This window comes from Stenella coeruleoalba (genome assembly GCF_951394435.1).
Source record: "Stenella coeruleoalba genome assembly, chromosome: 3".
NCBI classification, from domain to species: Eukaryota; Metazoa; Chordata; class Mammalia; order Artiodactyla; family Delphinidae; genus Stenella; species Stenella coeruleoalba.
In genome coordinates this window covers 109,513,878-109,635,773 of record NC_137148.1, presented here as the reverse complement: position 1 = coordinate 109,635,773, position 121,896 = coordinate 109,513,878, and the positions used below count along the sequence as shown (strand labels likewise).

At 38.9% G+C, this 121,896-nt stretch overlaps 2 protein-coding genes and 2 pseudogenes across 4 annotated transcripts; 1 reads left to right on the top strand and 3 right to left on the bottom strand.

The window, feature by feature from the left end:
• Nucleotides 1-669: 669 nt before the first annotated feature.
• On the bottom strand, nt 670-99,705 carry RAD50 (RAD50 double strand break repair protein). Its single transcript, XM_079917436.1, has 25 exons — nt 99,079-99,705; nt 96,977-97,060; nt 72,337-72,488; nt 69,800-69,985; nt 69,237-69,441; nt 59,078-59,206; nt 58,680-58,845; nt 57,084-57,277; nt 56,456-56,662; nt 55,223-55,405; nt 54,455-54,612; nt 51,287-51,462; nt 50,561-50,798; nt 47,309-47,498; nt 46,742-46,868; nt 45,925-46,118; nt 42,030-42,140; nt 41,494-41,586; nt 41,293-41,406; nt 35,453-35,580; nt 32,946-33,170; nt 6,687-6,772; nt 6,004-6,146; nt 3,560-3,693; nt 670-2,107 (listed from the first exon to the last, which is right to left on the bottom strand). The coding sequence occupies exons 1-25, from the start codon at nt 99,205-99,207 to the stop codon at nt 1,921-1,923; spliced, it is 3,939 nt and encodes a 1,312-aa protein (XP_079773562.1). The 5' UTR covers nt 99,208-99,705; the 3' UTR covers nt 670-1,920.
• On the bottom strand, nt 43,371-45,856 carry LOC307184066 (regulatory solute carrier protein family 1 member 1-like; annotated as a pseudogene). Its single transcript has 2 exons — nt 45,825-45,856; nt 43,371-44,584 (listed from the first exon to the last, which is right to left on the bottom strand). The product of its transcript is annotated as a regulatory solute carrier protein family 1 member 1-like (transcript).
• LOC307183873 (large ribosomal subunit protein eL21-like) lies at nt 64,685-66,906 on the bottom strand (annotated as a pseudogene). Its single transcript has 2 exons — nt 65,769-66,906; nt 64,685-65,544 (listed from the first exon to the last, which is right to left on the bottom strand). The product of its transcript is annotated as a large ribosomal subunit protein eL21-like (transcript).
• An 8,129-nt stretch (nt 99,706-107,834) lies between the features above and the next one.
• IL5 (interleukin 5) lies at nt 107,835-110,608 on the top strand (the record flags this gene model as incomplete). Its single annotated transcript, XM_079918286.1, has 4 exons — nt 107,835-107,978; nt 108,256-108,288; nt 109,770-109,901; nt 110,005-110,608. 4 exons carry the CDS (start codon nt 107,835-107,837, stop codon nt 110,101-110,103), a joined length of 408 nt encoding a protein of 135 aa, XP_079774412.1. The 3' UTR covers nt 110,104-110,608.
• Between the last annotated feature and the right edge of the window lie 11,288 nt (nt 110,609-121,896).

The window sequence follows — 121,896 nt, the reverse complement described above, 5'->3', positions numbered from 1 at the left end:
CAAAAGTATGAGTTTACTAAAGCTAGGAGATGTTGAATTTTATCAAATAATGGTCAGTGTTAGGTGTCTATCAGAATTTTTCCCCTTTGGCTTTATTATGGTGATGATTTGTAAACAGTTATCTTCTGAAATATTCTTGCATTCTTGGGATAAAGACACCTTGGTTATTATGTATGTTTATTTTAATAGATGATTGGAATTGATTTGTTCTTAATTTATGAATTCTTGGATGTGTCCTCTGAGTGAGATTGGTCTGCTGTTTTTTTCTCATGGTACCTTTGTTGATATCATGCTAGTTTGGCTAATAATGGTGATTTTAGTTTTTCAAAGCTAATTAGGATGACTGAACATTGTCAGTCAGTGGACAAGAAGCAGGTGGCTGGAGTGGTGGCTGTGCTGCTTGGCCCTTTCATCCATGGACTGGGTAAGGGTCTGGATCAGACTTTCTCAACCAGCATCCTTTCTGTGAACCACAGAACATAAAAAATGATAAGTAACCTTTTTTCAATTGTCTCAAGGATAGTAGTAACTCGTATATTACATACACAGAAATTGATTATATATACAGTGGATAGTGTGTTAGTTTTCTATTGCTGCTGTAACAAATAAGCACAAACTCAGCAGCTTAAAACAAGTATTATTCTCTTATGTAATTCTGAAGGCTAAAAGTCTGAAAATCAGTATACTGGGCTAAAAGTCAAGGTGTCAGCAGGGCTGGTTCCTTTTGGAGGCTCTGAGGGACGAGTCTGTTTCTTTGCCTTTTTCAGCTTCTAGTGGTTGCCAAGTGGTTCTTGGCTCCTAGTGATTGTGCCACATGACTGACAGACGGACTCTAAAAGTCTAATTCGAAAGTGCATCACTTGGTAGCATTCTGTGTGGAATGCTTGTGAAAGGCTTCAAGTTGTCAGCTGGCAATTCCAGGGAAAGGGTATGATTAGGCTCTTATTAGAAACAACATCTGGAATGAAAATGAGGCCTGCTTTTCCAGGTCTGCTTGGACCCCACGGGGAGCCAGTTTTGACTTTGAGCGAGCTCTGCTTTCCTTCCACACCAGAGTTGCATACTTGGAGAGCAATCGGGATTCATGGTAAGGCCAAACTGATAAATAGCATAGACATATGGGGAAGTTACAGACTCCTTCATGAATGCAGGTCAGGCCCCAAGTGAAGAGAGGCCTTGCTCTTGGGCAGAGCTTTCCAAACGTGGATGTGCACAGTGGGGAACTTCCTCCCTCTAGAAAGAGCCCAGGTTTGGATGACTACCTAGTAGGGATATGTGGGGAGGGAAGACAGTGGGTATTGAGTTAGATAATTAAGGTACTTTTCAAACCCTGAAGCCCCCATTCGACTACTTCAAATTTTAGTTGGGGAAACTGAGGCCCTGAGAGGGAGAGGTCACTTACCCAGATTTATAAAGTTAAGAGCAGAGCCAAATATTAATATTCAGTCATTTCTGTCATCTTCAGATATTAATACTGATAACACAGTTTTTTAAACCGTATCCAAAGAAATAAATTTACAGGTAACACTTAACACTGACTTTTTAAATGCCCAAGCCATAAAGTATCCAGGCAGAGAACTGCTTCTCACTAATGCTTTGAGAAGTGAAAGGCGAGTAAGAAGCTTCAGGTCCCACAGACTCCTTCATCAGTGCTAGGAAGGGAAGCAGGGAAGCTGAGTCCAACTGTGCTGCTGTTGAGCCCCACAGGCCTGTCAGAGGCTGCCTGGAGGGGGAATGAAGTTCAGGGAATCAGTCCAAATTCCATGTGAAACAATTTTAATGATTTTCGAACCTCTCAGACATTAAAAACCCTAGACACAAGGCTCATTTGAAAGAACGTATTTTCATATTGACTCAATACCAGAAATAAGCAGTTGGCTGAGGACCCATGTTTCTAAGGCATATAAATCTTGAATGTTTTTAATGAACATTAGATCCTAGGGAACTAATACTGCATTTCACGATCTCTGAGCACTGATCAATGTTCTTCTTAATCCTGTAGAATTTCTCCACATATTCAGAACGCCCTAAGAGCTCCACAAAATCTTCATCATGAGTGATCACCAGAAGCTGGAAGTTACGCTGCTGTGAGCGACTTTTTATTATCCTGAAACAATATATTTATAACATTTTATTACTAAAGAACATAAATAACCCTTCCTTTTATTTGAAAAAAGCACTGAGAACCTTGTCAGACACATAAATGTATGCTGTGTGTGATGACCAGGTTTTTCCTGTGTGCTGTGTGAGTATCAGGGAGGGCCTCTGACAGCCCTGCAGGAAGTGGCGGGGGGAAGGGGGGTGTGGATCCAGGCCTTCAGCCCAGCCAGGTAGCAGTCCCATCTCCTCTCCAGACAGTGGGGATGCATGACTCTTCACTCAGGTCTGGCTTAGAGACTGGTGAGAATACATGATCTAGTTTATTCTTAAAGCAGGTGGAAATGTTTAATTGAGTTTTCCTTAGTATCTGTGCTGCTCAACTTTTGGGGTCTGATTATTCTTTTGCCTGGGGTTTTCTTGACCTGATACTAGTTTTCTCTGGAAGAAAATTACATTAAAAAAAAAAAGACAAAGACTACAGGCAAGGGGAATAACACTGTGAGCCCCACTGCCTTCTTAGGAGCTGGGTCTACTTAGAATTCTGCCACCAACAGTCACTGGATGCATCATTGGTATGACACACAGGGGGCCTGAGTGGGTGTACTGAGAACATTTTTGCTCGTTATCTATGTGCTGAGGTAGTTACGCGTCTGAGACTTGAAAGACTTTTTCTTTTACCTAACCACTTATTTATCCCTTGCCTGGAGCTGGATGCACTTAGGTTTCAAAAGCACCAGCCCTTACTTGTTGGTCACACGGGACCACTGAGAGATGGCTGGAGAAAGGTGGCTCTGTGGCTGCTCAAGTCTCCTTCTGGTTCCATCCCTGCTATCACACAGGAAATGTTTTCCCTGCTAGAAGGAGTCTGTCTGGAGCCAGAAGTACCCAAAATAGCTTCTCTACCTCACAGAAAGTGCCTTTCCTCTGCCAGCACAGCCCATAAGCAAGGGCTGCCTATCCCTAGAGCGTGCACCCACCACAGGTGAACTATGGTAAAAAGTGTATGCAGTTCTACCCCCTGGATTCTACTTCACCACTAATACACTTTCTGAGTAAGCACTGTCATTCCTCATAGATGCTGACACACGTGAGAAGCTGGGGAAATAGTCTAAAACCCACTGTCACTACCGTTACCACCTAGAAAGGCTTTAGCAGGGAATGCTAACTCCTGTACAGGACATGTGGGCCCCTCTGGTGGGTTTACAGGAAAACCAAACCAAGCCAGGAGACCCTCACCATGGGTTTCCCTATGAACACTCTTGGGGAGATGCAGGATGTGTCTGGGGTGGCTGTTCACCATGTAGTTCTTTTTTTAAGCATCTGAAGAATTACGATCCAGGTAAAGCCTAAGGTCTGGCAAAACCAGTTTCCTCAAGGAAGACACATCTGCAGAGGATTTTCATCATAGAATTCTCTTAACCTTACTTTCATAACTTGGCCCCAAATTTGAGATACTTACTCAACCAGAGCATGTGCAAGAGATTCAATGTTTTCTCGGTCAAGATTTGTCGTTGGCTCATCCAAAGCAAGGATGCCACAGTTTAAGCAGAATGTTTCAGCCAGGGCTAGGCGAATGATGAGTGAGGCTAATACCTGGAACAAAAGCACCAGAGCTTAGCTGCACTGCACATTTTTCTCATTCACCTTAGAAAAGCAGGCAGACCTGGCATAATGTCTTTAGAAGGGAAAGGTGGGGCAATGTCACAGGATCACTGACCTTAGGTAAATCACTGCTCTTTTGTTTGGGAGAGCCTGGCACTGTGACCAAACGCTCATGCCGTTCCAGAAGGTGAACTATCATTTGCATTATCTCATCCTATCATTTGCAATGAAATACAATGCTAAAAGCAGTGCTGACCCTGCACAAACACCTCACATCAGCTACAACAAAACTTCAAATTACAGACTTGAATCAGAAATGCATTAACATTTATCTGTAACTAGTAATTTTAATAATGCTATAAGATTAACAACCTTAAAAATTCATGACCTCGCTATTTTCCTGATAATGAGATTTGTTAGAAAACTTAGACATAATACATTTTCCAGAGCCTCACAGACACCTTTTCTCTCAGAGACATCTTTAAATCTCTATGTTCTGTGAGATCTATGGCTCCCAAAGAGGCACCACTGCTCTAACCCACACTTAAATGTTTATGTGTATGATTCTGGGGGGGAGAGGGAAAGGAAGGGAGGGGAAAAAGTACCAGGAGTACAGAAGTATGGTTTTATTTAAGCTTGACTGTAGGAAATCCAAGCAACCCAAACTATGAGGCACTTTTGTGGTTAATAGAAGCCTAATACTAAACTAGGCCACTGCTGAAGCCATCTGAGGGTACAAGGGACAAAGAATTAAGAGTGAAGAACTAGTTTAGGAAGTATACACTACTTTCTGTGTGAGATGTAATGCCCCCTCCACCACCCACCCCGATTTGTGAATGAAGGAGCATCAGTGGGTGAGTTAGTGATTTTAGAGCAGTTTATAGCTTTGCTCTGACGCTGGCCCTTTGGGGATGGGCACTTCTGCTGCCACCTGCACCACCACCCACTCAGAGTGGGATATGACTGGAGCTCCTGGCCCACCTCTACCAAACCATTTGTCTATTCTGTCACCCAACACCAGGGAAGCAATTACTGCTAATTAATTTTTATAATTTGGAGTAGCTATAGGAAATCTGCTTTTGTTCAGAAAGTATTTTTAATCCAAACGGACATGTTTCAAACCATTTTCTCATTCATAATTACCACAAAAAATCATCAATACAAGTAGGGGATACTGCCTGTAGATCACAAATTTGTCATTTTTGCAGACTATGATTAAGATAATAATCTGCAGATGCCTTATAAGTTGGTATCAGCTGTCCGGGTTGATGACAAAATGCATACATGCATAGAGTGTCTTTAAGCAAAAATTGCAAACCTTTTATGAAAGTAACTCTGATAATGTGAGCATCCGTTTCTGGAACTATAAAATTTTGTTAAGAAAATCAGGGGTCCAGAGATGTTATCAAATATAATGTTCTGCTTCTAATCTGAAAGGAGGAAGCTCAAAAACCTTTAACATCTTTTACAAACCAGTGCACAGTGAAAGAACCCAGCCTTGTACCCTAAGGATGCAGGTCCCACTTTCCCAACTCTTTGAAACTTTATTCCTCTGTGCTCTACATATCCAACCCAGGCTATCCTCCCAGAGCTTCCTGTAGAGCTAGATGGTCTGGCCCAGCACTGAGTCCCTGTGTATGTGGTGGGGGGGGGACAGAGGCACCTGTGGGTATCAAAGCCTTTGACCCTGGCAGACCCTTCTTTTAGATGGTCCTCAGGCCCAAAGGCTAGGCTGGGAGTGGTGGTGAGGACTCAGTCCTATGATGAGGCTACCTTCTCAATTAGACTCTCACTTATTGTAATGCCTCATCTGGCTCAATCTAGGATCTGGTTTGCTAATACTGTATGTCACTGACTAAAAGATGCCCTTCCCCCACCCTTTGACTTCTCTGAAATGAGGATGCATCTTACAATTACAATTGAATTTTTTCTTTCTTGGTGTCACATAAAATAGTGGTGTGTCTATAACTGATAACCCAGTAACCTTATTCTCGTAAGGAGTGCTGTGGAACAATGAATGGTCTTCAACTTCTTGGTTTACATTTAGGCTATCCTGTGAGACTGTTTCAGGCCCCTCTTCTAAAAACCTACTTTACATAATGTTGCAGGAAATGCTGGTTAGAATTGAGAGAGTGTAATGAGAGTGACCGAGCCTGATTCACTTTCCATGGCAGCAAGGAGTGCTATAAGGAGCTTCCTACCATTCAAGGGCAACTTTGGGTGCTTCCACTGCACTAACAATGATTCCTCTTTTTCAATTCTCTGTGTACAGGTGGTTCCCTAGGCTCCTGAGATACCTGCCTTTTGTCCAGCACTGCATCGTCCTCGCATATCCAAGGGCGTGTCTCCCTTTAGCATCACCACTCGGTAGTTGTAATTCCGCCTTTTATCAGAAGCTGATACATTTTCATCGGCATCAGATCGAATTTCTATGTATTCAATATCTGACACAGAAAGAAGAAGATTTTAGGGGAACCTACACTCTGCAGCCTTTTCTCACTTGCAAACCTTATCAAAGTAAGTTACAAGCAACATGCGAGGCTGACATTACCAGAGGAAAACACTGGCTGGTTTGGAAACTTTTTCTCTGGTGATGAAGATTCCTGGCCAGAAGCAACCAGATGCCCCAACCCTCAGTCTCAGAGGTGCTTTTTTCTTAGTTCCCCTATTAAGAGTTTCCTCCTGATGGTTTTCTTCTTATCACATTTTGGCTTATCCCTATCTGCACTTCGACAGAACCTATTACGTCATCAACTAAATATAATGTGCACCATGGCCAAATCTGTAAGTCCTGTCAGGCTTTGGAATAGAAAACTTTGCATTTTTTTCTTGCTAAGAATTCTAAGATAAGAATTCTTAGAAAATCGGAAAGAGATGTTCAGAGAGGGGCCCAGAGGTAATACTGGCATGATGAGCAGTCTTATGAGGGAAGAGCTGGATACAGGGCTTTAGAAAGAGCATTCATGATACACCATGTTAATTACCTTGTCCACGATAGGTACTTCGCCAAAGGTCACGAATAATTTTGTTGATTTCTTCCATTTTCATACTGTGAAATTTCATTATTGCTCTGGAAAAAGCCATTGATACTTTAAAGATAACATATTATAACAATAAATTTAACAGTATATATTAAAAATATGCAATGTATAATAATGTATATAATAAGTAATATCATGAGATAAATTCCCCAATATTCTCAATGATAAAAGTAAAATATAGTAAGAGCTGGAAAAAATAAACAGAACCAAAACCTTGCTATTGGCTAGTATGGCAAACTCTCAGGCATATATAATTCCAGCACTCTGGAGTCCTTATCCTTCTCCATTTTCACTCTCTATGATATGACAAACACTCCCTTAAATGCTCAAATACTGTGAAAACTTCTGAAACAATTTTTTAGGAGACATTTCTTAGGCTTAATGGAAGGACTCTTTCCACTGATACCAACTGGTTATAGGAAGCCCTGCTGAACAGATGACAGTGAGTTAAAGAGGGGACAGGAGATGTACAGGGTCCCCTAGTCTATGGGAAAATAGGTGAATCTCTGGAATTGCTGCCCTTTTTCTCTTCTATTATTATTAAGGTTGACCAAAGTCAACCTCTTAAGCTGCTTTTATTTCTCAGATCTGTGAGCTTTTTACCAACCACAAGTGTTGGTTCGGAGAGGGTGATAAAGAGGCTTAAGCTGAGCTGAGCCTCAAAACTTTTATTTTCCCTTCCTAGTTGAAGATTCAGAAACCCTAACTCCAAATATGTGCATTAACTTTCTTTGACCATGGCACCCCTCTACCCCCAAAACACTCTTAAAATACTAGTAGTTTCGAAACACTAAAAAGAAGAAAAATGTCTGTAAAAACAAAAGTAGCCTGTCAAAATCTAACACTGTTCTTACTAGAGTCACCTTTAGTCAAAAAGCCCTTAGGTTATTTGGAAGTGGGTTTATGAATTAATAAATGTTGCACCAGTCACAAAAAGGCAAACATCACTGCCATTACCATGCAAAGGATGTGAGGCGGACATACTTCCATTTACAAGTCTCTTATCTGATATATACAAAAAAAGAAACTGAACGTAATGCTACTGCCTCTGCAGAATCATTTCATGATCTTCCGGTTTACCAGCAAAAGAGAAAGAAATGACTCAACATAAATACATTTTAAATATCAGATGAAAGGACTGTGAAGTAATAAAAACCAGAAAAAACCATATTCCGCTTGTTGATGAGAATGCAACAAGTCTCCATTTTCTATTTTATACATCTATCTCAGTCTCAGATTTTATACTTCTGTCAAAAAGACAGAGACACAACTTCTAAGTATTTGTTTTAAAAAAAAAAAACCTCAGAGAATGTTCTTGAGACCAATCAGGTAATGCTTAGCTTTACACATTATGATCTTGATTTTTCAAATGACTTTTCAAAAATGTCATCTTTCCATTCAAGTTAAAAATCTTCCATAATCAACATAAATAAGCACTCCCAATGTGGAGAACAAGCTCCAGGTGGGGCACAGATGTCCCAGGTGCACACACATAGCCTACACCACAGCTCCCTGGTACAACAGAGGTGGTGCATCCTCGCCCATGGGTAGGTCTGCTGAGAGACAACAATGCAGGAAAAAGCTCTAGTCCTTAGAGGGATCCAGACTCACCAACGATCATGGCAGACAGAGTGGATGCCCACTACTGTTGGCTGGACCATTCACTTATCTTTGTATCTTATCTCTCTGCTAATATGGAGCTTACAACCCCACTGTGCAATGATTACAGTAACTACATTAATCTACTTGAAGGAATAACAATGTAAGTGGCTACTAGTGATGAGCATTTACCTTATGTAAGGTACAATTATGCTAAATAATCATATTTTATCTCATTTAATCCTTACTACAATACTGAGAGTTAGATTTGGTTATCTCCATTTTACCATTAAGAAAATTGAGATTCTCTAACAATGAATTTTCTAAAAAAGAAAGAAATCAATCCCGTTTACAACAGCATCAAAAACAATAAAGTACTTAGGAATAAATTTAAGGAGGTGAAAGATCTCTACTATGAAAACTACAAGACCCTGATTAAAGAAAATGAAGGCAAAAATAAATGGAAAGGCAGGAATTCCCTGGCACTCCAGTGGTTAGGACTCTGTGCTTTCACTGCTGAGGGCATGGGTTTGATCCCTGGCCAGGGAACTAAGATCCTACAAGACACGCAGCAGGGCCAAAAAATAAAAAAATTTAAAAAAGGAAAGGTATCTCATGTTCATGGATTGGAAGAATTAATATTGTTAAAATGTCAATACTACCCAAAGCCATCTATAGATACAATGCAATCCATATCAAGATTCCAATGGCATTTCTTACAGAAATAGAAAAAAACACTCCTAAAACTCATATGGAACCATGAAAGACCCCAAATAGCCAAACAAACACTGAGAAAGAACAACAAAGCAGGAGGTATCACACTTCCTGATTCCAAGCTATACTATAAAGCTATAGTAATTAAAATAGTATGGTACTCCCACACACCTATGGACAATTAATCTATGACAAAGGCGGCAAGAACATACAATGGAGAAAAGACAGTCTCTTCAATAAGTGGTGCTGGGAAAACTGGACAGCTACATGTAAAAGAATGAAATTAGAACATTCTCTAACACCATATACAAAAATAAGCTCAAAATGGATTAAAGGCCTAAATGTAAGACCAGATACTATAAAACTTCTAGAGGAAAAACACAGGCAGAACACTCTGAAATAAATCACAGGGCTTCCCTGGTGGCGCAGGGGTTAAGAATCTGCCTGCCAGTGCAGGGGATATGGGTTCAATCCCTGGTCCGGGAAGATCCCACATGCCGTGGAGCAACTAAGCCCATGCACCACAACTACTGAGCCTACGCTCTAGAGCCTGCGAGCCACAACTACTGAGCCCAAGTGCCACGACTACTGAAGCTCATGTGCCTAGAGCCCATGCTCTGCAACGAGAGAAGCCACCGCAATGAGAAGCCCGTGCACTGCAACGAAGAGTAGCCCCCACTACCCGCAACTAGAGAAAGCGTGCGCACAGCAACAAAGACCCAACACAGCCAAAAATAAATAATAAATAAAAACTAAAAAAAAAAAAATCACAGCAATACCTTTTTGGATCCATCTCCTAGAGTAATGAAAATAAAAATAAACAAATGGCACCTAATTAAACTTACGAGCTTTTGCACACAAAAGAAACGATAAAACGAAAAGACAACCCACAGAATGGGAGAAAATACTTACAAATGAAGCGACCAACAAGGGATTAATCTCCAAAATATACACATAGCTCATACAGTTCTGTATCAGAAAAACAAACAACCCAATCAAAAAGTGGGTGGAAGATCTAAATAGACATTTCTCCAAAGAAGACATATAGATAACCAAAACACAACAGCCAAGATGCTCAAGGTCATTAATTATTAGAGAAATGTAAATCAATACTATGATGTATCACACCTCACACTGGTCAGAATGGCCATCATCAAAGTCTACAAATAATAAATGCAGGAGAGGATGTGGAGAAAAGGGAACCCCCCTACATTGTTGGTGGGAATGTAAATTGGTACAACCATTATGGAGAACAGTATGGAAGTTCCTTAAAAAACTAAAAATAGAACTACCATATGATCCAGCAATCCCGCTCCTGGGCACATATCTGGAGAAAAACATAATTTGAAAAGATACATGCACCCCAATGTTTGCTGCAGCACTATTTATTGACAAAGGAATGGATAAAGATGATGTGGTACATATATACAATGGAACATTATTCAGCCATAAAAAAGAATGAAATAATGCCATTTGCAGCAACACAGACCTAGAGATTTTCATACCAAGTGAAGTAAGCCAGACAAAGAATGACAAATATCATATGATATCACTTACATGTGGAATCTGAAAAAACAAAAAACAGATTAAAATGAACTTATTTATAAAACAGAGAAAGACCCACAGATGTAGAAAACAAACTTACAGTTACCAAAGGGGAAGGGGGGAGGGGAGGGATAAATTAGGATGATGGGATTAACATATACACACTGCTATATGTAATATAGCCAACCACAACAACCTACTGTATAGCACAGGGAGCTATACTCAATATTTTGTAATAACCTATAAGGAAAAAGAATCTGTAGGGGCTTCCCTGGTGGCACAGTGGTTAAGAATCCGCCTGCCAATGCAGGGGTCACAGGTTTGAGCCCTGGTCTGGGAAGATCCTACATGCCGCAGAGCAACTAGGCCCATGTGCCACAACTGCTAAGCCTGCACTCTAGAGCCCGCGAGCCGCAACTACTGAGCCCATGTGCCACAACTGCTAAAGCTTGCGTGCCTAGAGCCCATGCTCCACGACAAGAGAAGCCACCAAAATGAGGAGCCTGCGCACCGCAACGAGGAGTGGCCCCCGCTTGCTGCAACTAGAGAAAGCCTGCACACAGCAACAAAGACCCAGTGCAGCCAAAAATAAATAAATAAATAAATTCATATATATATATATATATAAAGAATCTGTAGAAGAGTATGTATAACTGAATCACTGTGCTGTACACCTGAAACTAACACAACATTGTAAATCAACTATATTTCAATATAAAAAAAAAAGACTTACAAAAAACCCCAGTATGGTACTGGCATAAAAACAGACAAACAGACTAAGAGAACACAATCGTCAGCCCAGAAATTAACCCAAGCACATATGGTAAACTAATATTTGACAAGGGAGCCAAAAATACTCAATGGAGAAAGGACAGTCTCTTCAATGATGGTGTTGGGAAAATTGGATATTCACATGTAAAAGAATGAAACTTGATCCCTATTTTACACCACTCACAAAAATAAACTCTAAATGGATCAAAGCCTTAAATGTAAAACCTGAAACTGTGAAACTCCTAGAAGAAAGCTCCTTGACATGGGTCTTGGTAATGATTCTTTGGGAATCACACCTTAACGCACAAGCAACAAAAAATAAACAAGTGGGACTACATCAAACTAAAAAGTTTTTGCACAGCAAAAGAAACCAACAACAAAGTGAAAAGACAACCTACAGAATGGGAAAAAATATTTGAAAACCATGTATTCGATAAGGGGTTAATATCCAAAACCCATAAAGAACCCATAAAACTTGGAAACAAACAAAAAATCCAATTTAAAAATGGGCAAAAGACCTGAATAGACATTTTTCCAAAGAAGTTATACGAATGGCCAACAGGTACATGAAAAAAGATGCTCACAGTCATTAGGGAAATGTAGATTAAAACCACAATGAGGGACTTCCCTGGTGGTCCAATGGAAAGAATCCGCCTTACAATGCAGGGGACGCAGGTTCGATCCCTGGTCAGGGAACTAAGATCCCACATGCTGCGGGGCAACTAAGCCCATGCGCCACAACTAGAGAGAGAAAACCCACACACCACAATGAAGAGCCATTGTGCTGCAACAGAAGATCCTGCGTGGTGCAACTAAGACCTGATGCAACCAAAATAAAATAAATAAATAAAAAATCTTAAAAAAAAACAAAACACAATGAGGTATCACCTCACACCTCTTAGAACAGCCATCACCAGTAAGAGATAACAAATGACAGCATGGGTATGGAGAAAGGGAAACCCTTGTGCACTGTTGGTGGGATGGACTGTAAATTGGTACAGCCACTGTGGAAAACAGTATAGAGGTTCCTAAAGAAATTAAAACTAGAACTACCATATGCTCTAGCAATTCCACTTCTGGGAATATATCCAAAGGAAATGAAAACACTATCTTGAAAAGTTATCTGCACCCCTGTGCTGATAGCAGCATTGTTTACAATAGCTAAGACACGGAAAAAATCTAAGTGTCCATTGTTGGATGAATAGATAAAGAAGATGTGAAATATATACCTATATGTATCTATATCTATATATATCTATATCTATAACATATCTCTATATACAGACATACACATACATACATACAATGGAATATCATTCAGCCATAAAAAACAAGGAAGTCCTACCATTGGGGACAACGTGGATGGACCTTGAAGGCATTATGTTAAAAGAAGTAAGTCAGACAGAAAAAGACAAGATCTCACTTATATGTGGAATTTAAAAACAAAACAGGGACTTTCCTGGTGGCGCAGTTGTTAAGAATCCGCCTGCCAATGCAGGCGACATGGGTTCAATCCCTGATCCAGGAAGATCCTACATGCCACAGAGCAACTCCTGTGCACCACAACTATATATTGTAGCATTATCTGTAGTAGCAAGCATTTAAAGGCTTCCTAATATGTCTATCAGTGGTTAAATAAAGTAGGTAATATCCATTTTATAGAATATTATGCAGCCATTAAAAATAATGAGTGATTTACATATATGAACATGATTTTCATCACATGGTAAAGTGGAAAAAAAACCAACAAAAAACACCTACAGTGTGATACTATTCACACAAAACAAAAAAGATTTGTGTGTACATACATGAAAAAGCACTGTGAAGGAAATGAAAATATGTCACCAATGTAATACTACTTAAGTGCTGAATAAATGTTAGACATTGTCACGGAAATGAACCGAAGCCCCAGCTTGAACCATGTTCTGTGATTTGCAGAATAATGGAGTAGAGGAAGCATAAATATCTGTAATACAAGGCTGAATGGGTTAAGTGGCACAAAATATTATGGTGTACAAAGGAAGGAAAAAATTACATGTTTGGGAAGGGCTCTATCAAGGTAACATTCAAAGGACGAGAAACAGCATAGTAAAATGCAAGGTGTCTTAAAGGAACAAAATTATTCAGTTTGGTTAGAATATAGTGAGTAGTGAGATGAAATGGGGAAGGCCAGGTGTGGAAGTCTTTCCTAAAATTAGAAGAGAATAGCTACCACCACCTTTAAGAAAATTAACCTGGTAGAAGTTTAACAGGGGTGGGAGGGATAACGAGATGGGGGAAGTTACCACAGTAATACAGGTAAGAGTTAAGGAGGGCTTGACTTAGGCATGGGCTGTGGAAGAAAAGCAGCTCTGAAACAGAACTGTGCAGGAACCCTGTGGGAGCTGACTGCTGACTGAACTATACAGACGCAAAGATTAACCTAACACACTTTTTAGCACTTGGACTTACAGGTAACTAACATTTAAGAATGACCTTGAAGGTCCATGACCTCTAGTAAACTATCATTCTGCTGAGGCAAAGATATAAATTTCCTGGGCTGGAAACTATTGTAGGTAAGTGGTCATCTGGCTGGTTGCATCAGCACCACCATGTGCCTGGAGTGTGCATGTCATTCAGTTAAATGCATATAGTACTAACTCATATTAAGTGTATGTTTTGTGAAAACTGATTCCCAAAATAAAATGAAAAGGTCTAAGATCTAAGAAAACAGTGATTTATAAATCAATCTTATATTTAAATATTCTTAAGAATCTGAAAAATTTCCTTGAAAATTTCAGTAACAATCTGTTGCATTTTATGAGGACAAATGATGGTTTTAGTGGTATTTATAATTTTGGTGATCCATGGAAGTCTTAGGATGTGATCCTCACAAATGACAAAGGCCTAATATATTTACTGTTTTAAGGGAGGCACAATGAGGCCAAAAGGCAGAAAGACAAATACCAGTGAAACTATTCTATATGATACTATAAGGGTAGTCACATGTCATTAAACATTTGTCTAAACCCACAGAATGTACACCACGAGTGAACCCTAATGTGAACTACAGATTTTGGTGAGTATGATGTGTGAATGTAGGTTGTTCAAATATACCACTCTGGTAAGGGATGTTGATAGTGGGGTAGGCTATGGTTGGGGTGGGGGGAGGCAGAGATATATGGGAAATCTCTGTACTTTCTGCTCAATTTTGCTGTGAATCTAACACTGCTCCAAAAAATAGTCTATTTAAAAAGGAGAGAAAGGGGTATGCACTAGTGTAGTATGTAGAGCTGTTTTCATCCATGCCCCTCCTTCCTTCTTCACACAGACACCTCCTTTGAATGCCAAGCTAACTATATACTATCCTTCAGCACCTCTTTGCACTATGGCTTCTGCCCCAGCAATTTCTAGATGACTTTCCTTTGTGTTCTAAGCTAACTGCCTCCACACTTGGACCTGTGATGAAAAGCTTCTGCAAGCCTCGGAGTTATCTACTTTCTAAGTACACATGGGTTCTAGCTTGATGTCACAAATGAAGCATATTAGGCATCCCCAGGACAGTAGTTCAGGGTTTTTACTGCTGCCCTGCTCTGAGGTCATTTTTAAAATCATCTCAAGACTTAGTCATTACCAGAGAACTGAATGCCTGAAAAAGAGTCATTAGACCAAATGTCATTAGGTCATTAGTCATTAGGTAGACCAAAATCTCACCTGCCAGGAAAAGACCCTTCCAGCTCTTACATCTTTCGTATTTTAGCCATCTCCAGGACTCAAACTACTGAGGAAGGTTAGTTACCATTTTGCAAAATTTGAACTGGATTTCCTCATGTCTCAAGCTATTTCAGTAAATAAAATAATAATTAGAAGGGCCAAATATATGTGTGCCTTCCTAATAAAAAAAATTCATAAGTAGGATAAAAACAAATAAGTTCATGAAGATTATCCAAGCTGGACAAAAGCAGTAGAGAAGATTATACTTACAAAAGACATTTGCCAACAGTATTATCCTTATCTTTGTATATAAAATTGTACCAAACTATGAGATATACAGGTTGCCAAAAAATTGGCTAAGATCAATTTTGATTGAATACTCTTCCCTACTGTAGTTACCACCGTGAGAATTTCCCATCTCCCTACATTTAGGTCAGCGGAAGCCCTCTAGTATAAAGGAAGTGATATGATGAGTATCACATTCTACTGAGTATCACGTTCCAAACTAATAGTGGTTTTTATTACTTAGCACAATTTAAAATCCCTAACTTGCCAAACTTAAGTTGCACATTTAAAAGAAAAATGTCTTTTTCTGGATAAAACCTTTAAGACTATTAAACGAATTTCCTGAAACACTTAAAACTGTTGAATTGCTGTATTTCCTTTAGCCAAACTCCCAAATATCAGCTTTTAAAATTCAGGCAATGGGTCACCCACTATTAACACAGTGCTTGATAAATATTTGGTTAAGAAAACCTGCGAGTGTGAAATGCCACCAGCTATCATTTGGTTTTGTAATCTACTTATTTGATGCTACAGGGGCTGCTGATGTGAAACTGTACTGTATCCAAGACAAGATTAGAATGGTGGCCATGAGGTGAGTCCTGGTTAAAGGCCTCACCCCCAAGCTCTGCTTGAGTGTAAGAAGCCAGGCTCTGAAAAGACTCAAAGAGAGTTGGCTGCCTTCGACGCAAAACTTACATGTTTCCACTGAGTCTCAGAAGAAATATGACTTAATGTTCAACATTCCACATTTGGGGGAAAATGACAGTGGAACACTTTGGGGATAGGGCAGAACAGTGTACTTTGATATATTCCAAAATCACTTAATTTTAATTGATGTCTTCTTTTAAGGGGGTGGATAAGGGATAATAAATTCTAAATAATGGATGTTTTCCCCCTTCTTATCTAGTGTGTCTCTGACCATTAGCAATGCTTACAATCAGTGATTGTTTTAGATGATTACTAATAACAGATGGTAATCAGCTTTTCTTGAAAATGCACTGCTAATTTCCTGTGTTACCTTGAATAGACAGATGAATGCAACAATTACAATGACTACATGCTTCTTCTAAGAGGTGAAACAATATGGGAAATTTTGGACCTTACTTTCTTCTAGGTGAGAAGGCAAATTTAAGGCTCACAGTATAAACCTTAAGAAGATTTGCAAGCATAAGCCCACAAACACTCAATTTTGGAGAAATCGGTACCACTTCTTTTCTTCTCATTTAGAAGAACGCATCTGATAACCAGATAACAGAACTCAGTAAACAGCCTGACTTTGTTCCTTAGGCAAGCCTAAATTGCTGGAAAGCACCACTGTACCTCCCCACCCCCACAAGCTCCTGGCTGGTCCCATCAAGCTCCCTCACATGCCCTCACTCCGCTCAGTGTGATGCCTCTATGATTGAGGCACTTCTCTCTACTGAAAGGCCCTTCCTTCATTATTCATGGCCCAGGTCAAGTATAGACTATGCAGCACCTACCATGGTCTCCCCTATTGAACAGTTACCACTTTGCAGGAGGGACAGGGTATGATATTTCTGTCTTCCCAGAGTCCGCCAAGAGAAGACAGAACAGGGGTTTTTGAATGAACAGGTGCCTTATTGAGGGAATTCCTCTTGTTCCTGCTGTCAATGGCTCTCAGGGTCTGTAGGGATAGCAGGAGGGCTCCTAGGTATAGTTTTCTATTTAGTTAACACATGAAACCCCAGGTCTGCAGGTCAGTGTACTAAGAGGAAGAGCTACCTTGTAGCAGAATATGTGCACATAAAATTTAAGACAAAACCAACCTACATAATACCTAACTTGGCCCCTCTTGTCCCCTCTAGTTAGCACTCCATTTTTCTGCTCCTCTTCACAGAATTTTTTAAAGAATTATCTATACTCACTGTCTCCATTTCTTACCACCCATTCTCTCCTCATCCAACTCTAAGGCTTCAGTTCCAACCATGCCACTGAGATTGCTCCCCAAAGTGATGAACACCCTCCATTTTATCAATTTCAAGGGTCACTTCTTAGTCCTTCATCTCATTTGACCTCTCAATAGCATTAGACTCCTGAAATACTTTCTGTACTTGGTTTTCAAGCTACCACGCCTTTAAAATTTTTCTTCTACTTCATCAGCTACTTTTTCACTGCATTTGTAAACATCGTGAGTTTTGGGACCCTTCCCATCTCTATCCACAGTTATTCCCTATGTAATCTCATTCCATGGCTTTAAATACTACAGATATGATGATAATTCCTAAATTTATACATTTCCCCTGAGCTCTAGACTCCAGATTATACATCCAACTGCCTGCTTGACATCTCTACTTAGAAGTCTACAGGCACCTCAAACTTAAAGTGTCCAAAACAGAACTCTAGATTTTCCCCTCCCCAACCTTGCCCATTTTAGGGAATGGGAATTTGCTTTCCCAACATCCTACTGGTCAAGAAAACACATGTAGGATCAATTCTTCTTTCTTTTGCTTTTCCTCCCCTACATTCAATTCAGAAGCAAGGCCTGTCAACTCTATCTGCAAAACAAAAATGGAGTCCATCTACTTTTCTCCATTTCCACTGCTACCATCCTACACCAGTCCACCACTCTCTCCTGGGTGCCCCTATAATGCATTCTCCACACGGCAACAAGTGTGATTTCTTCAAACTATGAATCAGATTACGTTACCTCTCTGCTTCAAACCATCCAGTGACTTCCTATCACACTTAGAATAAAATCAAATTGTTAACCAAGGCTGCAAGGCATGGCATACTCTGGGAACCATCTTCCTCCGACCTTATTCCCCTGCTCACTATACTCCAGCCACGCTTGCCTTCTTCCTATTCCTTGAACACCTCATGTTTGTACTGGTCTTAGGGCCTCTGAATCAGCTACTCTCTCCATCTGGAATGCTTGCATCTCAGCTTTGTGCATATCTTGCTTCCTCTCATCAATCAGGTCCTAGCTTAAATGTCACATTCTCAGAAAGATTCTGCCTTAGAAAAGGCCTAAAGTAGCCCCTCAGTTATTCCCATCACCATAGTTAATTTTCACTGTTTATGGATTTATTTCTTAATTTTCTGTTTCTTCATCCCTGTATACTTAGTATACAGTATCTAGAACAGTAGAAAACATGTAAGCACTCAAATCTTAATTGAACAAAATCCTAATACATATGACAATATATATTATGCACATACACACTTTGCTAAGGAGGTATAAAATATATAAAAATAAGTTGACTATTGTGGCTCTAAACCAGGAAGTATGAGTTAATTAACAGTTAGGAAAACTTTCTATATAAATATTGGTATTAGTTTTTTAAAGGTTAAAAAAGGGTGGGGGGGACCATGGTAGCAGCACAGCAGAGTGGGAATATAAAGGCCTTAGTTCTGAGATCTAATTTATCTCAACCATTTAGCTGGGTAATCTTGGACAGTCTTCTTAATCTCTCTGATGAATACTTGCCCTTTACAGGTAGATGCCCGAATTCAATTAGATTATGGCTAACACATATTAAGTAATGAATTAATATTAGTATCTCCTCTGCAGAGCCCCCGCCATTGAGAAATTTAGTCTTAAAGCATGTTTAAATAGAAACAACAGAAACCTACGTTTTCTTGGTCAAGTTCCTTAGTGCTCTTAAGAAATAGAGAATTTAACAATATACATTAAAGAATGTAACACTGGGACTTCCCTGGTGGCACAGTGGTTAAAACTCTGCACTCCCAAAGCAGGGACCCTGGGTTCGATCCCTGGTCAGGGAACTAGATCCCACATGCATGCCGTAACTAAGGGTCTGCATGCCACAACTAAGGAGCCTGCCTGCTGCAACTAAGACCCAGCGCAACCAAATGAATAAATAAAAAATAAAGAATGTAACATGACAAAGAAAGCTGGACTAAATGGCCTGTAAATTCCCCTTTTAATTCTGACTCTATACTGAATGCTATAATGGACTTAAAAAAAAAAAAGGGGGCTTCCCTGGTGGCGCAGTGGTTGAGAGTCTGCCTGCCGATGCAGGGGAACTCAAGAAGTAAAAAGAACTCAAGAAGTAAAAAGGCTTCTAAAGGCATATATACCTATAGCTGGAAAGACTAAAAGGAATTATGGAATTTTTTTTTTAAAAAAGACAAATGTTATGTATGAATAGTCTACCAGGCAAGGAATTTTTTTTGGCCGTGGCACAGCATATGGGATCTTCATACCCCAACCAGCGATCGAACCCAAGCCGCCTGCAGTGGAAGCGCCAAGTCTTAACCACTGGACCACCAGGGAAGTCCAGGAGGTGAGGATTCTTTAGTAATGTCTTGCTTATGCTCTTATTTCAAAACAGTGGTTGAGAGTCCACCTGCCGATGCAGGGGACACGGGTTCGTGCCCCGGTCCGGGAAGATCCCACATGCCGCGGAGCAGCTGGGCCCGTGAGCCATGGCCGCTGAGCCTGCGCGTCCGGAGCCTGTGCTCTGCAACGGGAGAGGCCACAACAGTGAGAGGCCCGCGTACCGCAAAAAAAAAAAAAAAAAGTTTCCACTTGGTACAGACATACATACCTATGAGCGTTTCTGGACCCAAGGAACATTGTAATGTTAACTTATTCACTCACAGTGAAAGACGACAAAAGATGTGTCCCTCCGAAAGTCATTGTAGAAGTCGAACTTAATCCAACAAAAATCTTATTAGTATTTATTTTTGAAAATAACGTAACTGGCTCAGTTCCAATTTTCACTTATGTTAAAAGACTATGTACTTTCCAAAATTTGTATTGCCAGAGTTATAGCTAGGTGATTCTGGGGCCACCTTTGCTATCATCATTAACTAAAAGAATCCTCATACTGAAAAGTGGGTCTTCCTGTCCTCCTGAGCCTTGTGGTCTGAATGCCACTGCTGAGGCTGGTCTGTTCACTATGCTCTTTCCAGAGGAAGCCTTAAAAGAGAAGAGATGCTGTCTGTGTACTTCTCTTAGCACTGAAGAGGATATTTTCCTTTTTAGAAAACAGCAACGGATAAAATCTAAGGTGACTGATAATTCTCCTGCTACAAATACCTAGAAATGCTAGACAGGTTTATAACAAAATTTATTTTACATTATAGCTGAGTTTACAAGAAAGAAAGGCAAATCCCTACATGGTGGAAACAAAGATGGAACTAAAAACCAGAACGGTCAATGTGTGATATGATACCGCAGATGAATTTAATTACTATTTTCATAACCCAGAGTTTCAGTATTATAACCCAGGACAGAAGATGAGGCATAGGACCCAACTGAGGCAGAAAGAAGTGACTCCCAACATAAAGGCTGAGACTCTTGAACAGCAACCTTCAATAAAAGAGTGGAAAATTAATAATTTGTGAGTTCAAAGTACTGGGCAAATGTCTTACATGGGTTTAAGGTCCTCTGTTATACCACCAGTGTAGTTCAGGAACTCCCAAATTGAAAAATTAACATAAAAACTAGACTTAGGCCAGTGTTATCCCAGAGTGCCCAGCAGATACAAAACAAATCTCTGTGTGGAAGGACATCCACACAAAAAGGTCACAAGGGCGCTTCATAGGAAAAAAAAAAAGCACTACTAAAGATGAGCTTACAATTAAACACTACATGAAACCCAAGAAATACCTCACTAGGGCTAGAATCAGCACACAAAATAGTAGAAAGAGACTCCTAAAAATGCGAAATAAAAAAATGACAATGTGGGGACTTCCCTGGTGGTTAAGAATCCACCTGCCAATGCAAGTGAAATGGGTTCTACCCCTGGTCCGGGAAGATCCCACGTGCTGCAGAGCAGCTAAGCCTGTGCACCACAACTACTGAGCCTGCACTCTAGAGCCAGCATGCTGCAACTACTGAAGCCCACATGCCTAGAGCCTGTGCTCTGCAACAAGAGAAGCCACTGGCATGAGAAGCCCGCACACCACAACAAAGAGTAACCCCTGCTCACTGCAACTAGAGAAAGCCCTCATGCAGCAACAAAGACCCAACACCCCCCCAAAAAATAAAATAATTTTTAAAAAATGACAATGTGAAAGAATATGAAATATGTATACTTAAAATGAGTAAAGACATACAAGAAGGAATCAAAACACTAAGGAAAAAATACATTATGAAAAAAAGAAAAATTTCTGAAAATGAATAAAATAGAACTTATAGGGCTTCCCTGGTGGCGCAGTGGTTGAGAGTCCGCCTGCCGATGCAGGGGACACAGGTTCGTGCCCTGGTCTGGGAAGATCCCACATGCCACCAAGCGGCTGCACCTGTGAGCCATGGCTGCTGAGCCTGCATGTCTGGAGCCTGTTGCTCCGTGGCGGGAGAGGCCACAACCGTGAGAGGCCCGTGTACTGCAAAAAAAAAAAAAAAAAAAAAAAAAAAAGAACTAATAGAATTGAATAATACCTTGAAATGAAAAGTAAATTTTAAAAGGACAACTCAATAGGCAGTATAAGAAGCAGCTAAAGAATCTGTGCACTGGAAGGTATTTATGAGGAAGTTGCCCAGTGTATTACCAGTATATTCAAGAGGGGTTAAGCAATATAGAAGGAAGAGAATGACAAGGTTTATTTATGTCTAAAGAGAAATGAAGGAGAGGATAATAGTAAGAAATGGAGCAAGGATAATACTTGAAGAGATAATATATGAGAATTTTCCAAAATTAATGAAAGGTATCAACCCTCAAATCAATAGGCATAATTTCTGAATACAACTAAAACTAAACCTAAATCTAGACACACTCTAAAAAAAATGCAGAATACTGGAGACAAGGGAAAAATCTTAAAAGAACCAGAGAAAAAAGGCAGATTACCTCCAAAGGAATAATTAGAATGATTTCTCAACAGCAACCATGGAGGTCAGGAAAAAATGGAATATTTTCAAAGTACTCAAAGGAAAAAAAAACCTTTCAATCTAGAACCTATGCTCAGCTAAACTATCAAGACTGAGAGCAAAGACTTTTCAAAGACTGGAAGAGAATTTACTACTAACAATCCTTCACTGAAAAAAATTATTAAAGGATGTACTTCAAAAAAATAAAATTAAAGAGAGAGAGTAACTGAAGCTAAAGAAGGAAAGAGTGGGATTCATAAGAAATTGGTAAACATATGCGGGCTTATCCAAATAAGCACTGACTATGAAACCATAACATTAATTATTACTAATTTGAGATGATATAAAAACAAGGTAAAATGAAAATACCAGACAATAGAAACACAGCAGATAGGAGAAATTAATTAACATTCAAGAAGAAGATAAAGCAAGTCATATTAGAGACATGGTTCTTAAACTTTGATGTGCATCATAATCACCTGGAAGGCCTGTTAAAACACAGCCTGTTGAGCCTTGTCCCTAACATTTCTGAAATAACAGGTCTGGAGTAGAAAGTGAGAATTTTCTTTTCTAACAAGTTCCAAAGTGATGCTGATAATGTTGCTCCAGGACCCCTTTGGGAATCAATACATTTGATTTCTTTTAGGTCGAATATGCATGTTAAAAAATTAAAGGTAAACACCCAAATAACTAAAGTATAATATATCATTTACAACCCAAAGAAGGGAAAAAGGAGGAATAAAGAAAAATCAATCAATCCCATAGAAGTCAGGAAAGTAGGAAAAAATAGAAATAAATATAACTAAGTAATCAATCACAATGAAATGAACGGACTAAATTCACTAGTTAAAAGACAAAAGATGGGGGCTTCCCTGGTGGCTCAGCGGTTGAGAGTCCACCTGCCGATGCAGGGGACGTGGGTTCATGCCCCGGTCCGGGAAGATCCCGCATGCCACGGAGTGGCTGGGCCCGTGAGCCATGGCCGCTGAGCCTGCACGTCCGGAGCCTGTGCTCTGCAACGGGAGAGGCCACAACAGTGAGAGGCCCATGTACCGCCAAAAAAAAAAAAGACAAAAGATGGACAGACTGAATAAAAAACAAAATTTTGCTACATGCTGAATATACTGTAAAGTTGTAGCAATTACAACAGTCTTGGTAATGGCACAGAGATAGACAAAGTGACCAATGAAACAGAATATAAAACCCAGAACTGACCCATGCACACATGGAATTCTGACATGACAGAAGTGACACTGCAGATCATTAGAAAAGGATTAGATTTCTCAATAAACAGAGCCAGGACAACTGGTATCCATAAGGGAAAAAATGAAATTGGATTCCTCCCTCATACTGTACATAAAATTCAATTTAGAATTAAATACTTAAATGTATTTGAATGTGAAAATCAAAACTTTAAAACTTTTAGAAGAAAATATAGGAATAGGGAAGGATTTCTTAAGACACAAAAGAGCTAACCATAAAAGACTGGTAAATATAACTATCTTACAATCAAATCTGTTTATTAAAAGACACTATAAGGAAGTGAAAAGATAAAAACTTGAGAAGATACTTACAACACATATAACTGAAAAAGAATTAAAATTCAGAAGAGCTAAAAGAACACATGCAAATCAGTAAGACTACCAATAATACATTAAAAATGGGTACAGGGACTCCCCTGGTGGCACAGTGGTTAAGAATCTGCCTGCCAATGCAGGGAACACGGATTTGATCCCTGGTCCAGCTTCCACATGCTGTGGAGCAACTAACCCCATGCTCCACAACTACTGAGCCTGCACTCTAGAGCCCACAGGCCACAACTACTGAGCTTGTGCACCACCAACTACTGAAGCCCGCACACCCTAGAGCCTGCGTGCCACAAGTACTGAAGCCCATGTGCCTAGGGTCCGTGCTCTGAAATAAGAAAAACCACCACAATGAGAAGCCCGCGCACCGCAACGAAGAGTAGCCCCCGCTCTCCACAACTAGAGAAAGCCCGCGGGCAGCAACATAGCCAAAAATTAAATTTTAATAAAAATGGGTACACAATACAAACATTTCAAAGAAGAAACATGATCAAACATAAAGAGATGTTCAGCATCATTAGAAATTGGGACTGCAAATGAAGACCACAATGATTTACCATTTAAAACCCATTAGACTGGGGGAGCTTCAAGATGGTGGAAGAGTAAGACATGGAGATCACCTTCCTCCCCACAGATACATAAGAAATACGTCTACATGTGGAACAATTCCTACAGAACACCTACTGAACACTGGGAGAAGACCTCAGACCTCCCAAAAGGCAAGAAACTCCCCACGTACCTGGGTAGGGCAAAAGAAAAAACAGAGACAAAAGAAGAGGGACGGGACCTGCACCAGTGGGAGGGAGCTGTGAAGGAGGAAAGGTTTCCACATACTAGGAAGCCCCTTCGCGGGTGGAGACTGCAGGAAGCAGAGGGGGGAGGCTTCGGAGCCACGGAGGAGAGCGCAGCAACAGGGGTGCGCAGGGCAAAGCGGAGAGATTTCCTCACAGAGGAACGGGGCCAACCAGCACTCACCAGCCGAAGAGGCTTGTCTGCTCACCCGCCGGGGCGGGCGGGGGCTGGGAGCTGAGGCTCAGGCTTTGGAGGTCAGATCCCAGGGAGAGGACTGGGGTTGGCGGTGTGAACACAGCCTGAAGGGGGCTAGTGTGCCACAGCTAGCCGGGAGGGAGTCCGGGGAAAAGTCTGGAGCTGCCGAAGAGGCAAGAGACATTTTCTTGCCTCTTTGTTTCCTGGTGCACGAGGAGAGGGGATTAAGAGCCCCATTTAAAGGAGCTCCAGAGACAGGCGTGAGCCACGGCTATCAGCGCAGACCCCAGAGACGGGCATGAGACACTAAGGCTGCCGCTGCAGCCACCAAGAAGCCTGTGTGCGAGCACAGGTCACTATCCACACCTCCCCTCCCGGGAGCCTGTGCAGCCCGCCACTGCCAAGGTCCTGAGATCAGGGACAACTTCCCCAGGAGAACACACAGCGCCTCAGATTGTTGTAAATGCTGGCCTCTGCCGCCACAGGCTCGCCCCGCATTCCATACCCCTCCCTCCCCCCCCCCCCCCCCCCCCCCGGCCTGAGTGAGCCAGAGCCCCCGAATCAGCTGCTCCTTTAACCCCGTCCTGTCTGAGCAAAAAACAGACGCCCTCAGGCAACCTACACACAGAGGCGGGTACAAATCTAAAGCTGAACCCCAGGAGCTGTGCGAACAAAGAAGAGAAACGGAAATTTCTCCCAGCAGCTTCAGGAGCAGCGGATTAAATCTCCACAATCAACTTGATGTACCCTGCATCTGTGGAATACCGGAATAGACAACAAATCATCCCAAATTGAGGAGGTGGACTTTGGGAGCACCGATATATATATTTTTTCCCTTTTTCTCTTTTTGTGAGTGTGTATGTGTCTGCTTCTGTGTGTGGTTTTGTCTGTATAGCTTTGCTTTTACCATTTGTCCTAGGGTTCTGTCTGTACGTTTTTTTGTTTTTTTTTAGTATATTTTTTAGCACTTGTTATCATTGGTGGATTTGTTTGGTTTGGTTGCTCTCTTCTTTCTTTTTTTTCTCCCTTTTATTCTGACCCGTGTGGATGACAGGCTCTTGGTGCTTCAGCCAGGCATCAGGGCTGTGCCTCTGAGGTGGGAGAGCCAAGTTCAGGACACTGATCCACAAGAGATCTCCCAGCTCCACGTAATATCAAACGGCAAAAATCTCCCAGAGATCTCCATCTCAATGCCAAGACCCAGCTCCACTCAATGACCAGCAAGCTACAGTGCTGGACACCCTATGCAAAACAGCCAGCAAGACAGGAACACAACCCCATCCATTAGCAGAGAGGCTGCCTAAAATCATCGTAAGGCCACAGACACCCCAAAACACACCACCAGACGTGGACCTGCCCACCAGAAAGACAAGATCCAGCCTCATCCACCAGAACACAGGCACTAGTCCCCTCCACCAGGAAACCTACAAAACCCACTGAAACAACCTTAGCCACTGGGGACAGACACCAAAAACAACGGGAACTACGAACCTGCAGCCTGCAAAAAGAAGACCCCAAACATTGTAACTTAAGCAAAATGAGAAGACAGAGAAACACACAGCAGATGAAGGAGCAAGGCAAAAACCCACCAGACCTAACAAATGAATAGGAAATGGGCAGTCTACCTGAAAAAGAATTCAGAGTAATGACAGTAAAGATGATCCAAAATCTTGGTATAACAGAATGGAGAAAATACAAGAAATGTTTAACAAGGACCTAGAAAAACTAAACAGCAAACAAACAATGATGAACAACACAATAAATGAAATTTAAAATTCTCTAGAAGGAATCAATAGCAGAATAACTGAGGCAGAAGAACAGATAAATGACCTGGAAGATAAAATAGTGGAAATAACTACTGCAGAGCAGAATAAAGAAAAAAGAATGAAAAGAATTGAGGACAGTTTCAGAGACCTCTAGGAAAACATTATGTGCACCAACATTCGAATTATAGGGGTCCCAGAAGAAGAAGAGAAAAAGAAAGGGACTGAGCAAATATTTGAAAAGATTATAGTTGAAAACTTTCCTAATATGGGAAAGCAAATAGTCAAGTCCAGGAAGCGCAGAGTCCCATACAGGATAAATCCAAGGAGAAACACACCAAGACACATATTAATCAAACTATCAAAAATTAAATACAAAGAAAATATATTAAAAGCAGCAAGGGAAAAACAACAAGTAACACACAAGGGAATCCCCATAAGGTTAACAGCTGATCTTTCAGCAGAAACTCTGCAAGCCAGAAGGGAGTGGCGGGACATATTTAAAGTGATGAAGGAGAAAAACCTACAACCAAGATTACTCTACCCAGCAAGGATCTCATTCAGATTTGACGGAGAAACTAAAACGTTTACTGACAAGTAAAAGCTAAGAGAAGTCAGCACAACAAAACCAGCTTTACAACAAATGCTAAAGGAACTTCTCTAGGCAGGAAACACAAGAGAAGGAAAAGACCTACAATAACAAACCCAAAACAATGAAGAAAATGGTAATAGGAACATACATATTGATAATTACCTTAAATGTAAATGGATTAAAGGCTCCAACCAAAAGACATAGACTGGCTGAATGGATACAAAAACAAGACCGTATATATGCTGTCTACAAGAGACCCACCTCGGACCTAGGGACATATACAGACTGAAAGTGAGGGGATGGAAAAAGATATTCTATGCAAATGGAAATCAAAAGAAAGCTGGAGTAGCAATTCTCATATCAGACAAAATAGCCTTTAAAACAAAGACTATTACAAGAGGCAAAAAAGGACATTACATAATGATCAAGGGATCGATCCAAGAAGAAGATATAACAATTGTAAATATTTATGCACCCAACATAGGAGCACCTCAACAGATAAGGCAAATACTAACAGCCATAAAAGGGGAAATCAACAGTAACACATTCATAGTAGGGGACTTTAACACCCCACTTTCACCAATGGACAGATCATCCAAAATGAAAATAAATAAGGAAACACAAGCTTTAAATGATACATTAAACAAGATGGACTTAATTGATATTAATAGGACATTCCATCCAAAAACAACAGAATACACATTCTTCTCAAGTGCTCATGGAACATTCTCCAGGATAGATCATATCTTGGGTCACAAATCAAGCCTTGGTAAATTTAAGAAAATTGAAATTGTATCAAGTATCTTCCGACCACAATGCTATGAGACTAGATATCAATTACAGGAAAAAAATCTGTAAAAAATACAAACTCATGGAGGCTAAACAATACACTACTTAATAACCAAGAGATCACTCAGGAAATGAAAGAGAAAATCAAAAAATACCTAGAAACAAATGACAATGAACACACGACGACCCAAAACCTATGGGATGCAGCAAAAGCAGTTCTAAGAGGGAAGTTTATAGCCATACAATCCTACCTTAAGAAACAAGAAACATCTCAAATAAACAACCTAAACTTACACCTAAAGCAATCAGAGAAAGAAGAACAAAAAACCCCCAAAGTTAGCAGAAGGAAAGAAATCATAAAGATCAGATCAGAAATAAATGAAAAAGAAATGAAGGAAACAATAGCAGAGATCAATAAACCTAAAAGCTGGTTCTTTGAGAAGATAAACAAAATTGATAAACCATTAACCAGACTCATCAAGAAAAAAAGGGAGAAGACTCAAATCAATAGAATTAGAAATGAAAAAGGAGAAGTAACAACTGACACTGCAGAAATACAAAGGATGATGAGAAATTACTACAAGCAACTCTATGCCAATAAAATGGACAACCTGGAGGAAATGGACAAATTCTTAGAAATGCACAAACTTCCGAGACTGAATCAGGAAGAAATAGAAAGTATGAACAGACCAATCACAAGCACTGAATTGAAACTGTGATTAAACATCTTCCAACAAACAAAAGCCCAGGACCAGATGGCTTCACAGACAAATTCTATCAAACAGTTAGAGAAGAGCTAACACCTATCCTTCTCAAACTCTTCCAAAATATAGCGGAGGGAGGAACATTCCCAAACTCATTCTACAAGTCCACCATCACCCTGATAGCAAAACCAGACAAAGATGTCACAAAGAAAGAAAACTACAGGCCAATATCACTGATGAACATAGATGCAAAAATCCTCAATAAAATACTAGCAAACAGAATCCAGCAGCACATTAAAAGGATCATACACCATGATCAAGTGGGGTTTATCCCAGCAATGCAAGGATTCTTCAATATACACAAATGAATCAATGTGATACACCATTTAAGAAACTGAAGGAGAAAAACCATATGATCATCTCAATAGATGCAGAGAAAGCTTTCGACAAAATTCAACACCCATTTATGACAAAAACCCTCCAGAAAATAGGCATAGAGGGAACTTTCCTCAACATAATACAGGCCATATATGACAAACCCACAGCCAACATCATGCTCAATGGTGAAAAACTGAAACCATTTCTACTAAGATCAGGAACAAGACAAGGTTGCCCACTCTTACCACTATTATTCAACATAGTTTGGGAACTTTTAGCCACAGCAATCAGAGAAGAAAAAGAAATAAAAGGAATCCAAATTGGAAAAGAAGAAGTAAAGCTGTCACTGTTTGCAGATGACATGGTACTATGCATAGAGAATCCTAAAGATGCTACCAGAAAACTACTAGAGCTAATCAATGAATCTGGTGAAGCAGCATGATACAAAATTAATGCACAGAAATCTCTTGCATTCCTATACACTAATGATGAAAAATCTGAAAGTGAAATTAAGAAAACACTCCCATTTACCAATGAAACAAAAAGAATAAAATATCTAGGAATAAACCTACCTAAGGAGACAAAAGAGCTATATGCAGAAAATTATAAGACACTTATGAAAGAAATTAAAGATGATAAAAATAGATGGAGAGAGCTTCCGTGGTGGCGCAGTGGTTAAGAATCCGCCTGCCGATGCAGGGGACACGGGTTCGTGTCCCGGTCCGGGAAGATCCCACATGTCGCGGAGCGGTTGGGCCCGTGAGCCATGGCCACTGAGCCTGCGCGTCCGGAGCCTGTGCTCCGCAACGGGAGAGGCCACAACAGTGAGAGGCCTGCGTACCGCAAAAAAAAAAAAAAAAAAAAAAAAAAAGATGGAGAGATATACTATGTTCTTGGATTGGAAGAATCAACACTGTGAAAATGACTATACTACCCAAAGTAATCTACAGATTCAATGCAATTCCCAGCAAACTACCACTGGCATTTTTCACAGAAGTAGAACAAAAAATTTCACAATTTGTATGGAAACACTAAAGACCCTGAATAGCCAAAGTAATCTTGAGAAAGAAAAACGGAGCTGGAGGAATCAGGCTCCCTGACTTCAGACTATACTACAAAGCTACACTAATCAAGACAGTATGCTACTGGCACAGAAACAAATACAGATCAATGGAACAGGATAGAAAGCTCAGAGATCAACGCACGCACATATGGTCACCTTATCTTTGATAAAGGAGGCAAGAATATACAGCGGAGTAAAGTCAGCCTCTTCAATAAGTGGTGCTGGGAAACTGGACAGCTTCGTGTAAAAGAATGAAATTAGAACACTCCCTAACACCATACACAAAAATAAACTCAAAATGGATTAGAGACCTAAATGTAAGGCTAGATACTATCAAACTCTTAAAGGAAACACAGGCAGAACACTCTATGACATAAATCACAGCAAGATCCTTTTTGACCCACCTCGTAGAGAAATAAAAATAAAAACAAAAATAAACAAATGGGACGTAATGAAAGTTAAAAGGTTTTGCACAGCAAAAGAAACCATAAACAAGAAGAAAAGACAACCCTGAGAATAGGAGAAAATATTTGCAAATGAAGCAACTTACAAATGATTAATCTCCAAAATTTACAAGCAGCTCATGCAGCTCAATATCAAAAAAGCAAACAAACCAATCCAAAAGTGGGCAGATGACCTAAATAGACATTTCTCCAAAGAAGATATACAGATTGCCAACAAACACATAAAAAAATGGTCAACATCATAAATCATTAGAGAAAAGCGAATCAAAACTACCATGAGATATCATCTCACACCGGTCAGAATGGCCATCCTCAAAAAATCTAGAAACAATAAATGCTGGAGAGAGTGTGGAGAAAAAGGAACCCTCTTGCACTGCTGGTGGGAATGTAAATTGATACAGCCACTATGGAGAACAGTATGGAGGTTCCGTAAAAAACTAAAAATAGAACTACCATACGACCCAGCAATCCCACTACTGGGCATATACCATGAGAAAACCATAATTCAAAAAGAGTCATGTACCACAATGTTCACTGCAGCTCTATTTACAATAGCCAGGACATGGAAGCAACCTAAGTGTTCATCAACAGATGAATGGATAAAGAAGATGTGGCACATATATACAATGGACCTTACTCAGCCATAAAAAGAAATGAAATTGAGTTTTATTTGTAGTGAGATGGATGGACCCAGAGTCTGTCATACAGAGTGAAGTAAGTCAGAAAGAGAAAAACAAATACCGTATGCTAACACATATATATGGAATCTAAAAAAAAAAGAAAAGAAAAAAATGGTCATGAAGAACCTAGGGGCAAGATGGGAGTAAAGACACAGACCTACTAGAGAATGGACTTGAGGATACGGGAGGGGGAAGGGTAAGCTGGGACAAAGTGAGAGAGTGGCATGGACATATATACACTACCAAACGTAAAACTGATAGCTAGTGGGAAGCAGCCGCATAGCACAGGGAGATCAGCTTGGTGCTTTGTGACCACCTAGAGGGGTGGGATAGGGGGGTCCAAGGGAGGGAGACGCAAGAGGGAAGAGATATGGGGACATATGTATAACTGGTTCACTTTGTTATAAAGCAGAAACTAACACACCATTGTAAAGCAATTATACTCCAATAGAGATGTTTGTTTGTTTTTGCGGTACGCGGGCCTCTCACTGTTGTGGCCTCTCACTGTTGTGGCCTCTCCCGTTGCAGAGCACAGGCTCCAGACGCGCAGGCTCAGCGGCCATGGCTCACGGGCCCAGCCGCTCCACAGCACGTGGGATCTTCCCGGACCTGGGCACGAACCCGTGTCCCCTGCATCGGCAGGCGGACTCTCAACCACTGCGCCACCAGGGAAGCCCTCCAATAAAGATGTTTAAAAAAATAAAGTAAAAATAAAACCCATTAGATTTGCAAAAATTAAGAATCGACAAAATCAGTGTCAAAGAATGCATCAACGAGAACCCTTATATTCCGCTAGTGGTATAAATTAGTCAAATCACTTCGGAAAACAATATAACATTATTTTGTAAAATTGAGCATACCCTGCAACCCAGCAATTTTACTCCCACATGTACTCTAGAGAATCTCTTACACCTTTGCTCTGTAAGACATGACAAGAATGTTCCTAGAAGCAAGGGTTATATCAGTAAAGAGCTGGAAACAACCCAAATGTCCATCTACCCAAAAATGGATATATTATGGTATATTTCCACAAAAGAATTCTGTACATCAGTGAAAATGCATATACCACAGCTATAAGCAACTTAAGTAAATAAAAGCAAAATAAAGTAAAACAAGCTAAAAAGCAAATTCTAGAAGCATTCTCAGAGTATGATATCATTTTTTTTTAAAAGCTCAAAACATGATACATATGATAAAATTATTTTTAAAAAGCAGAGAGCAGGGCTTCCCTAGTGGTGCAGTGGTTGAGAGTCTGCCTGCCGATGCAGGGGACACGGGTTCATGCCCCGGTCCAGGAAGATCCCACATGCTGTGGAGCAGCTGGGACTGGGAGCCATGGCCGCTGAGCCTGCGCGTCCGGAGCCTGTGCTCCGCAACGGGAGAGGCCACAACAGTGAGAGGCCCGCGTACCGCAAAAAAAAAAAAAAACAACAACAAAAAAACACAGAGAGCAAAAATCTGTGTCAGTGGTTACGAAGAGTGAGGATGACAAATGGTTGAGATAAGGAGGAGCATGTATGTGGATGGCAGTTAGTGATAATGGTAGAGTTCTTGGATTGTGTATGGGGGTGGTGGGATCATGAGTGCACCTTAATATTAATATCCTTTATAACTTTACTTCATAATTCAAGTAAGCATGTGTGTATGTGTACACACATATACACATATATTTTTCCATTCTGTGGTAGGTATGAAATACATTAAATAAGTTTAAAAGGGTGAAAGTAAGACTAAATTATGCTAGTTGATACTGATTGCAACGGGAACCAAATCCCCAGTCCAATACTTACTGGTCAAGGGTCTTATAATAAATGTCCAGATCCTTGTTCACAAGCTCTGTTGTTCTCATAACAATCATCATTTCCCTATACTTTTCCTCGGCATCCCAAAATTGAGGGTCTCGAAGTTCTTTCTTAAAACGAATAATTTCTTCCTCATAACCTTCCTGTCGCCCTATTGCCGAACCGAGATTTCTTTTTATATTTTCTATTTTTTCTTCCAACTTCTGATGTTCACTAGGAGGGAAAACGACAAATGAGGACCATTTTTAGATTTTAGCAGACTAAAGTGGAAAAGACAGATTTCTCCAGATAGATAAATATCATTTATCATTCTCCTTAGCAATCAGCATATGAAAAGTCTCTCCTTGCTTTTTCTTTAAGGTTTCAGTACTAAGGAAAACTTTCTTCTTTCCAAATCTCTGAAGCATCCAGGTTTTTAAACAGCTGATTTCTGTGTGCTCAATAAAGTACTCTCATAACATGTGAACACTGAAAAAGTTCCTGACGTTTACACACTAACCTAAGAAAAGTACTCTTGGTGATTAATATTACAAATTCACAAACTTCTCATTGTCAAATAAGAATGCTCAGTTACCAACTCTGAGAAGTTACTGAGCAACAGGTATCATCAGTTCGTTCACAGTATGTCAGACAAAAGAAAATTTTATCTCAAAAATTTATGCAGTAGTATTACTAAAAGTTTGTATTTCTCTATTAAAACAAAATTTCTCTTGCATAAGTATAAAAAAGCATCAATAAAGAGAGGGGATATATGTATACGTATAGCTGATTCACTTTGCTGTACAGTAGAAACTAACACAACATTGTAAAGCAACTATACTCCAATAAAAATTTAAAAAAAAGAAAAGAAAAACATGAAGAGGAGTTCCAAAAAACAAAGCATCAATACTGACAAAAAAGTAAAATACTTGGGCTTCCCTGGTGGCGCAGTGGTTGAGAGTCCGCCTGCTGATGCAGGGGACATGGGTTCGTGCCACGGAGCGGCTAGGCCCGTGAGCCATGGCCACTGAGTCTGCGCATCCAGAGCCTGTGCTCTGCAACGCAAGAGGCCACAACAGTGAGAGGCCCGCGTACCACAAAAAAAAAAAAAAAAAAAAAGTAAAATACTTAAACTTTTCTGATAACTTGGTAGATAATACAGATTTTAACGTATGCTTTAAAAATCTTCATTTATTTAACAATTACTTATTAGGCATCCTCTTATTTGCCAGGCACTTCTCTCAAGATTATGAACATCCTTATAGAACTGGCCTGATTATCTGTTTTGTTGACATTTCTGTTGTGTCCTGGTTGAAGAAAGGTTTGAAAAAGAGAAGTTATGCTTAGTAGTCTGAATGAATGTAAAAAGCACTGTTATGTACTAATTACAGAAGGAATTATAAAAATATCTGTTTTTGATCTTTAGTAGCAAGGAATAAACTGTTTCATTTAAAACTTGTTCTATAAGCTTCACTTTTTTTTTTTCATCTTGGCACCAAGAACACCAACATTACAGTGTTAAAGAGCTGAGGCTTGGAAGCTAGGATATCTGGTCACATTCCTGGCTTTCATTCTAATTTCCTATGATCTTTTTTTCTGGGTCTCAGTGTCCTAATGCATAAAAAACAAACAGGCTGAAAGATGAAGAGCTCTTCTAGTTGTTAAGTCTGATCTCCTTGATATATGAAAGTTATTTAAAATAGCTAAACCAAGAGAACTTACAATAACATAGGAGTAACTATTTGTTAGGTTTGAATAACTAAATTAAATTTCAATTTATTATATCCTTTAGAAAAACTTAAGCATTCTTTGATTCAGATTTCTTTGTGAAATCACAAGAAAAATGAAAAATCTACAAGGAATGGCTGAATGAATGAATATATCCAACCAGCTGAGGTGGTTCCAAAAAATCTATTTGGCTAGTACAACCTTTTACACCAGTCTAGTGCCTTAGCATCAACCAGGTTCTTACAGAATTCCTAAGGCAACTGTGAGGCAGAGAAAGCAAGAATCAAATCTTTTCTGCTGTAGCAGGAAGACAGCAACTACAGTAAGTACCAATAAAACCAGATAAAAGAAGAATTCTATTAATCGCAAAAATGATGCTCTGGTTTGCGCATAATTACACCTGGGACCATGTAGAATGGATCATCAATATCAAATTGCTTTGGCAATAACTCCATTAAGAGTTAAGCATTACGCTCTGACCCAGGCAGGGTCCAGAGGACATATTTATGCCATAATCTTGTGAAGCAGGCTCGCAAAAGTCTGGGAGCTTGGTATTTTTAATACTGGCCATCACTGCATAGTCATAGTGTGACTATAAATTCTATATTACTACTTCAGCTGTAAAGCCATGAAATACATTTGTAAAAAAAGTGCCCATCTTCCTTTAAGTCTGAAAGGACACTTTGGCTACAGGCTTACATTCTTTGTCAAAAACATGTATTGAATATTTTTCACATTTCAATAATAAAGACCTTTATTTAAACTAAAGATTATTTTTTAAAACACACTTTTTCATTTGTAAAACCTGCATTTGACCCATTTCCTTCAAATGTTGTTGTCTTTCTTCTTCAACTTCTTTTAGTTCTTCATTCCTTTTTCTTAAAGTAAGGTTATCCTGTAGCCACCTTTCTTGTATCTAAATGTAAATATTAAATTCGTTAATAAAAATAATCAAGTTACCAACACGTGATTCATAGCAGGCAACTGGTGACAGGTAGTGCTAATTCTGCCTTAGAATCATGTGTATCTCAGCAGAGGGAGAAGAAGCCAGTGTAAAGGAATCTCCAGGCCTGGAGGAATCTGGATGGCCCATATACACACAAAACAGACATTAAAATGATGAGATAAAATGATATAACTGGATTTTTAATATTTTATACCTATGCCCCATTGGATCATCTTGCATAAGAACCTCACAATGGAGCCTAGTGATCTAAAAGATAAAAAGAGAGCAAGACTACTACCAAAGTCTCCCCAACTTTTTTTTCCCTAGTTGTATTTGTCTACTAACGTGTGCCAAGACCATTATATACTGTTAAGTATGTCAGATAAGATTTTTACCTTCAAGCTGACAATCATACAAGGCAGTAAGAAGTTTCACAAAAACAGTAAGTCTATATACTTGATGACACTTTCCTGGCCACTGAATTGCACTGAAAAATTTAAATTTAGCTGTTCTTGTTGAGTAGTTTTGTCCTTAAAAAGCAACCACTAAATCATTTGGCAGCGGCAGCAGCACCAACACAATTATTTCAGTACTTTTCCTGGTGATTAAAACGGACTATGTTGTCAAGAGACAAACAGGAAACAATTTATAAGTTGACTCTTTGGAACTTAGGAAAAAAAATTTTCCTGCAGAAAATGGTGGTTTGGCCCATAGAAGCCTGAACAGAAAAAATTCATCCTAAGTTTGGAGTCAGGCCTTCTCAAAGACCCTTCTACAGCAACCCTTGTAGTTGAGATAAACTCAGTGATGTGGGAAGTAGGAGGCAGGGGCAGATCTTTGGTAACACTTCGTTGCCAACAATACTGACACAGGAGTCACCAGGGAAAAAGGATTTGGGAGGTGGGAGAGAAGAAGGGAAGCCAAGGACTTCTCTCATATGCTTAATGTTCGCATCCAACCCTGCCCATCTATGAATCACTATTTTGAGGTTTTTTTTGTTTTTTTAACTGTCATTAAGGTTCCTTTCAGTTTTCCTGGAACTAATAATATAAATATATACGTATCTATTAAAGGAATCGTTATAAGCAGTTAGAGATGACTAAAATGATATGGTTGTAAACGTCCTTTTGTTGCCAAGGCAACCTAATGTGCCACCGCAGCTGCTATGACTCTCCAAGATTCTCCCATGGGGAACTATGCTTATACATTTTCCTTATTAGGAACAAAAGAATGTGGCACTGCTCGCTTTCATCTAATATTATATAACAATGGAATTTGCTTTCATGAATACCTGAAAGGACTATTTAAAGGGCTATCACATTTTTAGGTGAGACTGATTTTTTCATGAAATAATGTTCCTGGTCTGTTATCCTGCATGGTCACCAGAAAGCTAGGGATTTCCTTCTTTTAGGTCAGCTTCTAATTGCTCTTTCATTCTGAAAGACAGTATATAGCACAGTAGTTAAAGAGCATAGGCTTTGAAGTCAGATATACCTAAGCTCAAATCTCAGCATTACAACTTTCAAATAGGATGACTTTGGACAAGTTAGTTTAAATTCTCTGAGCCTTCTAAAGATTAAAATAGTTAGTGTATGTAAAAAGTACTAAGTACAGTGCCTGGCTCAATAACTGCTAGTGAAATACCTTTTGGGTCAAATCTGTCCTTACACTTTAAGCAGTAAAAATTCCAGTTAGTCTTCAAAATAGAAAATAGGAGAGAAAGAAGAGATAAAGTATCAGAGAAAACCAGATGTAGGTATACTACACCAAAACTGTTTTCCTATTATACTAGCAATTTGACAATGTAGGGTCAAGTTCTACCTCTGTTACTCACTACTTTTGTGACCTTGGGCAATTTAGGTCAACTCCAGTTCCCTTCATCTGAAAAATGAGGGAGGAAGATTATTAAACTTCCAAATTTTAAAATTCTGTGGAGTAAATTTAATAGGGCTTAAGTGCGTAAATAAGCTGTTAGGCTCCTCAACTCTTAAGATAGTAACCTGAATCACTCAGCTCAGAGAGCAGTTAATGCATGCAGCTGGCCACTTACAGAAACCATAAAAGTTAGCTGCTTTCTAGTTACCTGTGATAGAGTAATATGCTGAATAAACCCCATTCCAAAATCCACCAAAAGTCTGGTTGGAGAAAATGCCATTTATAGAGAATTTCCTGAAAGCCATGCGGTGCTCTGACTCAGTGATTGATAGTTAAGGGGATACATCAGAACCTCTGAGGAACTTTAACAAAATATACATGCATATGTGTATGCCCATGCCCCAGAGGTTCCCATTTATTGGTCTGGAATGGAGAAAGAGATGTGTATTTTCAATAACCCAGGTGATTTTTTTTTTAAGTTTGAGATGTAATTCATATACCATAAAATTCACCAATTTAAAGTGTACAATTCAGTGGTTTCAGTATATTCACAAGGTTCTCATTCCAGTACATTTTATCACCCCAAATAGAAACTCCATACCCATTAGCAGTCACTCTCTATTCCCTTTTCTTTCCTTCCCCCCAACCCCCACCAACACTCCTCTGCTTTCTGTCTCTATGGATTTGCCTATTCTGTACATTTCATATAAATGGAATCATACAATATGGTCTTTTGTGATTGACTTCATTTAGCATAATGTTTTCAAGGTTTGTCCATGTTGCAGCATCTATCAATATTTCATTCCTTTTAATGGCTGAGTAATATTCCATGATGGTTAATTTTATGTGTCAACTTGACACCACAGGGTGCCAAGGCATTTGGTCAAACATTATTCTGAGTGTCTTTGACAGTGTTTCTGGATGAGATTAACATTTACATTGGTAGACTGAATAAGTAAAGCAGACTGCCCTTCCTTATGTGGGTGGGCCTCATCCAGTCAACTAAAGACGTGAACAGAACAAAAAAGGCTGAATAAGGGGTAACTCATCCTGCCTGACTGTATGAGGTGGGACAGTGGTTTTTTCCTGCCTTCATATTTAAACTGAAACCTCAGCTCTTCTTGGATCTAGAGCCTATTAGCTCTCCCAGTTCTCAGGCTTCAGACTCAAACTGGAACTACACCATCAAGCTCTCCTGAGCCTCCAGCTTGCCAACCACATATCTTGGGACATCTCAGCCTCCACAATCACTTGAGTTAATTCTTTATAATAAATTTCTTTATCTATATCTATATCTTTATCTGTATCTATATTTATTGATCTCTTACTGGCTTTACTTCTCTGGAGATCCCTGACAAATACATATGAATATACCAAATTTTATTCATCTGTTCATCAGCTGATAACCATTTGGGCTGTTTTCCATATTTTGACTGTCATTAATAATGCTGCTATAAACATTCTTGTATAAGTTTTAATGTAAACATATATTTTACGTTTTCTTGGTTATTATACACTTAGCAGTGGGAAAAACCCAGGTGATCTTGATGGGTGCCTATAGCTAACTTTTGCTCTCCAAACACTCTAACATTTATTTTAGGCTCCAATCACACCACCTTCTACAGTCATCAAGGGATGATAAAGGTGCTGAAACACACTGCAAAAACAAACAAACAAAAACAACCATGAAGTTTGCTGAAGACCTGCTTTTTATTAATCTATATAGTGTCTTCCTTTCCATGAATGCCTATGGAGACATTTTTCTCTGGTCTCAGTCCAGAGAACTGGTTTGTTTTTAGCTTTGAGACAATGTGAAACTTAATTAATTATGACTTTCTCTCTTCATGTGACTACTAAAATCTTTAGCAAGCATATCAGATTTCATGGCCTACGTTTTATATACTTACTACTCTCCTGGTTTCATTGCCTTCTTCTTGTCCTTATTTCCACATTGTCTCATTTTCTCATCAATTTAAAATGTTATTTAGCATTGCTCTATGTATATAACTTAGTAAACGATTTCTAGAACATGGTAGGTTATAAAAGTAAACTAATATAGTCAGATCCACTAAATTTAGACCTTCAACTTGAAAAGGGTCACAGACTGGTGTATCTTAATTATCTCTCTATATTTGTATGGACATTACTGATTTACAGATTGTGATTTTAAATAGAAAACCCACAAGCTAGTGATAACTAAGTATTTTGTTATACATGCTTCATAAATTTATATAGCATTTACTAGATGGCAGAGATTTGATTTACCTTTGACTGATATTCATATATTTGACATTCCTGGCACTATGGCCAGAGATTCTGCAGAAAACGGGTATGGCTAATCTTCAAAGAGATTTTAACCATTGTTTATAACCAAGTGATTAAAGCTTTCAAATAGCAAATTTTATTCAAAACAGCAGAAACAGAGAAGCGGTGTAGTTTTTAAAGGCATTAACTATCATGCTTATATAAGGCATGCTGAAAATTATTTTCTTAATGTGATTTTAATTATACTGTGGAAATTAATTTCCTTAATCAAGAAAGTAAATGATAAAGGAATCAACTGAAAAACAACTTAGTATATACATATTTTACTTACAGACAACTTTTAAGAATGATACCTAGAAATGAGATTGAGAATTGGCAGAAGGGGAAGGAGACTTTAATTTTATGCTTTTATGTTTAAACTTTTACCAGGTAAGTCTTTTACTGAAAATAAAAATTAAAAAAGGAAAGAAGAAAAGACAATGTTATTAGAATTGCTTTTCTCAGGGAACCCTCCTACAATGTTGGTGGGAATGTAAGTTGGTACAGCCACTGTGGAAAACAGTATGGAGGCTCCTCAGAAAACTAAAAACAGAACTACCATATGATCCAGCAACCTCACTCCTGGGCATATATCCAGACAAAATTATAATTCAAAAAGATACGTGCACCCCTACATTCATATCAGCACTATTCACAATAGCCAAGACATGGAAACAACCTAAATGTCCATCAACAGATGAATAAAGATGTGTTACATATATACAAGGGAACTCAGCCATAAAAAAAACAAAATAATGCCATTTGCAGCAACATGGATGCAACTAGAGATTATCATACTATGTAAGTCAGAAAGATAAATAACCATAGGATATCATTAATATGTGGAATCTAAAATGTGACACAAATGAACCTATCTATGAAACAGAATCAGGGACATAGAGCAGAGACTATGGTGGCCAAGGGGGAGGAGGGTGGGAGAGGGTTGGACTGGGAGTTTGGGATTAGCATACACAAAAACTGGTATATATAGAATGGATAAACAACAAGGTCCTACTGTATAGCACACGGAAATATAATCAATATCCTGTGATAAACCATAATGGAACAGAATATGAAAAAGAATATATATATGTAACTGAGTCACTTTGCTGTACAGCAGTAACTAACACAACACTGTAATTCAACTATACTTTAATAAAAAATAAATTAAAAAAAAGAATACAATCAGGTAAAAATGTTATAACGAGAAGAATCACAACAGCTTGAGTTATACCAAATGCACTTTTTATTATTTCATTTTACAAATGAAAATATGTCTCTTTTTATACTGCCAAAGGAAAATTTTGTGTCTCAGTAACATAAAAAAGAAACATACTTTTTATATAAACATATACACATAAAAAAAAAAAGAATTGCTTTTCTCTACTGTTTGCATTTCTACTCAATGCAAGTATTGAAAATAAACGTAAAAAGTAAAAAAGAAAGATAAGAATGTTACTGGTATAAATGCCACCATAAATCATTAGCAAAAAAAGGACCTACCTTCTGTGTATCAATATCTTGTCTCATGATTCCCATTTCCTTATTAATCTTTTCTTTGTGTTTCTCACATTCACTTAGTTGAGCTATTACTTTATTAAGTTCAGTTTCTTTTTGCTACAAAAATGAAAATTTCTTAAGCACAAGAAATAAAAATATAAACAATCATTTTAAATTATATTCAATTAAGTAGTTTTAAATTACCTTCTTATAGTCATCTTTTCCATCTTGAATATAATTCTCAATGTCTTTCACATAACCATGAATATTTTTAACCTTCTCTTTGATATCATTTATCTGTGGAAAAATATTTATTAAAAATATACTAGTTCAGACTAGGGCATTTAAGAAGATTTATTTCCAAGGAATATCTTTTATTAAGATAACAAAAACTTAATAGGAGAGTACAGTGAAATACTGGCTTGGAAGTTAGAAGCCCTGAGTTCCAGTTTCCATCACGAGCAGATTTTATCTGAAATCAAATTTTATGATCTCCCTTTATTACTATGGGATTAGATTAAAAGGTCTCAATTCTCAACTTCTATTTTAGATCAAGAAGCAAAATAATTTACATTTAATCATTCTGAAAACATTTGGAATGTTAAGATTATGTCACAAATATGAAAATACTATTTCATCATGTTTTTAATTTCATGTGAAATACTAGTGTCCAACATGGTGCTCTGAATAATAATTTTAACATATATTTTTGATAACTAAATATATACATGAAATCTTACTTTATCCTGTGCTATTTTGTTGCTTGTATTTTTTTTGTTGATTAATTCTTCTTTCTCCTGCTGGTACTTTTCCAATGTTGTTTCCAAAGGGTTTACCTGCTCTTTAGCATCCTAAGGATATAAAAAATATAAGGTCTTATATAAAATTCCATTATCTTATTTCAGGTGTCACACTTCATAATAAAATCACTTTCTATGTACCAGGCTTTACAAGTCAATTCATTTGCTCCTTCCAACAACCCTATGAGGAAGGTACCATTATTTTCCTGCTATATTTCAGATGAGCACAGAGATGATTTATCCAGGGTCCCAAAAGCCAGTAAATGAAGGAGCCAGGATTCAAATCTCATCCAGCTCCAGAGTCTTTCTTTTAACCACTACGCTATACTGCGTCAGCCACTGACTTGATTCTTAATCTACACCACGTACTCCCAATTATATGAGCATGTGGCTTCAGGTATAAATTTTCCTGAGTTTGTAGGGCCCCATATCAGCTCTGTGTGACTGAAAAACAGGAAAGCTCTTTCAGTCCAGGTCTTTCTTTTACAGATGGAAATATGATCATAAAAGAACTTTTTTTTCAATTATTCTTCCATTTTCTGTTACAACTGATGAATCATAATACACAGAGCACTAAGTACGATTCCAAACACAAAATCATGTGATCAAGTTTGTAAACCAAAAATTGAGTTAACAAGCCATACCTTGCCTTCAGCACAGACACAGCCAAATTATAAAGTTTATCTGCTTTTAGCTGCATGGGTAGTGGGATTTCTCATGACTTCTGCTTTTTAAAGTATTCACTCTCATTCTAAAATGGTATGCTATACACAAAACCATCAGTTTTATTCCAGAATATATCATCTTAATAAAAAAAAGTTTTTGTATGCATGTACTGCCAATACATTTAAAAAGGCCCAAATTTTAACAAAAGATTAGACAAGTTCATCAGACAAGAGATCATAAATTATTTTGGCCGAAAAAAAATCTTAAAAAAAAAATATGGGGCTTCCCTGGTGGCTCAGTGGTTGAGAGTCCGCCTGCCGATGCAGGGGACACGGGTTCATGCCCCGGCCCGGGAAGATCCCACATGCCGCGGAGCGGCTGGGCCCGTGAGCCATGGCCGCTGAGCCTGCGCATCCGGAGCCTGTGCTCCGCAACGGGAGAGGCCACAACAGTGAGAGGCCCGCGTACCGCAAAAAAAAAAAAAAAAAAAAAAAAGGCTCAACATTCTGCTTGCAGGTTTCTACAGTGAGTGTGAGTGTGTGTGTATGTGTGTATGTGTGTGTGTGTGTGTGTGTGTGTGTGTGTGTGTGTATGTGTGTAGATATATAGCTTTTTTTAAGGGCATGGAGTATGGTCTAGTCCACTTTTCCATGGTTGTGTAGGAACTACAATGTCCTTTCCTGGCAAAACAAGAAGTGCAAGGTCTGCATTTCCACCAACTCAATGCAAAGCCCCAAGAGCTTCCTGCAAAGTAAAGCCGGCACGGAGGATCCAATCAATGTCTGCAGCAGGAAAAATTAATGGTGCAAGAAAGGAGGGACTTGATGATAGATGGCTGGTAGGTGGTTCAAATTCTAGAAGTGGTCCTGCAGCTTCAGAACAGACATTTTCTCTGGTCTCAGGCCTGTGTATCCTGACCCAGATCTTTAACCAATATGAAACTGGATGACAAGGACTCAGTTTGCTCAGAAGTCTGATTGAGTGCATCCTCCTTACCTGCTAAAAGTCTGGGTGAAATTTCGACACCAAAGGTGCAATGTAGTTGATTAGAAGTTTCAGCTGAGGCTAGAGTGACAGAACTGCTCTCATTTATTGACTCCTTAGACTTGGGGACACCTTCCTTATCAGTACTAACAGGCCATCACCTAGACCCCTGAAGTTAATATTTTCTACATCTTCTACTCTAGTGTCTGCTGAATTGTCTGTTAATTCTTCCGTCTTCACTGATACAGATACGGCCTGATGAAAGGAGACTTGTTCACTCTGGGTAGCTGTAAGATGCTCATTTTGGGTCCATCCTTCAGAAAGGTCCTTAATACCTGTTTGCCCCTCAGTTACTGTCTTTGATTGACAGAAAACTTCTTCAGATGTGTTTTCTGAAGCTGGTTTACTACTAATGACAAAAAGTTCATGAAGTTCCTTCAAGGCTGCTGTTACAGATGAGCAAGATTCCTCTGCTGACTCTGGGCTGACAGAGGGCTGACAACTGCCACAGAGACTTAAGAGAAGGGGCAATTCCCATACTTCTTACTTGTTCCAGACATTTCAACACTACTTTCTGGAAGGTGTAAATCCTGAGTGGAAATGGAATTTTAAAGGAAGGGTTACATTTTGATGTTTCTACTTCCATCAAGGGATTATCCAAGGTGAGATAAGATGCACCGATGTTCCTGACATTGGTATTCTGACTGCCTGCTGAATTAATAAGCACAACTAGGGACTGTTCAACTATATCTACTTCCATAAGTGTTTCTGAATTTGCGCAGCCAAAGCATCCTGAAGGTAGAATATTTTTCTCTGTACCCGAAAGGTCCACAGTCTGCTGCAGCCTGTCTCAATCATAAAGGAACTTTTGATCTTAAGCTTAGTTTGCTGAGGCCAAGTAGACATTTTATGGTAATTAAGCATACTAGTACATTGACGTTGGTGTGCCCACACTTATTTTGGAAGGAAAGGGGTTTTCAAATAACAAACTATTTTACTAATCAGAAGTCCACATCATTTGGCCTTATAACATCTCTACAGAATAAGTATACGATAACCACTGTTCAAAACCATGATCCTCAAGCACTTTAAGATCCTGAAATACCTAATGAATCCATAAAGGTAGAAAAAATTATTTAGTATTATTATTATTTTTTTTTTCCTCACCATTGTGGCCTCTCCCATTGCGGAGCACAGGTTCCGGACGCGCAGGCTCAGCAGCCATGCACGGGCCCAGCCGCTCCGCGGCATGTGGGATTTTCCCGGACCGGGGCACGAACCCGTGTCCCCTGCATCGGCAGGTGGACTCTCAACCACTGCACCACCAGGGAAGCCCCTAGTATTATTTCAATGTAGGAATATTTTGTATTAGGAAGTGGTTTGGTGTGGTGGGAAGTCAAATGTCTTACACATCAGAAGACCTACCAGAAAATTAACCCTGCCTCCTACTAACTGTATGAATTTGGGCAAGTCATGGGATATCTGTAAGTCTCAATTTCTTTTCCTATAAAAAGGAGATTTAGTCACATTTATCAAAATGATACACTGAATACAAAATGAGACACTGAACAGTTTAATGTCAAAGTGCTTTATAAGCAATGAAAAATACAAATGTAAGGTAGTACATTTTATACCATACTCTAAGCCTCTGTTATTTTGTAATCCAAAACTACTTAAGAAACATTTACAGTAATTAGTAACAGATTCTAATCAGATTCTAACCAGATTTAATTGGTTGGGTCTTAGATTTGATAAATCTAGATGAGGGATGCCAAATGGGTTCCATTCCATGTGTCAACTCAGTGCCTCCTCAGTGGGAAGTATTCCGAGACTACATCTGGAATTAAAAAGAAAAAGTGCTATGCCTGAGAGGCAGTGTCTGTCAGGCATATAGGATCTGTAGGTAAGACAAACCTCCTATACAAGTAGGAATCCTTATATGGAGTTAGCCAGCCACCGCCAGACCACCTCCAGTAACAGGAAGTTCACTACTTAACCAGGCAGCCAGTTCTTCCTTATTATGGTCAATAAATCTTCTTCCAGAAATTTTTACCTATTAGTAGAAGTTCTATATACCATTTTCACTTGATCCTCACAATAACCATAGTTCTGGCCATTGCCCCAATAAAGAGAATTTCACATATTTGAACTGATTTTTAAAACTAATATGTATGAATGCTTTTACCTTTATTTCTCTGTATAAGGACTGAACTTCAGTGGATAATTCCACAGTCTGCTCCTCCAGTTGCTGACGACGTTGTAAATTAGTGGATATCTGAAGTTTCTCTGATTTAAGTTCATTTGTTGTACTTTTTAGGTGCTGAATTTGTTCCTGCTGGTCCTGTATAAGCTTACGATTCAATTCAATCTTACTGGAAACTGCATGAAAACATATTGATACAGTGATTAATGTAAGGGTATAGAAAATACTATAAGCAGCCTCATTCCAGTTTTATAGGTCTCTGTGGCATTCCCAAAGGCTGAGTTTCTGTGGGTCCCACCTACTGCAATAAAAATGCCACAAGAACCTGTCCAGCTCCCAAACCTGCTTGCTGTCCCCTCCTGAATGGGGCAGATATGACTGAGAAAGAATACAGCTCATTTGTTACTCATCATTCAAAATCTGTTCTGGGGCTTCCCTGGTGGCGCAGTGGTTGAGAGTCCGCCTGCCAATGCAGGGGACACGAGTTCGTGCCCCAGTCCGGGAAGATCCCACATGCCGCAGAGCAACTAGGCCCGTGAGCCACGGCCACTGAGCCTGTGCGTCCCGCAACGGGAGAGGCCACAACAATGAAAGGCCCGCGTACCACAAAAAAAAAAAAAAAAAATCTGTTCTGCAAAGAAAGGAAACAGAGGAGAAGTGATGCCTTTGAGAAAAGAAACTGCATATACCATGGACTGGAAGAAAGGCTGTTCTTTGTCCACATAATAGTTATAAAATTTATGATAAAAAGCATATGTTGGGAATGTTGAAGTCTTTATAAGGAAACAGTCTCTATTACCTGTATCTAATTTGTGTTGCTTTTCTTGTTTTTCCTGGTTTACTTGTTGAACAGTTCTATCGAAATCTAGTCCTTGGAGTTTAGCTGCTTGTTGTGCAATTTTTCTTTCAACATCCTTAAGTTCCATCTTAAGAATAAATCAAAGTTATTTCCTTTAAGAAACTTATGCCATTATCATTATTCAAAATCTTTAAGAATTAACTGCTTTTACTTTTTAAAATCTAATTTATAACTGCTCTCATATAATTTTAACAAATTTTCAAGGATAAAAATAAAATTAATTTTTATGATGAAATTAATTTAAATGATGTAAACAAAAGGAAGCAGACTAAAAATGAAAAATAAACAAGACTACTTCTTAATTCTCAGAACTTATGGATAATAAAATCTAAACTCAGGAATATAAATAAGCTAAGCAGTTACTCCCTGAGACTACCTGAAATTCAGGATAGGGAACTCTAAACACAATCTGTACCAGAATACTAGCTACTATCTTTAACACTCACATTTCATATTCAAACCACCATGAAACTAGTTTTATTCTGCCTTAAACTGCAGTAAACTTACCTGGAACCTCTCCATAATTGTAACATCTGTCAGACACACTTTAGCACTTTCTTCCTCAGGTATAATTGTACCCAAAAGTGTTTCCTGTTCTTCTATGTCATTCTTTAGGCGCTGTATGTCTCTGTTCACATTCTGCAGTTTGTTTCTTAATTCTGGTATTTCCTTCTCCTTCAAATCAATTATGCTTTGCCTTCACAGAACATACACAATTAAAAATAAGCAATCTAATGTTTTCTCATAATGAGATTAAGGTTATGTATTTTTGGCAAGAATACCACAGAAGTGATGTTGTATCCTTCTTAGGGCAACACATCAGTGGGTACATGATGTCAGTATGTTACTCTTAGTTAAGAAGGTGTCAGCCAGATTTACCCATTGTAAAGTTACTATTTTTCTCTATGTAATCAATAAGTATCATAGGAGAAATACATTGAAGAAAATGTAAATATCCTGTTTCTCCTCAAACCTCTGTCCACTGATTTTATAACTAGTACCTATTGACAGATCTTGATACCAGTAATTTTTACCATATTGTTTGCCAAACTGAAAGATATCTTACAAATTACCTGACCATACTCATCATAAGTGTCAAGACCATGAAAGACCAAGAAAGACTGTCAAAGACAAAGAAGAACTATGGTAGACTACAAGAGCCTAAGGAGAAATAACAAGTATATGCAATGTGGGAATCCTGAGTTGGATCCTGAAATAGACAAAGGATATTAAATAGAAAGACTGCTAAAATTCAAATATGGTTTGTAGTTTAATTAATAGAATTATACCAAAGTTAATTTCTTGACTTTGATAACCATATTATGGTTACATAAACTGTGAACATCAGGAGAAGCTGGGTGAGGGTATATGTGAATTCTCTGTACTATTTTTGTAAATTTTCTGTAAGTCTAAAATTATTTCAAAATAAAAAAGTTTAAAAACTGATGGAAGGACAGAAGGAAGGAAGGAAAGAAAATAGGAAAGAAGGAAAGCACTCAGTCAAATGCTACATGGGTTTATGGTACAAAAGCTGTTAAACCCACTTTACTGCTGCTACTCTAGCTAATGAATTACCATCCCTATGGCAGGTACTGGCCCCACACCTATTTTTGTTGATACCTCTGAAACAATAAAACTTGTATGTAATCTTTAAAAAAAAAAGCTATTAAGCTTTTTTCAGAAAAATCCCAAATTCTTAAAATCAAATTAGTATAATAAATTCAATTGGTTTCTAATGGGAGCCTTATAATAAACCAGAAACTCAAGGATTAGCTCTCAGATATTGTTATTACTTAATGATTTTTTTAAAGTCCAAACTATGAGCAAGAAATGCCAACCTGAATTGATCTGAGTGACAGAGACCTGTAATTTTTTATACCAGAGGAATGAAAAAATTCCCTGAATAAATATGAACATATTCAGATTATGAATAATTCATGCCCACATTACTTCCCAGTGTTATAGACCAGAAGTTGGTCTTAAGTTATGTACCCAGTACCTAGAAAGTGACAAAGCTATGAGAGCCTAATGACAGTCAAGCATTCACTTGACTGGGACATTTTTGCAGAGAACTATAGGCATCCATTCAATTTTAACCCCATTTTTACATTTTCACACACACACAAAAACCCCTTATTGATGTGGTCCAGGTTTTGGTGCCTTCTTTTCTGATGATTACCTAAGACGCTAAAATAAGTACTCTAAGAAACAGTAAAGATATTTCCTGAGAGAATGGTTACTGAGCTCTAGTAGAGTTTTCTCTTTTGTTTTTTAAATTTTTCAGAAACTCAATTTTGTGACAGCATTTTTTTTCCAAGGGAATTTTATGTAAAAGGAACCAACTAACACAGATACAGTACTGAAAAAAACCTGTGGGAAAAATATGGAGTTTTTATTTAAATGAGGTGTTATAAAAAATGAACCCAAGTCAGTACTAAGAAACATGATAAATAGGTACATTTTCAGCTGAAATTTCATTCATGATGGTATGGGACATGCTGGAAGGGACATGCTATCACTTCCGTTGTACTTTATTGGTTACACAGACCAATCCTGGAACATGAGAGAAGACTAATACAAGAGTGTGAATACTAGGAGGCAGGGATCATTGGGGACCATCTTAGAGGCTGGCTACCACAAAGCACATCTTCTTGCATCTTCCCTTCCTTCTCTTCCTTAAACTCCTTTTCAGTTTTCCAGGACAACATACCCTCCGGGTTTTTCTGTTTCCAGAGTTTGTCTCACTTTCATCCAATGTATTAACATTAGATTAATTTTCCTAAAACACATCTTTCATTAAATCTCTTAGGATGGCTCCCCATCACCTAATAGAGCTATAACTAGGTCTGAACATAATTGTAGCTCTATCTTCCCTACTTATGTGAATCAATCACTACAAATAAGTTCTCAAACTCCAGATAATGTTTCTACTGCAGCACAGGTCTTACTCTCCTACTCTTTACACACACCCTCTCCCCTTTCCTCCTCTTAAATAAGTCAAACCACCTTCCCTATGCTTTACATCCCTCCTCCTACCCTGTTCTCAAAATCCTATTCTGATTCTGTAGTCCATTGGCTTCTCTCTTCCTAATTAATACATTTGTTTGAACCAATTAAGTACTTTATTAAGCCCAGCTTTCTATGTCTAATCCTGAGAGCTTTTCTCCTTACATAGACCATCAGCTCCATGAAGGTCATGTCTTACTGGTCTCTGTGACCATCTTTGTGCTCTGGGAGACACCAAGGCAATCATCACATACTTTCTGACTTGATTTTAGTTATAAATAGAAAATCATCTGAACTTCTTATACAAGCAAGGGAAAAATAAATAATAGAAATCATCTATGATTCATTCTTTCTGGAAGTGAGAAAAACATAAAAGTATAGCTTAAAATTTGTCTCTTGAGGGGAGCTTTCCAGTACTTTAATTCTTTGCTGGGTTTAGAAAGTGACACATAGTTATAAAATCTATCAAAATTTCTGCCCTCAAGCCAAGTCTCAGGAATGAAACAAACATACACAAATTAAAGATTATATCCACCCTGTGACTAGTTTAAGAAACAAGCTTATCTTGAAACAAAATAATTCTTTCTTATCACATAAATAACATGAGATGAGCATACTGGCTTAGAATCCTGACTTTAACCTTTATTCATTCAACTCTTGCTTACTGAATACCTACCATATGTTAGACAGTGGAATAGGTACCTCTTACAGCACTGCTGTACAGGTACAGTAATAGTAAATCCCTATTCTCACCTCATGGGCACTAGTCCCAGCATTTCATCACGCCGCTTTTCTTTTTTCTTTAGTTCTGATTCTGTTGACTTGAGCTTATCTGGAGCAAGCCTCAGCTTAGACTGCAAATCATTGATGACTTCTTGTAATTCAGCTTCTGTCTGAAAAACTCTCTGACAGACAGGGCAACACGACTGGTGTTCATCCGTTAGCTGAGTAATGAATTGGGAGTAAACTGCCGTAGCTCCAGCCAGCATGGCTATTTAAAAAAATATATATATACTCCCAGTGAAAAGAATACAAAATACAGTTTTGTCAACATGGTTATATCCTTTTCTGTAAATACATGATTATTCTTCTTGCTTTATAAACACACAATGAAAGAAATCAAAATTCTGATATTTAAATCTTCCCAAGGACACAATACATTCAGATTTGTAGAAATTATTTTCTGGTAACACACAAGTATAAAACTTTTAAAGCTTGTTATGTGCCAGAAACTATAATCTCATTTACTCCTCCCTAACACCCTACACGTGGTAGGCAATTATTAATGAATCTGAAGTACAGAAAGGTTTCGATAACTTGCCCAAAGTCACACAGCAAGTAGGTTGTAGAACCAGAACTGAAATTTAAGCCAACGAGCTCCAGAACCAAGTTTAAAAATCTCCCATCCTTAATAGTTACCTGTGAACGAAAATTCAAAAACATCAAAATGCCTTTTCTAATATAAAGTAGGTAACCTACCTCGTTGTTTTGAGGATTTTTCAATTTCTTCTTTAAGCCTGTCTAAGTCACTTTCAAAATCCTGGCTACCACAAACATCAAACAGTTTGTCTTCATAGCTGGACAACTTCTCTTCCTTCCTTTTTAGCTCATTATTTATATGATTTTTATTTTGCTCAGCTGAAGCCAGTTCCTTGCTAAAATAAGAATATGGATTACAATTTTAAAACATGAGAAATGAAAAGTGTGAGAAGGTAGATCCAAGACAAACTCTGCCAGAAAATATTACAAAGGTCTGCTGTGACCAAGCACTTTTTTTTTAGAAGTCATGGCAACAGTCCACTACTGCCTGAATCTACCCCTACCACATGGACTCACCCTGGTCATATGCCTGCTCCCAGAAAAATGTGTACAGATAAAACCCTGCTTGGTTTTGCAGGGGTTCATGGTCTTAGATCTTGGGTTAAGAGCCTCAGCAAGGAGAATATGCTTGCCAGATCTGGAGGGAAGAAAAAAAAAGGAGAACATTCTCCTAACTCTGTGTGGACCCTTTCACAACTGTACTTCCGTTCCCTCCTGTAAAAACTTTTCCTTTGTTCCCTCCTTGTTGCTGTCACCTACTTACAACCTGATCATTCACTGCCTCTCATTCATCAAAGACTTTGCTCACTGGTACAATTTATTTCCACTCCAACTCTTAAATATAATCCTAGCCAGCCTCCATGCCCACACAGATCAGGGGTTTTCAATTTACAGGTTCTGATGCATTAGGCAAGTCATATAATCAATTCAATGCATTGTATTCAGCATATTTTGAAAAATTAAGCATAATATGTAGAATATATTGGAGTAGATTGTGTGTGGTTAGGATAGGTACTATTTTAAGAAATTTGTTTCAGATAAATCTATGTGAGTGTACATGTGCCTCATCTTGATACTTCCCACTGTGAGTCACAGTAAAAATTTGGAAAAAAAATAACATGTAGATGATGTTCTCACCATCCTAGTCACTGAGCATTGCTCATTAAGATCACTATCTCAGCAGCACCAAACACGGTTGAACCCCTCCTTGAAAGACTATTTTCTCAAGGCAACCCAGACATCACTCCTGTCTTGTTCTCACCCTGGCTCCTGGGGCACTGACTTCGCTTGCTCCTCTTCCTTTGCTTGCCAACAGTTTAAATGTTGGTGTTTTCCAGGAGTCTAACTACAATTTTTTCTCTTCTCTTTGAATAACTCCTTCAAGTTGACATGACCTACTGATGCCAGTTATCACTTACAAAGCAACAACTTCCAGTCTTCTGAGCTTCAAACTCCAGTATTCTATTCCCTAACAGACATTTCCACAAGAAACACAAATTTAACATGGTCAAATCCACTATCTGCCTCAAAAATATGTGTGGAATTTTTGACCCTCTTATCCAAGTAACACTCAAGGTGATATTTGAAAAAATGGATCACTTTTTTAAACTTTGGGAAAAACATAAACTTTAACATCTTAACCATTTTTAACTGTACAGCACAGTAGTGTTAACTATATGCACATTGTTGTGCAACAGATCTCTAAAACTTTTTCATCTTGCAAAACTAAAATTCTATACCCACTGAAAAACTACCCCCCCTCCGCCCCCGCCCCCTGGCTACTCTGAACCTCCATTCTACATACTTTCTAAGAGTTCAACATCTTTGGATACTTCACATAAGTGGAACCAAGCAGTACTCGTCTTTTTGTGCCTAGCTTACTTCGCTTTAATATCCTCAAGCATAATATCCTCAAGGTTCATCAAGTCATAGCATATGAGAGGATTTCCTTCTTTTTCAAAGATAAATAATATTCCATTATACATACACCAGTTTTTCTTTATCCATTCATCCATCATTTAGGTTGCTTCCACCTCTTGGCTATTGTGAATAATGCTGCAGTGAACATGGATTAGCAAATATCTCTTTGATATCATGTTTTCAATTCGTTTGAATATATACTCAGAAGTGGAATTCCTGGATCATCTAGTTATTCTTTTCCTAATTTTTTGAAGAACCTCCACAGGTTTTCTACAGTAACTGCACCATTTTACACTCCCACTAATAGTGCAGAGGGTTCCAATTTCTCAACATCCTCACCAACACTTGTTATTTTGTTTTTTTTTCAACTTCTTATTTTATCTTTTAATTGAAGTATAGTTGATTTACAATGTTGTGTCAGTTTCAGGTATAAAGCAAAGTGATTCAGTTATATTATTCTTTTTCAGATTTTTTTCCATTATAGCTTATTATAACACACTACTATATTTTCTGTTTTTTTTGATAATGGTCATCCTAAGTGGTGTGAAGTGATATCACTGTGGTTTTGATTTGCATTTCCTTGATGACTAGCATCATCTTGAGCATCTTTTCATATGCTGTTGACCATCTGTATATATTCTTTGGAGAAATGTCTATTCAAGTCCTCTGCCTATTTATTTTTAAAAATATTTATTTATTTATTTATTTGGTTGTGCCAGGTCTTAGTTGCAGTAGGCGGACTCCCTAGCTGTGGCATGTGAACTCTTAGTTGTGGGATCTAGTTCCCTGAGCAGGGATCGAACCCGGGCCCCCTGCGTTGGGAGCTCGGAGTCCCAACCACTGCACCACCAGGGAAGTCCCTCTGCCGACTTTTTTAATCCGGGTATTTTTTTTTTAATTATTGAGTTGTACGAGTTCTTTACATATTCTGGATACTAACCCCTTATCAGATATATAATTTGAAAATGTTTTCTCCCATTCTGTTAATTGCCTTTTCCCTGTTGATCGTTCCCTTTGCTGTGCAGCAGTTTTTAAGTATGATATAGTCCCATTTGTCTATTTTTGCTTCTGCTGCCTGTGCTTTTGGTGTCATATCCAAGAAATCATTGCCAATTTCAATACAATGAAACCTTTCCTCTATGTTATCTTCTAGGCGTTTTATAGTTTCAGGTCTCACTTTTTATAAAGGAATATTTTAATCCTCTCACTTAGTTCTGCAGACTTTCAAGGAACAAGAAGCTGAACTCACTATCTGTTACCATTTTACTTAATTTGTAAAATATGGGAAAATCAAAGTCAATTAGTAAGACATACCACTTCGTGACAATAAATGATTTCAAAACAATTAAAAGTGAAAGCATGAAAAAAGAGACTTCTACTACATCTTCAAATGTTGTAACTACTTACTTCAATTTGGCAAGTCTGTCCCTGGTCTGATTAATTTCTTTTGATTTACTATGAAGCCAGTCTTCAAGCTGTTTTTTGTTGGGAAAATATCCTAACAATGAAGTTAATTCATCACTGTGCCTAGATTTTATTTTTCTGATTTGTTCATCTTTGTCAGCCTATAGGAAAAAAAAATCGTTTAAAAATAAAGCTCAATATCTCCACATTATATAAAGAACAAAAATAAATTTTAGATTGATTACAGTTCTAGGCTTAAAAAATAAAACTACAAAAATGCAAGAAGAAAATATAAAATTTCTTCTTTTTTTTTTTAAATTTTGGCCATGCTTCACTGCTTGAGGAGTATCTCAGCGCCCCGACCACAGACTGAACCCGGGCCATGGCAGTGAAAGCACCAAATCCTAACCACTAGGCCACCAAGGAACTCCTGAAAATTTCTTAAACTCTTAACGTGAGGATGGACTTTCTAAGCCATTAGAGAAAAGAATAACAAGTCTGATGATATAAAAATTAAAACTTCTGTATGGTATATGATAAAAATTAACAGCAATGTACACGTGTGTGTTTGTGTGTATACACTTCTGTATTATTATTTCTTTGTAATTAGAAAACAGTTTTTAAACTTGAAAACTTTATATTAAGTTCATTTAACCCCTAAAGTAAAAAGCCAATATCAACTAAATACTTCACAGTGTAACGATTATGAATGTTAAGATAAGCTATTTTAAATACCAGAAAGTATAATTAGAACAAAAAGAAAGGTCATACTTTGTCTTTGGTCAGCATCTCCATCTGGGTACGTGTTGCTGTATGATGATTTAACTGCTCCATCTCCTGGTCCAATTTACGCAGGGTCCTGTCTAGATCTGCTTTCTCATTTTGAAGGCTTATTACTTCTGTTTTTAGAGTTTCTACATTGCTGTTTTTCTCAGCTTTGCTTAGCTCACGTTCCTTAATAATTCAAATAAATGAACAGGTTTATATGTGTTGTGTTAAAATAATGACAAAGTGTATTAGAAATCAGCTACTCCTCAGGATGGTCAAAATATTACTGTTTGATTTTATCCAACAACAGAAAAAGCAGAAGTAATAAAATTTTTAAGAAAGATCTTATAAAGTTACCTTACTATTTTATAACAGTAGAGACTTAGTAAATAAATCTGGAAGAGTCAAACAGGAGGGAAAAGTGAAAATTAGTGCAAAATTAAGAAAAATATGCTTAAGTATACAGTTTAGTGACTCTTCAATCAATAACTAAGCATTTATCAAGTACCCATGTAACTCACTACATTGCCTGGCATATAGAAACTAAAAATCGTGTGATATGGTCCCTGAACAGTATCTCCCCATCACAACAGGACAATATCGTGCTAAACTGACAAAAATGTATGCTAGATGTTAAGTTTGGGAGTAAATAGAAATGTTTAAATTATCAAGATGGGACCTGAAAGTGGCATTTGCCAAGCTTTAGGATGCTTATTTTGGTAATGGAGGTGTGAAGGAAGGGAAGAGATTAGAAACAAAGAAGAAATTTTGGAAATTCATGAAAGGAAGAGGTGGGCTAAGAAAATTTCTACCCCAGAAGAAGTGATAACACAGCAATAATCATATAAAATCTGTAGTGTGTGGAACCTAGAGGGAAAATACTTTTTTTTTAAACTTAGGTAAGTGGTTCTCAATCAAGGTACTCATAAGAATCACCCAGTTCTGTTTTGAACACATTTCTATGGCCCACTCTTAGAGATTTTTATTTGGAAGGTTTAAGGTCTAAGCATAAGTTTTTTATTTTAAGTTTCTTTAGATGATTCTAATTTTCAATCCACCAGGTTCCAGGAGCAGAGTTGGGTCATTAAGATATTCAGATAAATTCATTTTACATGAGATTGATAGACAAGGTTGACATTTTTATTAAAATGCCATAATCTCAGGATTAGCAAAAGGTAAAATACTTCTAAATATCTTATACCTTAAAATTATTAGATTGCTCAAATAGTATCTTACAGCTTTTGTGAGCTCCTGGTCCAGTTCAAGAATTCTGTCTGAAGATCCTTCCAACTGCTGTAATTCATACTTCACATTTTTCAGCTCACTCTGCTTCTTAGTTAGGATTTCTGATTTTAGCTCTATTATTCTTCCCAGTCCAGTTTTCTTATCCCTTATCTCATCTATCTGTTTTTGTTTCAGAGTCTCTTTTTCTGCAAAGTCATTCTAAATACATAATGAGAAGCATGAGCATTAACAATTTTTTCACTAAAAACTTCATTAAGAAAAAGTTTCTTTGATGCAAAAGTAACACATGCACTCTGAGGAAAATATAGAAAAGCATAAAAAAATATAATGATCATAACCCAGAGATAATCATTATTAACTTCGAGCAAACTTTTTCTTTACAATTAGCTTTAAAAAGAAATTTTACTTAAAATCAAATAAAAAACATAGGTCTATATATTCTTTGTACTTTTATACTTATAAACTTTAAAAAATTTGCTTCCATAAAGGTTTTATTCTACCTCATAGCAAATTTTATCCTAACACTAATCCAAAAATATGACAAAATAAGGTCAACCCCAAAATTAAAACAATTCAACTAGACAATCTGATACAAACAAAAGAAAATAACAGTATTTACCATCAGTTGCCTGGCGGTTTCTGCTTCCTTTTCTTGCCTCTCTCTCACAAGTTTGTGAAAATTTTTTATCTGTCTCTCATTGAATGGTCCATGCTTAAAGCCATCCAATTCTAGTTGTGTTGCCAAAGACTGAATTAATGAATCTCTAGCTCGCATATGTTCTTGATGACGATCTGCTTGTAGCTGCAGACGACCTTTAAAAAACACAATCATAGTAATTCTTTTATCAGATATTTTAAAAAATAAAAGAGCAAGATCTCTTACATCCTTTGCTCAGTTTCCCCAAATGGTGACTATTGTATTGAGATGTAGTAAGAAATACATATTTGGTTTTTGTCCTTGGCTCCTGGTACAGAGCTCCAAAAAACGCTTAGAATTTCTCAGTGATAGGGGTGAGAGGAGTATCTTTTGTTATTCATTATAAGTCCCTTTCAACTGTACCTGAGTTTATTCTAATGAGGTGACTCCTGGAGAATGGGACCTGGTCGTCAGAGGAATCAGCTCTGTGATTAGAGAGTAGGAAGTTTCAGTACCCACCCCTCCCATTTCTGGGGAGGGGCCGAAGTCTGAGTTCAATCACCAATGGCCAATGACTTAATTAATCATGTCTACATGATTACTTCCATAAAAACCCTAAGCAATGGCATTCAAAGAGCTTCCAGGTTGGTGAATATGACATGGAGGTGCTGAGTAAGTCGCGCATGTGGAGAAGGCATGAAAGCTCAGTGTCCCTCCCCCATACCTTACCCTATGCATCTCTTCCATCTGGGTGTTCCTGAGCTATATCCTTAATAAACTGGTAATAGTAAGTGCTTCCCTGAGTTCTAGGAGCTGTTATAGAAAATTACTGAACCTGAGAAAAGGGTTGTGGGAACCCCTGATTTACAGCCAGTGGTCAGAAGTACAGGTGCCAGACAACCTGGGACTTGGGATTGGCAGCTGGAGTGGAGTGGGAGACAGTCTCATGAGACTGAGCCCTTAATCTGTGGGGTCTATGCTAACTCCGGACAGGGAGTGTCAGAACTGAATTAAATTACAGGACACTTAGTTGGTGTTCACTGAGAATTGGAGAATTGCTTGGTGTGGAAAAACCCACACACCTGGCGTCAGAACTGTTGTTGAGTAGAAAAACTGTGTTTTCTTTTAGTAATTTGCAAAATTATAGTATATCACAACCAGGATACTGACACTGATACAATCCATCAATCTTATTCTTATTTCCCCAGTTTTACTCATATCTGTGTGTGTATTAAGTTCTACATAATTTTATCAACTGTGTTGGTTCTTATATCCACCATGACAGCCAAGATACTGAACAGTTCCAATACCATAAGAACCCCTCTTGGTTTTTTTAAAACCATAACCACATTAGCCTTCCTCCTGCTTTTCCTCCTACTGGGTAACCCTGGCCACCACTAATCTGCTCTACATTTCTAAAATTTTGGCATTTCAAAATGTCATATGAAGTGGAAACATACTATATATAATCTTTTGAGACTTTTTTCACTCAGCATAATTCCCTGGAGACTTGTCATTCATGCAGAAAATGTGTAATATTATAATAGGGGAAAAGACCAAGTAAACACTGTCTCTTACCCTGTTCAACAAGTAGTTCTGATTTTTCTTCATTGAGAAGCCTAGATTCTTTATTTAATTTTTCCAGTTCACGCTGACATTCTACCAGTCTCCTTTCTTTCTCCCTAACTGTTCTCTGGTGATTGTGATATAAATCATTTAGCTGCTCATCAGACCCTTGAAAAACCTGTGTAGAACCAAAATAAAGAGCTTTAATGTATAACAAGGTATCAGTCTGAGGTACAAAATATGAACCAAAGCTTATTCAATATCCTTCTTTTTAACATAAACATGGAAGTAACACAAACATCAAGATTTGTATGTTTGTTTCAAAATATGACTGTCAAAATGGAATCAAATGAGGTTCATTACAGTAATCTGAAAATTCTGAAGTAAAACAAAATTCTACCACCACAAACCTTTTCCATTTTCTGTTCCAGTTCACTATTATCTTTTTCCATTTGCTTCTTTCGGCTACCCAAAGCTTTAGTTTCATTGTCGAGTCTCATTATTTTAGAGAGATTTTGTTCAATTTCTTTTAGACGATTCTGAAAATAAACAAACACCCTACATAAACAGAATTCACTATAGTTTATACTGCAAATAACTGAAGATAAATAACATGTCCCAGGACCAGGCACTTAGTAAAAGTGATCTCATTTAATGGTAACACTGCTATAAAGGGAGCACTGAGAAACTGAGGATCAGAGACATTAAGTAACTTGTCCAACTCCTTACAGATAGTAAAGAAAAGCAGGAATTTAACTCCCTTCTAACTCCAAAGCCCATCCCCTGCCCTCAACAGCTCCCACAAAGTCATTCATTCATTGGGTACTTGGAGCCACATTATGTAAAGTACCACATTTTAAGAACTTAATCCTTGGAACTTCCCTGGTGGCACAGTGGTTAAGAATCCGCCTGCCAATGCAGGGGACATGGGTTCAAGTCCTGGTCCGGAAAGATCCCACATGTCATGGAGCAACTAAGCCCATGTGCCACAACTACTGAGCCTGTGCTCTAGAGCCCGTGAGTCACAACTGCTGAGCCCACGTGCCTGGAGCCTGTGCTCCCCAACAGGAGAGGCCACCACAATGAGAAGTACGTGCACTGCAACACAGAGTAGCCCCCGCTTGCCGTAACTAGAGAAAGCCTATGAGCAGCAATGAAGACCCAACACAGCCAAAAATTAAAAAAAAACAGAACTTAATCCTTAAAAGGCTAACTATTTATTTAAAAAGAATTAGAACTACTGAGTGGACTGGAAACTCATGGTGCATCACAAGTGAAATGTGACAAATGGTCTCAGTGGCCTGCTTCCAGGAACAGCTGGTTGCCTCATCTCCTAGGAATATGAGTGACCTGGCTCAGAGTCTTCCCTCCTTGGATACTCTTCTGGTGTTTGCCTCTAGGCTGACCAACTCCTCTTCTAAGACAATTTTAGAACCTAATTTTTAAACTAACACATTATTACAAATATCCATTGTAAGCTTTCATAGCTGCACCAAAACGCATCCTCAACTTCAATGTCATTTGATAAACTATACTAATACCATATCTTATGATTTGTATGTTAATAGGTAACACGTTATCACCACAGAAACTTTACTTTGTTCACCAATGCTTCCTCAGCACATGTAACAAGTGTTCAGTATGTTAGCTGAGAGATTTGAAAAAAAAATTTTTACCAATAATAACAGTCATAGCTATCATTGATCAAATGCCTGCTATACTGCAGACATTGTACTAGGTGCTGCCATACATCCCCTCTAATCATTATGACACTACAGGCAAACCTCAGAGATATACTGGGTTCAGTTCCAGACCACTGCAATAAAGTGATTATTGCAATAAAGCAAGTCACACAGTTTTTTGGCTTCACAGTGCATATAAAAGTTGTTTACACTATACTGTAGAAGTGTGCAATAGTATTATGTCTTAAAAAAAGTGTTCATATTTTGATTTCTTCCCATGAATCACGAATGTTCTTAATGGCATCTAGAATGGTGAATCCTTTCCAGAAAGTTTTCAGTTTACCCAGATCCATCACTGGAATTACTATCTATGGCAGCTATAGCCTTACGAAATGTATTTCTTAAAAAGATTTAAAAGTCAAAGTGACTTCTTGATCCATAGGCTGCAGAATGGATGCTGTGTTAGCAGACATGAAAACATGAATCTCATTGTACATCTCCATGAGCACTCTTGGGTGACCAGATGCATGGCCGATGAGCAGTAATATTTGGGGGAAAAAGAAAATCCTTTTTTTTTTCTGAGCAGCAGATCTCAACAGTGGGTCTAAAATATTCAATAAACCATGTTGTAAACAGAGATGCTGCCATCCAGGTTGCTCCATTTATAGAGCACAGGCACAGTAGATTTAGCATAATTCTTAAGGGCCCTGAAGATTTTCGGAATGGTCAATGAGCACTGTATGGGAGTATGGGAGATGAGACTGGGAGGCAGGATGGTATAACAATTAAGACTACAGGCTCTGGGAGCTGGAATGATTGGACATCTCTATGTAAAGAAGTAAATCTCCGTAGAGCTGATTCACTTTGCTGCACAGCAGAAACTAACACAACATTGTAAAGCAACTATACTCCAATAAAAACTAACTAAAAAAAAAAAAAGGAAGTAAATCTCAACCTTACCTCATACCATATTCAAAGTTAACCTGAAATAGAACATATACTTAAATATAACAACTCAGACTAGAAAACTTCAAGAAGAAAATCTTTGTGACCTTGGGTCAGGCAAAGATTTCCTAGATAGGAAACAAAAAGCAAAAACTATAAGAGAAAATTTTGATATACTGGACTTCATCAAAATTAAAAACTCCTGTCCTTTGAAAGCAGTTAAGAAGAAAAAAAAATTTGCAAAACACATACCCAATTAGGGCTTATATCCAGAATAATTAAAGAACTCTCACAGCTTCAACAGTAAGACCAAAAACAAAAACAAAAAATACACACACACAAAACCTATTGAAAACAGGCAAAAGATATGCATAGACACTTTACCAAAAACGATACTCAAATGGCAAATAAGCACATAAAAAGATGCTCAACATTGATTAACATTAGGAAAATGCAAATTAAAACCATAATGAAAAAGAAAAGCTGCTCAGAGATTCTATCACACATCTATTTTAATGGCTAAAATAAAAAGCTGATAATACTAAGTGCTGACAAGGACGAAGTGCAACTGCACTCTTGTACGTTGCTGTGGGACTACCAAATGTGCCACTTTGAAAAATAGTTTGGCAGCTCTTAAGGTAAAACATACACTTAACACACAACCTAGCAATCCCACTCCTAGGGAGTTACCCAAGAGAGATGAAAACATATCTCCAAACAAAGACCTGTACACAGAAGTTTATAGCAGTTTTATTTGTAATAGCTAAAAGCTGATAACAACCTGAAGTCCAACAACAAAGGAATGGATGAACAAACTGTAATATATCCTTACAATGGAATACCCTCAGCAATAAAAAGGAATGAACTACTCGTACATGCAACCACATAAATTTAAAAGCATTATGCTAAGAAGTCAGACACAAAAGGCTATATAATGTATGATTCCACTGATGTCGCATTCGTTGGAAAAGGCAAAACTATACTGACAGAAAACAAATCAGGGATTACCAAGGGCTGGAAATGGAGGTAGGGGACCGACTACAAATAGACTTGAGAGAACTATTTGGGGTGGAAATGTTCTATATCTTGACTGTACTGATAGTAATGCTACTGTATGCATTTGTCCAAACTCATCAAATCATATACTTTCAAAAGGGTGGATTTTACTAAATGCAAATTATATTTCAATAAATCTGACTAAAGAAAAAAAAAGTATCAGTTTAGGAATCAAAGAAGCCTGGAATCAAATCCTGGCTTTACCCCTTACTTCCAACGTGAATACCTGTGCCTCACTTTTCTCATCTATGAAACTTCACGGGGTTACTGTGGGGCTCACATAATACATTTTAAAGCACTTTGATCAGCAACTGGGCATACAGTAGACCCTCAATGAACGGGACCATTCACATCACTTGTGAAAAAAATTCTGTGTTCACAAAATATCTTTGAACAATCTAACAAAGAGAACTGGATTCATTCTTAAGAGCAATAAATATTAACACCTCTGTTATGGTACCCTACTTCTCAGAAACTACTCGGTTTCTACCAATGTTTTCACTGTATTGTAGAAGCATTAACATTATCTTGGAGGTTCCATGATGGTGCAGCGGTTAAGAATCCACCTGCCAATGCAGGGGACACGGGTTCAATCCCTGGTCCGGGAAGATCCCACTTGCCACGGAGCAACTAAGCCCATGCACCACAACTACTGAGCCTGCACCCTAGAGCCCGCAAGCCACAACTACTGAAGCCCGCGCACCTAGAGCCCATGCTCCACAGTAAGAGAAGCCACCGCAATGAGAAGCCCACATGCCACAACAAAGAGTAGCCCCTGCTCGCTGCAACTAGAGAAAGCCTGTGTGCAGCAACGAAGACCCAAAGCAGCCAAAAATAAATAAATAAAATAAACTTTTTAAAAAAAACAAAAAACATTATCTTGGCTTAGATCTTTTGTGACATCTCTAGCTGCTTCATTCCTTAAATCCAGCCAGTAACTAGATGCTGGGGATTCCTTCTTTGACATCTGTGTTTTGGCTCGAACCCCAGAGCACAAAACACAGGCTCTATCCCCAGAGCACACAACCTAGTAAAAGAAGCTAAAACAAATAGAAAGACAACAAAAAATATAGCAGCAGAGTGTTCAAAGCTTAGGTGTGTGAAATAAGACAAAAGAATCAGGCACTTGGGCTATAAGGTGCACAAGGATCATGAAATTATGTGTGGAAGAATAAATAAGAGGGCCAGAGGGTGCTTTTGAACTTGAAAACAAATTTCTCAAGCCATTTCCATTGAGGGCAAGAAAGGAAAACAGGGCTAAGTGGGCCAAGGTCAGGATAGGATGTGGCGGTATGGGAATAAAGTAGTTTATGAGAGAGTTCGTGAAAGTGTAGGAAATCTGTAAAAATGGGAAAGCATGAATTATAGTGCAGTACCGAAATGGAGCTGTCTTCTGGATGGCTGCTGGGAAGACGATCTGATTCAAGCTTTATGCTGAGTTCTATGAAGGGAAGAATCCTTTTAACTCAGAGCTAAAAAAAAAAAGGACTTTGGAAATCATCCCCTTAATAAATATTTACTGAACCACCTGCTAAGTGTCAGGCACCAGGCTAGGCTCTAAAGATACAGAGAGTAAGATTAAACCCTTGGACTAGCCAAAATTAAATACAAATAAAGAAATAAACAAACACCTCAACATTTGCTACAGCCTTGTTTAGAATCCTGGCACTGCTCAATAAATACCAGGTATTATCACTTAGCTCTACCCTGACATTATTTCCTATACAAATGCTCCATTTCAACTATGAGGATTTCCTTGATACTGTTCAAAGACAGCCTGCATTTTGTTGTCACCATATCTGTAATTACCAATCTACTTAAGGTCAACAAAATGGTACCCCAAATTCAGTCCTATGAAATCCTCTCTGGCCACCTCAGACTTTCTCTTCTTTCCTCCTCAAAGCTCTCACAGCTCTTGCCTTTTTCTGCCTTATATGTGCTTGTCATCTTTCCAACCAGGCTGCTCCTGAAGAAAATAAAATGTGTTCCAATATCTTGGTAACTACCACAGTACCTACACACAGTTATTAGAACAACTACTTCTAAAATATAACATACTTTTTCTCACTCTTATGTCTATTACACTAAATTCTAAACCCATTAGGCTCTTCATAATCTGACTGCAAATCCTAGCTCCCACTCCTTTTACCTTGATTTACTTAACCCAGGCTCTTCCTCACAGTCCTGTTTTAATAAGCTTGTATTTGTGAATATGTACATATATACATGTGCATGTTTGTATACACACATATAGTGTATTTGTGCAAGAAAACCCACTTGATCATAAGATATATGTGAGAGGTCAGACATGAGGAGTAGGAAGAGCATCTCTTACTTTTCAACTAATATTCTTCCATATTTTTTTCATTGTGAGCACGTATTAGTTTTAAAAGAAAAAAATACAAAATAAAAACAAACATACAGGGACTTCCCTAGTGGCAGAGTGGATAAGACTCTGAGCTCCCAATGCAGGGGGACCGGGTTCGATCCCTGGTCGGGGAACTAGATTCCACATGCACGCCGCAACTAAGAGTTCACATGCCACAACTAAGGAGCCCTGGAGCTGCAACTAAGGAGCCCACATGCTGCAACTAAGGAGCTGGCAAGCCACAATTAAGAAGCCCGCCCACTGCAGCTAAGACCTGGCGCAACCAAATAAATAAACAAATTTTAAAAAAAGATTACAAAAAACAAAACACAAAACAAACATATATAAAATAGCTTCTAGTCTGTCAGTTTGATTTTTCCCCATCTTTATGGCCCAGATCAGCTTCTCCCTTGAAGGTCTTGTGATAGTTTTCCATTCCAGGCTATCACTTTTTTTTTTTTTTTTTTTTTAACAATCCAGGTCTTTTATTTTCTTTACACCTATCATGCCATGAATTCATAGGGAATGGGTTCCAACAGTTCAGGCTCTTTTCCATTGGTTCTCATAAAGTGTGCTTCTCTGGGTGGAGAAGGCTGGCACTTCAGCTAAACCTAAGTACCTTTCTGCTTGGCTTCCTTCTTTTTCTGATCATTTTCCTTCAGACTGTTTCAGGAAGCTATCTTGGCTCTTAAGAGTGCTTAATATGCTTGACACGCACACTGATTCTCTTGGCAAGAATCTTGCCCTTAACTTGCTTATTTACAACAATGCCAAAAGCACGCTGGGTAGCACTGTAGACTCTTCCAGTTTTGCCATGGTAACATTTGTGGGGTATTCCTTTTTTTTTTTTTTTTTTTTTTGCGGTACACGGGCCTCTCACTTTTGTGGCCTCTCCCGTTGCAGAGCACAGGCTCCGGACACGCAGGCTCAGCGGCCATGGCTCATGGGCCCAGCTGTTCCGCGGCATGTGGGACCTTCTCAGACCGGGGCATGAACCCGTGTCCCCTGCATCGGCAGGCAGACTCTCAACCACTGTGCCACGAGGGAAGCCCGGGGCATTCCTTTTTGAACAGTGCCCATTCCCTCAATATCTACAATATCACTTTTGTAGATTTGCATGTATGTGGCCAAAGGAACACCTCCATGTTTCCTAAAAGGCCTAAAGAACATATAGCAGGTGCCCCTCCTCTTTCCCTTTGTGTTGGTCATGTTGGTGAATTACTGGAAGATGGCAGTTTCATCCCAAAGGCCAGGCCATCACTTTAAAAATCACTTTATTGAGATGGAACTCACCTACTATAAAATTCACCCATTTAAAGTGTACAATTCAACATATTTTAGTATATTCAGAGTTGTGCAACCATCCCCCATGACATTTTCACTTCCAGAAAAGAAACTCTGTGCCCCTAAGCAGTCACTATTTATTCGTCTCTACCCACTACCCTAGGCAACTGCTAGTCTATTTTCTGTCTCTATAGATTTGCCTATTCTGGACATTTCAAATAAATGGAACGGTATCATACAATTATGTAGTCTTTTATGATTGGCTTCTTTCAATTAACATGTTTTCAAGGTTCTTGCCTACTGTAGCTTGTATCAGAACTTCATACTTTTTTAAAGCTGAATAATATTCCATGTATGGATATGTCACATTTTATTGATCAGTTAATGGATATTTGAATTGTTTCCATTTTTTGGCTATTATGAATAATGCTGTTATGAACTTTCCTATATAAGTTTTTGTATAGATGTACATTTTAACTGCTCTTGGGTATAAGATACCTAGGAGTAAAATGGCCAGGTCATATGGTAGCTCTAGGTTTAACATTTTCTTTTAATTTATTTATTATTTTAATTTATTTTTGGCTGTGCTGGGTCTTCGCTGCTGCATGTGGGCTTTCTCTAGCTGCGGGGAGCAGGGGTTACCCTTCGTTGCAGCATGCAGGCTTCTCATTGCAGTGGCTTCTCTTGCTGTGGAGCACAGGCTCCACGTGCGCGGGCTTCAGTAGCTGTAGCATGCGGGCTCAGTAGTTGTGGCGCATGGGCTTAGCTGCTCCACCATGTGGGATCTTCCCAGACCAGGGCTCAAACCCATGTCCTCTGCATTGGCAGGTGGATTCTTAACCACTGCACTACCAGAGAAGTCCCTATGTTTAACATTTTGAGGAACTGCTGAACTGTTTTCCAAAGTGGCTGCCCCATTTAACATTCCCACCATCATGTATGAAGGTTCCAATTTCTCCACATCCTTTTCAATAATTATTACCTATCTTTTTGACTTTTAGCCATTCTAGTGGGTGTGAAGTAATAGCTCATTGTGATTCAGATTTGCATTTCCCTGATGAATAATGACGTCAAGCATCTTTTCATGTGCTTATGGGATACACACATATATTCCCTGGAGAAATATCTATTCAGAGCCTTTGTGCATTTTCAAATTGTGTTACTTTTTTTTACTGGGTTCTTCATATAACCCAGATAGACGTTCCTTATCACATATGTAACTTGCAAATACTTTCTCCCATTCTATGGGTTGTGTTTTTGCTTTCTTGATGGTATAGTTTGTAGAACAAAAGGTTTTTCTTTTGATGAAGTCCAATTTACCCATTTTTTCTTTTCTTTTCTCACTTGTGCCACAGTCACCATCTTTTAGCTCTTAAAGATCCTATGTTCTAAACCAGCAGCCCCCAACCTTTTTGGCACCAGGGACAGGTTTTGTGGAAAACAATTTTTCCACAGGCTGGGGCAGGGTTGGCGGAGTGATGGTTCAGGCAGTAATGAGAGCAATGGGGAGCAGCAAATGAAGCTTGCTCGCTTATCCGCCACTCACCTCCTGCTGTGCAGCCTGGTTCCTAAAAGGCCACGGACCGGTACTGGTCTATGGCCCAGGGGTTGGAAACCTCTGTTCTAAACTATATCATTCACATAGCTCTTCACTTTACTTCTTTGTAATCCTAACTATCTTTTAAAATATATTCCTTATTTCTCCAGCTAGACTATAAGATCATTAAAAGCAACGTCTAAGTCTTTGGCTTCCTTATTCCCAAGAGCACCTAGCACAGTGCTATGCACAAAACAATAAATATTCATTACAAGATGCATTCATGGGCTTCCCTGGTGGTGCAGTGGTTGAGAGTCCGCCTGCCGATGCAGGGGACACGGGTTCGTGCCCCGGTCCGGGAAGATCCCACATGCTGCGGAGCAGCTAGGCCTGTGAGCCATGGCCGCTGAGCCTGCGCATCCGGAGCCTGTGCTCCGCAACGGGAGAGGCCACAACAGTGAGAGGCCCATGTACCGCAAAAAAAAAAAAAAGATGCATTCATGTCAATGGGCACTGGGACAGAAAATCAAAGTTTTTCCATAATACAATTCCAAGATTTATACCAGCATTTATAGGTGAGTTTTAAAAAACTAAATCAATAATTAAAATTTTTTTTCTTAAATCTCCCATTATCTGTAAATTTAAAAAGCCATTTTTAAGAATACTCTTAATTAGACTAGGAATACCTTAAGGGGCAAGGACACTATTGTAGTTCTCCTTGTACCTATAGCCCCAAGCATAGTATACCCTGGCACACAGGAAACACTTAATAAATGCTTGTGAAATGAATAAATGGGATTTCTTTAAGATCTTACTTACAAACCACAGAATTTAGAAAGCTAACTCATTTGCAAATATATCAACACGTTATGCACCAATTTCAAACTTTGTGTAATGTCAAGAACATCCTGCAAATTATAAAAATTCCCTAGAAAGACCTGTCAATTAAAAAAATAAAGTCTCCTTAAGAATACAGAACTGTAAGGTTGAGCCATTACACTGATATTTAAAAATTCGTGATCTAGGGCTCCCCTGGTGGCGCAGTGGTTGAGAGTCCGCCTGCCGATGCAGGGGACACGGGTTCGTGCCCCGGTCCGGGAAGATCCCACATGCCGCGGAGCGGCTGGGCCTGTGAGCCATGGCCGCTGAGCCTGCGCGTCCGGAGCCTGTGCTCCGCAACGGGAGAGGCCACAACAGTGAGAGGCCCGCGTACAGCAAAAAAAAAAAAAAAAAAAAATTAGTGATCTAGGGCTTCCCTGGTGGCACAGTAGTTGAGAGTCCGACTGCCGATGCAGGGGACACTTTTTGTGCCCGGTCTGGGAAGATCCCACATGCCGCGGAGCAGCTGGGCCCGTGAGCCATGGCCGTTGAGCCTGCGCGTCCGGAGCCTGTGCTCCACAATGGGAGAGGCCACAACAGTGAGAGGCCCGCGTACCGCAAAAAAAAAAACAAAAAACAACTTAGTGATCTACATTACTAATTTAATATGATGCTATAAATTTGTTTACCCTCAAATCCAAGCTCTTTGGGCAACTTAAATACAGACGTAAGACATGAACCATAACATTATATAGTCTCTGATAATTTTTTCAAGAAATATACACACCATTCAAATGCACAGAAAAATAATGCTTTTCGGGTGAGAGATACCACGGTAAATGGTAACCTTCTCCTCAGCATACAAGAAACCAAATTACCTTCAATGGATCAAGTTCATTCTCATAGGATTTGACAATTTCCTTTGACGATGTTAACTGCGCTTCCTTACGAGTAATCTGATCGCGAATATCACAAGCTTTTTCCTTATTTTGCTTCAGATATTTTAGTTCTGTTTGACATTCTTTTACTTTCTGACCTTGTGTCTGACGTACCTGCCGAAGTGTTTCCAACGCTTTAATGTACCTTTGAAGATATTAAATAAAAATCAAATTTCTGGCTAAGCAAATTATAGTATATTCAAACAATGGACTATAATGCAGTCATTAAGATTACATTTACAAAGAGTTTTTAATAACTTAGAAAATGCTTATGACATAACAGTAAGTACAAATGTTACATATATACTGTCAAGCAGGTAAATAAAGATGCAAAGAAAGAAAACTGAAAGGAAATATGCTGACTGGTTGCCACTGGATAAGAGGTAATAACTGCTGACTTTCTTGCTTTACAATATCTTTCTGTTTAAAAAAAAGAAGCATCTAAATTGCAACTCTGGCTCAATAACTTAATGGACTACAAAATCTAATTAAAGGTTACAAACCTTGTTGCGGAAAAAATCTCATCAAATTTTTGCTTCAAAGCCTTTCCTTCACTTAAAGGCCAATTAGACTCTTCTTGGTGACAGAAAATGACATTATTTAGCACAGATTTGGAAACCCCAAGAGAACTTATCATCTCTCGGTCAATTTCTGCACACTTGGAGCTGAGACTGACCTTTTCGCCATGCCTATAGAAAACAAAAATCAAGAACTTACGTAAAATATTCTGTTACTTAGTCAATCTTTCATGCTGTACTTGCAAAAAAAAACAAAAACAAATGGCTTCTCATCCACTCCCTGTGGATAGCTTTCTCATATTAAAAGGTATAACTCTTGGGCATCCCTGGTGGCGCAGTGGTTGAGAGTCCGCCTGCCGACGCAGGGGACATGGGTTCGTGCCCCAGTCCAGGAAGATCCCACATGCCGTGGAGTGGCTGGGCCCGTGAGCCATGGCCGCTGAGCCTGAGCGTCCGGAGCCTGTGCTGTGTAACGGGAGAGGCCCCAACAGTGAGAGGCCCGCGTACCGCAAAAAAACCCAAAAAACAAAAAAAAAAAAACATGATGATACATAACAGACAGGCAAAGGTACTTGAAAACATCTAAAGACTGTACAGTTTATTTTTTATTTATTTTTAAAGTCACCAATTTATTCTGTAAGGTCAGTAAAGCCTCATTGCTGAAAAATAGGTATATATTTAAACAGGAGGAAAAGAAAGATCAATTAAACTTACCACAATGATTCAGAATAAAATCTTAGGAAAGCAGCAATATATTTGGAATTTTCTCATGAAATAAATTTTTGATAGTATAAAAAATGAGTTGTATATACATGAAATGTACATTACTAAAACTTTAAAAATATTTGCCTTATATGTAATATTTTTATTTTATGGTAAATAAGTTCTCAAAGTATAAATTATATTAATTTAGAAGAAAGATAATTTTTGCCAATTACTTTTGTATTGTTTTCTTTTTGACTCTAGAGCTTAGATAAGGGATTGTTCAGTAAAAGACACACAGTAAAAGGAGTATAAAGGCAAACCTTAGTGATGCCCATCCAAGCAAATCCAAGGAAGATTCTTAATCAACAGACCTAAGTTGTACGGTCACATTGACAAAGCAATCAAATAGAGAGAACTGCCTCAGGGTCTTTTAACTAAGTTCCCTACTTCATTATACCCAGGGCCAGAAGCATCCCTGCCCTTGGATTCCAAGAGATCTCTCAGCATCTTTCATCAAAAGGATAAATTGACCATTTTCTTTCACATCTTCTGTCCAGTATCTGTTAACAACTAGATTAGGTGAGTGGATGCAGTGTCTGTCTTTACTGTCATTTTATATGTATTCTGAAAATATTACACTGAATGTACTAAGAATGTTTTGTAGGGGGACAGAATGGACAAAGATAGACCAGGAGATTGAGACATTAGACCAGGGAAAGACGATGGTAGCTTGAACAAGAATGGTTCTCATAGAGATGGAGAGAAACAGACTGAAGAGCCAGTTAGGCGAAATCCATAGGACTTGGTAATGAACTGAATATAGATGGCAAGGAAGCTGTCAAGACAGACTTAGGTTCGTGTCACTGGATGGATGGGGGTGTCATTCACTGAGATAAGGAGGTCTATTTTGTATAGCAATAGCATTATCCTAATTAATACAGAGGTTATTTGTGACCTTAGTTGGAGCTGTTTCAGTACAAGAATGGGGCTAGAGCAGGAGTCAGGAGGAAGTCACGAAATGGAGACAGTGAGTATCAACAACTCTTTTGAAAAAATTGCCTGTAAAGGGGAAGATGGAGACAAACCGTAACTGGAGTGAAATGAAATCTGAGGTTGTGGGAGAGACCTGAGTATATTTAAAAGCCAGTGAAAAGAATCCACTTGAGAAGCCAGTAGCTAGTACAGTGTATCTAGCACATAACAGGTGTGACACATTATTGATTAAATAAAGAAATTATTTAATTAGTTTAACAAATGAATAAATGAAAGGAAGGGATAAGATGATAAGTAATTTGCTCAACAAGGATAAAGCCATGAATTCAGGGCAGCCTACCTAATTCCAATATCCATACCCATTACAATATGATACCTGCCCTTAACAGAATGACAACAGTTGAAAGGCACCTGTCAGCTTATCTCATCCTTCCCTATAGACATGATTACTAGCACTTTTCATTCATTCAATCTATATTTGAGTGATTATGCACCTTCAATTCAGCAACTGTCCAGAAATTACTCAAAGGAGTGGAGCATTATCACTAAATCTTTAATGGGATCATTCTGTTTAACTGATAAATAGTATCAAATAAAAAATTAGATGTTGATAGTGGACAAGGCTGCACAGGTGTAGAGTCAAGGTGGATCTCTACTTTCTGCTCAGTTGTGCTGAGAAACTAAAACAGCTCTAAAGATAAAGTCCGTTAAAAAGTTAATAAGCTTCCGTAAAATAAACTTAAAGTAGTAGGAAAAAACCATAGTTTTATAGACCTAAAGACAAAAAAATGAACAGATAATTCAAATATATAATAAACACCTACTTTGTTCTAGTAATGACTCCTTCCAGGGTTTTAAATTCTGTCTTTTTGCTTTTCTGAGTACAAACCATAGATCTCTGCACAGCTACAAGTTCTCCATTGACATCACGAAACTGCAGACGAATCTGTGCTCTAACATCTGTTTCTTGAGCAACCTTTGAAGGTAAAGAGAGAAAAATTATGCTACCTTAAGTACCAGAACATTAGTTCTGAAGAAAATATATAGGCAATCTTACTCATCAAAAATAAAAAAAAAAAGAAAAACAACCGAAATAAATGAGATTACATATCATTCAAAATACAGAAGGACACTGAAGAGCCAAAGCAATCTTGAGAAAGAAAAACAGAGCTGGAGGAATCAGGCTCCCTGACTTCAGACTACGCTATAAAGCTACAGAAATCAAAGCAGTATGGTACTGGCACAAAGACAGACTTACAGATCAACAGAAGAGGATAGAAAGACCAAAAATAAACCCACACACCTATGGTCAATTAATCTACGAAAAGGAAGGCAAGAATATACAGTGGAAAAAAGTCTCTTTAATAAGTGGTGCTGTGAAAACTGGTGAGCCACATCTAAAAGAATGAGATTAGAACATTCTCTAACACCATACACAAAAATAAACTCAAAATGGATCAAAGACCTAAATGTAAGACTGGATACTATAGAACTCTTAGAGAAAAACATAAGCAGAACACTCTTTGACATAAATCACAGCAATATCTTTTTGCATCTGCCTCCTAGAGTAATGAAAATAAAAACAAAAATAAACAAATGGGACCTAATAAAACTTCAAGCTTTTGCACAGCAAAGGAAACCATAAACAAAGGAAAAGACAACCCACAGAACTGGAGAAAATATCTGCAAATGATGTGACTGACATGGGATTAATCTCCAAAATATACAAACAGCTCAACAGCTCAATATCAACAAACAACCCAATCAAAAAATGGGCAGAAAATCTAACTAGACACTTCTCCAAAGAAGACACACAGAGGAGTGATCAAGATGGTGGAGTAGTAGGACATGAAGCTCCCCTTCTCCCATAAATACATCAAAAATACATCTACACGTGGAATGATTCTCACAGAATATCTACTGTAAGCTGGCAGAAGACCTCAGACTGTTGAAACGGCAAGAAAATCTCCAGTAAGCAGGTAGGAAAAAAGAAAAAAAAAGCGAGAAAGGAATTGGGATGGGACCTGCACCCCTAGGAGGGAGCTGTGAAAGAGGAAAGGTTCCTGCACCCTGGGAACTCCCTCACCAGTGGGGAGATTGGCTAGGAAAGAAGGGGAGTTTCTGAGCCTCATAAGTGAATGCAGCACTGGGTTTGTGGCAGCCAGAGCAAAGGGAGAACTACACAGATGGTCAGTGCTGCCACCCTGCACTCCCTAGCCTGAGACACTCTTCCACCAGTGCAGGCAGGGGCTGGGTGCTGGAACTCTGGCTTTGGAGATCAGAACCAAAGAGAGGACTAGGGTTGGCTGTGTGGAAACAGCCTGCAGGGGGACTGGAATCCAGTGTGAGCACAACTGAGGGTGTACTAAGAGGAAGCCTGGGCCGCCTTAGAGGCCAGTCGCCATTGTTTTGGGGGTGCATGAGAGGAGAGGCAGGACTCTGATTGTAGCCTTTTTCCCTGTGTGTGTGGTCTCAGAGGGCAGGACACACTGCCTGCACGGGCTCCAGGAGTGGTCTCCTGGCCCCCGCTGCCTCCCTCCCAGAACTCAGGAATGGTCGCGATCCACTGCCACTACCCGTCCAGATGCCAGGAGTGGTCGCAAGCCCCCACTGCCTCCACCCCAGACCCCACTGCCTCCACCCCAGACCCCAGGAGGGGTCACGAGCCTCGCTGCCTCCCTCCCGGACCCCAGGAGTGGTCCTGAGGCCCTGCCGCTGCCTGCCTGGACTCCAGGAGTGGTCACAAGCCACCTCGATTCCCATGATATGCTCTTAGGGTGCTCCTGAGCCGCCACCAGAAACCTGAGGACCAGGCACGAGCTGCCACATCTGCACGCCCGCTATCAAGGAAATAACAACAAGCACATGCTGAGGAAAGAGGTGACAGGCATCCATACTAAAAAGAGCCCTTGCACCAAATATATTAAACTCACACAAGCTACAGAGGAACATCCCCACGTATAAATAGCCCTCCACAACCACAGTATATAATTGTTTCTCCTAAACTCACAAAGTAAGAGAAATATAAATAAAATGAAGAAGCACAGCAACCACTCCTAAAGACCAAGAGAATTCTCCTGAAAGAACAAAACAATGAAACACACCTCTTCTAATAGACACCAGTTTCAAAAAGGAGATAATGAAAATACTAAAAGAATTAAGAAAGACTATTGATGGAAATGTAGAATACTGTAAAAAAGAACAAGAAGCTATAAAGAAGAACGAAGAAAAATTAGAAAACTCATTTGTAGAGACAAAAGCTGAGCTAAAAGCAATGAATAGCAGAATGAACAATGCAGAAGAACAAATAACTGACCTGGAAGATAGAATAACAGAAACCACCCAATCAGGACAGCAGACAGAAAGCCAGATCAAAAAAAAAGAAAGCAACATAAGAGACCTATGGGATAATATAAAGCATTCCAATCTACACATAACAGGGATCCCAGAAGGAGAAAGAAAAGTGGATCAAAAATGTATTTGAAGAAATTATGGCTGAAAACTTCCCAAACCTAAAGAAGGAAACAGATATGCAGGTTCAGGAAGCACAGAGGGTTCCAAACAAGATAAACCCAAACAGACCTACATCAAGACATATCATAATAAAAATGGCAAAATTTAAAGACAAAGAGAGGATTCTAAAGGCAGCAAAAGAAAAACAAAGAGTTAATTACAAGTGGACTCCATAAGGCTATCAGCAGATTTCTCTACAGAAACACTGCAGGCCAAAAGGGAGTGGCAAGACATATTCAAAGTCCTGAAAGGGAAAAACGTGCAACCTAGGATACTCTACCCAGCAAGATTATCATTTAGAACAGAAGGAGGGCTTCCCTGGTGGCACAGTGGTTAAGAATCGCCTGCCAATGCAGGGAACACGGGTTCAATCCCTGGTCCGGGAAGATCCCACAGGCGGCAGATCAACCAAGCCCATGCACCACAACTACTGAGCCTGCACTCTAGACCTCAAAAGCCACAACTACTGAAGCCCGTGTGCCTAGAGCCCATGCTCCACAACAAGCCACCACAACGAGAAGCCTGTACACTGCAACGAAGAACAGCCCTCCATCACCACAACTAGAGAAAGCCTGTGCGCAGCAACGAACACCCAACACAGCCAAAAATAAAAATAAATTAAATAAATTAAAAAAGAATAGCAAGGTGAAGAATTTCTCAGAAAAGCAAAAACTAAAGAATACAGCAATACTAAACCTATCCTAAAGGAAATATTGAAAGATCTTCTCTAAATAAAAAAGAAGAATCTACAGGAAAGAGAAAATCACAATTAGAAAGTAAATCACTTAAATAAGCCAGTACACAGATTAAAAAAAAAATCAAAATATTTCTGTGAAAGTGATGATAACCACAATGAAGAGCAAAAGAATGATCACGAAGATGTAAAAGGGGACACCAAAATCATATGAGGATAAGAGTAAGAAAATGTAGATTTTTTTTTCCTACTATGTGTTTGAGCTTATATGACTACCAGTCTAAGGGAAATATTGGGTTGACCAAAAGGTTCATTCGTTTTTTTCTGTAAGATGGCTCTAGTAGCACTTAGCTCTCTCTTTAACTTCGTTCGAAACAATTTTGTTAGTTGTATGTGACAGCTGTCATATCAGCGTGCATTTAAAAAAAGACTTCTCAAAATTGGTGAATTTTTGTGTAGCCATTTAATATCGAAGATGGAAGAAAAAAAGCAACACTTTCAGTATACTGTGCTTTATTATTTCAAGAAAGGTAAAAACTCAACCAAAATGCAAAAAGAGATATGTGCAGCATATGGAGAAGGTGCTGTGACTGACTGAATGTGTCAAAAGTGGTTTGTGAAGTTTTGTGCTGGAGATTTCTCGCTGGACAATGCTCCACGGTCGGGCAGACCAAGTTGATAGTGATCAAATCAAAAAATTAATTGAGAACAATCAGCGTTATACCATGCGGGAGACAGTTGACATGCTCAAAATATCCAAATCAAGCACTGAAAATCATCTGCACCAGCTTGGTTATGTGAATTGCTTTGATGTTTGGGTTCCACATAAGTTAAGTGAAAAAAAACCTTCTTGACTGTATTTCTGCATGCGATTCTCTACTTAAACTTAATGAAAACATTCTATTTTTAAAACAAATTGTGATGGGCAATGAAAAGTGGATACTGTACAATAGTGTGGAACAGAAGAGATCATGGGGCAAGCGAAATGAACCACCACCAACCACACCAAAGGCCAGTCTTCATCCAAAGAAGGTGATGTTGTGAATATGGTAGGACTGGAAGGGAGTCCTCTATTATAAGCTCCTTCCAGAAAACCAAACAATTCCAACAAGTACTGCTCCCAATTAGACCAACTGAAAGCACTCAATGAAAAGCATCCAGAATTAGTCAACAGAAAACATATAATCTTCCATCAGGATAACACAAGACTGCATGTTTCTCTGATGACCAGGCAAAAACTGTTACAGCTTGGCTGGGAAGTTCTGATTCATCCGCTGTATTCACCAGGCATTGCACCTTCAGATTTCCATTTATTTCGGTCTTTACAAAATTCTCTTAATGGAAAAGATTTCAATTTCCTGGAAGACTGTAAAAGGCACCCGGAACAGTTCTTTGCTCAAAAAGATAAAAAGTTGGGCTTCCCTGGTGGCGCAGTGGTTGAGAGTCCACCTGCCGATGCAGGGGACATGGGTTCGTGCCCTGGTCCGGGAAGATCCCACATGCCGCGGAGCAGCTAGGCCCGTAAGCCACAGCCGCTGAGCCTGCGCGTCCGGAGCCTGTGCTCCGCAGTGGGAGAGGCCACAGCAGTGAGAGGCCTGTGTATCACATAAAAAAAAAAAAAAAGATAAAAAGTTTTGGGAAGATGGAATTATGAAGTTGCCTGAAAAATGGCACTAGGTAGTGGAACAAAAGGGTGAATACGTTGTTCAATAACATTCTTGTGAAAATGAAAAATGTGTCTTTTATTTTCACTTAAAAACCAAAGGCACTTTTTGGCCAACCCAACAGATACAGGAAGGGGTTAACATACTTGAAAAAGAAGGTAAGTACAAATCAAAAACATATAATAGATTCCCAAAAATGAAAAAGAAGAGAACATAAGTATAATACAAAAGAAAACCATTGAACTACAAAAGAAAAAACAGAAATGGACAAAGAAGAAATACAAAATCAACAGGAAAACAAGGTTTAAAATGGCAATAAATACATACATAAATGTCAATGGACTAAATGCTCCAATCAAACAACACAGAGTAGCAGACTGGATAGAAAAACAAGAGCCTACAATACACTGCCTATAACAGACCCACCCTATGGCAAAGGACACACACGGATTGAAAGTGAGGGGATAGAAAAAGATATTTCATGCTAACAGAAATGACAAGAAACCAGGGGTCACAATACTTATATCAGACAAAACAACTTGAAAACAAAAGCCATAAAGAAAGATAAAGGACACTATATAATGATAAAAGGAAGAATACATGAAGAGTATTTTACACTCGTCAACATACACACACCTAATATAGGAGCATGCAAATACAGAAAATAACTACTATGAGACGCAAAGGGAGAAACTGACAGGACTACAATAATAGTAAGACTTTAACACCCCACTCAAATCAATAGATAGATCTTGCAGGCAGAGAATCAATAAGGCAACAGAAATCCTAAATAATACAGTAAAACAGACATAACTGATATTTGGACATTACATCCAAAAAAACCCAGAATATACATTCTTTTCAGGCACACATGGAACATTCTCTAGGACTGACCACATACTCTGGCACAAAACAAGACTCAACAAATTTAAGAGTATAGAAATTATCTCAAGCATCTTTTCTGACCACAACAGCATGGAACTAGAAATTAACCACAGAAAAAGAAAGAGAAGAAAACAATTATATGGAGACTAAACAACATGCTACTAAAAAACCAATGGGTTAACAATGAAATCAAAGAGGAAACTAAAAAATACCTTGAGACAAAAGACAATGAAAACACAACCATACAAAAACTATGGATGCAGCAAAAGCAATTCTTAGAGGGAAGTTCATAGCAATACATTCCTTCCTCAAAAAAAACAAGAAAAATCTCAAATAAACAACATGAACCTACCACTTAAAAAAATAAGAAAAAGAAGAACAAACAAAACCTTAAGTTGGCAGAAGGAAGGAAATAATAAAGATCAGAGAGAAAATAAATAAAATAGAGATCTAAAACACAATAGAAAAAAAATCAAGAAAACCAAGAGCTGGTTCTTTGAAAGGATAAATAAGATTGACAAACCTCTGGCCAGGCTCACCAAGAAGAAAAGAGAGAGAACCCAAATAAACAAAGTAAGAAATGAAAAAGGAACCAGAACAGCTGATACCACAGAAATTCAAAAAACCATAGGGAGTACTATGAACAATTATATGCCAACAAATTCAACAACCTAGAAGAAATGGACAAGTTTCTAGAAACCTACAGTCCACCAAAATTGAATCCAGAAGAAATAGATCATTTGAACAGACCGATCACTAGAAGTGAAATAGAATGTGTAATTAAAAAACTCCCTACAAACAAAAGTCCAGGAGCAGATGGCTTCACAAGAGAATTCCACCAAACATACAAAGAACTTATACTGATCCTTCTTTAACTCTTCCAAAAAATGGGAGAAGGGAACACTCCCAAAGACATTCTATGAAGTGACCATCACCCTGATACCAAAACCAAAGACAACACCAAAAAAGAAGATTACAGGCCAATATCTTTGGTGAATAGAGATACAAAAATTCTCAACAAAATATTAGCAAACCAAATCCAACAACACATAAAAAGATCATACACCACGATCAAGTGGGATATATCCCAAGTTCCCAAGGTTGGTTCAACATACACAAATCAATCAATGTGATACACCACATAAACAAAAGAAAAGACAAAAAATACGTCATCTCAATAGATGCAGAAAAAGCATTTGGCAAAATTCAACATCCATTCATGACAAAGAGTCTTACCAAAGTGGGTACACAGGGAATATAATAAAAACTATTTATGACAAACCCACAGCCAATATAATACTCAACGGTGAAAAGCTGAAAGCCTTCATGCTAAAATCTGGAACAAGACAAGGATGCCCAGATGACTTACCTGGTGGTCCAGTGGCTAAGACTCTGCACTCCCTATGTAGGGGGCCCAGGTTCAATCCCTGGTCAGGGAACAAGATCCCACATGCCACAACTAAGAGTTTGCATGCTGCAACTAAAGATCCTGCATGCCGCAACAAAGATCCCAAGTGCCACAACTAAGACCCGGTGCAGCCAAATAATAAATAAACGACAAGGATGCCCATTCTCATCTCTTTTATTCAACGTAGTATTGGAAGTCCTAACCACAGCAATCAGACAAGAAAAAAAAATAAAAGGTATCCAAACTGGAAGGGAAGAGGTAAAACTGTCATTATATGCAGATGATAATATATATAGAAAACCTTAAAGACTCCACACAAAACCTGCTAGAACTGATAAATTCAGTCAGGTAGCAGGATACAAGATTAACATACAGAAATCGGTTGCATTTCTTTACATCAACAATGAAATATCAAAAACGGAATGTAAAAAAAACAATACCTTTTAAAATTGTAACCCCGGACTTCCCTGGTGGCGCAGCGGTTAAGAATCCACCTGCCAACGCAGGGGACATGGGTTCGATCCCTGGTCCGGGAAGATCCCACATGCCGCAGACCAACTAAGCCCATGCGCCACAACTACTGAGCCTGTGCTCTAGAACCCGCGAGCCACAACTACTGAGCCCACATGCCGCAACTACTGAAATCTGTGCGCCTACGGCTCCTGCTCTGCAACAAGAGAAGCCACCACAGTGAGAAGCCCACACACTGCAACGAAGAGTAGGCCCCTCTCGCCGCAACTAGAGAAAGCTGAAACGCAGCAACGAAGACCCAATGCAGCCAAAAATGAATGAATAAATAAATAAATTTAAAAAATAATAATAAAATAAAATCGGAACCCCAAAAATAAAATACTTAGGAATAAACCTCACCAAGGAGGTGAAAGACTTATACATTGAGAACTATAAAACATTAATTATAGGAAACTGAAGATTATTCAAAGAAATGAAAGATATCCCAGGCTCTTGAATTGGAAGAATTATTACTGTTAAAATGGCCATACTACCCAAAGCAATCTACAGATTTAATGCAATCCCTATCAAATTACCCATGATATTTTTCACAGAACTAGAACAAATAATCCTAAAATTCATATGGAACCATGAAAGACCCAGAATTGCCAAAGCAATACTGAAGAAAAAGAACAAAATAGGAAGCATAAACCTTCCAGATATCAGACAATACTACAAAGCTACAGTAAGCAAAACAGCATGGTATTTGCACCAAAACAGATATATGGATCAATGGAACTGAACAGAGAGCTCAAAAATAAACCCACACACCTACGGTCAATTAATCTTCGACAAAGGAGACAAGAATATACAATGGGAAAAAGACAGTCTCTTCAGCAAGTGGTGGGAAAGCTGGACAGCCATATGTAAATCAATGAAGTTAGAACACACCTTCTCACCATACACAAAAATAAACTTAAAACGGCTTAAAGACTTAACATAAGACACGACACCATAAAACTCCTAGAAGAGAACACAGGCAAAACATTCTCTGACATAAATTGTAACAATGTTTTCTTAGGTCAATCTCCCAAGGTAATAGAAGTAAAAACAAAAATAAACGGGACCTAATCAAACTTACAAGCTTTTGCACAGCAAAGGAAACCATAAACAAAATGAAAAGACAACCTACAGAATGGGAGAAAATATTTGCAAACAATGTGACTGACAAGGGCTTAATTTCCAAAATATACAAATGGCTCATACATCTCAACAACAGAAAAAAAAAACCCAATCCAAAAATGAGCAGAAGACCTAAATAGACATTTCTTCAAAGAAGAAATACAGATGGTCAATAGGCACATGAAAAGATGCTCAACACTGCTAATTATTAGAGAAATGCAAATCAAAACTACAATGAGGTACCACCTCACACCAGTCAAAATGGCCATCATTAAAAAGTCTACAAATAACAAATGCTGGAGAGGGTGTGGAGAAAAGGGAATCCTCCTACACTATTGGTGGAAATGTAAGTTGGTGCAGCCACTGTGGAAAACAGTATGGAGGTTCCTCAGAAAACTAAAAATAGAATTACCATATGATCCAGCAATCCCACTCCTGGGCATATATACAGACAAAATTATAATTCAAAAAGATATACATATGCCAATGTTCACAGCAGCAATATCCACAATAGTCAAGACATGAAAACAACTTAAATGTCCATCGACAGATGAATGGATAAAGAAGATGTAGTACATATATATACAATGGAATACTACTCTGCCATTAAAAAGAATGAAATAATGCCATTTGCAGCAATATGGATGCAACTAGAGATTATCATACTAAGTGAAGTAAGTCAGAAAGAGAAAGACAAATACCATATGATATCACTTATATTTGGAATCTAAAATATGATACAGGGACTTCCCTGTTAGCGCAGTGGTTAAGAATCTGCTTGCCAATGCAGGGGACACCGGTTCAATCCCTGGTCCGGGAAGATCCCACATGCCACAGAGCACCTAAGCCCGTGTGCCACAACTACTGAGCCTGCGTTCTAGAGCCCGTGAGCCATACTACTGAGCCTGCATGACACACCTTCTGAAAGCCATGCACCTAGAGCCCATGCTCCACAACAAGAGAAGACACTGCAATGAGAAGCCCATGCACCACAACAAAGAGTAACCCCTCCTCCTGCAACTAGAGAAAGCCTGCGCACAGCAACTAAGACCCAATGCAGCCAAAAATAAAAATTAAATTAAATTAATTTTAAAAAGTAATAATAAAAAATAAAATATAATACAAATGAGCCTATCTATGAAACAGAAACAGAATCATGGACATGAGAACAGACTGGTGGTTGCCAAGGGGGAGGGGGTTGGAGGAGGGATGGAGTGGGAGGTTGGGGTTTGCAGATGTAAGCTTTAATATATAGAATGGATAAACAACAAGGCCCTACTGTATAGCACAGAGAACTACATACAATATCCTCTGATAAACCATAATGGAAAAGAATATTAAAAAAAGAATGTGTGTGTGTGTGTGTGTATATATATATATATATATATATATATATGTATAACTGAATCACCTTGCTGTACAGCAGTTAACACAACATTGTAAATCAACTATACTTCAATGAAAAAACAAAGACATACAGATGGCCATCAGGCACATGAAAAGATGCCCATCATCACTAATTATTAGAGAAATGAAAATCAAAACTACAATGAGGTATCATCTCACACTGGCCAGAATAGCTATCATCAAAAAGTCTAGAAACAATAAATGCTGGAGAGTGTGTGGAGAAAAGGAAACCCTCCTACACTGTTGGTGGGAATGTAAATTGGTACAGCCACTATGAAGAACAGTATGGAGCTTCCTTAAAAAACTAAAAATAGAGCTACCATATGATCCAGCAATCCCACTCTTGGGCATATATCTGGAGAAAACCATGATTCGAAAGGATACATGCACTCCAAAATTCACTGCAGCACTATTTACAATATCCAAGACACGGAAGCAATGTAAATGTCCATCCACAGATGAATGGATAAAGAAGATGTGGTTATATATATATACAGTGGAATATCAGCCATAAAAAAGAACAAAATAATGCCATTTGCAGCAACATGAATGGACCTAGAGATTATCATACTAAGTGAAGTCAGACAGAGAAAGAAAAATATCATATGATATCACTTATATATGAATGTAAAAATCTTATGAATGTAAAAAATCTTATTTACAAAACAGAAACAGACTCACAGACTTCAAAAACAAACTTATAGTTACCAATGGGGAAAGGTGGGGGGGGAGGGATAAATTATGAGGTTGGGATTAACAGATACACAGTACTATATATAAAATAGATAATCAGCAAGGACCTACTGTACATCACAGGGAATCCTACTCAGTAATCTGTAATAACCTACATGGGAAAAAAATCTGAAAAAAATAGACATATGTATATGTATAAATGAATCACCTTGCTGTACACCTGAAACTAACACAACACTGTAAATCAACTATATTCCAATATAAAGTAAAAAAAAATTTTTAAGTAAATTTAAAAAATACACAAGGAGGAAAAGAATACTGTTTGATTTACTAGAACTGTATTATCTACCTCCATTATTCAGCATCATTAGGAGATCAGCTATGTGGATTTTTCAAATAAATGAATTTTATCCTTTTACATACCAAAAGTATTTTTTACAACATTTTAAAAAACAATCACAAGCTTACAGAAAAGTAGACACACAGTATACACCATGACTTTTCACCCAAACCACTTGAGAATAAGTTGCTGATCTGATATCCCAACACTGATATTTCCTATTAAACATGGGCATTTTCAACCATAAAAATCAGGAAATTGAGTGATATATTACTACCATATGGCCCTCAGATCCCATTCAATTTTGCCAATTCTTCCAATATGTCCTTTACAACAATAGGATCCAGTTCAGAATTACACATAGTATTACACATTGTTCAAATTACACATTGTTGTCATTGTCTCTTTAGTTTCTTTCAGTCTGGAACAGTTCCTCAGATTTTCTCTTTCATGACTGGTAATTTTAAAAATTACCAAATGTTATTTTATAGAAGGTCTCCCAAAATTTGGATTTGCCTAATATTTCTTCAGGACTAGAATCAGATTATGCATCTTTGCAGCAATATTACAGAAGTGATGGTATGTTCCTTACATTGCATCTTATCGGATGGGCACGATTTCAATTTAGCTCATTACTGAGGATGTTACCTTCAATCTCCTGGTAAAGGTGGTATCTACCAGGAGATATTCCTGCCAGAATATTATTTTTTCTACTTTGCTGTTAATAAATATTTGGGAAAGAGATACACTGAGACTGTGTAAATGTCTCATAACCTCATCAAGCTTTTCCTCCATTAGTTTTAACATCTCTATTAATGTTTCTTAAATGAATGAATGATTACTGTGATAGCTATCAAAGAGTAATTTTCTAATTCCATTATTCCTCCTACATTTATTAGTTAAGATTCTACTATAAGGAAGGGCTTTGTCCTCCACACCCGCCCCAACCGCCGCCTTGTTTTTCATTTTTTAAATATCACTATGGACTCATGCATTCCTCTCTTGGGCTCCAATTCCCAACCAGGTTTTTGTGGATGCCCTCCTCTCTCAGCCTCATCTACTGGTTTTTGTGGGGTTTTAAAAATATATTTATTTATTTTTGGCTGCGTTGGGTCTTTGTTGCTGCGTGCAAGCTTTCTCTAGTTGTGGCGAGTGGGGGCTACTCTCTGTTGTGGTGCATGGGCTTCTCATTGCGGTCTCTTCTTTTGTTGAGGAGCACGGGCTCTAAGCACGTGGGCTTCAGTAGTTGTGGTACGCAGGCTCAGCAGTTGTGGCTCGCAGGCTTAGTTGCTCCGCAGCATATGGGATCTTCCTGGACCATGGCTCGAACCTGTGTCCTCTGCATTGGCAGGTGGATTCTTAACCGCTGCGCCACCAGGGAAGTCCCTCATCTACTGGCTTTTGGACCTCCATCATGGTGTATTATCTTTATATATTGCTGACTTTGATTTGCTAATATTTTGTGATTTTTGCATGCATGACAGTTACCCATCTGTAGTCTTCTTGTAATGCCTTTGGTTTTTGGTAACACAGTAATACTACCTTCATAAAATGAGTTGGGACATAGTTCCTTTGCCTCTCTTTTCTGAAAAAGTTTATGTAGACTTACTTCACTCTGTATGACAGACTCTAGGTCAGAAAGAGAAAGACAAATACCGTATGCTAACACATATATATGGAATTTAAGAAAAAAAATGTCATGAAGAACCTAGGGGTAAGACAGGAATAAAGACACAGACCTACTAGAGAATGGACCTGAGGATATGGGGAGGGGGAAGGGTAAGCTGTGACAAAGTGAGAGAGTGGCATGGACATATATACACTACCAAACGTAAAACAAATAGCTAGTGGGAAGCAGCTGCATAGCACAGGGAGATCAGCTCGGCACTTTGTGACCACCTAGAGGGGTGGGATAGGGAGGGTGGGAAGGAGGTAGATGCAAGAGGGAAGAGATATGGGAACATATGTATAACTGATTCACTTTGTTATAAAGCAGAAACTAACACACCATTGTAAAGCACTTATACTCCAATAAAGATGTAAAAAAAACAAGTTTATGTAGAACTGACTCTACTTCCTCCTAAAATGTTTTGTACAACTCACCAGTAATATCATCACAACCTGAAGTCCTTGTTAAGTTTTTAACTACAAATCAATTTCTTTTGTAGGCATATTTCTTCTTGAGTAAGCTTTGGTAACTTATGTTCTTAAAAGAATTTGTCCATTTCATCTAAGTCACTGAATTTATTGGCATAAACCTGCTAGCAGTATTCCCTTATTACCTACATAATGTCTGTAGGATCCACAGTGATGTTGCCTCTTTCATTCCTAATATTGGTAATTTCTTTTTTATCACTTTGCTTAGAGGCTTATTCATTTTATTGATCCTTTTTTTTTAAAAGAACCATCTTCTGGTTTCACTGGTTTTCTCTGTCTCTGTATTCTATATCACTGATTTTTGCTCTTATCTTTAATTTCCCTCCTTTACTTATTTTGAATTTAATTAGCTCTTCTTTTTCAGGTTTCTTAAGATAGAAGCTCAGGTAATTAATTCTAGACATTTTTTCTTTTCTAATATAAACATTTTATTATATAAATTTCTAAGCATTAGTTAGCTGCATTCCACAAATTTTTTGTATGATATGCTTTTATTTAACGTATTTTTGAATTTCTTTCGTGATCCCTTTTTTGATCCATGGGTTATTTAGAAATGACCGCCTGGGCTTCCAGAACTGGTGGCGCAGTGGTTGAGAGTCCGTCCGCCTGCCGATGCAGGGGACACGGGTTCGTGCCCCGGTCCAGGAAGATCCCACATTCCACAGAGCGTCTGGGCCCGTGAGCCATGGCTGCTGAGCCTGCGCGTCCGGAGCCTGTGCTCCGCAACGGGAGAGGCCACAACAGCGAGAGGCCCGCGTACCGCAAAAAAAAAAAAAAAAAAAAGAAGAAGAAATGTACTGCCTAATTTTCAAATATCTGGGGATTTTCTGTTATTGATTTCTAGTTTAACTTTGTTGTGGTCAGAAAACACATTCTGTATGACTTCAATGCTTTAAAATTTGTTTTCACTTGTTTTATGGTTCAGAATATTTGTGAATGTTTTACAGTGGCTGAAAATAATGTGTATTCTGCCGTTCATTAGTAGAATGTCCTATAAACATCAATTAGGCTAATTTGATTAATAGTATTAAAGTTTTCCACGTCCTTCTGATATTTTGTCTACTCTTTCTGTTTCTTTACCAAGAGAGGTATTGAGATCTCCAACTATAATTGCAGATTTGCCTGTTTCTCCTTTAGTTCCATAGATTTTTTTTGCCTCTTCCATATCAAAGCTCTACATTTAGAGTTGCTAAATCCTTTTGGTGAACTGACTGCTTTATCATCATAAAATGTCACTTTTTACGTCAATGTTTCTAGTTCTGAAGTATACTGTCTGATATTAATATAGCCAATTCAGTTTTCTTTTTATTAGCTGGCATATTCTAGTATGCTATCTAAAGGATTTTCCATCCTTTTAACCTATCTGTATTATTATATTTAAAAACACTGTTATTCCCTCTAAAAAATAATACAAATGAATGTATATGCAAAACAGACTCACAGATACAGAAAAAAATTTGTGGTTACCAAAGTGGAGGGGAGAGGGACAAAATAGAGGTATAGGATTAACAGATACAAGCTACTACATATAAAATAGATAAACAACAAGAATACACTGTATAGCACAAGGAACTTTACCCATTTTCTTGTAAAAAACCTATAATGGAGTATAATCTACAAAAATACTGAATCACTATGCTGTACATCTGAAACTAACACAATACTGTAAATCAACTATACTTCAATCAAAAAAAAAACCCATTGGTATTCCTTTTGCTTTATTTAGGTCTTTTTGTTATATCTTCTATTCCATTCATTAAACTTAATGTTTTCCTTTCCATCTGTCTGCATATTTATAAGTTTTGTAATTTAAGATCATCTGCTAATTCTGTCATCTCTTTCATTTTCTATTTATTTCTATATTTCATTTTCTCCTGGTTCTGGGTTCCTTGCATGCCTGGTAACTTCTGATTGTGAATTTTACAATGTTGAATGAATAATTTTGTTTTACTCCTTTAATGAGTGTTTAATTTGGTTCAGGCATGCAGCTAAGTTTCTTGAGGCTTAATCCTTTTTTTGGATGCAACATGCAGCATGCGGAACTTCCCCTCCCAGGGATTGAACCAGGGCCCCCTGCAATGGAAGCACAGAGTCTTCTAACCACTGGACCTCTGGGGAAGTCCAATATTTAATGGTGGATATTGTTTCTTTATTTGGCCGAGCTGTGCAGCTTGCAGTATCTTAGTTTCCTGACCAGGGATTGGTCCTGGTCCTGAACCTGTGCCCTCGGCAGTGAAAGCGCAGAGTCCTAACCAATGGATTACCAAGGAATTCCTTAGAGGCTTAGTCCTTTTGAACGTTTGTTTTTAAGGTTTGTAAGGGGGCATCTGCAGCAACCTTCACTCTAGGACTAATTTCGTAACACTTCCCCTCAGCCTCAAGAACCTCCTTTAACATTCTTATGGTACAGATCTGCTGGTAACTAATACCTCTACCTTTTTTTTTTCCCCAATCAGAAAATGTTCTCCATTTCATCTTCAATTTTTGAAGGATATTTTTGTTGTATATAGAATTTTAGATTGATTTTTATTCCCCAGAACTTTAAAGATGTTGTCTCTCTATCTCATGGCTTGGAAGTTTTTGATGAGAAGTCAGAAATCATTATTTTTCCCCTCTGCATAATGTGTTACTTTTTCCTCAGTCTGCTTTTAAGAATTCACCTCTGGTTTTCAGCAAGTTTAGTGTAAAATGCAATATAAGTGTGTTTATGCTACTTGTTATATGTTGAGCTTCTTGGGTCTTTTTTATAATTTTATTTCTCTGTTGTGATCTTTTCCCTCATTATGGCCAATTTCCTTTAAATTCTTGAACTTATGTGTCATAGCTTTTAAAATCCTTGTCTGCTAATTCCAAAATTTGTCATCTCTGGATATGTTTCTATTCACTTTTTCCTCTCAGTTATGGATTACATTTGTTTCTTCATATATACACTAATTTTTTATTATATCCTGGACATTGTAGATGCTACAGTGTGAGTTTGGATTGTGCTGACTTCCTTTAAAAAGTGTTGAGTTTTGTTCTAGAAGGCAGTTAATTTATTGGCTACTCAGTCTGATTCTGTCAAAGCTTGTTTTAGGATTTGTTAGGATGGCCTTTCTGAGGCCTCAACAGAATACTAAGGAGTTCCACAAGCTCCTCCTACTCTGGCATATCATGACTCAAATGTCTCCCAGCATTGTGTAAACTCTAGAATCTCCATTCAGTTCACAATCCCACTCCTCTACTCCAGTAGTTGTTCGCTGCTAGTCCTCACTGAATCTCATTCTGGAACACATGCAGCTTAGTATTTGGCCAAAAGCTCATGGGTTCCTTGTACAGATTCCTGGTGCCTCATCTCTGCACAAAAACCCCACCCCTGTACCCTGCCTCACAATTCACAACCACCTCAGCAAACCCAAACTTCTTTCTTTGTTTCATCTGCCTAGTGACTACGGTTCTCTGTTGGGTTCTAACTCTATGCACTGAAGTTCGCAAAATATCCCTACGTAGAAAACTAGAATAAATGTGTAGTCACCGCATATATTTCTCTTTTCTCAAAAATCACAGCCCTGCACCATCTGTTGCCCAATGCCTGAAAAGAGTGGATTCAAATATTTTTTCCAGTTTTATAGTTGTTCATCTTGGGAGCACAAGTGTGATACTCACTACTCTATTGCAACCAAAATCACAAGCCCTGAATTCAGCCTTTTTTAAAAATCATAAATAACTTTTGTTGGACTTTTCATGACTTTTGGGCATAAATTTAACTTTTATATTAATTCATCAAATTGTTTAACAAATATTTATTAGGCACTTTGTAGCTTTCATTTGTTGTTTTGGTTCAAAAATGACAGTTCTGGTCTTCCCTGGTGGTGCAGTGGTTGGGAGTCCACCTGCCGATACAGGGGACGTGGGTTCGTGCCCCGGTCCGGGAAGATCCCACATGCCGCAGAGCGGCTAGGCCCGTGAGCCATGGCCGCTGAGCCTGCGCGTTCGGACTGATGTAGCCGCAAGTTTGAAAGAAGTAAAGGAGAAAAGTGGGAAGCTAGGCAAATGGAGCAACATGGAAATCAAAGTTCATAAGAAGACAGAAACAACTGAACATAGGTAAGAAAAATTATTGAGGAGAGCCAGAAAAATTCAGGTGTTTGTTTAAGGCAAGGTAAACAATATTAGGTTCAGGGTCAAATTAAAACAGGGAAAAGGAAAGACAAGAGAAGCTGAAGATATAAGAGGGTGAGAGGAATTGAAATAATGAGAAGAACATAGCATATAGGGAAAACTGAGGGGATGTGGACAATTCAGATAAGGGGAATGGCTTCATCCACAGTAGGAGGTGTGAGTGACTCAGGAGAGAAGGGTTGATGAGCAAGTGTGGGTGGGAGCTCAGAACTGGGAAATGAGAGCAGCCGAAAAGTGCGTAGTAAGTGAAGAGAGCTAAACCACCATGGCCAGAAGAACCACAGAGAGGACATAAACAGACAGCTGAGAAAAATAGCTCTAGAAATATGAAAGCATTTGGGAAGAGGTGAGTGATAGATGAGATTGGCAGAGATACTAGAGCATCAATCAACATGGAAACATCCAGAAAATACATACATACATATGTAAAAAAAACAAGAACAATAGCCAACACTCTCCTTGATCCTGCAAACCTTTTCAGCTATTGCCCTATCTCTCTTTCCACTTATAGCAAAATTCACAAGACAATTCTATGTGTTTCACTTCCTTACCTCCTGTTTTCTCAGATTACTAAAACTGGTTTTGTCAAGATCACCAATGGCCTTCCCATAGTCAAACCTGCTTCTTACTTGAGCTATCGACATTTCTTTTTTTAATTTTTATTGGAGTATAGTTGATTTACAATGTTTGTTAGTTTCTGCTATACAGCAAAGTGAATCAGCTATATGTATACATATATCCCCTCTTTTTTGGATTTCCTTCCCACTTAGGTCACAAAAGAGTACTGAGTAGATTTCCCTGTGCTATACAGTAGGTTCTCATTAATTATCTATTTTGAGCTATCGACATATTTGACACAGTTGATGACTCCTCCTTCTTATAACACTTTATTCTTTTCTAAGACACTATTCTCTGTTTTCCTTACTTTACTAGTTGTTCTTTTAGCATCTTTTGCTGGGTCCTCCTCCTCTTTCTTATTTCTAAATGCTAATGTGCTCTAGGCTTAGGTCTTGGATCTCTTCTCTATATTCACTTCCTATGTGATCCCATTAGGCTTTAAGACTAACTACATACATATATAACTGTATGCATCAATGATTCCTAATTTTCTTTCTTTAACTCAAACCTCTCCCCTGGTCATACTTCTACTTACCTACTGGACACCTCCTTTGGATATCTAACAAACATCCCCAATTTACATGGGTTTTCTTTTCTTTTTCTTTTTGACTGTGCCGTGCAGCTTGTGGGATCTTAGTTCCCCAACCAGGGACTGAACCTGGGCCCCCGACAGTGAAAGCGCCGAGTCCTAACCAATGGACCGCCAGGGAATTCCCATCCCAATTTACATGTTTAAACTAGAGCCACCCAAATCTCCTTTTCCAGTGTTTCCTCATTACACTATTTTTCTACTTGCTCAAGTCAAAAAACTTGGGAGTTCTGCTTTATGCTTCTATTTTTCTCATACATCACTACCCAAATCATTAGCTAATCTGCTGGTTCTGGTTCTACCTTTAAAATACAGCCCAAATCCAAGCATTTCTCATACTTTGTACCATTACCACTTAATCTAACCACCAATATTTCTCACCTGGATTACCACAAAATCCCCTTTGTTAGTCTTCACCCTTCTACCCTTGCCACCTACAGACGGTCTTCTCTCAGCAGCTAGACTGATCACTTTAAAATACAGATCATGCCCTCTTCTTGCTTAAAATCTTCCAATAGATTCCTATTTAAATTAGAACCCAAGGTCCTACCAGATCTAGACCCTTCAACTACTCTAACTTAATTTTCTACCAGTCTTCCCCTACCATTTTGCTCCTTCTTGTGATTCCTTGAACACACCAAACACGCTCCTACCTCAAGGACTTTGCACTTAGTATTAACACTGACTGGAATATTCTCCCCTCAGATTTTGAGTGACTCACTCCCTGTTGAATGAATGAATAAATATTTAAAGATAATTTGTTGCTATGTAAAAAAGAGAACTTCAAGAATGAGACAGGAGGTTCTCTCTAAATAAATCCACTTCTTACTATCAAAGAAAAAAAAAAGAATGAAGCAGGAGGGACTTTCCCAGGGGTCCAGCGGTTAAGACTCTGTGCTTCCACTGAAGGGGGGATGTGTTTGATCCCTGGTTGGGCAGCTAAGATCCCACATGCCACGTGGCACGGCCAAAAAAAAAAGAATGAGGCAGGAAAAACAAGTTTGGAGACTACCAGAATAATTCAAAGGGAAAAGTGTGGTGGCTTGGACCAGGAAAGCAGCAGAGATGGAATGAAGGGACATATTCTGGACATATTTTAGAAGAGTAGGTAAGAATTGCTTATGAATTAGAAACAGGATGAGATAAAGGAATCACTCAAAGGATGGTACACAGGTTTTTGCATGAGCAAACACGTGGATGATGATACCATTTATTAAACTGGAGAGTACTAAGGTAGTAACAGGCTTGAGAATGTGAAAGGGATGTGGGAACAGGGAACCAAGAGTTCTATTTTGAATATGTTAAATTTGAGATGCCCATTAAATAATCAAACAGCTGGACATATATATCTACAGTGTAGGAAAGAAGTTAGGGCTATATATATAAATTTGGGATTCATCAGCATAGAACTGTTAGCGGAACCATTGACCAAAACTGTCCGCCCTGGCCAGGCCCTATAGTAACCACGTGCATGAGTTATCTTACAACAGGAGGTCCTGGTAAGGAAGGCGGAACTAACAAGCTACCACCAACCGGAAGAATTCGGGAAAGGTCAAAAGGAGAGAGGGGACGCCAGTCCATATGTCCTACCAACCTCCCAGAATCCTTCTCGCTGGAATCCATCTTGGCTGAGCGATGTGTGCACCACCAGGAAGGACCCTGAGTTAGAATGACTGGCCAGAGACAACGCGGAAACTAACCCGATTACCATAAAACCCAAGACTGCGAGCCATGCGGCTGAGCAGTTCTCCTGGGTTCCCTTACCCTACTGCTCTCTGTCCGGGTGCCCCTTGCCAATAAAGTTTCTTGCTCTGTCAGCACATGTGTCTCCTCAGACAATTCATTTCCAAGTGTTAGACAAGAGCAATATAACCAATACTTAAAGCTGTGAGTGAATGAGATCACCCAAGAAGAGCCAGGCAAAAGTAGACTCATCAAAGGAGACTGAAGTATGGCCAGTGAAAAAGGAGGTATGAGATCATGGTGTCATGAAAGCCAAGAGAGCAGTGTTTTTTAAAAAGGGGGAAACCAACTATATCAAATCTGCAAAGAAGTTATTGAGAATTAGAAAATAACCGTTTTATCTGGCAGTATGGAGATTACTGGTGACCTTACAAGAGCAGTTTTAGTGAGGGAAAAAAAGGAGAAAAATCTAAACAGAGTGGGCTGAGGAGGAAAGGGGAAGCAATAAAGTGAAAACAATCAGTACACACAACTCTTGTGAATTTTGCTATAAACTAGAACAGAGTAGTAGCCAGAGGTTGATCTGCAGTAAAGGGAGAGTTTGTCTGTAGACTGGAGCTACCAGACCATGTTTATATGCTGATCTAAATGATCCCCTAAAGAGGGAGAAACTGCTAATGCAGGAGCAAGGACAACTGAAAAGCAAAATGCTTGACTTGGCAAAAGGGACTGATTTGATCCAGCCTCCGAGAGGACTTAATTGACTTTAAGATAAAACAATAAACAATTTAAAGGTCTCCTCTTACAATTATTATTTTTAGGCAATGAAATAGCTTTATATCATATGTTAACCAAAAAAAGAGACATGTATGATGACCAATAGCTCCTGTTATTTATGTGTTAATACCACATCAAAGGTTACAACCTACTTAGATAAAACTAAACAACTAGCTACCTGTCTACAAGTCTCCCCAAAGCGCCAGGTCCAGAATGGGTTTCAGGCTTATTCTCCAGAAAAGAAATGAGATCTATTAATGTCAGGTTGTCCAACTAACTGAGTGCGTTACACCCACATCAAATCACACTGGGCTAATAGAAGCAGACATCAAAAATATATATGACCACGCCAAATGGCTCCATTCCTTTGGACAGGGTAACCCAAGCACTGATTCTATCTGGACCAGGATCGAAATTGTTACCAAACGTAACCTGGTTCTTACTCCTTAGGCCACTGGTTACAATAGTTCTTTTATTGGTTTTTGGCCCCTGCCTTTTTAATCTGCTTGTTAAGTTTGTCTCTTCCAGATTACAATAGTTTCACATCAGGATAATGGTGATGCAGAGATCCTGGCCATTCCTCGGAACAGATCCTGCTGGAATAACAACAGAAGTCACCCTGGGCCCCTTAATGAGACAGGGTGAGAGCTCCGTGAACCCAACTAGGTAGGGTCTATGAACCACATGCTAGCCTGAAGAAGCTACGGAAGACAGACCTTTGCCCTGCATCCTCCCAAAAAAGATTTCTTGGGGCTCATGTCTCGCAGGGGGGATTTGAGGCAGGAGATAGATGGGCCCCAGGCTGAGCAGCTGGAGTTTGTCCCCTGTGGACAGATACTCCAAGATGAATAGCAAGGAGCAAGGAGGAGCTGGCTCTGTCCAGGTAAAAGATAAAGAGACCACATGTTCCTCATTCTCGAGGTCAAGGAGACCTTCCCAACTACAGGTGCGCAAAAAGGCTCCTCGGGGGCCAAAAAGGGAAGGAGCACCACCCCATAGTAGGTGATGTCAACCTACCCATAGGTCTCTTCGCTAGAATCCATCTTGGCTAAGAGATGCGTGTGCACACAGGGGAGGACCCTGAGTTAAACCAAATACAGGCTCAGGGCCAGAAAAAGCAAGATGACTGGCCAGAGGAAACCCAGAAGAAATATCCCATATAAGTGATTGAAACTACCACGAGGGCGCAACTCTCTCTCTGAGCCCGCCCGTGTGAGTCTATTCACATGTACTCTTTTTCCTCCTAATAAACACTTTACTTGTGTCACTACTTTCCATGTCTTTGTGGAAATTCATTTCTACAAAGCCAATGGACCAGGGCCTTGTCACTGCCCACTGGCCCTGGTGGTCCAGTGGCTAGTATTTGGCACTTTCACTGCCACGACCTGACTTCAATCCCTGGCCAGGGAACCGAAATCCTCTTCAAGCCACTGCAAGCCAAGGCCACCTGAGATCACTTTCATAATCACAGAGTTATCTTTAGTCACATAAACGTGGAAACAACTTAAAAGACTATCAACAGTGGGTCAGCTAAATAGAGAATATAAACTCAATGAAATACTATTTAGTAATTAAAAATAATGAAACAAAGGTGTATATATATTTAACACATCCACAGTATATCACTAAATAAATATTTGATGTGTATTGATACAATGGAAAAATAAAATTCTATTGATGTATTAAAATATTTACATGAGCATATTTATACACACACACAGATATGTTTTTATAAACACAGAAAAAAGCCTGGAGGAAACACACAACAAACTCTTGGCAGGCGAGGTAATGAGAGAGGCACATGACCCCACTATATACATGAACAAGAAAAACCTATTCAGGGAGAGGGATAAATTAGGAGTTTGGGATTAACAGATACATACTACTATATATAAAATAGATCAGCAACAGGGATTTACTATATAACAGGGGGAACAATATTCAATACCTTATAATAACCTATGATGGCATAATCTGGAAAAAAAATATGGATATAACTGAATCACTTTCCTGTATACCTGAAACTAACACAATATTGTAAATCAACTATACTTCAATTAAAAAAAAGAAAGAAAGAAAAACCTACAGGCCAAAATGCATATAGAAAAGCCTATGTCCTATACACACACTAAGAGTTTAAACACCATAATTCACAGGACTTCCCTGGTGGCGCAGTGGTTAAGAAACTGCCTGCTTATGCAGGGGACACAGGTTTGAGCCTTGGTCTGGGAAGATCCCACATGCCACAGAGCAACTAAACTCAGGCACCACAACTACTGAGCCTGTGCTCTAGAGCCCGAGAGCCACAACTACTGAAGCCTGAGTGCCTAGAGCCTGTGCTCCACAACAAGAGAAGCCACCGCAGCGAGAAGCCGGCACATCGCGATGAAGAGTAGCCCCCGCTTGCTGCAACTAGAGAAAGCCCGTGTGCAGCAACGAAGAGCCAACACAGCCATAAATAAATAAATAAATAAGTAAATTTTTAAAAAAAAAATAAATACCATTCAAACACTCATACACCAAGACTTTCATCATGGTACATTTTAATGAAAAACTAAAAGCAATCTAAATGTAAGAAAATGATGCAATTATTAAAAATGTTCATAAAAGATTTTATGTTTTAAGTAGGAAATACTTCACACATATAAAAAAGTAAAAAGATTAAAACACCCATGTATCAAACACCCAGATTAATATAGTTTTTTTTAAAAACATTGGACTTTATTATGTTAGGTGGAAAAACACCTCAGAATACAAAATTAGAGTATGACTTCAGCTATATAAGACTGTATGTAAAGGAGAAGAAATACATGAAAATGTCAACAATGGCTATCACTGGGCACTAAGACTGTATGTGTGTGACTTTCATACCTATTCATACTTTTCCACTGCCAAATTTTCTACAATGAGCTATCATCACTTCCATAATTATAAAAATTTTATTTTAGGGACTTCCCTGGTGGTCCAGTGGTAGAGAATCTGCCTTTCAATGCAGAACACCCAGGTTCGATCCCTGGTCGGGGAACTAAAATCCCACATGCTTGGGGCAGCAAAGCCCAGGCACCTCAACTAGAGAGCCTGCAGGCCACAAACTACAGAGCCCACGTGCCACAACTAGAGAGAAAACCCACATGCCACAACTACAGAGAAGCCCATGCACCACAACTAAGACCTGACGCAGCCAAAAATTAAAAAAAATTTTTTTTTTACTTTAAAAGTACAAAGTTTTACTAGCACCATTACCTTGGGATCATGAACGAATGTATTTCCTTTGGTTCCAGGAGGAAAATCTCCAGTACAAATATATTTTAGACATTCAACGATGGTCTAAAGAAATAGAAAATTATATTATTTAGTTATTAGAGAACTGCAGAATTTAATCATAAAATGTTAACTCATTATAAAATATTATTACCATAGAGACTATAAAAGATATGATCAGATAAAATTTGACATTATAAAACCTGTCATATAAATATGATTAAGTGTTAAAGAATAATTGCTGTAACTTCATAGAAAAGCTACATACTTAACGAGGTATACTGAAATAAAATAAAGAATTATTATTTGAGGGAAAATTTCTCTATTTCTAATTAAAATCCTTTAAGTCAAGTTTTTAATAACAATGGCTAAAGTAAAACATGGTCACCATAGCTGACAACACTATATTGTATAAATGAAATTTAATTAGAGTGTAACTTAAACGTTCTCACCAAAAAAAGATAAATACATGTTAATTAACTAGATAGGGGGAATCCTTTTACAATATACATCTGTGTCAAATCACCATGATGTATACTTTAAATAGCCTACAAATTATATGTCATTATACTCCAATAAAGCTAAAATTTTTTTAAAAGTCGAAACTAAACAAATGGCTAATATCTACAAAGACCTTACTATGTGCCAGGTATTGTACTAACCACTTTCACATACATTAAGCTTTTAATTCTCACATCAATCCTAGGCTGTATAAACTATTTTTTAAATAAATTTATTTTTTTATTTATTCATTTATTTATTTTTGGCTGTGTTGGGTCTTTGCTGTGCACGGGCGGGGTGAGCGGGGGCTACCCTTCGGGGCCGTGCACAGGCTTCTAATTGCAGTGGCTTCTCTTGTTGTGGAGCACCGGCTCTAGGCGCGCGGGCTCCAGAGCGCAGGCTCAGTAGTTGTGGTGCATGGGCTTAGTTGCTCCACAGCATGTGGGATCCTCCCGGACCAGGGCTCAAACCCGTGTCCCCTGCACTAGCAGGCAGATTCTTAACCACTGCGCCACCAGGGAAGTCCCACGTAGAAACTTTTTTAACCTCTATTTTACAGAGAAGAAAACTAAGGCATGGAGCATTTAGGTCACTTTTGCCCAGTCACACAGCTAATAAATGGTGAAGGAAAAAATTTCTATTAAAGCAGCTAGGGCTCATAAACACTAAACATACTAGTCTCTCTACCAGTAGAGCACTTAATACAATGCTAGGTACATAAAAAGCATTCAATAAATAATATTTCTACATAAATAAAAGCAGACAAGAGTCTGGCATTCAACTCTCAACACTAAACCTTATGTCTTTTTCTATGCTTTTCACTTCATTTATTCCTCTCCCTGTTACAACGATACCACCTTGCTTTTTCTCAAAGCACCCTTTCAGACCAGAGAGCCTCTTGGCTGTACTTTTTTCATAATTGCATACCATTCCAGGCCCAACTCAAATTTCTAAATATTTCCAGTACTGGAGCACAGTATATAAGCTGCGCTTCGATCTTTTATTCTGCTTAGGTAAAAGTATCCTAACAACAAAATACTGTCCCAATTTAACCAAGCCCCAACACATGTTTCATTTTAAAATTATGTCATTTACTTATCATTTATTATCTAAGTCGGGATAGACAGTCTTCTTAAAGTCATATATTTATCATATTTTATAACTTTTAAAGAAATCCTGTACGGGGACGACTACCAGGAAGTGAATGCTATGCCATGTAAGGAACGATAAAACATCAATGTAGACAAAAATGCTTCCTGTGGGACTGTGAGCTCGCTGAGCCCGGACGGAGGTAGCTCCCGGTCTCGTGGGATTCTGATGGAAACCTTGTCCACCGGACATGACTGAACACAGGAGTCTGGTCGGTTCCTGAGGTCGCAGTGGCCTGAACGCCACAGGCCACACCAAGCCACGCCCCTGGGCCGGGAAGTCAGCCGGAGACCCAGGTACACCCTGGGGCCCCAGGAGCTGAGTCATATGGACTCCTCTCATCCTAATCAAGAGTTCCGAACTCTGCAGATATTTTACTCCAGATTTCTAACACGTGGCGACCCGTAAACTGAAGGCGGCTACTTAGGACTTACCGTTTTCCCCGCCCCATTGGGTCCAACCAAAATTGTGAGGGGACTGAAGAATGTGATAATTTGTTTATCTTTATCCTCTATTCCAAAACTCCGCACGCCCAGAATGCTCATCTTTTCGATCCGGGACATGTTTGCAAATGTTTCTTTTCTCAACAGCAGGGGTCTAGAGCCCAGGGCTCACTTTAGCAGTGAGGCCCGAGCAGAGCAAGAGCGAGTCTTAAGGACTCGCGCGTCCCGGGGTCGGGAGGCTCCAGGTGAAAGCGAAAGCTCGGGCTGGAACCTTTCCTCCCACACCGGCTTTCTTCCCCGCTGGAACGCGAGAGTGGGGGTGGGGGCCAGCCCGGGGCTGCCCGCGGGAGACGCAGAACACAAGCCCGAGGACCCCGCGACCGTGGTCACTCACAGACTCCCACCTCCGCGGCGCCGCGGGTCACGTGGGGCGCTACGGCCTGCGCGCTTTTACGCCGCAGACCCGGGGCACGCCGGGAAGTCAGAGGCCCGCTGTGCGCGCGCAGCTCTGGGTTCCGGGAACCTTACCGCGCAAGAAGGTTGAGTGCAAGGTCATCTAGCAAGCGGATTCCGGCTCCTTGCTGGCGGCGGGGGCGGGGCGGGACAGCACTGACAGGCACTAACTCTAAGAGAAGACAAAGACTTGTGATGGACAGCGATTCTCAAAGTGTGATCTCGGGACTCCTGGAACGGAGGGGAGTGCGGTGTTCGCTCCTGTCAAAACTTTTTCTAACGATACTAAGACGTTTTCGCCTTTGCGCTCTCAGTCGCTCCCTAATGTACTGAGTTTTCTAGTAATTTCGTGACGTGCGGGACACCATCGCAATGATGGCTAATGGAATGTGTGCTTGTATATTCTTGTGCTTTTAAAAATATTTCAAATTTAGTTTCTACTTGAGTAAATATTAGTAGTTATAACTCACGTAAAAGCCCTTTGGGATCCTCAGAGAGGGGTTTAATACCAAAAGTTTGTGAACTGCCGTTGTAGACCAAAAGCCAAAAAGCTATTATAAGACTATAAAATGTTATGAAAATATGTGAAGTAAATCCACTGCTATAAGTACCACCCGAAGATAGGAATAGACACCTTTAAGAGATTCTGTTATGCAAGATGAATAATAAGAGATCTGTACACCATCGTGCCTATATTTAACAATAATGTATACTTAAAAATTTGCCAATACGGTAGACCTTGTGTTAACTGTTCTTATTACAATAAATAAATAAATAAATAAATAAAATAGAAAATAAAAATAAGGAAGGTGAGAAGAAACTTTTGGAGGTGATGGATATACCAATGGCATTGAATGTATGTCTCCTGCTTAATATGAAGTAGCCAAAATTACCTCTTATGCAGCTGGATTAAAAAAGAAAAAGTTTAACTTGAGTCTTTAGCACCTTTAGATTAAGCTTTCAGTTTACAGGAAGTATTAAGCTAATAATATCACAAGGATGGAAAAGACAAATCTGGAAGGTGGAATGTGCTATAAAACACTGGCCCAGACTTTCAGATTACTGTTACTAGAACAAGAACTTTTGTAGATTCTAAAAGGATGGTTGAGAATTAAAAGAGATTTGAGTTTCATGTTACCAAGATGCAGCGCATGATCCTGGATTGGATCCTGCTTTGGACATAGAGATGTGAAGGGAATTTCGGGTATATGTGGGGAAATTTGAATGTAGACTGGAGATTAAATGCTAAAAAAACCCGTTGTTTTCATTATATTAGATGTGATGATATTTTGCTATATGAAAAAGATCCTTTTTTGAGATGCATATAGAACTGTTAACGATAGTGTCATGCTTTCTATAATTTAGTTTTAAAATACTTGAGAAAAACTGAGTTGAAGGAAAAAATGGACATTACAAGGTGCCAGATTCCATTACAAAAATTTTCAACTTTGTAACAGTAGGAAACTATAAAACTAAGATAACAACTCTAGGAGGGGCGGGTGGAAAGATTTCCAATAAAAATGATTAATCTTTAAAATAAAAAGAACTAAAAAGGCGAATCAGTCAAGTTCCCAGTTCTCAGTAAACTACTACTGAAAAATGTTTAGTTTCACTTATATCATAATTAATGAAATGGAAAATAAAATACCATGAGATACTATCTTATACCTATTAGTGAATCTCTTTATCCTTATAATACTTTCTGACATAAATTGTCTTTTTCTGGTATTTATATTGGTACATCAGCTTTCTTTTGATTAGTATTTGTCTAGTATGTCTTTCTATCCCTTGATTTTTAAACCTCTTAATGTCATTTTGCATGAAGTGAACTGTTATTCCTGATAAATTTGGATGTATTTCTCATATCTTTTTTTGTGCCTTTTCCCTCTTTTTCTCCTTTCCAGGTTTCTGGATTGATTGATTTTCATTATTCTCTTGTTTTATTCTACCGGTTTTGAAGTTGCACATTCTATTTTGATTCTTTTAGTCATTATTCTTGAATTTTTCATGTGCCTATTTTGAAATCTGAGGTTAATACCTTTAGTATCCTTTTAAACAGTACAAGAACCATAAAATGCACCGAATCTGATCACTCCTTGCATCTTAATCTTCCACATTATCATTGTTTAGTATTTTTGTTCCATGTTGTCTTGAAATCCTCTGAGTTACTTTTTAAAACCAGCATTATTTATTTATGTTTACCAACGTATTTATCAAGCTTTTTTACTACTACTGCTTCTTGTATCAGACCTTCCTTTGTCGTTCATTTCACTCATTACATTAGCAGAACTATTAAACCCTAGTGCTAAAGAATCTTGAGGGAAAGAAATCTATCCCACATGCTGATATCAGGATTAAACAGTTATTTTTGTGAAAGTGCTTTATAAATGGTAAAACACTGTAAAAATATGAGATTTATTTTTTGTGCATTGAATATTTTTAGAGGGTTAATCTGGTAAAATGTAACAAAGCTATTAAAATGATCACACAATTTCCTCAGCATAAAGAAATTTTTTTTTTTTTCGGTACGCAGACCTCTCACTGTTGTGGTCTCTCCCGTTGCGGAGCACAGGCTCCGGACGTGCAGGCTCAGCGGCCATGGCTCACGGGCCCAGCCGCTCCGCGGCATGTGGGATCCTCCCGGACCGGGGCACGAACCCGTGTCCCCTGCATTGGCAGGTGGACTCTCAACCACTGCACCATGAGGGAAGCCCGAAAATATTTTTTAAATTATACAGAGAGCTTTTTAGTAGCATTGTTTGTAATTGTGGAATACTAGCAACAACCCAAATGGTGAAGTAAACTGTGGTACATCAATTTCATCTAATAGCAGGTAACCATTAAAATAATAAGTAGTTACATGAAAGAGAAATGTTAATAACAAAAAAGATAAACAAAATTGCACATATTCATTGATTACAACTCTGTAAAGCTGTCTTAGTAAAGATTGGAAGAGGTCAACAAAAACCTAATATAGTAGTTGCTATGCCGAGGGGAAGAAGTTCTGTGTTTATTTTCCAATGATGTTATTTATCAATTAAAAACTTATTTAAAAGATATACTTAGGGTTTCCCTGGTGGTGCGGTGGTTGAGAGTCCGCCTGCCGATGCAGGGGACACGGGTTCGTGCCCCGGTCCGGGAGGATCCCACATGCCACGGAATGGCTAGGCCCGTGAGTCATGGCCGCTGAGCCTGCGCGTCCGGAGCCTGCGCGTCCGGAGCCTGTGCTCCGCAACGGGAGAGGCCACAACAGTGAGAGACCCGCGTACCGCAAAAAAAAAAAAAAAAAGATATACTTGGAGATTGAAAGGATGGAGGTTAGAATAAGGTCAAGAAAAAGAAAGAGACGCTATCATTTTACATTTAGTCACTGCAAAAAAAAATTGTGGCATCGTGCCCTGTTATTTGATTAGAATCAGTTCATAGAAAAGTCATTTGACCTTAATGACTACACAGTTAGTAAGAAAACACAGGTATCAGTTTTTAAAAACATGTTGCCAATTTGGAAGCCACTAATAGAGACAAAGGTTTTAGGGCAAAAGGATGAACGTTGCCTACTAATACAACTTTTCAACACCAAAGTTCTTTTTCTAAACTATACAATTACTAGTAATTCTTAAAAATTCTCAATACTGTTTGCTAATTTCTTTCTATTCTCCTAAAATAATGTGGGTTTTTTAAAATACCATGGTAGTTCACATTGGTTTGTTCTCTATAGATGAGCTGACAGCTTTGCTCTATCTTTTTTCCAGGAGTCCTGCCAAAGTTGTTTCTATTATCAGGCTCCTGGCTCCAGGGAATAGACTCCTTCAGTTTCCACAGTATTCACATTAATGTGTTCAACTAATACAACCAAGTTCCTGCTTATTCATTCAGTTATTTATTCAATAAACATTAATTGAGTGTGTACAATAGGCTGGTCATTGAGGGTAAAGAGATCAATTAAATAAAACCCTTATTCTCAAGGAGCTCACAGTCTAGTGAAGTAAAAAGTTCCCAAGTGCATGACACTTATGGGATACAAAGTCTTTTTACATAATAATAATATAAATAATTATAAACTGTTTTTCAATTTGCAAGGTTATTTTTAATAAACTTTTATTTCATTTAGCTTTAGATTTGCAGAAACGTTGAAAGAATATTATAGAGATTTCCTGTGTACCCTGCACCCAGTTTCCTCTGTTGTTCGTATAACTATGGTACATTTGTCACAACTGGGTAACCAACATTGGCACATTACTAGACTCCACAGTTTTTAGGGGGTTTTCTTAGTTTTTACCTACTTAGTTTTAGGGGGTTTCCTGTCTGGGATGTCATCCAGCATACTACATTGCATTTAGTCATCATATCATCTTAGATTCCTCTGGGCTGTGACAGTTCTCAGACTTTACTTGTTTTTGATGACCTTGACAGTTTTACAGAGTACTTTTCAGGTATTTTGTCCTTCAATTTGGGTATGTGTAATATTTTTCTCATGGTTAGACAGAGGTTATAAGTTTTGGGGAGGAAGACCGCAGAGATAAAATGCCATTCTCATTATATCATGTTAAGGGAACATGCTACTAACATGAGTTATCACTGTTGATGTTGACCTTGATCACCTGGCTGAGGTTTGTCAGGTTTCTCCATTGCAAAGTTACTCCTCTCATAATCCCCCTTCCAGACTGCACACTTTAAAATGAATTGTATTCCACAGTTACTTTAAGTGTATCCCACACTTAAAGAGAATTATGCTTCATTTCCTTGAGGCTACAATATCTACAAAAATTACTTGGAATTCTGCAAGTAATTCTGCAAGTAATCTCCTGCAAGTAGGAGATTAAAATTATTAACTTTTGTTTGCAGGTTAACATTAATAAACCTCTTTCAAATACATTATTTTATGGTCCCTGTTCAGAGAGTTTGCAATCAGGTTAGGGAGATCAGACTAATAGAGGAATAGTTATTGACTTATGAAAACATTGTAAGAAATGTAATTTTGTACACTCATGTTCATAATGGCATTATCCACAATAGCCAAAAGATGGAAGCAACCCAAATGTCCATTGATAAATAAACGGATAAACAAAATGTGGTATATGCATACAATGGAAGATTATTCCACCTTAAAAGGGAAGGGGAGTTCCCCTGTGGCCCAGTGGTTAGGATTCCAAGCTTTCACTGGCATGGCCCAGGTTCAATCCCTGGTCAGGGAATTGAGATCCCCCGTAAGCCTTGCGGTGAGGCCAAAAAAAAAAAAAAAAAAAGGGGAAGGAAACTCTGCCACATGCTACAAGATGGATGAACATTGAGGACACTATCCTACGTGAAATAAGCCAGTCAGTAAATGACAAATACTATATGATTCTACTTATCTGAGTTACCTAGAATAATCAAATTCATAGAGACAGAAAGTAGAAGCGTGGTTGCCAGGGGCTGGGAGGGAGGGGGAAAATGGAGAGTTGTTGTTTAATGGGTACAGAGTTTCAGCTTTGCAAGATAAAAAGCGTTCTGGAGATGGATTGTACAACATTATGAACATACTCAACACTACTGAACTGTATACTTAAAAATGGTTAAGATGTTATGTTTTATGTTACATGTATTTTACCACAATTAAAACATTTTTGAAGATACATAATTTTGAATAGGAGGATTTTTAAATAACTTGCCCTCCAATAGGGACCCACAGTTATACTATAGATCAGAGACTGCAAAATAGCACCCTGTATGGTTCTTAAAACTATGAATTGCCAACATTTAAAAATCAGGAGATTATACATAATAATCAGGATTTCCGGCTCCTTTGAAAAATTGGATGATTTGGTAACATAAGTCCAAGGGTGTCACATGGCAACAGTCAGCTGGAGCTGACCAGTACTTGCCACCTGGAGACAGGTCACTCTGCTGCAGTTTTCTGCAGCCCCACCATCTGTGCTGTTGTCACACCTTGCCCATCTCACTCATCTTCATAGCCAGCATGACTCCCTAAAAATAGTGAGTGGTTGGTGAATTTTATCCTGCTTAGTGAACACTAGTACAGTGGTGTCTCAATCCTCCACCACCTAGATTCCCTGTTTAACCCTATAACAGAGAGAAGTTTAAAACTCAGAACTTCATGTATTTAAGGTACTAAAATAACAAGTCACTTGGCAGTTCCTCTGAAACCTTCATCTAAGCCCACACCTCCTCTGTGTAGCCCAAAGGAGTTGAGGAGAACCAGAATGAACTCTCTCTATCTGGGGAGAGAAGGCTCTGCCAGAAGTCAGCTTTGGTTTTGAAAGCACCATTTTAAGAGCACCTTGATCCAGTCTATTGTGATTCCTACCTCACTCCTGCAGCAAGCCACGGTCACTCCTGCAGTCTCAAGGAAAAGGTCTTTCAAGTGTTCAAACCAGGCATGTCTAACCAAGAGTCCAAAACTTTAGCACAAACAAAACCAGACATGGTACAGGAAGGCTGCCACTAAAGTCCCATACTACTTTTATCCCACCTGTGCAGAGCTGTGACTACCCCCATGTAAAAGGCTTGACAGGACTTCCCTGGTGGTCCAGTGGTAAAGAATCTGCCTTACAATGCAGGGGACGTGAGTTCAATCCCTGGTCAGGAAACTAAGATCCCACATGCCACGGGGCAACTAAGCCCGCACGACACAACTACTGAGCCCGCGTGCCTCAACTAGAGCCCGGGCACCATAACTACAGAGCCCACACGCCATGGAGCCTGTGTGCCACAATTAGAGAAGAGAAAACCTACACGCCACAGAAGTCAGCGCTGCAAGGAAAGATCCCGCATGCCTCAACAAAGATCCTGCATGCTGCAACTAAGACCCAACGCAGCCTAAAATAAATAAATAATAAATAAATCTTTAAAAAATAAAATAAAAGGCTTGTCTACCTCCTAGATGCCTCTACTTCACATACAGAACTACATCCAGCTTTGGAAAAGGATTCTAGGTAACAATTCATATTTGGTACAATCTGTGCTAGATACTCAAGGTAGTCCTAAAGCCAGGCTTCCAGGCCACCAACACAGAACCACTTTGGGATGCTCACTGAAACTCTCCATTATAAGCAATGGCTTACACTTCCATTATGTGTGCTAAGGCCAGGGAAGAAGGAAGTGTGTGGTCTAGAAGGGGGCCTCATTTGCTCCCTTCTGGGATTATAGGTCAGAGCCTAAGGTACACAAAGTCTGATTCCCCTGATCACACCTATTCATACATGGCCCACCCAGGGTGTGAAAGGACACTCCCACCCTTGTGGGATGTGAAGGAGAGGCCATGCCCATAGGTTATGTGGCTGTGACGGATGTTTTTTGGTTGCCTTCCTAGCATCCAGGTCCCTCTTACTACTACCTAGGACCCCAAATTTCTCAGGTATGAAGTTTGGGTGGGATGAAGCCCATCTCCAGCTCCAGGGAGAACCAATTAGTATACCTCGTACCCCTGGCCACAGTTCAAGGGTGAACATGGGATCAAGGGTGAACAAGGCTAAAATCTTGGACTTTTAATTGAGCAATCAGAAAAACACAATTTGCTTTCTCCTGAGGCTCATGAAAAGGGTACATATAGATTCAGGAGGTTGAACATCATCTTGGGTCCACAGTGACCCAAGAATGGGTCACTGCCTGAGAATGAAGACAATGGTCACTGAGGTAAGCAACATAAAGGAGCCTCCACCCTGGATCATTTGGTTGTATGACTAACAAATCCCCCATTTGGCTTCAGCCAGTTTGGGTTCGGTTTTTGATCACTGGCAACAGAAAGGACCCCGGTGAACACAACTTGACCCAGCTAAGTTTTGATGGTCTCTGCTCTAATCACCATCTTCAATCACCAGTATTTTCAATTCCTTTTAAGACAGATCAACCTGGCTACAACTGCATTAGAGTTTACTTGACGTGAAAAGAAATTCTCAATATTTACGTATTTTAGCATAAAATTCTATTTAGTGGCTTACATTATACTTCTTTTTACACAAATCTTTTAAAAGGAAATTCAATCTTCTGATTTTAAGAAATGCAAATGTGGGGCAATGATGTATCCACCTAAGGATTTTCTTTTGTAATAGAAAATGTTTTTAAAGGGATTTAAATAAAATAGGGATTTTTTATTATTATTAAAAGATAAAAGTAAAATTATTTTTTAAGGTACAGGCATTGGAAACAGTTTCACTATATGCCATTATTAAGCATTCTCTATCTGATTGTTAGAAATTATTCATTTCCTCAAAGAGAGAGAATAAATTGGTTGGGGATGAAATCTTGTACTATGCACTTTCTTTGCCAAGGCAAACGCTCAACATTTCAGAGCCATGAGAATGCTTCTGCATTTGAGTTTGCTGGCTCTTGGAGCTGTCTACGTTTGTGTCATTGCTGTAGAAAGTCCCATGAATAGACTGGTGGCAGAGACCTTGACACTGCTCTCCACTCATCAAACTCTGCTGATAGGTGACGGGGTAATTTTCTTTTTGATTCCTACAGTCTTTAAAATATATAGGTAATCATTTGTGGTGGCTTATTTTTAAAGATCTGTCATTAATCATGAAATTATGAGAGTGTTAGTACTATATAACTGATAACCACATTACTAACAAGAATTTTACTAAAAGTTACGAATGCTAGAGTGCTTTAAACATGAATGTATTTTCTTTCCTTTTCAGAACTTGATGATTTTACTAAAAGTTATGAATGCTAGAGTGCTTTAAACATGAATGTATTTTCTTTCCTTTTCAGAACTTGATGATTCCTACTCCCGAACATACAAATGTAAGTTAAATCAAGATTTGATAAATGATTGAGTGAATAAGTAAATTTCATATTTTAAGCTATATAGCATTAGTTATCACTGGAATGATTTAATTTTCTCCATTTTGTTTTTGTGTGTGTGGATGCAAATGTATGTACTTATAAATATTAGGAATAACTTTACAAGTAGAATTCATTAAACAAGTAGATCAGGCCCTTTGGTGATGTTGTCAGTTCTCCATCTCAAAGAGCCTCATGTAAGGCATTCTTTTTTTTTTTTTTTAGGTATTTAATGTCTTTTTCTTTGCTATATGCTTTTTAAAATTTATTTATTTTTTAAATTGAAGTATAGGTGATTTACAATGTTGTGTTAGTTTCAGGTATACAGCAAAGTGATTCAGTTTTATATATATATTATTTTTCAGATTCTTTTCCCATATAGATTATTATAAAATATTGAGTAGAGTTCCCTGTGCTATACAATAGGTCCTTGTTGTTTATCTAGTTTATATATAGTAGTGTGTATATGCTACTCTCAAATTCCTAATTTATCCCCCCCCCCCCACCTTTCCCCTTTGGTAACCATAAGTTTGTTTTCTATGTCTGTGAGTCTGTTTCTGCTTTGGGAATTAGTTCCTTTGTATCATTTTTTAAGATTCCACATATAAGTGATATCATATGGTATTTGTCTTTCTCTTTCTGACTTCCCTTAGTATGATAATTCTAGGTCCATCCATGTTGCTGCAAATGGCATTACTTCATTCTTCATTCTTTCATTCTTCTTTTATGGCTGAGTAGTATTCCATTGTATATATGTACCACATCTTCTTTATCCATTCATTTGTCAATGGACATTTTGGTTACTTCCATGTCTTGGCTATTGTAAATAGTGCTTCTTTCCAGAAGAATTCCATACTGGGTGAGAGGGGCCTCCTAGTCTCCATTCAACTCTATCTATGGCTTTCCTCTCACTCTCATGTCTTTCTGAAAGTTTAGCAAGTTAGATTTATATTTTTAAAATTATGGTCAGTAGACATTAAAATATACAATGAATGCCCTATATTAATATATGTGTCATTTACACATATTTAAATTATTATGGCCATATAATGGAATTGTATACATTTGGCATATGTCATGGTTGTATTAAAATGTAAAATATATGATTTCATTAGTCTAAATAGAATAAAATTACCAGCTAGAACTACAAAAGGAAACTCATGGGAGCTCAATCAGTATTGTAGTTGCATTATACTTCCTAAACATTTTAATTTCGGTTAAGGAGTTAATTTATATCATTTGTAAAACTCCTCAGTAGTTATATAAACTTTATCTACTTTTGGAAATTATAGCTCAGTGTGAAGTGGTTTGCCACTTGGAAAAGGAACAAGTAAAATATTCTTTGGAGAAGAGAACTCATGTAAACAACACGACTAACTTCTGGAACTAAATTTTTATACCTTGTTTTGATTATTTATAGTTTTTAAATCTTCCTCATTTAGCACGAACTATGCATTAAAGAAGTCTTTCAGGGAATAGACACACTGAAGAATCAAACTGCACAAGGGGATGCCGTGGAAAAACTATTCCAAAACTTGTTTTTAATAAAAGAATACATAATAGACCTCCAAAGAGTAAGTTAAAAACATTTAGTGGAAACTTAAGTATATTTGTCTGGCTCTGAATTGACAAGAATTGACAGTTTCCTACAATACTTACTGTCTACTCTTTTCACAGAAGAAGTGTGGAGGAGAAAGATGGAGAGTAAAACAATTCCTAGACTACCTGCAAACTTTTCTTAAGGTGATAAACACCGAGTGGACAACGGAAAGTTGAGACCAACCTGTCTCACTGTAGCGAAAGATTCTGGAGGAGAAGAAGGATGTTTTACTGCAACAAGGATGAGGGCCAACCAAGGGTGGGGCCTTAATATTCAGTGTAATGAAACTTCAGAGGCAAAGTAAATATTTCAGGCATACTGCTACCTCACACAGGCAGAAAGTATAAAAACAAAATATTTGAGCTGTATTTCAGATATCAGAATCATTGAAGTATTTTCCATCAGTTTGCTCTAAGCAAAATAGATATATACTTTTATCTATCTTATTTAACATAACATTCTGTAAAATGTCTGTTAACTTAATATTATTTATGAAATAATTGAGAACTTGGAAAATTAATATTTATTTCATCTTAGGCTATGTTCCAATAAAACAAAAATAGACAACTCTGGTTCAATTTGTTGCTGGCCTTTGTCTGACTTCTGAAGTGAGCACAGTCTGTGTGAGAACACGCCAGGTTTGGAGAGCATTCCCATCTTCCAGGTGGCAGAAGTCGCAGGTTGCTAGGCATACCATGGGTGGATGAGATCTAGCAGGACTTAGTGGGGAAGGGGGTAGCAGGGACATGGGCAGGGGCTGGAGCCTGGTTTCCTCTCCATGGTATACCCAGAGCCTAGGTTGGTGCAGGTAAAATGGGAGGTGATGAATGAATGATTATAAGGGCCTTCCAGAACTGGCCAGAGAATTAAAATGAGTTTCACGGCTTCCCCTGGGGAGGAGGGCAGTGTAGGAATCTGTATCTAGGTCTCTTCCCAGCCTATGAGAAGAATGTGGCAGGCCAATCCCACTGCCAGTTTGGGGAAGAAACGCTCCTTGTGGAGCCCAGAGCACTGTGACCTGGGGGTTCTTCATCTCACCTGACTTTGTGGCATAACAATGATCAGAGAAGCACTGGTAGACAGTTATATTGGGGAGGCTGGGTTCTAGAGGTGCCCACCATCTGTATTCCCAGGGGCAGAGCAGCATTAGGCAGAACAACACTCCAATCTGCCTCTTTATGACTATCAGTACCATAATTGGAAGTTCCTCCGCTTGAGGAAATTTCTTAAGGATTCAGAAAATACGTTCTTTAAGATATATTTTAAAACTGAGACCTGGAGGAGAGGCCCAGTAACAATATTCAGCTATGCCATTAATTCCTTCCTTTGCTTACTGATCACAGGCCCTACTGCATGCTGGGAGACAGTTGTGGCCATGTGCTACAGGGCCTTACAGATGGTGCCATTACCCTGGGCATTATCTGCATAGATTGCACGTGTTGCGCTTGACTGCTTGTGTGAAGCAACTGCTCCTACTGTTTCTGGGTGTGGGAGAGGGGCCAGGGCAGTCAGACACAGATTCCCAGGTGGGAGAATGCAAGTCCTTTTGTGCAAGAAGACATATTTCCCTTCCAGCACAAACACAGGCATGGTAGTCAGCACTCTGCTGTGACTTAGGCTCCCAACTTGTGCACCCACCAAGTCCCAAGAGCTGGGGCTGAGATGATGAAGAGGTGTCAGCACAGTACTATGCTGACTGTTCTCGAAACTGACAGCAAACAGGAAACTCAATTTGAGAAGAGACTCAATGTCAATTTAATTCAATTCAGCAAATATTTATTGAGCTCCCATATGTTCCAGGACTGTTCTAGGGACTAAGATTCATCAGTGAATAAAAAAGACAAAATTCCCTGCCCTTGTAAACATATATTCTCTCTCAAAAAAGGTCATTTTCTAGCCAAGATACGGAAGCAACTTAAGTGTCCATCAACAGATGAATCGATAAAGAAGATGTGGTGTATATATTGATATATATGTACAATGGAATACTACTCAGCCATAAAAAAGAATGAAATTTTGCCATTTGTAACATGGATGGACCTGGAGGGTATTAGGCTTAGTGAAATAAGTCAGACAGAGAAAGACAAATACTGTGTTATCACTTATATGTGGAATCTAAAAAGTTAAACAAGTGAATGTAACAAAAAAGAAACAGACTCACAAATATAGAGAACAAACAGTGGGGAGGGGAAGGGGGGCAATATGGGGGTAGGGGATTAAGAGGCACAAACTACTATGTATAAAATAAATAAGCTACAAGGATATATTGTACAGCACAGGGAAAACAGTCAATATTTTATAATTACTATAAATGGAGTATAATCTATTATACTCCATAATAGAATTTTGAAAAATTTGGAATCACTATGTTGTACACCTGAAATTAATACTGTAAATCCACTATAACTTCATTAAAATAAAAGTAAAATTAATTTGGCAGGAAAAAAAAAAGTCATTTTCCCACTTTTTTATCAAGGTCCAATATAGTTATTGTGGATTTAAGGCTGGAATATCCTAAAGTCCCACTAATGAACTCTTACCAATCTACCATCTTAGAGAAGCCGAACGCAAACAGGGCTGTATGAAGCTAACCAAAATGGGAATTCTTAGACCCACCAACGATTTTTAAGGCAGAAACAATGATTCTCCAGCTGATTCTACTTTCCCTGTAAAAACAATGCCAACCAGATTGTCCCTGGATAGAAAGAGTGGGATTCTTACAAGTTATATCAACTGCTCCCTCACCTAGCCTGACTACTGTGGGGCTCCAGAACCTAGGGCATCAAAGGAGAGGGATTTGGCAGGCTCCAGGTTACAGGAAAGCTTTCATGAGTCGTGCTTTTCCTCTCAAAGCTTATCCCAATAAAAGAGCATCTATTTGCGCTCTGTCTTAGTGATGTCACTGTTATTGCCCAGTGGGAGGAGCCAGAGTGAAACATTAGGTTGGTTTTGGAGGGCCACAGAGGAACCTTTCCAGAGAACACCTCAACACAATGCATCTAAAACCAAAGTCCCTCTTTGTAATCCATCCTCATCCCCTCAAACCTGCTGCTGCTGGTCCTCCTTGTCCTTCTTTCTCCTCTTCCTTTGAGGTTCCCTATTTGGCTAACATAACCATGACTACCTTCCCATCACCTTTCTGGAAGACTCCCTGACTTTTACCCTCTGTGCCCTTCCATCCACCATTCAGCCTCTGAAATGTCTCTCCAATTCCCCCTCTCCATCCCCGCTGCCTCAGTTGAGGCCCTTGCCTCTCACCTAGACTCAAGCCATCACCAGCTCCCTACTTTAGGCTCTCCTCATGACTGTCAAGTCAGGGCTTTTGATAAAATACACTCACGGCCATATGTCACTTCTGGGCATAAAAACCTCTGGCTCTCAGGTCCATCTCCTTCACAGGTCATACCTTTGTCCCCTCCAAGCCCTGCCATTCAGAAATACAGGCATCTCTCACTAAACATTGCTGGCAAGAAAATGCTAACCAGGAGCCTCATTCTCATTATTTAAATGCGAAAATTTTTCATGCATTACATCTCAATCCAAAATCCTCAACCAATTTTCCAAGCATAAAACACAAAACACAGGAAAATTCCTGTGTATAAGCAACAAGCTAACATGTTAGTTGTAAAATATTTTAAAATTTATATTTCTGTATTTATTTATTTAATAAATTGTGGTAAAATAAGGATGTAAAATATTTAAAACTGTACTTCCTGATCACTAAACCATTAATATGGCCTCTTTATCCATATAACATGATACATGTCCCTTTAGTTCACATTCAGAGCCTTTCCAATTGTCTTCTGTGAACTTTGATATGCTACCAATATATTTGGAATAAACCTAAAGGCTTTCTCTGTTGAGCTCCCTCCCTCATCACACTTTGTTTAAAAATGCATTGAGTTTGGGGGACATATATCTAATATTTTCCCTATGTAAGTATTGGTAGAAAAGGATTGTATTGAAAGGCATATATGTTCTTTTTTTTCTATTAGTTCTTTATTACAGATCTTTTTAAAAATATTTATTTATTTGTTTGTTTGTTTATTTATTTTTGGCTGTGTCGGGTCTTAGTTGCGGCACGTGGGATCTTTCCCTGTGTTGTGCGGGCTTCTCTCTAGTTTTGGCATGCGAGCTCCAGAGCATGTGGACTCTGTAGCTGCGGCCCGCAGGCTCTCTAGTTGTGGTGTGTGGGCTCAGTAGTTGCCCTGTGGCATGTGGGATCTTAGTTCTCCGACTTGGGATCAAACCTGAGTCCCCGGCATTGGAAGGCAGATTCTTAACCACTGGACCACCAAGGAAGTCCTGAAAGGCCTATATGTTCTATGAAGAAATATTCTACGTGGAAAACTGGGGAGAAGTCCTCTAGGGTATGCTAGCTCTTATTCTTCCCAGAATACCCAGGAGTTTTTACACCTCTGTGCCTTTGCCCATACTGTCTCAGTACATCTGTCTTTTCCCACGTGGGGAACATGCAATTGCCCTTTGGATGTTTTCATCCATCCCTCTATCTTGGCTGTCACAGTCTGGCTCCAATACTACCTCCTCTTTGATTCTCTCCCTAGCTATTACTCCCAGCAGTATTAGGTGTCCTGCATTACTTTGGACATTCCTCTGTCAGAGTTCTTGTTTTTATATTGTAGTATTTTCAGATCCACCTTATACAACTCTGAATATGTATCAGTCAGAATCATCTAGATGATGCTATAGTAATAAATCACCTCTGAATCCCAGCAGAAGGACACAACAAAAGTCTCTTTCTTAATCACACTATGGGTGTGGTCTGGGCAGCCCTGCAGAGCTGCTGTCCTCCACGTGTTGGCTCAGTGTTCCAGGATGCTTCCATCCTATGGTACTGCCATATCAACAACTGCTGTTGCCATTCCCTTGGAGAATCACACCTCAGTTCTTATAAACTTCCATTTAAATCACATTGGTTAGATCAAGTCACAGTGCCAAGAGTAACTTCGAGGGGTGGGGGGAAATACAATTCTCTCATGTGCTCAGAAAGACAGGAGAATCAGACATGTTAAAGAGTAACACTAATATCTAACACAATAGACCCTCAACAGATGTTCGCAATGTTCCAATGTTTTGTCAAGGGAGGGAACCAAACTACCGTCTACTGACTGTTTACTGTGGTTAGGACTTCCTTAGACATTTTATATCACTATCTCAATTAATTCTCATCACAAGCCAATGTGAGATAAAATTATTCTTTTTTTATGATATGGAATCAAAGGCTCAGAGAGTTTAAATTATTGGCCAAGGTTACACAGCTAATAAGTGATACAGCTGGGATTCAAACCCTGGTATGTCTCATTCCAACCCTCCCATAATTTCTTTTTTTTTTTTCTCCCTTAATTTCTGAGGAAGTCATATTCTCTTGGCCTTAAGAAATCAGTGAAGTAGAAAAGAAGGCTGATCAACTTATTTACTCCTTTAAAAGCCCTGTCTCTAAGTTCAGTCACATTCTGAGGTACCAGGCATTAGGGCTTCAACATACAAATTTTGGAGAATACAATTCAGTCCATAATACACATTAAAAAGAAACATTTTCCTCTAGCATCTGGGATGATACAGAGGCTTACCTCCACAAGGAGCAGACAGATCCCATGTTCCCTCCATTTTAGGAACCCACAGAAGTTAGAAACAGCAGGTTGTACATCTGAAAAACAAAGTGCTGACACACGTGTGGAAAAACCAACTCGGGAGGCCCCAGGGTTTTTCTGATGTACTGCATCATGGACATTCCCACAAAGTAGCTTCTGTGAGGGCCTCTCAGGCAGGTCAGGCGAACCTCATGGCACCCTGGTATGTGCCCAGCCCCAGAGCCAGAAGCTGCACTCCCCTGTGGGCCCAAGTCCTGGTGAGTATTTCTCACTGAGAAAGTTCCCTATTATAGGTGACCCTAAACAAAGTCCAAGGCAAATGCCAGACGGCTTCCCTTCCTTCTACTCTGCAATCCATTCTCAGTGCTACTTATGAAACAGAGCTGAGCAGCCATTCCTCAGGATCCCCAACACCCATAGGAAGAAGCCGTAGGAGATACTGAGGATAAAATGAGAACATCTCACGTGCATCTAATCAGAGTTCCAGAAAGAGCAAAGAGAATGGGGAAGAGGAAGTATATGAGGAGACAATGGCTGAGAATTTTCCACTGTTGATGAAAACACCAATCCATGGCTTTAGGACATCTAGTCAATCAAACATGATAAATTAAAAGAAACCAATACCTAGATACATATAGTAAAAGCCTAAAACATCAAAGGGGAAAAAAAAAACTTAAGAGCAGCCAGAGAGAAAAGATAGATTGCCTACAAAGTATATATAATTAGAGTGAGAGCTATTTTCTCAACAGCAAAAAATTAAAGCCCAGAAACAGCACAATGTTATATTCAAAATGCTAGAAAAAACTGTTAATCTAGAATTCTACGATCAGTGAAAATTTCCTTCAAAAATAAGGATGAACTAAAAACATTTTTTTTAAATTGAGTTTACTTTTTAGGGCAGTTTTAGGTTCATAGCAAAATTGAACAGAAAGTACAGATTTCCCATATACTCTCTGACCCTACACATGCACAGCCTCCACCACTATCCACATTTCCCACCAGAGTGGTACAGTTTTTATGATCTATGAACCTATACAGCTCATCATTATCACCCGAAGTTTACATTAGGGTTCACTCTTGGTGTTGTATGTTTTACAAGTTTTGGCAAATGTATAATAACAAGCATCTGCCATTATGGTGTCATACAGAATTCTTTCACTGTCCTAAAAATCTCCTGGCTCCACCTTTTCATCCCTCCCTCCCTCCTAAGCCCTGGAAATCACTAATATTGTTACTGTTTCCATAGTTTTACATTTTCTAAATGTCATATGGTTGGAATCATACAGTATGTACCCTCTCCAGATTGGCTCCTTTCACTTAGTAATATGCATTTAAGGTTCCTCCATGTCTTTTCATAGTTTGATAGTTCATTTCTTTTTAGTGCTGAGTAATATTCCATTATCTGGATGTACCACAATTATTTATCCATTCATCTAGTGAAAAACATCTTGGTTGTTTCTAAGTTTTGGCAATTATAAATAAAGCTGCTGTAAATATTTGTGTGCAGGATTTTGTGTGGATATACATTTTCAACTCATTTATGTAAATACCAAGGAGCATGATTATTGGACTGTATTAGTTTTTATTAGAAAATGCCAAACTGTCTTCCAAAGTGGCTGTACTGGGGGCAGGGGGAATTGGATGAAGGTAATCAAAAGGTACAAACTTCGAGTTTTTAGATAAATAAGTACTAGGGGTGTAATGTATAACATGATAAATATAATTAACACTGCTGTACATTATGTATGAAAGTTGTTAAGAGAGTAGACCCTAAGAGTTCTCATGCCAAGGGAAAAATTTTTTTCCTAGTTCTTTAATTTTGTATCTATGTGAGATGATGGATTTCACTAAACTTATTGTGATAATCATTTCATGGTGTATGTAAGTCAAACCATTATGCCGTACACCTTAAACTTATACAGTGCTGTATGTCAATTACACTCAGTAAAACTGGAAGAAAAACAAAATCAAAAACAAAGTCACTGTATCATTTTGCATTCCCACCAGCAATGAATGAGAGTTCCTGTTGCTCTACATCCTTCTAGCACTTGGTGTTTTGGAGTTTGGCCATTCTAAGAGACGTGTAGTGGTGTCTTGTTATTTTAATTTGCAATTCCATAATGACATAAGATTTTGAGCATTTTTCATATGCTTATTTGCCATCTGTACCTCTTCTTTGGTGAGGTGTTATTCATGTCTTTTGCCCATTTTAAAATAGGCTAAAAACATTTTAAGAGGAATAAAAACTGGGATAAACCAATAAACTCTCACTAAAAGAACTTTGATAGATTGCACCTCTGCAAGGAGAAAAATCATCTCAGAAGGAAGGTCTGAAATGCAAGAAGGAATTACCCAGTTACTATTTTATACAGGATGATATTATTTTCCTCCAGAAATGATTTATTTCACTTTAGCATAAGGACAGGCCATCTTAATTTAGTCTGAGATGGGTGATAGAAAGCTGGGCTTTGGTTTTAGCAGACGGGTTTATTTTGTTAGTTCTTATTCTGAGAGTATAAGTCTTCAGGGGTCCCAACTGAAAACCTGGCAGTATTTACAGGAAACCCACCTACCTGGTGGGCACTGAACTTCCATTTTTGTTCCATTTTACCCATGAGACCGCCTAAAACTCTGCTTTATCCACAGTCCAGTCCCTCAGCCACAGCTTTTCTGTCAGCTTCTCTGTGGCTCAGCTCCTCAACCTCTAGAACAATGCTTACTGGTCAGTAAATGCCTCAAGGCAAAAGCTGTGCCATGTCAGGCTCACTTCTAAGTTTCCTTCTTAGTCTTCACTGCCTTGTTAGCTCTCTGATTTTTAAAATAGATTTTTAAAATCTATTTAAAAACAGCTTTCTTAATTGCTCTTAGCCAGAGGGCTAGTTTGTGCAAGCTGGTCTAAGTCTGAGGGACGGCTGTACATTGAATAGCATGTTGATTGATTATCCCCCTTTCTTGCCTCTAGGAGCAACTTAAGGTAACAGCCATCACTATAAATCCCTAAGCGTCAAAGATCAAGGCACCCTGGTTGCCACTATAGCCTTGCTGCCAATTGTAGTAATTATGCCCACCTTTTCTCTGATGATTAAGTGCTCCCAACCTGGCCACTGCCATTCTAGGGATCCCATCATGCCCATGGATATTAGGGAGTCAATAGAAGCGTCCCCCACCTTCAACCCAGCTTACAGAGAACATCCACTACCAAGCTATGCAATGATGCCTGTTGCTCCTCACTAGTGCATCCCTTGCTGTGTTAGTGAAGGAGTGTTCTCTGTGCCCTCTAGGGAACGTAGTCAGAGCTTCAACACCACAGAAAGGAAGTTCTGGCACCTCCATTTCATATTCTGTAGGCCTTCATCAGGGTCAGGTTTCAAAGAGCCATTCCAGCAAACTGTCAAGATTAGCTCTAGGTGTTCTTGCCAAAACATTAAATCCTGAGTCAGTAAGTAGCCTCCATGTCAATGAATTCAAACCTACTCAACTCTTATGTTCTTCTAGACTAATAGCCTCAGGTCCACTATGCTCTGGATTCTGACAGTACATATTAGTGAGCTCCTGCAGGCCTTTCACTTCCTTGCCAAGACTGTATGTCAGTTTTAAAGCTATTGCCTCTCAGCTTCAAACCTACTTTCTATACTCTGCTGGAACTGGGGTTCTGCAAACCAATTTCTCCTTTGCCAGCTCTTTCTCTGTTAGAATCTGTCAATAGCAGAAGCTAGACTAGGAGGCTGAAGGAAGAAGGGATTTGTTCCTTTCTGTTTGCTTCCTATTCCTTATTTTTGTTTCCTACTCCCGCCTTTAATATTCATATTCCTAACCCTAAGGTTAACCCTGGCAGCAACAGTTTGTTCCAGTAGCAGCAACTGATTACAGTTGGCAGTTTTTCCCATATTCATAGAACCAACCTCAGCACAACCTCATTTCCCTCTGGGACTGCAGCATCAGCCAGTCAGCACCCCCTCAGAGGTCTGGATCCCATTCCCACAAACCCATTTCCTGAGCTCAGAAATACTACCAACAGTGGGGCAGTGCCCCCTTCTCAGAGGTCTGAGTTTCAGGCCCTCCAAGGTACTAGGTTTTAATATTGTCAACCCTTTCCCTTTGATCCCCAGCCATACAGGTGGTAATTGCTTCCCACAGTTGCTAGCTTCATAAAATACCTTATTGTTCCCTTTTTATTTATTTATTTATTTATTTTTGGCTGTGCTGGGTCTTCGCTGCTGTGCGCGGGCTTTCTCTAGTTGCAGCGAGCAGGGGCTACTCTTCATTGTGGTGCACGGGCTTCTCATTGCGGTGGCTTCTCTTGTTGTGGAGCACGGGCTCTAGGCGCACAGGCTTCAGTAGTTGCAGCACTCAGGCTCAGTAGTTGTGGCGCATGGGCTTAGTTGCTCCACAGCATGTGGGATCTTCCTGGAACAGGGCTCAAACCCGTGTCCCCTGCATTGGCAGGTGGATTCTTAACCACTGAGCCACCGGGGAAGCCCTCCCTGTTCCCTTTTTTAAAAAATGTTTTTTTATCGTGGTAAAAGTCACATAATGTAAAACATACTATTTTAACCATATTTAACTGTACAGTTCAGTGGCACTAAGTACATTCACATTGTTGTGCAACTCTCACCATCAATCCATCTCCCAAATTTTTCACCTTCCTAAACTGAAACTCTGTCCCCTTTAAACACTAACTCCCCATTCCCCCTCCCTGCTCCCCTCCCCTGGCATCTACCAGTGTACTTTCTGACTCAATGAATTTGACTATTCTAGGTACTTCATATAAGTGGAATCAAACAGTGTTTGTCTGCACTTATTAATGTGTACTGGAATGCATTTTTAAGGTTAACTTAATATATGTTCTACAAACAGATTGTACCTTCTCTTTTTTTGTCCCTGTGCTATACAGTAGTCACTCACCAGCCAACTACTTCATACACAGTAGTGTACATATGTCAATCCCAATCTCCCAATCCATTCCACCCCCCACCCCCTTGGTGTCCATACATTTGTTCTGGACTTCTGTGTCTCTATTTCTGCTTTGCAAATAGGTTCATCTGTACCATTTTTCTAAATTCCATATATATGCGTTAATATACGATATTTGTTTTTCTCTTTCTGACTTATCTCACTCTGTATGACAGTCTCTAGGTCCATCCACATCTCTGCGAATGCACAATTTTGTTCCTTTTTATGGCTGAGTAATATTCCATTGTATATATGTACCACATCTTCTTTATCCATTCCTCTGTTGCTGGACATTTAGGTTGCTTCCATGTCCTGGCTATTGTAAATAGTGCTGCAATAGTTTTTTAAGGAACCTCCATACTGTTCTCCATAGTGGCTGTATCAATTTACATTCCCACCAATGGTGTGAGAGTGTTCCCTTTTCTCCACACCTTCTCCAGCATTTATTGTTTGTAGATTTTTTGATGATGGCCATTCTGACCAGTGTGAGATGGTACCTCATTGTAGTTTTTTTTAAAAAATAAATTTATTTATTTTTTGGCTGCTTTGGGTCTTTGTTGCTGCACGCCAGCTTTCTCTAGTTGTGGTGAGCGGGGGCTACTCTTTGTTGCAGTGCACAGGCTTCTCATTGTGGTGGCTTCTCTTGTTGCAGAGCACAGGCTCTAGGCGCATGGGCTTCAGTAGTTGCGGCACGTGGGCTCAGTAGTTGTGGCTCGTGGGCTCTAGAGCGCAGGCTCAGTAGTTGTGGCACAAGGGCTTAGTTGCTCTGCAGCATGTGGGATCTTCCTGGACCAGGGCTCAAATCCGTGTCCCCTGCATTGGCAGGTGGATTCTTAACCACTGAGCCACCAGGGAAGCCCACCTCATTGTAGTTTTGATTTCCATTTCTCTAATAATTAGTGATGTTGAGCATCTTTTCATGTGCCTCTTGGCCATCTGCATATCTTCTTTGGAGAAAAGTCTATTTAGGTCTTCCGCCCATTTTTTGATTGGGTTGTTTGGGTTTTTTTTGATATTGAGCTTCATGAGCTGTTTGTACATTCTGGAGATTAATCCATTGTCAGTTGCTTCGTTTGCAAATATTTTCTCCCATTCTGAGGGTTGTCTTTTTGTCTTTTTTATGGTTTCCTTTGTTGTGCAAAAGCTTTTAAGTTTCATTAGGTCCCATTTGTTTATTTTTGTTTTTATTTTCATTAATCTAGGAGGTGGGTCACAAAAGATCTTACTGTGATTTATGTCAAAGAGTGTTCTTCCTATGTTTTCCTCTAAGAGTTTTATCGTATCCAGCCTTACACTTAGGTTTTTAATCCATTTTGAGTTTATTTTTGGTATAGTGTGGGAGTGTTCTAATTTCATTCTTTTACATGTAGCTGTCCAGTTTTCCCAGCACCACTTATTGAAGAG

Excerpts from the sequence above, each read along its gene's own strand:
- RAD50 (XM_079917436.1), bottom strand. The coding sequence starts at position 99,207 with ATGTCCCGGATCGAAAAGATGAGCATTCTGGGCGTGCGGAGTTTTGGA. Across the intron at positions 56,663-57,083 it reads AAACCGCCAGGCAACTGATG|AATGACTTTGCAGAAAAAGA; the intron begins GTAAATACTGTT and ends TTATGTATTTAG. Across the intron at positions 46,869-47,308 it reads CAATTATGGAGAGGTTCCAG|ATGGAACTTAAGGATGTTGA; the intron begins GTAAGTTTACTG and ends TTTATTCTTAAG.